At 44.0% G+C, this 144,179-nt stretch overlaps 3 protein-coding genes, 2 long non-coding RNA genes and 1 pseudogene across 18 annotated transcripts in view; 2 read left to right on the top strand and 4 right to left on the bottom strand.

The window, feature by feature from the left end:
• Positions 1 to 41,458: 41,458 nt before the first annotated feature.
• LOC127933080 (uncharacterized) lies at positions 41,459 to 42,938 on the bottom strand. Of its 8 annotated transcripts, XR_008147303.1 has the most exons (4): positions 42,879 to 42,938; positions 42,586 to 42,656; positions 42,080 to 42,327; positions 41,459 to 42,031 (listed from the first exon to the last, which is right to left on the bottom strand). It is a non-coding gene; the product is annotated as an uncharacterized LOC127933080 (long non-coding RNA). The 8 variants fall into 8 exon arrangements; XR_008147297.1 differs by having other exon boundaries at positions 41,459 to 42,353; XR_008147296.1 differs by having other exon boundaries at positions 41,459 to 42,327.
• Positions 42,939 to 43,511: 573 nt separating this feature from the next.
• On the bottom strand, positions 43,512 to 47,634 carry LOC118390681 (PLAC8-like protein 1). 5 transcript variants are annotated; one of them, XM_035781405.2, is made up of 5 exons: positions 46,510 to 47,634; positions 46,095 to 46,137; positions 45,695 to 45,939; positions 45,015 to 45,151; positions 43,512 to 44,793 (listed from the first exon to the last, which is right to left on the bottom strand). In XM_035781405.2, exons 2-5 carry the CDS (start codon positions 46,127 to 46,129, stop codon positions 44,686 to 44,688), a joined length of 525 nt encoding a protein of 174 aa, XP_035637298.1. In that variant the 5' UTR covers positions 46,130 to 46,137; positions 46,510 to 47,634; the 3' UTR covers positions 43,512 to 44,685. The 5 variants fall into 5 exon arrangements, with proteins under 5 accessions (XP_035637298.1, XP_035637297.1, XP_035637294.1 ...); XM_035781404.2 differs by having other exon boundaries at positions 46,095 to 46,231; positions 46,510 to 47,630; XM_035781401.2 differs by having other exon boundaries at positions 46,095 to 46,301; positions 46,510 to 47,629.
• Positions 47,635 to 47,790: 156 nt separating this feature from the next.
• LOC118390640 (leucine--tRNA ligase, cytoplasmic-like) lies at positions 47,791 to 84,605 on the bottom strand (annotated as a pseudogene).
• A 1,343-nt stretch (positions 84,606 to 85,948) lies between these two features.
• LOC118389804 (RNA-binding protein 27-like) lies at positions 85,949 to 101,223 on the top strand. 3 transcript variants are annotated; one of them, XM_035779663.2, is made up of 21 exons: positions 85,949 to 86,241; positions 87,123 to 87,241; positions 87,394 to 87,521; positions 87,611 to 87,693; positions 87,985 to 88,175; positions 88,423 to 88,710; positions 89,470 to 89,700; positions 90,323 to 90,484; positions 91,188 to 91,343; positions 92,246 to 92,390; positions 92,517 to 92,700; positions 92,863 to 93,081; positions 93,245 to 93,367; positions 93,492 to 93,620; positions 93,730 to 93,804; positions 95,513 to 95,683; positions 97,275 to 97,379; positions 98,254 to 98,466; positions 98,674 to 98,757; positions 98,866 to 98,985; positions 99,107 to 101,223. In XM_035779663.2, the coding sequence occupies exons 1-21, from the start codon at positions 86,180 to 86,182 to the stop codon at positions 99,191 to 99,193; spliced, it is 3,075 nt and encodes a 1,024-aa protein (XP_035635556.1). In that variant the 5' UTR covers positions 85,949 to 86,179; the 3' UTR covers positions 99,194 to 101,223. The 3 variants fall into 3 exon arrangements, with proteins under 3 accessions (XP_035635556.1, XP_035635555.1, XP_035635558.1); XM_035779662.2 differs by having other exon boundaries at positions 93,242 to 93,367; XM_035779665.2 differs by having other exon boundaries at positions 85,950 to 86,241; positions 91,188 to 91,334; positions 93,242 to 93,367.
• A 3,468-nt stretch (positions 101,224 to 104,691) lies between these two features.
• On the top strand, positions 104,692 to 106,918 carry LOC118390680 (POU domain, class 4, transcription factor 3-like). The gene is made up of 2 exons (XM_035781400.2): positions 104,692 to 104,900; positions 105,214 to 106,918. Exons 1-2 carry the CDS (start codon positions 104,781 to 104,783, stop codon positions 106,111 to 106,113), a joined length of 1,020 nt encoding a protein of 339 aa, XP_035637293.1. The 5' UTR covers positions 104,692 to 104,780; the 3' UTR covers positions 106,114 to 106,918.
• Positions 106,919 to 143,939: 37,021 nt separating this feature from the next.
• Positions 143,940 to 144,179, bottom strand: part of LOC127906249 (uncharacterized) — a 7,265-nt gene continuing 7,025 nt past the window's right edge. The window contains exon 3 of the long non-coding RNA XR_008060669.1: positions 143,940 to 144,179. This exon is cut by the window's right edge and continues 257 nt beyond it. This is a non-coding gene — a long non-coding RNA (uncharacterized LOC127906249).

Here is a 144,179-nt window from a genome sequence, read left to right as displayed (position 1 = left end):
TTTCCTCTGGAGCTCCTCCATGGTTCTCCTGCTGGGAGATGTGACTTTGAGAATCCGCCTGAGACCCAAAGGACCCTATATATTGTACCTACCTGAACAAGGAGCTGATACGATACGGGGTGTTCAATGGACTGCTTGAGATCAGCCTGCTGTCTGTCTTTAGTTACCACAGCTGAATTATTCAGTGTCAGATCGTATTCACTAAAGGATAATGGGGAAACTGAGACCATATCATCAAATAATCATGTTTGCAGGAGTAGTGGAGTGTTGCTAAAAGCAAGAATTGTAGGCATGGAGCAAAGTGTGAATTACGGGGGGACAAGGGGGTTCTCAGGCCCCCTGAATGAGACATGAATGCCCCTAAATGCAACAAGTATAACTGGGGAGGTGGTCCTAAATAATTCTAATTTATCCATTCTCCTATTTGTTTAAAAGGACATTTCTACTGCTACAGTGGTACATATTAAAATAAAAGCTTATCCAAATTTAACAAACACCCCCAACCGCTGAGTCATGGTTTAAAACATTTTTCATTTTTTTCATGGCTGCATCCTGGAACAATCCCGTATTTTAGCCACTTTTCAAATCAAATCAAAGTTTATTGGTTGTGTACACAGATTTGCAGATGTTTTCGCAGGTGCAGTGAAAGGCTTGTGTTTCTAGTTCCAACAGTGCAGTAATAATACCTAGTACTACAAAACAATATTCACCAATCCAAAAAGTTTAAAGACAGAAATGAAGAAATATCAGAATGAGCAATGTCAGAGTCCAGAATATAAATATACACTGAATGTATAAAACATTAGTAACAACTTCCTGATATTGGGTTGCACCCCCCCACCTTTTGCCCTAAGAACATGCCCATCGGGGAATGGACTCTGCAAGGTGTCAAACCCTTTCAAAGGGATTCTGGCCCATGTTGACTACAATACTTCCCACAGTTGTGTCAAGTTGGTTGGATGTTCTTTGGGTGGTGGACCATTCTTGAATACCAAATACTGAAAAGTGAGTATAACGACTTGGAGCTAGCCATTGTAAGTTCAGAGTCACTCGCCCCAAAAGTGTGCATGTGCTGGAGGCGAGCAAAAGCTCGGCAGAGAGGGGGGAGTGTGGTTGGGGTATCAGATAGGGTGAGACAGGCCAGGGCAGACTGTGAATCCAAGCAGCAGTGTCGAATCCAAGCAGCAGTGCAGCAGGCAACGGGAGTAGGTGTCACCCATTTGGGAGAAGCTAGAGGGAGATTTCATGTAGAAAATGGCAGTGGGCAGTCTGAAAAGTGGGAGGGGGCTTCAAAGGCCCCTGGATTTGGGTGGGGTAGGCTGTGAGAGACTCATGCCATTTGTTGGGCTTGAAGGCTTCGACACCTCTCATTTCACACCTCAGTGCTAATTGAAGTTGTATCTGGTCTGTCTCAGTTCCGGGTTGGATGGTGTCTCCAGGTCTCTGCTGTTTGTTAGCTTGGAAAGGGGAATCTTTGGTAGTAGTAATCCTTCCAGGTAATTTTGTCCAACATTAGGTTGTAGGTTTTGAGTTTGAATCTGGAGTGAGGTTATGCTGTGAAGGGTAGCATCCTTCACAGCATAGCGCTTGTAACGCCAGGGTAGTGGGTTCGATTCCCGGGACCACCCATACGTAGAATGTATGCACACATGACTGTAAGTCGCTTTGGATAAAAGCGTCTGCTAAATGGCATATATACTATACTGTATAGAGCTGAAGTAAGAAGTTTACGTACAACTTAGCCAAATACATTTAAACTCAGTTTTTAAAAATTTCTGACATTTAATCCAAGGAAGAAAATCCCTGCCTTAGGTCAGTTAAGATCACCAATTTATTTTAAGAATGTAAAATGTCAGGTGGCACCAAAGTACGTTAATCTCTAGGAGACAAAACGCGTCTCCTTCTTGAGCGGTATGACGGCGGTGTGGTCCATTGGTGTTTATACTTGCGTACTATTGTTTGTACAGATGAACGTGGTACCTTCAGGAGTTTTGAAATTGCTCTCAAGGATGAACCAGACTTGTGGAGGTCTACAATTGTTTTCTGAGGTCTTGGCTGATTTTTTATTTATTTTCCCATGATGTCAAGCAAAGAGGCACTGCATTTGAAGATAGGCCTTGAAATACATCCACAGGTACACCCCCCAATTGACTCAAATTATGTCAATTAGCATATCAGAAGCTTCTAAAGCCATGACATAATATTCTGTAATTTTCCAAGCTGTTTAAAGGCACAGTTAATTTAGCGTATGTAAACTTCTGACCCACTGGAATTGTGAAAGTGAATTATAAGTGAAATAATCTGTCTGTAAACAAATGTTGGAAAAATTACATGCACAAAGTAGATGTCCTAACCGACTTGTCAAAACTATAGTTTGTTTACAAGAAATGTATGGAGTGGTTGAAAAATGAGTTTTAATGACTCCAACCTAAGTGTATGTAAACTTCCAACTTCAACTGTACGCCCCTGCTGAAAAATTATGCAGCTGTGTCTCTCTCTCTCTCCCTCTCTCTAAACGTGATGCATTAAATGTACTAGTTACCTGTCCAAAATTATAATCAGTAACATAACTTTTGGATTACCCAAATTCAGTATCGTAATCTGATTACATTCCGTTATTTTTAGATTACTTTCCCCTTAAGAGACATTAGAAGAAGACAAAAATGTATGTTACCAATTGAACGACATTTATTGCAGGATAAATCAATGTTGAAGTTAAATTAGCTGGCCATGTATGGATGTTACATTTTACTTTATGGGTTGGTTATGTAGGCTTCTTCTAAGCCATCGCTTTCTATTGCATATAATAATATGATTCAATTATATATTTACATTAAAAACCAAAGTCTATTAGAATTCCAGTCATTCCAATAAATGTTATACCCCTTGATCTTCAAGAATAGGACTTGGAAATATGGAAGTATAGATTATCCAAATTGTTTTACCTAAGCATAATGTCATGTTTTGACCTTTATTTCCTTTGTTTTGTCAATATTTAGTATGGTCAGGGCGTGAGTTGGGGTGGGCAGTCTATGTTTGTTTTTCTATGATTTGGGTATTTCTATGTTTCGGCCTAGTATGGTTCTCAATCAGAGGCAGGTGTCATTAGTTGTCTCCGATTGAGAATCATACTTAGGTAGCTTGGGTTGCACTGTTTGTTTGTGGGTGATTGTCTATGTTGATGGCTTGTTTCAGCGCAGCTCGCATTAGCTTCGCGGTTGTTATTTTGTTTACGGTTTTTGTATAGTGTTTCAGTGTTCAGTGTTTTCTTTATTAAAATTCATGATGAACACATATCATGCCGCATTTTGGTCCTCCGATCCTTCTCGCCTCTCCTCTTCAGATGAAGAGGAAGACGACCGTGACACATGAGAGAGAATATAGGAGACGGCACGGGTCAAAATGATTGATTGATGACCGTACGTCATGATGACGTGTACATGTCTGAATATGAGCCTCCGGCCCGTCCCTCCCTGTTCATGTGTTCACGTGTTAGAGGGTGTGTGTTATTTTATATATCTATGGTATGCTTTGAAGTAGTCCTGTTGTTTGATGTCTAGGGGGCTGGTTGAACTGGGGAGAGTGGGGGTTGAGTGTTTGAACTTTTGGGACCGTGTATGTCCCCCCCACCCCCAGTTTTATCTCCCTTATGGTTGTTATCTATGAAGCAGGAATGTCCAGGGTTATGTATCTGGGGCCTAGGCTTTATAAATGTCCAGAACAAGCCATTTTTAAGACCTGAATATCAAACATTTAAAATATGTCTACAAGGGGAATTCTCGGAGTGCTCTGTAGCTCATGTCATGAATCCAACGCCAAAAGCCTGGAGGATATTTTGCTTGAGGCTCCAGAATGTTTTAACGGATTTTTGTGTACAAGCGAGGGACATATTTCGTACATATTCAACCCGGAGGAATCTACGGTTAAGATATTCACAGACAGCGTGTCCCAACCCTTTTATCGTGCAGAACCCGAGCCTTTTTCTCCAGCGCTAATGATGCGAGAATGGCTTAAAATAAGGCTAGCTTTGTGTCAAATGGAACACGCCTTGAGTGCTTCAAGGCTGCCCGGATATGCGTTGGAAGAACAAGTCTGTGGACGAAATTATCTAATGGCTCTGAGAGTCACTTCCATGGCTTATACCCCGGACTCCAGAGTGACAATTTTAGCATATGAACAATTTGATAGGGCAAATGCTACGAAAACGGTCAGTTCATATGTATCCTCCAAAGCATGCAAGGATGTACATTTTTTTCAAATAATGTTCAGTTTTAAATGGCGCGATTACCACATTTTCCGAACCCTGATGAATCAGAGTGTGTGTGTGTGTGAGTGGTCTTGGTGCGTAGCAACAGGTGTGTGTGTGTGTGTGTGGTTGTGTGTGTGTTACATAAATCCTAAGGTGGGGGGTTCAACCCGGGGTCCCAGAGCTCTATCTGTAGAGAATCGTTTGAAACCAAGGTTTACATTATCCGTCATATGGCCTGTCAAGATATAGGCCTACAGCCCGGGTTAAACACTGATATCTAATCAACACACAGGGATTCTAGCAAACCCAATGCAGACAGAACGGTACTTTGAATTCAAAGCCTTTTGGGGGCTCTAAAACAGACATACAGGGGTGGGGTGTAGCATACATCTCTCATAAACTCATTCCGTACTTTTAGATAGTTAGGGACAGAACTATTTTTAACGTTGTTAGCATTGCTTTAGCGCAAACATACAGGCCCGAATATTGAGCTGCACGGAACTTCCAGTGGTGACCCAAGTACATTGCTCTGAATCAAGCCCACCCGAAAACTACTGTTGGGCCGGGAACTTGCTGCTTCACGAGCCGGCGCTCCAGGGACACGGTATGAGACCATTATACAGTTTTGTTATTAGTTATAAGCCTTTTTATTAGTTATAGATCTGTTGATAGCCTATGTTAAAACAAGGACAAATAATGTTTTTTCAGACTGCCCGGAGACAGGTCCAGCAGAATCTGGAACGCTAGAGGGAAAAAGTCACACACCCCCGGTTTCGGCGATTCATCACAACAAGCGCCAAAAAAGCTGAGGTATTTTAACTATGTATTGTCAATATATATTATTATACCGGAAAGGTATTTGACATTTGTATGTAGCTAACATGTATATATTTTTATATCTAATAACGTAATTTTGTATGTATTATTTTCATTCAGACTCCGCCCCGGCGAAAAACGGCACAGACGGACACATACATCTAGAGCTGGGGGATTCCGGAGCCCCGAGCATTCCCGATGAAACACCCGAGATAACTGTTTTTAATGACATGTCAGATGTTGACGACCAGCTATTCTGTGATGCGGAACATTAGATGAAAGCATATTAACACAGATTCCAGCCGAACTCTTAGAAATGATTAATCGTATGAACGAGTCAGGGGCGCCTGAGGAAAACATGTTATCCCAGATTCCAGAAGCCCTCATAACCTTAATTAATCGGATGAACGAGAGTCAGACAATTTCGGCCCGACCACACCAACAGCGATAGAACAACCAGTAACGCCCAGGTCCGTAGAGTCTGAAACGCCACAAGATGTTTTTGGGGAATTGGACAATTGTCTAATAAATCTGGAGGCAGATGTTCATGATAGACGTGTCAGGGTTGTGTACAGGAATAAATTCAACAATACAGAGATTCGACAGTTTTTCAATTTCCTATGGGTGAATCAGAATCTTGACTATGCTGTATTTTACATGATGATAATGGACACTCTAAATGATCTGTTAGAGACGACAAGAGATTATGGCGAACCTCTTACAGTTGGAAATTTGTGGAGATAGCCTGCATAACACAGTATCTCTTATTTTACCCAATGGCGAAGCAGATCTTGAACAATTTACCGCGCTGGTAGAACGCCTTGTTCATTCAAATTTAGCCATCATAGCCGATCGGACCCTCGAGCTTGTAGTGCAAATAATATGTCAACCGCAGGGGGGTGGTGGGCAGAGAAGGAAGCTTGATAGCCTAATGCAGTCAGAAATCATAAGCAATAAAAGGGTCTACCTCATAAACGTTCACAATCCCGATAATAAGCTATGTTTTGCAATAGGACTAGCGCATTTACTTAACCCCGGATGTACTGATCTGACGGCATTGCAAAAGGCTAGAGAGATCCAAACGGCTGTGGGTCTCAGGATACAGGAAGGGGAGGTATTCTCAGACATTGTCAAATTTGAAAACTTTCTGAATATCAAGATTGTGGTTTTGTACCACAGTAGAGCTAATGCAGCTCTCTTGAAGTTCCAAAACACCCCCCAACCGCACCCTCAGATTCTGTACTTTTATGTGCAAAACAAACATTACTATGCCGTTACCAACATCACTGCGTTCATAGGCGCACCCTATGTGTGTCCATCCTGCCATACCGGCTACACCCGAAAGGGGGGGGGCACTCGTGCCGTTATAACTGTTCGGTATGTCAGGATGCAGAGTGCCCTATGCAAACCCTAAACTTGACACCATGTGAGGATTGCCATCGCACATGTCGTTCGACCTACTGTTACGATAAACACAAAATTGAAACATGGCACCCTAAGGCCTGTAAATCTGTAAGCATTTGTGCCATTAACAAGAAATGCCCAAAATGTCATTGCAATTACAGCCTTAAAATAGATAGCCCTAAACCACATGTTTGTGGAATCATACATTGTCCAATCTGTAAAGGGGCTCTGAAAAGCAGAAATGCTGAAGTGGTTCCAGAAGTGCCACATGAGTGTTATATTCAGCCCTTGGCTGAAGATGAACATTCAGAGAAATATGTGTTCTATGATTTTGAGACAAATCAGCAATCGAGGGATCATTTGCCTATTTTTGTATCTACCATGACATTCAAGGGGGAAAAGTGGTCTGCAGAAGGATCCAATTGTGCACTACTCTTTCTAAAACATTTTAGAAAACCACAGTACCGAAACTTTATGTTTATAGCGCACAATGCTAGAGCCTACGACTCTTACCTTCTTCTGAACCCCTTGATACAGCAAGGCGTGGCCCCCAGTGTCATAGCTCAAGGTAGTAAAATCTTGTGTTTTGTAGATCCAGCCTTCAACCAGAGATACATTGACAGTTTAAGCTTCTTGCCCATGAGATTGGCTCAAATGCCAGAGGCCTTGGGTTTTGAAAACTCTGTGAAAGGCTGGTTCCCCCACTTCTTCACATCTGAGGAGAATCTACATTATATCGGATCATATCCCAGCCCAGAAATGTACGAGTGTGATCAAATGTCTCCCAAAGAGCGTGAGAGATTCATGATGAGACAGTAAGACATGGCACCTTTGATTTCCATAAAGAGATGGAATCATACTGTGACAATGATGTGGTTATACTTCGTGAAGGATGCCTCAGATTCAGAGAAGAGGTAATCAAAGATGCAGGCATTGACCCCTGGAGTTGTACAACTATTGCATCAGCATGCATGAAAACATACCGTACACACTATCTGCCTACAGCCTCTATAGCTATCCCCTCGCCTGACAACTACTGACGCCAATTCAAGGCATACTCTAGTGGGTCCATTCAATGGCTAGAGTATATGGCCCAGGATAAAGACATTTTTATTCAACATGCTTTGAATCGAGGGGAGAAGGCATTTGGCTCTTACCATGTAGATGGCTACACCCAGATTGACGGGGTTGAGACTGTGTATGAGTACAACGGTTGTTTATTCCATGGTTGCAAATCTTGCTTTGTGCCCCAGAACATGTGTGCCCTAACCCAAAAGACTTTTGGGGAAATGTACCAAGAGTCTCAAGACAAAGTTGATTCTTTACAGGCTACTTACGGTCTAAAAGTGGTTGTTTTGTGGGAGCACGAATGGACAGCCCTCAAAAAGTCTGATCCTCATGTTCAAGCATTCCTTTCCAGCTTTGACACCCCAGAACCTCTGGAGCCAAGACAGGCCTTGTATGGCGGCCGTACCAATGCTTTGACATTGAGGTATGTAGGGCAACCCGACGAGACAATAGGCTATGTAGATTTTACATCCCTTTATCCGCATGTAATGAGTTCCTCATGCTATCCTATAGGTCATCCTGAAATTATTCATCGTGATTTTGACTTACCTCAAAACTATTTTGGCCTGATCGAAGCAACAGTCTACCCTCCAATGGGTTTGTTTATACCTGTGTTGCCTTACAGGGGCCCTCAAGGAACACTTTTCTTTCCCCTTTGTCGCACCTGCAGTGAAAACATACAACAAACCCCATGTGATCACACTGATCAAGAAAGAGCACTGACAGGTGTATGGGTCACAGCTGAATTCTCTAAGGCTTTAGAGATGGGGTATCGTGTGGCCAAAATCTTTGAAGTATGGAACTTTTCAAAGAAATCAGACACTCTTTTTAAAGAGTACATCAAGACCTTCTTGAGATGTAAGCAAATGGCTTCAGGCTATCCTGCATCGGTCACAGATCAAGAGAGTAAAGACAGGTACATTCAAGACTATCATGACAGAGAAGGTATCCTTCTTGACCCTGTCAGAATAGAGGTCAACAAAACCAAACGAAATGTGTCGAAATTGCACTTAAATTCGCTTTAGGGCAAATTAGCGCAGAGGTGTAATATGCTAACAACGTCGATTATTAAAGACCCTGAAGAATTTTTGGAATTCGTTTTTTCGGACCAATACGAAATCTCACATTTTTCATTCTTGAGTCAAGACATTGCCTTGGTGCAATGGCGACGTAACAAGAAGTGGGTTCTACCCCCGGGTAATGTAAATGTGTTTCTTGCAGCATTTACCACGGCCTATGGCCGACTTGAACTGTACAAGCTCATGGAGCAGCTTCAGAGGCAGGTACTTTACCATGACACAGACTCTGTGGTCTATGTAAGCAAACCAGGGGATTGGAGCCCCCCACTCAGCAACTATCTGGGTGGCTTAACAAGCGAACTCGCAGAGGGTGACCATATCACAGAATGGTCATCCTGTGGGCCCAAAAGCTATGCTTTTACAACGCTAAAGAATCACGTCGTATTGAAAGCCAAAGGAGTGACTCAAAACTATGAAAATGCCCAGCGTGTAAACTTGGAATCAATCACACGCTTGGTCGAGGGGTTCCTAAATGACAGGAATAGTGACTTGGAGATTTTGAGCTCCTACAAAAAGATTTTTCGGGATAAAAAGGGCTTCCATCTGAGGAATGCCCCACTCATTAAAAGATTCAGGGTTGTCTATGACAAGAGAGTGCTTTTGCCTGACGGGACCACATTGCCCTATGGCTACTGACTTATGCTACAGGCCGCAGTGTGTCAGGCGTGACTCAAAAACTATGAAAAAATACCCCTCGTGTAAAAACTAGGAATCAATCACATGCTTGTTCGAGGGGGGTTCCTAAATGACAGGAATAGTGACTTTGAGATGTATGAGCTCCTACAAAAAGATTGTTGGGTATAATAAAGGGCTTCCATCTGAGGAAGGCCCCACTTACTAAAAGATTCAGGGTTGTCTATGACAAGAGACTGCTTTTGCCTGACTGGACCACATTACCCTTTTGGCTACTGACTTATGCTACAAGCTACAGGGGTCTTAAAGCTTAAGATATAATGACTGCTGTAGAAGGTTTTGACCCCCGGTTGCAGCTACCATTTTCGGCCTTAATCACAGGGCCTTCGAATAGTGGTAAAACTTGTTTTGTAAAAACTATTTTAGAGAATTCTGAACATGTGTTATATCAAAAGCCTGATAATGTTGTGTGGTGTTATTCATGTTATCAACCTCTGTATGATGAATTGTTGAAGACAATAAAAATCAAGTTTGTTGAAGGAATACCTGATACCTTGTCTGATGATGAACTTTTACCTCCTCATAAAAACAATCTGTTGGTTTTGGAGATATGCTATTTGCAGGTAGCGAACATCCCGAAATTGCCCGAGCGTTTACCCAATATACTCATCAAAGAAACCTGTCCGTGCTTTACTTGGTGCAGAATGTGTTTCACCAAGGTAAAAATAGCCGCACCATCAGTTTGAACGCCAATTACATGGTTTTGTTCAAAAATCCTAGAGACAAACTACAAATTGACACTCTAGCTCAGCAGATGTACCCGGGAAGGAAATCCGACTTTAAGGAGGGCTACGAGGACGCTACCCAAGCGCCATTTTCTTATTTAATCGTGGATTTAAAAGCAAATACTCCAGAACACCTGAGGCTATGAACCGGTCTGTTCCCGTGGGAGTGGCCGGCTGCGTACATTCCTAAAAAAAAGTAGCCGCTATGTCTCTGCGTTTAAGAAGAAACTTGCCCCTCTTGAGAAGCCTAGTTTTTATTTTTTATTTTTTTATTTTACCAGGCAAGTCAGTTAAGAACACATTCTTATTTTCAATGACGGCCTGGGAACAGTGGGTTATCTGCCTGTTCAGGGAAGTACCTTGTCAGCTCAGGGGTTTGAACTAGCAACCTTCCGGTTGCTAGTCCAACGCTCTAACCACTAGGCTACGCTGGGGCTACATCTAATGAACGGAAGGCCATCTTGGGTCACTGTTCTTCAGATCTCATATTATCCCGATGTGAGATTGCTTTGAATCTTCTCAAAGGACGCATTCCACTCACCCTGACACAATTGAAAAAATTAAAGAGACAAAAGACCTCGATCAAGCTCTTTGCCAATAAAAGGGTCAGTCTTCAAAAGAAACGACATAGCGTACAACAGTCTGGCGGTTTTATTCTACCTTTACTAAGTATAGCCGTGCCCTTCATCGCCAGCCTTATTGCAGCCCGACGTGGTGGTTGAACACATAGGGTGATGGCCAATAGAATGTATCTGGTGCCACAACAAGAGTTTGATAGACTTAAAAAAACAAGTGCAGGGCCCCCCGAAAATATCAGACAAACAGCGGAAAATGATTTGGATACGGCCATGAAGGATATTTTGAATCAAAAAGGATTGAACCCCTATGATAAGGTCCAAAAATACACAAACCTCTTGCAAAGGTATTTGTCCTTGGTGAAACAAGGGGAGAGAGAGACAGGCCATTTAACTATTTCCCTACAGGACCCTTTAAAAGGTGACAAGCCTCGCGAGAGCCATGCCCCTGTAATGCCTGGACCTGCGAGCTTACCGTCTGAAGATCAAATGCCTGTTGAAGATAAAGTTATGCATGATTTGTTAACCCATGTTCCGGCACGTAACAGGAAAAATGTTAGCTACATTATGAACAAGCTAAAAGACTCAAATGGGGCAGCTACTTGGAACGACAAAGGAGAGTTTATCCTTCAGGGTGCAGTTGTCAAGGGTTCACATATACTTGACTTGCTTAAAATTACCACATCTGCCCACAAGGTTGCTGATGACCGAAGACCTCCAGGGTGGCTTCAGTTTCTTAAGGCCCTGGCCATCCTCAACATACCCCTCTCGGGTGTACCCAACTATAAGATTCGGCAACAGATTCACTCTTTAAAACACAAACCTTCACCGAGATACAGCACCCCTAAAGATGCCCCAAAACCCTCTCATCCTTATGAAATGAATGACGATAACCCATTTACCCCCCTGAACGCCTCTGGACCTTTCCCTAAACCCGATCTCTCTGGGTGGTTAGCCTTTTGAATGACTTTTGAATGACTATGATTAAATTCAATACATTTTATTTGAAAAAATAAGCAATTTAACATTTGTGGCATTCTTGAAACATTTGGCGTGAGCATACGCCTTGATTACACATTCTTAAAGGATACACATTTGAACACTTTTGATATTTTCTAACAAAACAAGCTACAACTTTACCATTACTTCTTAAATCATCCTTATAAAGAGACATAACATCTTCAAAAGAAACTCCCCGGGCTCTTTGGCATAGGTAGAATACACAGTGTTGACCGCATGTCGTTGAAAGGGTATCTTGCACCTGTTTGATGTTGTAGTATATCTTTGAGCCGTTTTTGGTCAGAAATTCTTTAATAGATTTGGGGAAATGTGAAAAATCGGGGGGAAAGCCATAGGAATCAAAAAAAGTTTAGATTTTTCTTCCTCCTTCCTCTTCTAATGTCACAGCTAGCCAATGTTCACCCGGCATGTTTTTAGGATGGGTATTGACAATAAACATTGCAGGCCGCACCTTCCATTTCTCCATAGGTAATTCATCACAAGCCAACACTCCGCAAAATTGTTTTCCAATCAGTCGGCTCATCAGCCCTTCCAACTCTTGGGTATTCATGTCTTTGCTCAACGATCCTTAATAATAATCTACTAAAACCTGTCTTCGGCTATTCACCTCCAAGATTGAATCAGAGCAGGCATAAACAATCATGCTAACGGTACAGGCTAAAGGTGTACGGAAACGCATTTCCAGCCTGAGGTTACCTTGGGACACCACAGAAAGATTTCCTGAGGTGTCATCATCTGGGGATAAATTGAAAGCATACATTGTGTAACCCTCTGCAAAATCATTTCTGTCAATAGGTAAAGAGAGATCTTTTAGATGCCTCCCTGTAGGCAGGAATAGATTGTAAAATTCTCGCACAGATATGTTGTTATTAAATTGCGGTTGGAAAGCCTTAGCAGGGACCTGACGTCCCTCCTGACACAGAGCGACATACTCTGCATTGAAGTGTTGAAAATTAAATGGGTTTTTATTTAAGCTGCCCGTATTGGAGGCGTGATCAACCAAACCTATGACCACGTATCGCGGTAAAGGGCCTAGAAATAGGTTTTCTTGACTGCAGATTCTGCTGCCCACAGGTATGCTAAAGGTTTTCATGGTAATTCTTTGGAGAGGGTAAAGGGCATTTCCTTTCAGAAAAGCCTGTGAATGACCCAGACGAACTGCCGGAGATACCGATACTTTTTTAATAAAAAGCGTGGCCCCCAACACTTTTAAGCTAAAGTCCCCATCCATTGCAGACATTAGGCAAAACTCATCCTTGGCCCTGGTTAATTTTAGTCTTAAATCAACCGCATTTAATTGTAAACGTTCTTGAAAGAAAATGTCAGAGTGTATAGGGCCTAGCAGATGAAACTCTCGAGATTCTGCACAGTAGCGAGCCTGTGTGGCCAGGCCTTTATTTGCACCTGTGGATGGGTCTGTCGATTCCATAGAGCCTCCTGCAGTATCCTTGCTAAAAAGCCCTGCGCTGAGTTGGGTCTTGAGAGTGTCTTCAGAGTAGTTGAGTAAGCGTTCCATGATGGCACGGTAGGGGTATGTGGCACTGCTTTGACTTATTAGACGTTCCCCCAAAGTCACATCCACTTGGGAGAAGATGGTGGCCACTGGGTAATTAATGAGACTCACTTTGGCATCGTTTGCAATATCAGTACCATCTCTTTTGGTCACTTTTAGACGCAAATGCACCAAGGTGTTGTTGAGGTCCAGATAGTTGTCACCGTGGCCTGGTATGAAAAACTCTATGGGGCCGTTGTCTGTAATGGCAGAGAGTGGGGCTATCTCCACATAACTGGACCTCTCTACTGAATGTTGGGTTAAGGGGGCCGTGAAAAGATCGAGCTCTGTTTTTATAGCTTCAGAGGACATGCGGTGTAAAAGAGCCATGGTGCTTGTTCTTTTAGAAAATACTTCAGAGTATTCTTTTTACCGTTTTTGGTCCAGACCTCCTCACTTTACCCCGTCTTTGACTAACTGAGTTTCTTTTAACCGTTAACCTCCGTTTTTTAGGCGCAAGCCTTCGCCTTATACCGGGAGGTCTCTTTTTCGGTCTTCGAGACAACATCATCAACCCCGAGCCTTCTTGACTCTCGACATCTGGTGACGCCCTTCTGGTTATAGCATTGGCGACAACCTCACTTACTATATTTTTTGCTGCTGATTTTAAATGCGGTTTGGCTATGCTGAAGCCTCTCTTCATAAACTGTAAAACCATCCTAAAGAGGTTACGAAATATCCCTCTGATCCCCGAACCATACATGGTGGGCGACCCATAATAGCCGGGTAACCCATTACCCACTTGATCCACATAGTATGTGACATACCGGTTAGGGTCGAGATGTCGGTGTTCCATAATTTTAATTTAGATGTATTATGTATATAAAATATATAATACTAATATTATATATGTAGAGAGGTTTTGGTGGCTCTAAAGTGGAGTTTTACAATCGTTTTACCATAAGTAAATTGAATGTTTTCGTTCTGATCCATTTTAAGCTCAACAAGAATGTTTTCAATATATTTCTTGCTTACAGGTACGTAGTGTGGCTTGTCGTAGGTGACAGTGACTATGTCGCCGTCCTTTCCGTCTATATGAACCGTTCTCAGGAGTGGCACACAGCTGTCTCCGACCCTTTGATAGGATATGATGTCGGTATACACAAATATGTTGTAAAATCCTGCATGTATATCCGCGGGGAATGGGAATAATTTATCTCTCACATACATCCATTTATTGGGCCCCATCCCCAACATGTATGCTAAATTACCTCCGGTCTTTATCCCCCCGGAAGCATCTCCTGAGATTTGGACCCTTTTATGTATAGGGTTGTACATCAGGAATATTTCCATACTGTTCTGCGATAGACGTTCATTCAACTCAGAGACGAGCCTGTCGACGGTTCTATAGAACCCTTTTTTAACCTTAATCAATTTCGCAGGTTCCGATAACTTTTTGAAATAAAATTCCAGGTCCTTATCTTTGGTATTATACCAGCTATGGGGGTATGTAATCTCGCTGAGACTTACTTCCCAGGCCTCTGATAACTCTATAGGCTTTGGAACATTTGTTGTATAATTAGAACTCTGATTATTACGATATATATGTGCGGACGCATTACTGGGGAGAGTCAGGTAGAAGCCGCTGTGTTCCATTATGCCCTCCGGTGTACACCCGAATGAGGATGTATTTTATCATGCATGGGGGTTTAAATTAACCCCTGATGCCTCCACTACATCCTTCTCTAATACCCAGCTGTTGAATTTTAACGGCCAGTTTTTCCAGCGGACCAGCACCCATTTTTGACCGTTCTCTCTCTTTTGATCTAGAATCTCCTCTACATGAAACACCTTGTCTTTACCAACCTTTACCTTCTGTAATTCCTGCTCATAAAAAGATCCTGCTATAAGTTCCCCGTCATAATCTTTTAATATGTAGACCGGGGGTATGCGCGGCAGACATTCTGTAACCGTGAAAAGCTCGTCACTGTATCCTTGCACGTATTTTTTATCGAAAACACCCCTCAACTTGGATATACGAACCAAGTCCCCCACAATAAATTTAAAATGTATTTTTTTCTTACGGCGAAGGGGGAGCAAACCATACAGATTTTTAAAGACTTGAAAAGAGTCTTCCGAAGAGACCTCGGAGGGTTTCATCCTTATACTTTTATGAAAACTATTGTTATACCCAATTACTAAATCTTGAACTATATCGATATATCTATGCGTGTTGTGAGCTGTAAAATAGCGCCACATCCGCTCCTTCAGAGTTCGGTTAAAGCGTTCAACCACAGAAGCTTTCAAATCCGATCCTGTAGCAAAATGTACTATATTGTGCTTTTTCATGAGTTTCTGAAAGGTCTTATTAAAAAATTATTTTCCGCCATCGGTCTGCACTTTCTTGGGGGCGCCTCCTTCCTTCAAGATAGAGGCAAATGCCCGGGTCACCTCAGCGCCGCTCTTATTCTTTAAGACCCGGACAAAAGCTATTTTAGAGAAAATATCTATGACCGTTAGCATGTGGCGATTTCCTTCATTTTTATCTGCAAGAGCCTGCATGTTTTTTTTAATTTTTTTTATTTATTTTACCTTTATTTAACCAGGCAAGTCAGTTAAGAACATATTCTTATTTTCAATGACGGCCTGGGAACAGTGGGTTAACTGCCTGTTCAGGGGCAGAACGACAGATTTGTACCTTGTCAGCTTGGGGTTTGAACTCGCAACCTTCCAACGCTAGTCCAACGCTCTAACCACTAGGCTACGCTGCCGCTGTCACATATATCAGCCTGAAATTGGGACAATGGGTGTGTAGAAAAAACTCTATTTCTAGGAAAATGTTTTCTTACGGGTTTATGTAGAGTGTGAGCATCCTGTTCGTATAGCCACTCATTTACTTTAGCCTCGCTTAACCTGTGACCTGTTTCTTCGGCTAAAGCGCGCTGTAAACGTTCCTTACCCCCATAAGACCCCGGGTTGGAGGGATTATAATAAATGTTTTTCAGAATCTGCTCTGCCATCCTTCTTGCCTCTCTGAGGTACAATAACGTTAAATAACAACAACATTTCATTTTCATTTTGGGGATTTTTATTTTCATGAAAACATTAGGTATTACGTATACAGACAATCCATAATTCGTTGCAGGATACATGCCCCCCCTTTCTCTATGATCGAATCATGTAAAACCTTGTATATTTGGTTTTAATTAACAGGTTTGTTTCGCTGAATTTTTACAACAGACACATCAGCTATAAAAGTATATAAACAACAAATATGATACATGTTACAATTAAAGGGTGTTTCAAACAAATAAAGTAAAATCTTAGACAAGGTTGTTTCTAGTTCTTCAGAATCACCACCAAGCCGGGTAACCATTTGTGTCCATTGTAGACCCTCGCCCGCATGTCGTACATGATTCATGATTTTGTCCATTTTCAAAACACGTTCTACATTAGCCCCGGAATTGGGGGTTGTGTAGAACGAGACATTGTTCACGTTATTTTCAATCATTTGATGCATAACACTTGTATGTTCTCTCAAAAGAAAAAATGTATTTATTCTCTCTAACATCGTATACACATACCCATTGCTTTACATCTAAATAACAAAAATGTCACTCGGTCTCTTGGGGTTTATTGAGCCAGAAATTCATCACATCAGACACCACAGCCTCCCTGTATTTGTTATCCTCCACCAGGGTGTGTCGGATTTCTTTGAGTTTCTCGTGTATGTGAATCGCCTCCTTCAGCTCGTGTAGGAATGCCTCGGTTACCCCGTAAACTCTGGGGATAGACGGCACAAGTCCCATAGCCTCCAGGGCTCTGACCAGCGATGCTATAAACCGGCAGGACCAAAGTCTTTTCACCAGCGCCTCAAAATTGTTGAAGAAGTAGTATCTTGGGGGGTCGTATAGGCATGGATGCCTGCGCTGGCTGGGGTGATTAATCTCACAACCGATGCATTTTTCTCGTATATATTCTCCAATCACCACGTCTAAAAGCGTGGCTACTGAGGCCTTGATTGTGTCCACAAAAATAGTACTGACCACCCCATCAAACACGTCCTCAGGTTGTGTACATGTAGGGGGTGTCGAGGGTCTTGCCAGGGGGGAGTAGAATGGAGGGCTGCGAGGCATACAATCCTTAGTGTCGGGAGCCCAGGCCGTTTCGGAGTTCGGGTATGCGTTAGGAATATCCATGGCCAATGCGTAGGTTAAGAACTGTAGGTTTTAAGAACCATCCTTTTATTGTTGAACCAGCCCTCGGGGTATCTGGGCGGGGTTAACAACGCCGCTTACCTCTGTTTATTTGGGCTGGGCTGCCTCTCCTGACGTTGTACCTTCTTGGGGCTGCTTTGAGTCGTAATCCTCCGGATTCGTATATATTATGCACTTCTTTATCCGAACAATGCTCTGGCGCGTCCAACATCTCCAGCTTTTAAAGGGGATAAGCATTCGAAGCCGGAAATCCCCGTCCGAACTGCCATCCCGGATGTTTTGGTTTCGAATTTCCGCTGTGCTGACGTAGAACTCAACGCAGCCGCAGGGAAGTCCATTCTTTCTTTGTATTTTCACCCGGTGAAATACTCTTCCTGAGGTGTCCGGGGTACCTTCCCAACGGGTCTCGTAGCCTGTGAACAAGCTGTAACCCTTGGTGATACGGCTCAGTTCGGGACACAAAACCTGTCGAAAAACTGTCCAGTCTTCAACCTCATAAGTCACTCCTAATTTCTGGTCGGTATATTCTTCTCCTTCGGCTAACGTATAGAGTTTCACGCTACAGGCCAAGTAATCAAACAGATACCCCCAATGCTGTCCGTTAGACATCAGCACTTCATCTTTCAGCGCAGTTGCGGGAGGTATCTGGGTTCTATACACGTTTAGAAACCGCTTTTTTGGTGCATCATATATTGCGGCTGTATACTTTGCCCTTTCTCGATGTTTCAGACGCGGCCCTGCCTCCGAGGCTACAGTCATCACAGCTTTGCCACTGATCGCAAAATCCATGTTTAAAAAATAGGGTTTACGGTTCTGGGTTCGCAAGCCCTGTTCTGGACATTTATAATGCTGAGGCCCCAGCGCTATAGCCCCAGACATTCCTGCTTCTGCTTTTGGGACATACATGGTCCCAAAAGTTCAAACACTCAAACCCCCCCCCACACAACCAGACCCCCCTACTCATCAAACACCTTGAATACTTCAAGGCATGACATATAAATATAAAATAACAAACACCCTCTAACACATGACCACACGAACAGGGGGGCGGGGGCACATATTTAAACATGCACGCGTCATCATGACGTAGGGGTAGTCCGGGGTATACCCCATGGAAGTGACTCTCAGAGCCATTAGATCATTTCGTCCACAGACTTGTTCTTCCAACGCATGTCCGTGCAGCCTTGAAGCACTCAGGGCGCGTTCCATTTGACACAAAGCTAGCCTTATTTTAAGCCATTCTCGCATCCTTAGCGCTGGAGAAAAAGGCTCGGGTTCTGCACGATAAAAGGGTTGGGACACGCTGTCTGTGAATATCTTAACCGTAGATTCCTCCGGGTTGAATATGTACGAAATATGTCCCTCGCTTGTACACAAAAATCTTTAAAACATTCTGGAGCCTCAAGCAAAATATCCTCCAGGCTTTTGGCGTTGGATTCATGACATGAGCTACAGAGCACTCCGAGAATTCTCCTTGTAGGCATATTTTAGATGTTTAATATTCAGGTCTTAAAAATGGCTTGTTCTGGACATTTATAAAGCCTAGGCCCCAGATACATAACCCTGGACATTCCTGCTTCATAGATAACAACCATAAGGGAGATAAAACTGGGGGTAGGGGGGACATACACGGTCCCAAAAGTTCAAACACTCAACCCCCACCCTCCCGAGTTCCCTAGACATCAAACAACAGGACTACTTCAAAGCATACCATAGGGGGGGAAGGCCGGAGGCCCATATTCAGACATGTAAATGTCATCATGACGTACGGTCATCAATCAATCATTTTGACCCGTGCCGTCTCCTATATTCTCTCTCACATGACCCCAAAACTAAGGACTTATTAGTCAGCCCTTCTCTGTTGTTTATGATTTTGTCTCATCTGAAAGTTGTAAAATCTTGGTTATCTGCACGAACCCTGGCTAACAATTTGAATCAGCAATACAAAATTGGGATTAATGATTTATTTAATAAATACCTAACTAATCACACAGAATTACACATACACATTAAATCATAACTTGTCATAAAGGAAAATGTCCCTAGCGGGCGGAACAGAAATGACAGCTTGTTACACAAGGGAAAAAAGGCTGGGTTTGAGTGAAAAAGCGGGAAGACTGAGGGACACAGGGAGAAGCTGTGCTATCGTAAATACAGTATCTGATGCTTCTAAATTACCGCCCATTTGGAAAAGGAAAATGCAATAAATATTTACTCTGAGCTGCGCTTCGGTAGGTTGGTGGTAGATGGAAGGCTGTGTTGCCAAACCGAGTCCTCTGAAGAATGTCTTTGGTTGTCAATTGAATACGTTGTAGTAACGTTGTTGGGTGATAGACGGGTTACTCTGTCTGTTCCTTCCTAACCCTCGTTGCATCTGCTGTTGCTAACTCAAAGGCTAGGAGGTATCACTTCTGTAGTGAATAAGTTCAAAGTTCATACCATTCGCAACCAAGCTCATCCGGATGTTGGCTTCATTCTGTAGTTATTACCGTCGTCCGAAACATAATCGGAACATGAAGTTATATTGTCGTCAAGGGCTACCTCCAGGCTCTGATCAGGCCCTACACCCAAACAAGGGCACTGCGTTCATCCACCTCTGGCCTGCTCACCTCCCTACCACTGAGGAAGTACAGTTCCCGCTCAGCCCAGTCAAAACTGTTCGCTGCTCTGGCCCCCCAATGGTGGAACAAACACCCTCACGACGCCAGGACAGCGGAGTCAATCACCACCTTCCGGAGACACCTGAAACCCCACCTCTTTAAGGAATACCTAGGATAGGATAAGTAATCCTTCTCACCCCCCCCTTTAAGATTTAGATGCACTATTGTAAAGTGACTATTCTACTGGATGTCATAAGGTGAATGCACCAATTTGTAAGTCGCTCTGGATAAGAGCGTCTGCTAAATGACTTAAATGTAAATGTAAATGCAGTATGAGTGAAGGATGCTTTGTTTTGATATAGGAAGCCAATTCTAGATTTAATTTAGGATTGGAGATGCTTAATGTGAGTCTGGAAGGAGACTTTACAGTCCAACCAGGCACCTAGGTATTTGTAGTTGTCCACCTATTCTAAGTAAGAGCCGTCCAGAGTTGTGATGCTGGACGGGCGAGCAGGTGCTGGCAGTGATCGGTTGAATAGCATGCATTTAGTTTTATTTGCGTTTAAGAGCAGTTGAAGGCCACGTAAGGAGAGTTGTATGGCATTGAAGCTCGTCTGGAGGTTGGTTAACACAGTGTCCCATGAGGGGCCAGAAGTATACAGAATGGTGTCGTCTGTGTAGAGGTGTACCGGACAATCACCAGCAGCAAGAGCAACATCATTGATGTATACAGAGAAGAGAGTCGGCCTGAGGATTGAACCCTGTGGCACCCCCATAGAGACTGCCAGAGGTCCGGACAACAGGCCATCCGATTTGATACACTGAACTCTATCAGAGAAGTAGTTGGTTAACCAGGCGAGGCAATCATTTGAGAAACCAAGGCTGTCGAGTTTGCCAATAAGAATGCGGTGATTGACAGAGTCTAAAGCCTTGGCCAGGTCGATGAATACGGCTGCACAGTAATGTCTCTTATCGATGGCGGTTATGATGTTGTTAAGGACCTTGAGTGTGGCTGAGGTGCCCCCATGACCAGCTCTGAAACCAGATTGCATAGCGGAGAAGGTACGGTGGGATTCAAAATGGTCGGTAATCTGTTTGTTAACTTGGCTTTCGAAGACCTTAGAAAGACAGGGTAGGATAGATATAGGTCTGTAGCAGTTTGGGTCTAGAGTGTCACCCCCTTTGAAGAGGGAGATGACCACGGCAGCTTTCCAATCTTTAGGAATCTCAGACGATTCGAAAGAGAGGTTGAACTGGCTAGTAATAGGGGTTGCAACAATTTTGGCAGATAATTTTAGAATGAGAGGGTCCAGATTGTCTAGCCCTGCTGATTTGTAGGGGTCCACATTTTGCAGCTCTTTCAGAACATCAGCTATCTGGATTTGGGTAAAGGAGAAATGGTGGGGGCTTTGCTGGGCTGCTGTGGAGGGTGCCGGGCAGTTGACCGGAATAGGGGTAGCCAGGTGGAAAGCATGGCCAGCCGTAGAGAAATGCTTATTGAAATTCTCAATTATAGTGGATTTATCGGTGGTTACAGTGTTTCCTAGCATCAGAGCAGTGGGCAGCTGGGAAGAGGTGCTCTTATTCTCCATGGACTTTACAGCATCCCAGAACCTTTTTGAATTAGTACTACAGGATGCAAATTTCTGTTTGAAAAAGCTAGCCTTAGCTTTCCTAACTGCCTGTGTATATTTGTTCCTAACTTCCCTGAAAAGTTGCATATCACGGGGGCTATTCGATACTAATGCAGAATGCCACAGGATGTTTTTGTACAGGTCTGGAGTGAAACAAGGACTATATCTATTCCTAGTTCTACATTTTTTGAATGGGGCATGCTTGTTTAAGATGGTGAGGAAGGCATTTTTAAAGAGTAGCCAGGCATCATCTACTGACGGGATGAGGTCAATGTCATTCCAGGATACCCCGGCCAGGTCAATTAGAAAGGCCTGCTCGCAGAAGTGTTTCAGGGAGCGTTTGACAGTGATGAGTGGAGGTCGTTTGGTCGCAGACCCCATTACGCATGCAGGCAATGAGGCAGTGATCGCTGAGATCTTGATTGAAGACAGCAGAGGTGTATTTGGAGGGTGAGTTAGTTAGGATGACATCTATGAGGGTGCCCGTGATTACGGATTTGGAGTTGTACCTGGTAGGTTCATTGATGGTCGGGTGTCCCAGTTTAGGTCACCTAGTAGCACGAGCTCAGAAGATAGATGGGGGTCAATCAATTCACATATGGTATCGAGGGCACAGCTTGGGGCAGAGGGAGGTATATAGCAAGCGGCAAAATTGAGAGACTTGTTTCTGGAAAGGTGAATTTTTGAAGTAGAAGCTCGAATTGTTTGGGTACAGACTTGGATAGTAATACAGAACTCTGCAGGCTATCTTTGCAGTAGATTGCAACAATGCCCCCTTTGGCATTTCTATCTTGGCGGAAAATGGTATAGTAGCGATGGAGATTTCAAGGTTTTTGGTTGTTTTCCTATGCCAGGATTCAGACACGACTAAGACATCCGGGTTGGCAGAATGTGCTAAAGCAGTGAGTAAAACAAACTTAGGGAGTAGGCTTCTTATGTTAACATGCATGAAACCAAGGCTTTTACGGTTGCAGAAGTCAACAAATGAGAGTACCTAGGGAGTGGAGCTAGGCACCGCAGGACGTGTATTAACCTCTACATCACCAGAGGAACAGAGGAGAAGTAGGATAAGGGTACAGCTAAATGCTATACGAACTGGCCGTCTAGCACGTTCGGAACAGAGAGTAAAATGAGCAGGTTTCTGGGCATGATACCATAGATTCAAGGCATAGTGTACAGACAAAGGTAAGGTAGGATGTGAGTACATTGGGGGTAAACCTAGGCATTGAGTAATGATGAGAGAGATATAGTCTCTAGAGACGTTTAAACCAGGTGATGTCATGGCATATGTAGGAGGTGGAACAACATGGTTGGTTAAGGCATATTGAGCAGGGCTAGAGGCTCTACAGTGAAATAAGACAGTAATCATTAACCAGGACAGCAATGGACGAGGCATATTGATATTAGAGAGAGGTATGCGTAGCCAAGTGAACATATGGGTCCAGTGAGTGGTTGGGCTGACTGGGAACACGGTGATTCAGACAGTTAGCAGGCCAATGCTAACATGCTAATAGTTAGTAGGCTGCGGTTAAACAAGCTAGCAGTTAGCAGACCGGGGCTGACAAGCTAGCAGTGAGCAGACCGGGTTAGCAAGCAAGCAGTTAGTAGGGGCTAGCAGTTAGCAGACCGGGGCAGGCAAGCTAGCAGTTAGTAGATAGCAAAGTAATAGCAAATTAGCCTTTGGGGGATGGGGGTAAGTCTGTTTTTGCCTCTTTGTGCAGTGACGTCGATAGACCAGTCGTGGAGTTGGTAGGGTTCAAAGTAGCTCTAGGTAGCTAGCAGGCCTAGCAGGTTAGCAGAATGGGTCTTCAGCCGGCGTCACGCCTGAGGGGCTTGTTGGAATCCTCGGGCAGATTATGTCGGTGTTCCAGTCGTAGAGGATCGGCGGGGTTCCGTGCCCCGTACCGGCAGTAGAAGGGGTCCGGATATTGTAGCCCAGGAGTGGGCTTCGGTGGTAGCACAGGAGCCCTGGCCGGGCTAGCTTCAGGCTAATTGGTGCTTGCTCCGGGATGGAAACGCTAGCCAGGAGTGGTCACCCGGGATTGCGGTTAGCTAGTTGCGAAGATCCAGATGAAAATGTTCAGAGTTTGCGGTAGGAATCCGGGGATATTGAGAGAAATGGGTCCGTTATGCTCTGGTTTGAGTCACGTTGTTCTAACAGGCGAGAGCTTTCCAACCTAAAGGTTAGCTGATGACCGCTAGCAATGGTTTGCTAACTGATAGCTGGTAGGTAGTTAGCTGGCTAGCTTCAGTTGAGGGATTCCAGATCTGAAGTAAATATAAATACTTTCGAAAAATACAGATCCACCCAAAGAAAAATATGTAAAAAGATATATACCAGGAACACGACAGGACAAAAGACAAAGACGTCTGACTGCTATGCCATCCCTTACATGTAACGAATTACATTTAATCCATTGCTCCCCAACCCTGTCCTTACTGAAGTATGCCCAGTTTGTCATTTATCAACTTTAACAGATCACTTTCCACCCTTACCAGTCCCGGTGGTGAAAAGCATAAATCGTCTGTATCCGTCAAGGAGCCACGTTTTTTGGGGGGAAGATTGATTCTCCTCGTTTACTCTCTGTCATGTCTGAGTGTTGCTTCTTTTCTTAATATTTGTTGATACTTTTCTCTTGTCTTATGATTGTTTTCTGTTGTTATCCAGATTGAAGGTTATTACCTACAAGTATATGAAGTGCTAATATTTACTACAATTTACTGACATTGAATATTATGTTTTTATCTTGAGGCGATCTGCACCGCTGTGTTCAGTCATCATCTTGTGAAATTATTGGCAACAAAAGCTGATCTGATTGGTCAAAAAAAATATCAGAATTGTGCTGCCTGTGTAAACATAGCCATAAATATTCAGACTATCATGCTCCCATGGAGTGTGTTAATATCTCAGTTTAGAAATCTCAAATGGCATTAGTAACTTTTCGGGTTGGGGCTTAATGCCTGTGGAGAGCCATTTTAGATAGGCCCACTAATCTAATCAATGGCTGCCATTAACCCCCATGCATGTCTAAATCAATCTTGCAATTATCTCCACGGAGGACTGTTATTGTATTATGCTTAGATTAATCCCCTTTTGTTTCCTTTTACCCAGTCCAAGTCTGTGTAATCTGTTTGCGCTACAACTGAGGGCTCGTTCATGCAAGAAATTGTTTTGGGTGCTTCTCAGTAAAGGAATAACTTAAAGTGTCAGGAATCCTACTGGTTTGGCTGAAATGATTGACACTGTAATCTACATGTAGGCTATGATGTATATTATTAAAGCAATAAGACACAAGGGGGTGTGGTATATGGCAAATATACCACAGCTAAGGGATTTTCTTATGCACGACGCAGCCCTTAGCCGTGGTGTATAGGCCATATACCATGCCCACTGATGTGCCTTAATGTTATTGTAAACTGGTTACCAATGTAATTAGAGCAGTAAAAATACATTTTTGTCATACTGGTGGTATATGGTCTGATATACCACGGCTGTCAGCCAGTCAGTATTCAGTGCTGGAACCACCCGGTTTATAATATTCCTTTTAGCACTCAAATTATGCATTTCATATATGTTCATCTAATAAGGCCATAATAAATAACAGTTTTCAGGTACACATCCTGCAAAGTATACCTCTGCTTGTCTTCAGCATGCGCTTGCAGATACAATAAAGTCTTGAATATATTCCATGTCTGGGCTAAATAATAAATTGTATATGGCTTAGAAAACACACATAAAATGTAGTCATGACTATCTAAAATGTTTTTCTGAACTATTTTTGAAGGCCTTTACAAGGTTTTACACTACATTATTTCTCATTTCAATGGCCTCTAATGGTATACAATCTGGAAATAGGATTGAGCCCAATTTCAAATTCTCCCATGTGTTAAATCATATATAATCCTAATAGGACATAGCTGAAAATCTGTCGGAAGATTTAATTCACTAAAAACAGGGGCAAAGTTACTGAGAGAGCCCTACCAGAGTTACTGAGGAAAAACTCCTCTTTGTAAGATGACTTCAATAGGCTTTCGTGAGTCCAGCCCAAGAAAAGACCATTTCTGAAAGACAGCCAATATAGTTCCCTTTTAGAATCTCATCCATAATGCATTGCAGGTGATTTGTTCCAGGCAGACATTACGGGTCTATTACCGTCCTGCACATGGAAGTGAAGTTGTACTTTTTGACTTTGTCATCACACTCCAGCCTCCTCTGACAAGAAGGAACGCTACAGATGAACATGCAATATTCATGTCTGTCTTAAATGACTGGCAAACTGATTCAATACATCATTATTTTGGACTGGGATTTGATATTTTGGTATTGGTATTTTCTTAGGATCCCAATTAGCTGTTGCAAAAGCAGCAGCTACTCTTCCTGGAGTCTGACATTTGAATAGCATTTATTGCAGCACAATGGATTTTATTTGGCAAACAGACACATAGATTATTCAGGAGTTTCAGATGTGTTGAAGGAATCTGTTGAGCAGGACATACAATTTTTACAGGGTAGGTGATCTATTAGGCTGGTATTCAACAAATAGTAAAGTATTGAATAAACATAATTATCTTAATTACAACATCTATCAAATGACCAAATGTGGTAATATTACATTAAATATAAGAGCACAGTGCCAGGCCTGATGCCTCCCAGTGCCCAGTGCCAAGTCTGATGACTCACAGAACACAGTGCCAGGCCTGATGCCATAGGCAGAGAAGACACCCAGAGGCTGCTGTTTGGACAAGAGGCTGCTGATGGTAAGAGGGCAACATATAGGTAGAGGCAGATGCCTATTGTGACAAAATGCAGTATGTACTTGGACACGAGCATATCAAGTAAGGTGTAGAAAAAGTAAAACAATGAGGTTATCCAACTGACAATATAATAATTCCTGGAGCTATGCACTGTCAGTCACTTGTTTTACAGACCATGTGGAGAATCAAGGAATTATGAATGTTGAATGTGATTCCATGTGATGCCCTATTGGCACTTTCACTGCCTCAATATCTTACACTTTGGCTTGAATGCCATCAGAATGTAACCTGCTAGAACTAAAGAGGATAACTTTAGCAATATAGATATTTTCTATCATATTACCAGCAGTGAGTTAGGAATATGCTTTCCTTCTTCATTCTCATTTTAATTGCCCTAATGATAGGCGGCTGGGAGCCCACTGTTACCACTCAGTTAGTGTATTCAGTATAATAGAAGTACTTTAAACTATCACTCATTTCCATTATTCATCTTTTAGTGCAAACCCAACAGTGCTTAATTTAGAATGCGGACTCAAGGCACATCGCTCGCTGTTTCTTAGACCAATTTAACATGTTCTGTTTACATGTATTATTTTAGTGAAAAAATAATAATAATATTTTTTTCAGAGAGATTCAGTTTTTGTGTTTTCACTGCCCGTGTGCATCTGGGTGCAAAATGAGCAGTTAGTATTTTTGCATCAAGAAGACCCACAGATAACTCCTTAAGAGGTCAACTGAGAAGTTGCAGCTCGAAAGAGCAGAGCTGAGGGAGGTTATCTATAGTTTGACACATTCCACTAGATTCTGTCGGATAATAAGTACAAAGCATCGTTTTTTTAGGTGACAAGCTTTAGTCTGTGGGAAGCAAACTCAGAAGTTTATTTCCTTGGTGCTAAAGCTCCCAAGGAATAATCTCTTTGAAAAAAAGCTCTGACTAGCTGTTTGAATGGATTATCGATTAAATGGCAGCTGCCAATATCAGATAAGACGGTGGATGACTCCCAAATTGCACCCTATTCCCTACATAGTGCACTGCTTTTGACCAGAGCCCTTTGGGATGCAACCTGTGTCTGACTGAATCACACACTTCTTCTGGTGGTGGTGAACCTCACTCTGAGCCCATGACGCTTGACTGGTAAAGACTAACAGAGCGTTAAGACGCTGATGGCCTTTCCCTCTCAGTGGTTCTCTAACACATTACTGGGACGCATTATCCCAGCCTGTATGTCTTGGCAAAGTTGTATCCATTCTTGAGCCTTCCTGCACCTAACCACAATCGTCTTTAGGCTTCCTGCATGCTGTAAGATAAAGGGAAAGAACACAGGACATCTAGCTAAAACCAGAGTGAGGAGCTGAACCCACACCTGCCAGGTAAAGCGCCATGGAAAGATGGAAGTCATGCAGGAGAAGTGTCTTTCAGACTCTTTGAGACTTCTGTCTTTCATATCACTTCGCTCGACACCTGGCTGGAGCCAAGTTCAAACTAAAATAATAAGAACTGAACTTCTGAAAGAAACTATGCCAAGTTTCAGGAAGTTGAGGGCAGAATCTGGCCTATGGCAGTTGAGTTGGGTCAGTGATTTGGAAGATACTGCGCAACTACCTTTGGGACCCACACTGAGTCGTCTCACCCACTTCTCATGCAGTTCTGTAAATTATTGACTAGCTATGCCTGTTTGTTTTAGCAGTACAGTTCTGTACATTACTGACTAGCCATGCTTGTTTGTTTTAGCAGTACAGTTCTGTACATTACTGACTAGCCATCCCTGTTTGTTTTAGCAGTACAGTTCTGTAAATTATTGACTAGCTATGCCTGTTTGTTTTAGGAGTACAGTTCTGTACATTACTGACTAGCCATGCCTGTTTGTTTTAGCAGTACAGTTCTGTACATTATTGACTAGCCATGCCTGTTTGTTTTAGCAGTACAGTTCTGTACATTACTGACTAGCCATGCCTGTTTGTTTTAGCAGTACAGTTCTGTACATTACTGACTAGCCATGCCTGTTTGTTTTAGCAGTACAGTTCTGTACATTACTGACTAGCCATGCCTGTTTGTTTTAGCAGTACAGTTCTGTACATTACTGACTAGCCATGCCTGTTTGTTTTAGCAGTACAGTTCTGTACATTACTGACTAGCCATGCCTGTTTGTTTTAGCAGTACAGTTCTGTACATTACTGACTAGCCATGCCTGTTTGTTTTAGCAGTACAGTTCTGTACATTACTGACTAGCCATGCCTGTTTGTTTTAGCAGTACATGGATGTACATTACTGACTAGCCATGCCTGTTTGTTTTAGCAGTACAGTTCTGTACATTACTGACTAGCCATGCCTGTTTGTTTTAGCAGTACAGTTCTGTAAATTACTGACTAGCCATGCCTGTTTGTTTTAGCAGTACATGGATGTACATTACTAACAAGCCATGCCTGTTTGTTTTAGCAGTACATGGATGTACATTACTGACTAGCCATGCCTGTTTGTTTTAGCAGTACAGTTCTGTACATTACTGACTAGCCATGCCTGTTTGTTTTAGCAGTACAGTTCTGTAAATTACTGACTAGCCATGCCTGTTTGTTTTAGCAGTACAGTTCTGTACATTACTGACTAGCCATGCCTGTTTGTTTTAGCAGTACAGTTCTGTACATTACTGACTAGCCATGCCTGTTTGTTTTAGCAGTACATGGATGTACATTACTGACTAGCCATGCCTGTTTGTTTTAGCAGTACAGTTCTGTACATTACTGACTAGCCATGCCTGTTTGTTTTAGCAGTACATGGATGTACATTCTGTATTACTGACTAGCCATGCCTGTTTGTTTTAGCAGTACAGTTCTGTACATTACTGACTAGCCATGCCTGTTTGTTTTAGCAGTACAGTTCTGTACATTACTGACTAGCCATGCCTGTTTGTTTTAGCAGTACAGTTCTGTAAATTACTGACTAGCCATGCCTGTTTGTTTTAGCAGTACAGTTCTGTACATTACTGACTAGCCATGCCTGTTTGTTTTAGCAGTACAGTTCTGCATATTACTGACTAGCCATGCCTGTTTGTTTTAGCAGTACAGTTCTGTACATTACTGACTAGCCATGCCTGTTTGTTTTAGCAGTACAGTTCTGTACATTACTGACTAGCCATGCCTGTTTGTTTTAGCAGTACAGTTCTGTACATTACTGACTAGCCATGCCTGTTTGTTTTAGCAGTACAGTTCTGTAAATTACTGACTAGCCATGCCTGTTTGTTTTAGCAGTACAGTTCTGTACATTACTGACTAGCCATGTCTGTTTGTTTTAGCAGTACAGTTCTGTACATTACTGACTAGCCATGCCTGTTTGTTTTAGCAGTACAGTTCTGTAAATTACTGACTAGCCATGCCTGTTTGTTTTAGCAGTACAGTTCTGTACATTACTGACTAGCCATGCCTGTTTGTTTTAGCAGTACAGTTCTGTAAATTACTGACTAGTCATGCCTGTTTGTTTTAGCAGTACAGTTCTGTAAATTACTGACTAGCCATGCCTGTTTGTTTTAGCAGTACAGTTCTGTACATTACTGACTAGCCATGTCTGTTTGTTTTAGCAGTACAGTTCTGTATATTACTGACTAGCCATGCCTGTTTGTTTTAGCAGTACAGTTCTGTACATTACTGACTAGCCATGCCTGTTTGTTTTAGCAGTACAGTTCTGTATATTACTGACTAGCCATGCCTGTTTGTTTTAGCAGTACAGTTCTGTACATTACTGACTAGCCATGCTTGTTTGTTTTAGCAGTACAGTTCTGTACATTACTGACTAGCCATCCCTGTTTGTTTTAGCAGTACAGTTCTGTAAATTATTGACTAGCTATGCCTGTTTGTTTTAGGAGTACAGTTCTGTACATTACTGACTAGCCATGCCTGTTTGTTTTAGCAGTACAGTTCTGTACATTATTGACTAGCCATGCCTGTTTGTTTTAGCTGTACAGTTCTGTAAATTATTCACTAGCTATGCCTGTTTGTTTTAGCAGTACAGTTCTGTACATTACTGACTAGCCATGCCTGTTTGTTTTAGCAGTACAGTTCTGTACATTACTGACTAGCCATGCCTGTTTGTTTTAGCAGTACAGTTCTGTACATTACTGACTAGCCATGCCTGTTTGTTTTAGCAGTACAGTTCTGTACATTACTGACTAGCCATGCCTGTTTGTTTTAGCAGTACAGTTCTGTACATTACTGACTAGCCATGCCTGTTTGTTTTAGCAGTACAGTTCTGTACATTACTGACTAGCCATGCCTGTTTGTTTTAGCAGTACATGGATGTACATTACTGACTAGCCATGCCTGTTTGTTTTAGCAGTACATGGATGTACATTACTGACTAGCCATGCCTGTTTGTTTTAGCAGTACATGGATGTACATTACTGACTAGCCATGCCTGTTTGTTTTAACAGTACAGTTCTGTACATTACTGACTAGCCATGCCTGTTTGTTTTAGCAGTACATGGATGTACATTACTGACTAGCCATGCCTGTTTGTTTTAGCAGTACAGTTCTGTACATTACTGACTAGCCATGCCTGTTTGTTTTAGCAGTACATGGATGTACATTACTGACTAGCCATGCCTGTTCGTTTTAACAGTACAGTTCTGTACATTACTGACTAGCCATGCCTGTTTGTTTTAGCAGTACAGTTCTGTACATTACTGACTAGCTATGCCTGTTTGTTTTAGCAGTACATGGATGTACATTACTGAAAAGCCATGCCTGTTTGTTTTAGCAGTACATGGATGTACATTACTGACTTGCCATGCCTGTTTGTTTTAGCAGTACATGGATGTACATTACTGACTAGCCATGCCTGTTTGTTTTAGCAGTACATGTGATGGACACTCGATCATAGAAGCATTGAGATTCTCAGGAATTCCGAAGGAGGTGGACCTGTCTTTTGAGTGATGGCATCCTGTGGCTGAAACGAAACCTTCATATGACACTTATTGGGAGAGAACAAGTAGGGTCATTCTGATTGTGTGTGTGTGTGTCAGGTCCACTGTTGCTGACTTCACAGATGTTTCTCTCCAGGCCCACATCGACCCAGACCACTGTTACAATGAACAAGTCTTATGACAGGAAGCAGAGACAGTCACGCTGTGAGCTCATTGGGTTTTATCAGTGTTATTAAGACGTCCTGCAGGCACCAGCTCTGAGAACCTGTAGCGATGCAGGCCAGGATATGGATAAGCCATTTATGACCTGCCTAGAACTCATGCCTCAAACTCTGAATAATTCAGCAGTCCCATCCCTACCCAGGTTTTCCCCTCTCTGCTCTGGCTCCTGCTCTGCAGCATTCAGACCAGCGCCCCATGAAAAGCATGGCACGCCACTGGAGAGAGGCTGAAAGTGGTGCTATTCGTTTGTTCACAGGCGAATGGATGACATTTTAACATCAATGTAAATTACCCACAACAGGCACAGTGGAGTGTGTAAGGTCTCTAGAATGCATGCCCTCATAGTTACAGGGCCTTAACTACCTCGGGAAATGTGCATGTACATAGAGGCATTACATGTAACAAGTCGATGAAAAAGGAGAAATTCTACAAGGCCTGCAACTGGTAGAGTCTGGTAGTAAGGTCAACATGACTAAAGGTTGTTTTTCCACTTCATCGTAATGAAACACCTCACCTTATAGGCAGAGACAAAGTTTTTATTTTATTTTTTTATTTCACCTTTATTTAACCAGGTAGGCTAGTTGAGAACAAGTTCTCATTTGCAACTGCGACCTGGCCAAGATAAAGCATGGCAGTGTGAACAGACAACACAGAGTTACACATGGAGTAAACAATTAACAAGTCAATAACACAGTAGAAAAAAGAGAGTCTATATACATTGTGTGCAAAAGGCATGAGGAGGTAGGTGAATAATTACAATTTTGCAGATTAACACTGGATTGATAAATGATCAGATGGTCATGTACAGGTAGAGATATTGGTGTGCAAAAGAGCAGAAAAGTAAATAAATAAAAACAGTATGGGAATGAGGTAGGTAAAATTGGGTGGGCTATTTACCGATAGACTATGTACAGCTGCAGCGATCGGTTAGCTGCTCAGATAGCAGATGTTTGAAGTTGGTGAGGGAGATAAAAAGTCATCCATCCCTTTGGCTTTGGAGCAAAGCCCTTCACTGCACATACACAGGATGCTCATAGACGAGCGGTGCAGGGCCGTGAAGAGCCTCAACGTGTCATCCCAGGCTGCAAACACGGAAGCACTGGTATAACAGTAAATTAAAAGATTACAAATATAGCATGTGGCTCCGTGTTTGTGGAATTAAGAGACAGGACAATGTAGTTAGTGCTGTGGTGGGAGGGAGGGGAGACTTCTCGAGTGGTCCAAGTCTCTCCACTCCACTCTTATTTTTATTTGATTTTTATTTAACCTTTATTTAACTAGTCAATTAAGAACAAATTCTTATTTACAATGACAGCCTACCGGGAAACAGTGGGTTAACTGCCTTGTTCAGGGGCAGAACGACAGATTTTTATCTTGTCAGCTCGGGGATTAGATCCAGCAACCTTTCGGTCACTGACCCAACGCTCTAACCACTAGGCTCCCCCGCCCCCAAACTTAGTCAGTCCAATCCACACATGGCCGTGACTCACACTCCACGCTTGTGCAAGTTACGCAATGGTCACACTCTTATCGCTAGTAAAACTCATTCCACTTGGTGGAGCAGTGAACCCTCTCTTTTTCACCACATAAGCAGCTTCAATTACAGATGCCTGTCAACCTGATTTCCATGCATGGGTGAAGCAGGCATTGAAAAGATAGAGGAGTATAACTGATATCTGACCTTTTCCAATAGCAAAGTAGATTAAGGCTTCACTGAAAGTGATTTGTCCTTTTTTTAAATGACCCCTGGTGATCCTTTTTCCGATTATAGTAACGGCTATCATAGATAGACTATTAATGTTCTTTGTATATGAAAGCATTGGAAATGGACGAAAGCACTGTCATGCAGAGACAAAGACATATTTGTGAAAAAGCATTGTTGGTGGAACAGCTAAGGGTGAAAAGGACACACTGTTTGGAGTTTCAAAGTTACCACAGCTTTATGGACTACTCAGTAAGATCACCTTGCCTTACTGTAGGCAGCAGTCTGAAGAGAAGCGGAAATTCTGCTCTTTTTGTCTATAAATAGCTGCCAGGTGGTGTTGTGTTCAGAATACCTGTGGGGATAAACATGTGAGTATCTATCACGGCACTAAACACAATAAGATGGTCATCTATCGCTTTCAGTCGTCTCTCTGTTTGGCATACAGCAATAACCACTGCACCCAACTCAAACAAACACTGCTCCACAGTGTCTGAAGATATGTTCTGAACAGGCTGTTAGACAACCTTGGGGTTTCTTTATCTCTTTCCTTTTTCAGGGCAACTTCAGAGATAATGTTGATCATTAGTTACTAACTTTTTTGAAATCATGTGATCTGCTTGTGTTGTTAGATGTAACTGTGTGTAATTTGAGCGAGGCCTTTTTACAAATCAAGGGAGGCTAATCAAATCAAATGTTATTTGTCACGTACACATGCTTAGCAGATGTTATTGCGGGTGTAGCGAAACACAAGCATTTCAATACACCCGCAATAACATTGCTAAACATGTATATGTGACAAATAAGATGTGGACTACTGATTTTATGTGGGTCATTTGTGGGTCAGTCCACCCAGGCCATTATTCTCCACAATTAACTTATTTTTCCCCCCTACTTTTAAAAATACAATTTCCCTAAGATATTAAAGTCCTCCACACCTACACTTCCCCAATTATTCCTCTCCCTCTGGGTTGCTGAAACGATGAATGACGCAGACTTTGGCTGTTCTCTTATTATCCTCCATGCATGCCTGAAGCTAGCTCTACCTGAATTATTGCCGAGGCCTACATCTGAAGCTAGCTCTACCTGAGTTATAGACGAGGCCTATATCTGAAGCTAGCTCTACCTGAGTTATAGACGAGGCCCACATCTGAAGCTAGCTCTACCTGATCTTTAGACGAGGCCCACATCTGAAGCTAGCTCTACCTGAGTTATAGACGAGGCCCACATCTGAAGCTAGCTCTACCTGATCTTTAGACGAGGCCCACATCTGAAGCTAGCTCTACCTGATCTTTAGACGAGGCCCACATCTGAAGCTAGGTCTACCTGAGTTATAGACAAGGCCCACATCAGAAGCTGGGTCTTCCTGAAGTATAGACAAGGCCCACATCTGAAGCTAGGTCTACCTGAGTTATAGACAAGGCCCACATCTGAAGCTAGTTCTACCTGAAGTATAGACAAGGCCCACATCTGAAGCTAGGTCTACCTGAGTTATAGACAATGCCCACATCTGAAGCTAGGTCTACCTGAAGTATAGACAAGGCCCACATCTGAAGCTAGGTCTACCTGAGTTATAGACAAGGCCCACATCTGAAGCTGGGTCTTCCTGAAGTATAGACAAGGCCCACATCTGAAGCTAGGTCTACCTGAAGTATAGACAATGCCCACATCTGAAGCTGGGTCTTCCTGAAGTATAGACAAGGCCCACATCTGAAGCTAGGTCTACCTGAAGTATAGACAAGGCCCACATCTGAAGCTAGGTCTTCCTGAAGTATAGACAAGGCCCACATCTGAAGCTGGGTCTTCCTGAAGTATAGACAAGGCCCACATCTGAAGCTAGGTCTACCTGAAGTATAGACAATGCCCACATCTGAAGCTGGGTCTTCCTGAAGTATAGACAAGGCCCACATCTGAAGCTGGGTCTTCCTGAAGTATAGACAATGCCCACATCTGAAGCTGGGTCTACCTGAGGTATAGACAAGGCCCACATCTGAAGCTAGTCTGGGGTGGTGTGTCACAGCATCATTGGACTGAGCTTGTTGTCATTGCAGGCCATCTCAACGATGTGCGTTACAGGGAAAACATTCTTCATGTGGTCCTTCTGTGGCTCAGTTGGTAGAGCATGGCGCTTGTCTCAACCCATTGCCAGGGTTGTGGGTTCGATTCCGGGACCAGGTGCCATTTTCACGTAGAATGTATGCACACATGACTGTAATGACTACATTAGCTTTGGATAAACATGCGTTGTTCACTTTAGCTAAATCTTGGCATATATTTATTAAAATTATTATAATGTTGAGTGAATGTATTTGTAAACATTATATTGAAATCAAATCAAATGTAGCATTGTTTAAAGTGGCTAGTGATATATTTTTACATCAATTTCCATCAATCCATCAATTTCCATCAATTTCCATTCCAATCAATTTCCATATTATTATTTCGATTTTTGTCTCTGTGTAGGGGTGCTGCAGTTTTGTATTTTGTAATAGTTATTTCATGTACCTTTCTTCATTAAAGACATCCACCACGCTGCATTTCTTCTCTTTCGACAAACGAAGAACGCTATGCCCCAGGGATAAAGTACACATTAAAGAGGACTGAGATTGGTTATTTTAAATAGGACTGAAAACACCCTACGTCTATCCGAAGTATAGACGGGGCATACATCTGAAGTTAGGTCTTCCTGAAGTACTGTATAGACGAAGCCCACATTACCTTAGTCTCCGTCAAGGTTCTGCACCCACTTGCACTGACTTGCATGCAGAAACACACACACACACACACAACTTTGTGTGTATTTGTCATCGAGTGCTGTGTGAGAGGTCCTGCTCTGTAATGCTCTGCTCTCGCCTCTGACAGGCTGATGTCTGCTGACGTACGTCAGACTGGGCGCCAGCACACATATGGTATAATTGAATCCCTGATGCCACTCTCACTCTTCCCCATCTCTCTCTCCAGTCTCCTTTTCTAGAAGTTTCCATTTCGGCTCTGCCTGTGTCTATGTGTGTGTGTATGCGGCAGCAGGCAGAAACGGGTGTGTGTGTGTGGGCTGAGTGAAGCAATGAGCTATCGCAAACTCAAACAGTCAGACATGCTTCATCACCCTCCCTTGTACTCTGTTGACTTGAGTGACATGTCATCCACAAAATATGTTTAAGCTGCTCACATGCCTAGATTGGACATGCTTCTACGATCTTGTAGTCTATTTGAAGACAGACAGCACTCGTATATTTTTTCCGCTTCATACTTTTTAGAGTTCTAGGAAAGTACAACTCTCTGACGGGGGAATGGTGATCAGTTGACAAGAGCCGTGCTTCTTCAAATAAGGGTACTCTTGTGAAACTATGAGGCTCCTAGTCTCGTCTCTGGACAAACACAAAATAACATTCCCAAATTAAAATTATTTTAATTTTCTATCCAGACCTGCCTGTGTCATCAGTCTGATTTACTGGAATGAATCTGAAAATTATAGTTATGTTTCTGGAACAATAAATGTCAAAGGTTCTTTGCTGACAACTGCTTTCTATTCCCCTTATTGACCTAGTGGCTGTGGCTGGCATTCCATTGCAGGAAATATGATAAGCAGTCTCCTGCACAGCGAAAGCTTCAAGCGGACCCCCAGCCTGCCATGAGAATCCTCAGTCATGGAACCATACATGGAGCTCAGGGATAAGCTAAGTCCTTTATTTCATTAGGTATAAAATGCACAGAGTATGAAAACCAGCCTTGCATCTCCTACGTCTGAGAGAAGTTATTAATAAGGTGCCTCCCCCCCACCACTCCTGCTGTCACTCAGTACATTACTTTACTTCAAGTCTTCATTGATTGAAATTTCCCTCAACCCTTTTTTTTAACAGGTCCTAAATCAGATGCTGATGTAATAGTGGCTTGATGAGCCCTCCCGTTCTGTGTACAGAGAACATTGGATGAAAGGTGGTCTGACCCACCTTCCCACTCCCCTCAATCTCTATTCCCCTCCAGACGAAGAGAAGGATGAAAATACCCGCCTGAGATACTATCCGTCTTATTAATGAAGGGGAAATAATGACTTGGTATGGGTAATGAGTTTGGTGAGAAATGCTGGGATTAGAGTGACAACAAATGTATGCAGCCATGTACGGAATAAGATGGCTGTTCAGTGCTGTGGCCATTGAGATAACTCCCAGATGGAGTTAGTTCCACTCCCTCAACAGGGAAGATTCTACTTTAATTTCTTTGTTGAAAGGATCTCAATGGAGCCGAGGTGTGTTAGTCCATCTGTTGTAAAATGTTTGTAGGACAGTTACAGTGTCACAGTGAGGGGACCTGTGTGTGTGTGTGTGTGTGTGTGTGTGTGTGTGTGTGTGTGTGTGTGTGTGTGTGTGTGTGTGTGTGTGTGTGTGTGTGTGTGTGTGTGTGTGTGGGGGGTGGGGGGGGGCACAGTTGGATAAATATGCATTATTCGAGGCGTCTGATCGTGTTTTAATGAGCTCCATAGAGTGGTTTGTTTTGATGTTCTACAGAAAACTGGTGCATCTGTTGTTTTGTGTCTGTGTGTGTGTCTGCGTGTGTGTGTGTGTGTGTGCATGTGTGTCTGCATGTGTGTCTGCATGTGTGTCTGTGTGTGTGTGTGTGTGTGTGTGTGTGTGTGTGTGTGTGTGTGTGTGTGTGTGTGTGTGTGTGTGTGTGTGTGTGTGTGTGTGTCTGCGTGTGTGTGTGTGTGTGTGTCTGCATGTGTGTCTGCATGTGTGTCTGTGTGTGTGTCTGCGTGTGCACCATAACGTGCACGTCTTGTGCTGTGCCGTCTTTAGGTTCTTTATACTTGTGCTATGACATCAAACTGTCCCAAACAGAGCAGTATGCTGAGTGTGAAGGGTCATGTGTGGTCCTTATGATTAAGTGAGAGATTGATGGGGGGATTCTCATCTGTTTATAGTAACAAACCTCCTTGGACCACATCCAAAGCCAGAACATACCCAAAGCCAGGGAGATGAGGAGCAAATATTCACAAAGAGAGGAGCTATGATAGATGTGCTAAGATCTATCCTCCGCTGCTCTGCATCAGTGCCACACACACACACACACACACACACACACACACACACACACACACACACACACACACACACACACACACACACACACACACACACACACACACACACACACACACACACACACACACACACACACAGCATCAATGCCATTCCCCACATCTTGCCACAGTGACAGCCTCTTAACACCCAACAACAAGAGACACCATGCCATGTCGGACAAAAGAGCAGCAACATCAACGGGACCAGGACCTTATGAATCCTGTATGTAGAGCTAAATAAAAAACACACTTCAGCTTGGAGGTGTGAGACAAGATGATGCAGAGAAGGGATAGACAGATGGGGTCCTTTCTAACCAACTACTGTAGCCATGCCTGTTCTCCAATCCCTTCGTAAGGCTGGAGGAGGGGAGAGGAACCAGAGGAAATGGATTCCACAGGGAAGCAGCAAAGTCATGCCCCTAGCCAAGACTGATGCAGTGGACCATGGCAGAGGAACACAGACGACTCGCCCTCAAAAAGCAGGCCAGCGGTAAATAGACGAAATAATGACCATCGCCCCCTAACTGCCTTGGGGCGGCTGTGACTGACTATACATGCATCACTAGCCTATACACACACTCCCCACCCCACCCCAAAATATTTAACACATTTAAATCCCTCTCCACTCCTCTTGCCATGTATACAGTATAGAGAAGTTGCTGGCTGCCAGACTCTTAACATCTGAACAGTCCTTCCCGTGTGTGTGTGTGTGTGTGTGTGTGTGTGTGTGTGTGTGTGTGTGTGTGTGTGTGTGTGTGTGTGTGTGTGTGTGTGTGTGTGTGTGTGTGTGTGTGTGTGTGTGTGTGTGTGTGTGTGTGTGTGTGTGTGTGTGTGTGTGTGTGTGTGTGTGTGTGTGTGTGTGTGTGTGTGTGTGTGTATCTGCCTGGGAAGTGAACTCTGTTATGTAAGCCCCAGGTGGCCGTTGTTGTCCTGGACAGAGTTATCACCAAGGGGACAACTTCCTAGGTCCCCCTGCACCACACCTCCTTTTCTTCCCACGTCATACGCTTGTGAAAGGCTGAGCGACTGAGACATGCTCTGTAGGAGGGATGGTATGGCAGACAAGAGGAGTGTAAGAAATGTCAATAAATCCAGGGGCCAACTCCTCTTAAAGCATCCTTTAAACTGAATACCTAGAAGCTGGAATGGTTATGCCAACAACAGAAGCCGTCACAATGGCTTCACTGCATGGAAGGGAAACAATGAGACAGTGTGTGTAAAATATAAAACTCATTACTTAACAAACCTACCACAGTGTGAATGTATGAGAAGAATACACAGGCAGGCTGGGTATGCATCTACAGTATCACCACTGTTGTTGTTTTTTTCCCCCTTTCCTCTCCTCCCTCTCTCTTCTCCTCCCTCTCTCTTCTCCTCCCTCTCTCTTCTCCTCCCTCTCTCTTCTCCTCCCTCTCTCTTCTCCCCCTCTCTCTTCTCCTCCCTCCCTCTCATCATATCCTGGGCTCTGCAGTGGTTTGGCTCCAGCAGTCCCGCCCCCGAGGGGGTCTCACCACAGACCAACAGCATCATCTGCACACCTGGTGCACCAGGCGGGAGGAACACGCAAGCAGCTTTCTGGTCCCTGCAGAAGCCCAGGAGGCAGCAGAGCAGCAGTACTGCAGTTCAGGCAACACTGCCATCTACTGGTAGATATATGTAAATGGAGCTGGGCTGATGACACGGTCACTAAGGCTGTCCATCTGGTTAGAACCAGATTGCCATTAGACATAAATCTTTTTCCATAATGAGAGCATGATGCTGATTGTTATTAGAGGATACATTCTGATGAAATCATAATACTGTATTAGCTACCATGCTACTATCATCAAGCTACTATCACCATGCTCCTAGCTAGCCACCCTCTTCACAGGTTGTCATTCATGCATATTTCATCTGGGATCATACAGCATACAAAAGTCAGGGGTCAACATTTACATTTACATTTAAGTCATTTAGCAGACGCTCTTATCCAGAGCGACTTACAAATTGGTGCATTCACCTTATGACATCCAGTGGAACAGCCACTTTACAATAGTGCATCTAAATCTTTTAAGGGGGGTGAGAAGGATTACTTTATCCTATCCTAGGTATTCCTTAAAGAGGTGGGGTTTCAGGTGTCTCCGGAAGGTGGTGATTGACTCCGCTGTCCTGGCGTCGTGAGGGAGTTTGTTCCACCATTGGGAGGTCAGAGCAGCGAACAGTTTTGACTGGGCTGAGCGGGAACTTTACTTCCTCAGTGGTAGGGAGGCGAGCAGGCCAGAGGTGGATGAACGCAGTGCCCTTGTTTGGGTGTAGGGCCTGATCAGAGCCTGGAGGTACTGAGGTGCCGTTCCCCTCACAGCTCCGTAGGCAACCACCATGGTCTTGTAGCGGATGCGAGCTTCAACTGGAAGCCAGTGGAGAGAGCGGAGGAGCGGGGTGACGTGAGAGAACTTGGGAAGGTTGAACACCAGACGGGCTGCGGCGTTCTGGATGAGTTGTAGGGGTTTAATGGCACAGGCAGGGAGCCCAGCCAACAGCGAGTTGCAGTAATCCAGACGGGAGATGACAAGTGCCTGGATTAGGACCTGCGCCGCTTCCTGTGTGAGGCAGGGTCGTACTCTGCGGATGTTGTAGAGCATGAACCTACAGGAACGGGCCACCGCCTTGATGTTAGTTGAGAACGACAGGGTGTTGTCCAGGATCACGCCAAGGTTCTTAGCGCTCTGGGAGGAGGACACAATGGAGTTGTCAACCGTGATGGCGAGATCATGGAACGGGCAGTCCTTCCCCGGGAGGAAGAGCAGCTCCGTCTTGCCGAGGTTCAGCTTGAGGTGGTGATCCGTCATCCACACTGATATGTCTGCCAGACATGCAGAGATGCGATTCGCCACCTGGTCATCAGAAGGGGGGTCAAGCAAGGATTGCTGTTCTACAACAGGGAGATTAAATGTGAAGGATTGTTGGAAACTCACACTACCTCTTATGAACACACTCAGTTGGATCAATGTGCTTCTAGTATAGACTCAAAAAAAACTGTGTTCCATATTTGATGTATAATGCTGAATTAAGCAATAAACAGCAGTTAACAAATTGCATATTCAGCCTTTGGATACATCCTGGCTTGGTGTTGGTTGGCATTTGCGGTTCAGAGAGGGACGTGCAAAATTAGCTTACCGTGATTGTCAGCCGCAGGGTAAGGTCAGAAATAGAATACAATAATAATACAAATATGCAAATAGGTTTTATTATTTAATGGCTTAGCCTACATGGACTGTTTCATACAATTGGTTAGGATTTTTATTTTACTTTACAAACATTTATGAAACATTGTCTGGTAAAGTATCACTGATGTTCCACATCCTACACAGGCTCAAATACTAAGCCTAAGTCCCCATCTCCAAATACATTCTTAACTTCATTCTTAACTTAAATAACTTTATTTTACATATGCCGACTCATCTTAAACAGGGATGTCCTCAGAAACCCTAGAATGATCACTAGGCCTCCCATAAGACATCAAACGGGAACCTGTAGTATGATGATCCCCATAGAGACCTGTAATAATCACCATTTAGACGGATGTGACAGTAATCTGCAATAGTAATCATCTATCCATCTGTGACATAGTAATCATCCATCCATCTGTGACATAGTAATAATCCACCTGTGACATAATAATCATCCATCCATCTGTGACATAGTAATCATCCACCTGTGACATAATAATCATCCATCCATCTGTGACATAGTAATCATCCACCTGTGACATAGTAATCATCCATCCATCTGTGACATAGTAATCATCCACCTGTGCCATAGTAATCATCCATCCATCTGTGACATAGTAATCATCCACCTGTGACATAGTAATCATCCATCCATCTGTGACATAGTAATCATCCACCTGTGACATAGTAATCATCCATCCATCTGTGACATAGTAATCATCCATCCATCTGTGACATAGTAATCATCCATCCGTGACATAGTAATCATCCATCCATCTGTGACATAGTAATCATCCATCCATCTGTGACATAGTAATCATCCATCTGTGACATAGTAATCATCCATCCATCTGTGACATAGTAATCATCCATCCATCTGTGACATAGTAATCATCCATCCATCTGTGATGTAATCATCCAATGAAATAGAATCATCCATCCATCTGTGACATAGTAATCATCCATCCATCTGTGACATAGTAATCATCCACCTGAATAAGATCCATCCATCTGTGAATGAATCATCCATCCATCTGTGACACAGAATCATCCATGTTGACATAATAATCATCCATCCATCTGTGACATAGTAATCACCACCTGTGACAGTGGATCATACATTGTAATCATCCACCTGTGACATAGTAATCATCCATCCATCTGTGACATAGTAATCATCCATCCATCTGTGACATAGTAATCATCCTTCATCTAGTAATCATCATCTGACAGATGGCCCATCCATCTGGTAATCATCCATCCATCTGTGACATAGTAATCATCCACCTGTGACATAGTAATCATCCATCCATCTGTGACATAGTAATCATCCATCTGTGACATAGTAATCATCCATCCATCTGTGACATAGTAGTAATCATCCATCCATCTGTGACATAGTAATCATCCATCCATCTGTGACATGACCATCCATCTGTGACATAGTAATCATCCATCCATCTGTGACATAGTAATCATCCATCCATCTGTGACAGTACATCCATCTGTGACACAGTGAAAGTAATCATCCATCCATCTGGTCATCCAGACCATCTTTATAATCATCCATATCTGAAGCCATCCATCCGGCTGCTGAACTAAAGTAATCATCCATCTTTACATAAATCATATCCATCTGTGACATAGTAGACATAGTAATCATCTCCATCTGTGACATAGTAATCATCCATCTGTGACATAGTAATCATCCACCTGTGACATAGTAATCATCTTTGACATAGTAATCAAATCAGACATAGTAATCATTCCATCCGTGACATAACAAATCCATCTGACATGTAATATGTCTTTGCACCAATGAAATGACAAATTCAGAAGTTTGCTATAGGTCTTTAGATCATGAATAAACATGAATAAGATGTGGTCCTGACCTGGATGAATGAATCAAACACACAGACAGCCATGTTGTCAGGAACAAAGTGCAGTGGATACCTTGTAGTCTTTACATCTCTTGGAATCAAGATGGCAGAATGAGTCTTTCACAGACACTAACAAACACACACACACGAGTCTTTACACAACAAACAGCACACAACAGGGGAAAGTTCACATCTGGTCTCAGACCAGTCTTTATTTCTATCTGAAGCCTGGCTGCTGAACTAAATTAGTCTTTACATAAAAATCAGAATGAGTCTTTACATAACAAATCAGAATGAGTCTTTACATAACAAATCAGAATGAGTCTTTACATAACAAATCAGAATGAGTCTTTACATAACAAATCAGAATGAGTCTTTACATAACAAATCAGAATGAGTCTTTACATAACAAATCAGAATGAGTCTTTACATAACAAATCAGAATGAGTCTTTACATAACAAATCAGAATGAGTCTTTACATAACAAATCTGTCACGCCCTGGTCGAAGTATTTTGTATTTATCTTCATGTATTGGGTCAGGCCAGGGTGTGGCATGTGGTTTTTGTATTGTGGTGTGTTTTGTCTTGGGGTTTTGGTGTGTATGTATTGGGATTGTAGCTAGTGGGGTGATCTACCAAAGTCTATGGCTGTCTGGAGTGGTTCTCAATCAGAGGCAGGTGTTTATCGTTGTCTCTGATTGGGAACCATATTTAAGCAGCCATATTCTTTGAGTTTGTCGTGGGTGATTCTGTAACGGTTTTCTAGGTGTGGTGAAGGAGAGTCGGACCAAAACACAGCGTGTAGATTACGATTCATGTTTAATGAAAAAAAACCACACTAAACACAAACACTACAAAACAATAAACGTAACGAAAACCGAAACAGCCTATACTTGTCAACTAATACAGCGACAGGAACAAAGACACTAAGGACAAACTCAAAGAATATGGCTGCCTAAATATGGTTCCCAATCGGAGACAACGATAAACACCTGCCTCTGATTGAGAACCACTCCAGACAGCCATAGACTTCGCTAGATAACCCACTAAGCTACAATCCCAATACCACCACCAAAACCCCAAGACAAACACACCACAATACAAAAACCCCATGCCACACCCTGGCCTGACCCAATACATGAAGATAAATACAAAATACTTCGACCAGAGCATGACAAAATCAGAATGAGTCTTTAGATAACAAATCAGAATGAGTCTTTAGATAACAAATCAGAATGAGTCTTTACATAACAAATCAGAATGAGTCTTTACATAACAAATCAGAATGAGTCTTTACATAACAAATCAGAATGAGTCTTTACATAACAAATCAGAATGAGTCTTTACGTAACAAATCAGAATGAGTCTTTACGTAACAAATCAGAATGAGTCTTTACATTACAAATCAGAAACAAATTTCCCCCCGCATGCAATACAAAATAAAATATGGTGTACAGCCACGGCTGCGTAGACAGGAGGAAAGTAAATGTGAGGGAGTGAGTGACACATAATTTGTTGTCCAATAATTTGTTGTACATGATGTGCAACCTACATCTCTTGAAAAAAATTGTGATACCGAATTGCTCTGAGAGAACACTGCTTTGGTCCCCATGACACCAGCAGGTCGTTAATGGATTCTAATAACACCCATTAACCCCCGTCATTATTGAGTAACAATCCTCACCTGTATCTTGTATCTCTCCCTGGTGCCCACCCGCATGGCGAATGTGGAGCCAGGGAGCAGGGGCAGACACAGACACTCCCCGTACTGGTGGGCCAGACTCAGGTCCAAGCAACAGGGCACAAAGGCCCCTAAGAGACCTGGGGAAAATGAGAGCGATACAGGGCTTAGGAAAACTAATTCTCCACAAGATAGTAGCAGTCGGTTATGGAAAACGTTTCCAATTTGAATACATGTTTAGCAACTCTACAGAGTATTGTAATATATATAATATAATATATAATATATGCCATTTAGCAGACGCTTTTATCCAAAGCGACTTACAGTCATGTGTGCATACATTCTACGTATGGGTGGTCCCGGGGATCGAACCCACTACGCTGGCGTTACAAGCGCCATGCTCTACCAACTGAGCTACAGAAGGACCAGTAGATTGTAGACTGTAGACATTGTAGATTGATATGGTATTATGCAAGAGAATCGTCATCTTTACAAAGTATCCTCTCTTTAACATTGGGTAACATTGAATGTCCTTAATTAACATAGGTAGAGCGTAAGAATATAAGATAGCAGGATAGCCATCCACCACCTGACTATTTCAGTTACTCAAACTGACAACTGTGACTTTTACACTTGAGTGTGTACAATGCAGTGTAATAAGCCCAATGCTGTGTCTGCCTCACATGTGGTCCTGTCTCCACACACGTTGAACAGACTGCTGCTCCAATCCCCTCCCGTCTGAGTGATGGTGGTCACTGTTGTCGTGGTTACCCCCAGGCCAGGCTGCGTGAGCACAGGGAGTTTCATCGCAGCAGAAGCGGCACTCTGTGTGTTCCAGCTTTCTGTTCCTATGTCCCAGCCCCCGGCTTCCTCGTCCTCCTCATCACCTGGGGCCTGCTGCTTTGCAGCTTTGGTGACTGGTGCACAACTAAGATAAACAAGAAAGGAACTATAAAATGTAGAAGTGAATGTAGGCTTAGCTGTGTTGCAATGCTGCCTAAGAACATCAGGCTTAAGAACATGTTGGAATGATTCATTACACCCAACAATGGTGATCTCTACTGATAAGGGCCTAACACTTACTGGACTGTGGTGACTATGGCTGTGGTATCCTCCATGCTGACGGCTGCTCCCAGCCAGGGAAGGAAGGGGAGACTGGTTAAGTTTCCCACTGAGACGGGGTGTACTACTCCAGAGAGGGCTGGAGCTCAGCGGCTGCTCTGGGAAGATAAGACATTTTGGGCCTCCTCTTCTAGGGGCTCATAACACCCTCTTAGGACAGCATGTGCGCTGCCACAGCAAACAAAGACAGAGCCGGCCTGTTCAAGACTGTCTGGAATGGAGCCTCTAATTCACAGCGCAAATGCCACATTTCCACAGTGTAGGGGCCAAGGCCAAGGCAAGCCAGCGGATCAGTAAGTTCATACTCCCAACACATGCATAAACGGGCAGCAGTGACAACGAGAAAATCATTGTCAAATTAAGAGGCAACACTTACCCGAATCACAGACAACAGCAAAGTGCTACCGCTTAGTCCTGGACACAAGTGAGCTGTCTGGCACACATCCTCCTGATCACTTCTGCTTTTTGGTGCACAGTGTTGGTATGAGAATCGGCTGGGGGAGGCTTGTGGTAAAATAAGAAACATCTCACCCGGTTTCTCTGAACAGCCGAGGACATTTCCTGCTGAGTGAGAGCAAAATGCAGAACATCTATTGTGTAGTGTTTATGGGAACAGAGGCAGACTGGGTTTCAACTGCATGACTGATTTCCAAGGGGGATTTAATTAGCAGTGCTCATACTGCCAGTAGATGGCTACAGTCCATTACAGAGATGTTTTTCATGTGATTCACGCCAAACTGGTAACCTAGAAGACCACTGCAGAGGGAGTTTAATGTGGCCCTATGTCGCAATATGAATGAAAAGAAAGAAATGCACCACCCAAATACATAAAAATGTGTTTATTCAAACTTTGACAATTATGCCAGAATATTTTTTGTTTTGTTGACACATTTGTGGAAATTATTAATTGTATACGGTAGTTACTGGACATATAAGTACCGCTGAAGAGATGTTCAGAAGACACCTTTGCCTGGAACCCCTCAACATATGAATACAAAATATATGTCTTGTACCTAGTGGAAAGAGACCGTAGGCAGAGGGCTGTACAGGTAGAGAAGCTTTATTCCGTCTGTACTTTAGCACATAATGGCAGACACTGAGCCGCTGAAACAACATAATTACATTTCATTTCACATAAGATGAGAGGACGAAAGTACACATTCTATTGTACAACAACTTCAATAGAAAAGGTAAAGGCAAAGGACTTGTGCCTGTGTCACAACTTCCGCCGAAGTCGGCTCCCCTCCTTGTTCGAGCGGCGTTCGGCGGTCGACGTCACCTGCTTTCTAGCCATCGCCGCTCCATTTTTCATGTATCCATTTGTTTTGTCTTGTTCCCTGCACACCTGGTTTTCATTCCCCAATCAATCTACATGTATTTATTCCTCTGTTCCCCATCATGTCTTTGTTTGTGTTACGTGTGTATTGTTGACGCGCCAGACTGGCTTGTTTTTCCGGGTTATTTTTCACGAAGATGTTTATTGTTAAACATATATTTGTTTTACTGTTTTGGCCGTTTTTCACTTTTGCCTAAATAAAGTGTGCACCTGTTCACAATTCTCTGCTCTACTGCACCTGACTTCGCTACCAGATGCACACATTCTGACAGCCTGGCTATACGTCACAGAGCTGTGCATGTTATCTACATAGACCTCAGATTCAGCAGGAAAATAGTGTCTTGTCATTCTGTTACAGCCCCAGCGGTTCAGTCCCACCCGTCTACACAGAGAGCAGGGCCCTGTTCAAATACTGTTAACATGCATCCTTCCTACCTTCCTAGAAGGTAATCACTGATATCAATGAGACTAGATGATCCCTTGTCAGACCAGTGATAGAAGTAGTAAAACAGGCTCCAGACCTGTGCTATTGTAGCAGATAAATCAAGGTGTCTCCTATACCCACGCTGAGGCCATTGTCTGTCATGAGGACCTTCCTGTTGGCCTGGCTGATGCTGAAGGAGATGTCAGAGATAAGCAGCTTACCCTGCTCCTCCCTCCCCAGTTTGGGCACCTGGCGATGCCCCAGGACAGGGTCCTCAAAGCACATCAGCTCCACTTTGGACAGGTCTGCATGGGGACCGAGGGGACATGTAGGAGGTCAGGCACCATGGTTACATTGCAGGGTTAAACAACAATAACCTCACTTCAGTCAGGTCTGCAGGACATAACAGGGGACGTGTGTTGAACTGCAGCCTAAAACAACATCATTCTGCTAATTGTATGATCAAAAGTTACTGTGTGAAAACTAAGAGCAGAGGACGCATTTAAATGACTACTAGACACAAACTATTTGTACATCTTAAATACAACCCTCAGTAAAACTAACTTTTACATTTAACTAAGGGAATGGCAATAGGCCAAGGCAAGCAATTCAAAAAACATGATCAAATATGGTTAAATTATACGCTATCAATAGGAAAGCATTGAAGTCGCAAGGTCTTTAGGGGATTAGAAATATATAAATATAATATTTAATTAGCCTGATGGCTTTGGATAGTCTGCAGATGATGTCGTCTCTGCTGTCGCCCTGTCAGATGTTGATGGTGATGGTAAAGAGACCGTTGGATGGATGGGGGTTGACCAGGAACACTGCCACACCAAGCTAGGAGACACACACACAGCTCACTGGTCTGAACTATACTCATAATTCATAAAGTGTTCAATTCATTTCACAGACAGACATACATGTTGTCATAAATAATATGTTGTGTCAAGTTATTATTTATCATCGCTTTGAAAATGTTTAAGTAAACATTTAACATGGACTGATTGAACACGTTTAGTGGTATCAGTGTTTTCAAGATAAAATAATGAATAATAAAGAGGTCTCTCTGGAAACTATGTTGCTGTTACTATAATTATTCTAATAGCATCTAAAATGTCCTGTCTGTTTCTCTGTGTGGGGGGCTGATCAAGCAGAAAGACAAACTAGTGAAACAACCGACAGGCGCGTCTTTGTGGCAGAATGGCAGCTCAAACAAAAGGATGTGTCCGTCCGTCTTCCTCGGATCTGAAGACACTGAACGGTTTCCCAAGGCAACAGTCCTCCTTTATTGTGTCATCTCTCTGATGTGAACACAGCATCTATCTGATCAAGCTGGGGAGAAGAAGAAGAAGAAGAAGAATGAGAAGAAGAAGGAAGAAGGAGGAGGAAGAGTAGGAGGAGATGTAGGACAGGGAGGAGAGGGAGAGAGAGATAGGGACAAAGATTGAGGGAGAAACCATTAACACAGTAGTTTAATATTTGATAGGGCCAGTGTGACATGCAGAGTGTTTGGAGCGTTGTGAATTCATACTGTGGGGAACAGGGGAGATGGTTGGCATTAGCCTGAAATCCTCATGCGATTGGTGCTGCTGAAAAGTTACCCACATTACACATTCAAGGCAACTGTTGTTGTTTCAGTATAATTAAGACTGGTTAGAGAGGGTATTAGAAACTAGATACAGTTAGTTAGACAGGCCTGGTGTGCCAGCAAATGCCCCAAATAAACATCACAGGCTGGCTGAATCACTATGGTCGCTATGGGAGTTATGTAAGGGATAATCAACAAGGGGCTATGCGTTCTATGGTAAATAATGAACGATGTGGAAAGTGTGTTCCAAGATGTTTTAGCAGAGTGCCGCCAACCTTCCATGGAGTTGCATTATTTTCCAGAGAAAGCATAGAGCCATGGTATAATATCACAGAACACAGGTGAGATGAATAAAACACATTGGGTTGTATAGATGGACAATAGTGCTCTTAAACAGATAGCAAATAGCTGCATTCAACTCTGGAGGTGGAGGACAAACTGAAAGTCAAACTGAAAACAGTCAATTGGGAGAAGGCATGTAAAAAAAAGAAACGCTTGATAGATGTTTCAGAGATTACCAGGGGGCGGAGTTAAGAGAATGAATGGCAGGTTGTAGAGCCTATCCTTCACAACTCATTCCACGAAACATGCATAGCTGGGAGAAAGTGAGGGAAGAGTGTTTGGTGTAGCTACCTCCAGAGAGTTTGTAAAACTATGTTCTCCAGGAGCACTGCACCCGGCCATTCAGGTCAGAGTGTTCTCATCGTCCGTAGGAAGAAGACGTGCATTTCTCAGGACTTTTTATTGTCGACATTAACACCAATGTCTGAATGTTGTGCGGGGGGCTGTATGGCTGTATGGCTGTTGCTATTCTCATTCATGTTAGATTTGCCAATACTGCTCTGCTTATTGTTTATCTATGTAGTATTATTCCATACTGCCATAAGCGTTATTATTCCATTAGTTGCACAAGTAGGTCATTTCTTTTCTCTCTTTTGCACAGAAGTATCTCTACTTGTACATCATCATCTGCACATACAGTGCCTTGCGAAAGTATTCGGCCCCCTTGAACTTTGCGACCTTTTGCCACATTTCAGGCTTCAAACATAAAGATATAAAACTGTATTTTTTTTGTGAAGAATCAACAACAAGTGGGACACAATCATAAAGTGGAACAACATTTATTGGATATTTCAAAAAAAATTAACAATCAAAAACTGAAAAATTGGGCGTGCAAAATTATTCAGCCCCCTTAAGTTAATACTTTGCTGCGATGACAGCTGTAAGTCGCTTGGGGTATGTCTCTATCAGTTTTGCACATCGAGAGACTGAAATTTTTCCCCATTCCTCCTTGCAAAACAGCTCGAGCTCAGTGAGGTTGGATGGAGAGCATTTGTGAACAGCAGTTTTCAGTTCTTTCCACAGATTCTCGATTGGATTCAGGTCTGGACTTTGACTTAGCCATTCTAACACCTGGATATGTTTATTTTTTAACCATTCCATTGTAGATTGGCCTACCAGGTTAAATAAAGGTGAAATAAAATGTAAAAAATGAATTGTTGTATTGGTAAACATAGTATTTTGCATGCACACGCTACCACAGTGTTTTCCATAGTGGCTTTTATTAAGGTGTTTTATTGGGCTGCCATGTGCGAGCTTCTAGAGTCATACCAGAGGGTTCTTGGAGCTTGCTCATACGACCCTGTGGTGCCAAGACATTTCTGATAAGAGCTCAGCCTGGCAGAGAGAGGGTGTCATAAATATTGACCCTTTGTCTATCCAAGTAATTTGTTTATCTCTCTCTCCAAGAGGTGAATGTTCAAGTATATGTTTATATTGATGCTGTGTTTATAGCCCTTGTGTAGACTTGTTGTAATTGTAATGCCATTTGTCATTTATTAATGTACATATATGCATATTTCATATTGATAACCCTTACTGTTTAAATGTGTGCATATATTTTCCTTATAGAACCACAACAATAAGATTTCCAAGTAATTCAGATTTACCAAAATCATATAAACATCTTCAAATGGAAACAGCTGTGTCTGTGTGTGTGGTAGTGACTTTCAAGAGTACAGTGAAGGGCCTCAACATCATGTTCTGACCGGACAGCACCATAGTGGGCTAAACCAAACCAATAACTATATAGTGGGGGAGGGCATTCACAGCCGACCGCTCAGACGGGTGAGGGCATTCACAGCCGACCGCTCAGACGGTGACGGCATTCACAGCCGACCGCTCAGATGGGTGAGGGCATTCACAGCCGACCGCTCAGACAGGTGAGGGCATTCACAGCCGACCGCTCAGACGGGTGAGGACATTCACAGCCGACCGCTCAGATGGGTGAGGGCATTCACAGCCGACCGCTCAGACATGTGAGGGCATTCACAGCCGACCGCTCAGACGGGTGAGGGCATACCAACGTTTTTACATGGTCTTTCTAGCCGGATTTAGTGACCAATAGTTTCACATGGTCCGCCATTTCTCCTGATTTAGAGACCAATAGTTTTTACACACACACACACACAAACACACACACATTGGCCTACGAGCCTTTATGTTCACAGCTATTTAGATTGGACCTATACAGTAGGGTTTTACAGTCCCAACACAGGCAATCATCTGGCTTGGAATATATTGTTTGTTGGATATTTGATCACTTTGATGCAGTCATACCTCTAGCAATACCCATGCTAAGCTCTGAACCACTGAGAAAGGCTATCCATTATTGATCACTGTGGTGCTGGCCCGGTAGTGAATATGGGTCGCAATGGCCAGGTAGTGAATATGGGTCGTGAGGGCCCGGTTGTGAATATGGGTCGCAATGGCCAGGTAGTGAATATGGGTCGTGAGGGCCCGGTAGTGAATATGGGTCGCAATGACCAGGTAGTGAATATGGGTCGTGAGGGCCCGGTTGTGAATATGGGTTGTGCTGGGCCGGTAGTGAATATGGGTCGTGCTGGCACGGTAGTGAATATGGGTCGTGCTGGCCCGGTAGTGAATATGGGTCGTGCTGGCCCGGTAGTGAATATGGGTCGTGCTGGCCCGGTAGTGAATATGGACTGTAGAAATACAAGTGATCTAATGACGGAAACAATGTCCTCAATATGCTTACCAACTGTACAGAGCCATATATGTTTTTCAAAAGAATGCAGAGATCCTAGCAGAGGTCAGCCAAGGGTTGTATTATAGTGAGGCCCTGGCCCCCACCACAGAAACAGACCAGGGCCCTGGCCCCCACCACAGAGACAGACCAGGGCCCTGGGGGCTGGAGAGGGGCCAACTCTCCTGTCCTCAGCCTCACCTTGATCACAGCAAGGAACTGTATACCTCTCTCCATCTGTTTCTAGAGCTCCGGCAGGGCACCCAGCTCCATGGCAATGACCTTGGTATCAGGCAGAGTGCCCTTGTTGCTCTGAGAACACACATCCAGGGAAGAACAACACCCCCCCCCACACACACACACACATACACATACACACACACACACTACACGTGGGAGTGTCAGTCTATCATCAGGGGGATTCCAGGCCGTCAGCAGCATAGCGACTTTCTCTGCCTGTGGGCGGATCACAGCTCACAGTAGGGTCTCTACATTCTGTAGCCACTCCTCCCCAAAACAACAGGAGGGACAAGCTGAAATACAGATACGTTTCAGAACCATCTATTTCTGTGTCTCAAATTGCACTCTATTCCCAAGCTGCATTTATTGACCAATTAGATCAGCTCTTCAGTCAATAATTGGGCAAAATAAGCACAGCAATAAATTCAGCCATTGTGCACTACGTTTGACCAGAGCCCTATAGCACCCTATTCCCTATATAGTGCTATTTGGGACATCGAGTCAAGTTCATAGGCTCACTCGGTCTTCCCGGTCTGATTCCCATCCAAGCAGATTCCTGGGGGTTAGTACTTGCCTTGTAGTGTTTTCCCAGCACAGAGAAGGCATTGTGCTGCCAGGAGGGGTATGTCTTGGCCACGTAGATGGTGCAGTAGAAGGGCTTGGCCGGGTTTTCACATCACCCTTCTGTAAAGGGAGGGAGGGAGACGGAGTAACAGACAGAGAAACAGACAGACAATAGAGAGATCAGTCAGTCTGCAGCCTGCTAGCACAGCAGTAGTGTTAGCCCGGCTGTGATGCTCGTCAGAGGAGGAAGTCCTGACCCAGCCAGACGTCCATTAGCACCTGGGCTAACATGACATGACTGAGAAATGTCACTCTCTAGTTAATGCTGCCAAGTCTACTGTGTTATATAAGATCCTAAACCTATCTGGAGGATGAGTATTCATTGTCCCCCCTCTAAGAGCTACTGTGTGAACTAGTCTCAGTGCCAAGTGGAGCCGGGCATCCGTGAACTCATTTAACATGACAGCTGTCGACTCTCTTCCAGTTACCACACGGGACACTGCCACCACGTTCATTTTTCTCTCTTCTCAGAGTAGTGGAGGGTGTGTGAGCCATACATTAAAGATGCTGTCTAGTCCCTATGGCAGAAAGCTACAGCTAGGCTAATGGTCTGTAAATAGGTCTCTTTGAAGAAGAGCTGTTTTCACTGACTGTTACCAACTATCCTACTCATAGGGGATGTGTTATAGCCGTGTCTATGTTTTCTATGGAACAAAATCATTTCTCTTGCACCAAAAAATATAGACAGTGACTGAAGAGCCATCTGCCGAAGCTGGCAGAATACAGCCTCACGTTGTCAATACACTCCTCGCCTTAGAATTACATATGGAACCATCTATGGAGATGTACACAAGATAGGCTACAAGATCAGAGTAGTATTTTAACTTCTATCTAGGACCCCAGCCACTTGACTGAGAACTCATTGGTCTCTGTGATAACATTAGAATACAATGAGACCTAAATGTCACCATTGGGTAATTGCTGTACAACTTAGTGAACATATGTCTGTATGCAAGGCTGCTTGGTATTTTCAGGGTTTAATGAAGAGACTTGTTTTCTGGCTCACTGTGCTGTATGAAAGGGAGAGGATTCCGCAGGACCATTATGTCCCATCTAACAATTAAGCTATTCATCAACATTGACCACAAAGGTACATTTCAAACTTAGTTCAGCTCCATTAACCCTTTATACTCGTGGGGAATTGGCCTACATGGAGAGAGCTAATTTGAAATGTTTCTTACAGAAGAAATATGAAAAGCATTTGCATAACTGTGGTAGCAATTGAAAGGGAACAGTTTGGAGATTATGATGAAATTATTAGACCAAAGTTTAGGACACAGAAGTTCACCTGACAGAAGACTGAATCCAAACAAGACACTGTTGATTTGGTGTGCATTTTAAATTGATTGTACTTTTCGCCCGCATTTGTTGATAACGAAATCAGAAAATACTCTGGATACATTCAGTAACCTGATAAGAATATTCCTGGAAGCCTCCCGGGTGGCGCAATAGTGTAAGGCTGATTCTGGGTTCGGGCCCAGGCTCTGTCTCAGCCGGCCGCGACCGGGAGGCCCATGGGGAGGCTCACAAATGGCCCGGCGTCGTACGGGTTAGGCAGGGTTTGTCCGGCAGGAATATCCTAGTCTGATCGCACACTAGTGACTCCTGTGTCGGGCCGGGAGCATTGCATGCTGACCAGGTTGCCAGGTGTACAGTGTTTCCTCTGACACATTGATGCGGTTGGATGTGCATTATGTCAAGAAGCAGTGTGGCTTGGTTGGGTTGTGTTTCGGAGGACGCATGGATCTCGACCTTCGCCTCTTCCGAGTCCGTACAGGGGTCGCAGCGATGAGACAAGACTATAACTAACCAATTGGATACCATGAAATTGAAAAGAAAAAAATATCCTGGAAAATGTGGTTTAGGTGCAACATAAGACAAAAAAATGACAAGGGTTTGAGTGACTACTGGTGTCTCCAAGTGGCCACACACCTCTCCAAAGTGTGCACGGCTCCGAAGTCATTTCAATGCACTTTTATGACTCAATGAAGAGTCTTCAACTGCAGTTGAAGTCGGAAGTTTACACACACCTAACCCAAATACATGTAAATTCTGTTTTTCACAATTCCTGACATTTAATCCAAGTAAACATGCCCTGTCTTAGGTCAGTTAGGATCACCACTTTATTTTAAGAATGTGAAATGTCAGATTAATAATAGAGAGAATGATTTATTTCAGCTTTAATTTCCTTCATCACATTCCCAGTGGGTCAGAAGTTTACATACACTCAATTAGTATTTGGTAGCATTGCTTTTAAATTGTGTAACTTGGGTCAAACGTTTCGAGTAGCCTTTCACGAGCTTCCCAAAATAAGTTAGGTGAATTTCTCCTGACAGAGCTGGTGTAACTGAGTCAGGTTTGTAGGCATCCTTGCTCGTACATGCTTTTTCAGATCTGCCCACAAATGTTCAATAGGATTGAGGTCAGGGCTTTGTGATGGCCACTACAATACCTTGGCATTGTTGTCCTTAAGCCATTTTGTCACAACTTTGGAAGTATGCTTGGTGTCATTGTCCATTTGGAAGACCCATTTGAGACCAAGCTTTAACTTCCTGACTGATGTCTTGAGATTTTGCTTCAATATATCCACATAATTTCCCCTCCTCATGGTGCCATATATTTTGTGAAGTGCACCAGTCCCTCCTGCAGCAAAGCACCCCCACAACATGATGCTGCCACTCCCGTGCTTCACGGTTGGGATGGTGTTCTTCTGCTTGCAAGCTCCCCCTTTTTCCTCCAAACATAATGATGGTCATTATGCCCAAACAATTCTATTTTTGTTTCATCAGCACAGAGGACAAAAAGTACGTTATTTGTCCCCATGTGCAGTTGCAAACCGTAGTCTGACTTTTTAATGGGGGTTTTGGAGCAGTGGCTTCTTCCTTGCTGAGCGGCCTTTCAGGTTATGTCGATATAGGACTCGTTTAACTGTGGATATAGAAACTTTTGTACCCTGTTTCTTCCAGCAACTTCACAAGGTCCTTTGATGTTATTCTGGGATTGATTTGAACTTTTTGCACCAAAGTATGTTAATCTCTAGGAGACAAAACACGTCTCCTTCCTGAGCGGTATGACGGCTGTGTGGTCCCATGGTGTTTATACTTGCGTACTATTGTTTGTACAGATGAACGTGGTACCTTCAGCATTTGGAAATTGCTCCCAAGGATGAACCAGACTTGTGGAGGTCTACAATTTATTTTCTGAGGTCTTGGCTGATATATTTAGATTTTCCCATGATGTCAACCAAAAAGGCACTGAGATTGAAGGAAGGCCTTGAAATATATCTACGGGTACACCCCCAATGGACTCAAATGATTTCAATTCGTCTATCAGAAGCTTCTAAAGACATGACATAATGTTATGGAATTTTCCAAGCTGTTTAAAGGCACAGTCAACTTAGTATATGTACATTTCTGACCCACTGGAATTGTGATACAGTGAATTCTAAGTGAAATAATCTGTCTGTAAACAGTTGTTGGAAGAATGACTTGTGTCATGCACAGAGTAGATGTCCTAACCGACTTGGCAAAACTATAGTTTGTTAGCAAGAAGTTTGTGGAGTGGTTGATAAACGGGTTTTAACTTATCCAGAAGAGGATACTTTTTTATCAATTTCCGCCTGACTGATGTGCCCAAAGTAAACTGCCTGTTTCTCAGGCCCTGAAGCTGGGATATGCATATAATTGGTACCATTGGAAAGAAAACATTCACACTCTGAAGTTTGCGGAAATGTTAAAATAATGTAGGAGACTATAACACGATAGATATGGTAGGAGAAAATCCAAAGACAAATCAGCCAGAATTTATTTTGAGAGAGAGACCATTACAATGGAGTAAGACGAGTAAGAATAATGAGTTTTAGTACAATAACATCTGCTTGGAAATTCGTGTGACCATGCACCATGAAGACAACGCGCACCTGCTAATATCGCTTTCCTATTGACATACTTATTTCCATATGAAAAAATATAGTTTGATGACATTTTAGGGTATTTGAGGATTAATTAGAAACATATTTTGACTTGTTGAAACAAAGTTTAGGGGTAGATTTTCGGACTCCTATCTTGTCACGTTGAATGAGTGGATCCCTGAAATCGATGGCGCCAAATAAACAAACTTTTTGGGATATAAAGAAGGATTTTTTCTAACAAAACGACACTATGTGTTATAGCTGGGACCCTTTGGATGACAAATCAAAGGAAGATTTTCAAAAAGTAAGTGAATATTTCATCTCTATTTGTGAATTTATGATACCTGTGCCGGTGGAAAAATATTTTCAGCTTTCGCTGTAAAGCCTACTGTTAATCGCACAGTGCGGTTAGATTAACAAGAATTTAAGCTTTCAACCGATATAAGACACTTGTATTTACCTAAATATTTAATATCCATAATTATTATGATTATTTATTTGAATTGCGCGCCCTCCAGCTTCACCAGAAGTTGTCCGGGACGCCTTTTTAATGACTCCAACCTAAGTGTATGTAAACTTCTGACTTCAACTGTATAAGCTTCTATTTTGAGCTCTCCTAGCTGTGCCATTGGGGAACTAGAGAAAGCACACGTATAGATTTTCTGAACACAACCCTGCATCCCTGTCATCACACAATTAATGTTGTTCAGGCCAGGTATTCCCAAACTGGGGTATGCAATGCCATCGGGGGGTAAGCCAAATTAAAATGTGATTCACATTTAAAAAAGTACCAGCAGTACAACACCTGCACCTGTCGACGACACAAGTTGTTCTGCTTCCACGAGCACATCCAATGCTAGCATCAGTAATTCTACATTTGTTGTTAGCCCAGCTAGCATGGATACTGTGACAGTTGTGAATCTGATGCAGCCGAAGAGCTACTGCCCCCTTAACCAGGAAAGCACCGAACAACAGACAGGGACGTTGGACCATCGAAAAGGCGCAAATATGATGAGAACTACATTGATTTTGGGTTCACCTATATTGGGAGTATTGCCTTTCCTCAGCCACAGTGTGTTATATGTGCAAAAGTACTATCTCACATCTCGATGAAACCTTTACTCTTGCACAGACATTTAGAAACAAAACATGCCAATTTGAAAAATAAGCCACAGGAGTTTTTTGAGCGAGAATTAAGAAGACTTTTGAGTTGTAAGACATGTATGAAAGCAACAGATACCATTAATAAGAAGGGTCTAGAAGCGTCGTATATGGTGAGCTACCGAGTGGCTAGACAGACAAGCCCCATACTATTGTGGAGGACTTCATTCTTCCTGCTGCCGCGATATGGCTGGGACAATGCTGGGGGGAAAGGACAGAGAAACTACACAGACAATGACTTCATCAAACAACACTGTTTCACAATGCATCAGTGACATGGCAGGAGATGTTTTGAAACAATTACTGCTTCGCATACAAGCCAATGAATTCTATGCGTTACAGCTGGATGAGTTAACAGACATGGCGGGCCTGGCACAGCCCTGGTATACCTCCGTTACGTTTATGGGGGTTCAATTAAGGAAGACATCCTCTTCTGCAAACCACTGGAAACCAGGACATAGGAGAGGATATTTTTTAAAGTACTGGACTTTGGTAGTCAAGATGTGTTGGTGTTATGTTCCCCAGTTTATGTGTTGTAGTTTGTGTATTTGCATGTGTTTATTTCAGGAAATGGCTTCCTGAAATCCCTCAAGCAGCAGATTGGTCGACTACATGGCAAATTGGAGAGCTGACCCCGCCCCCTCGTCAAGACACAGCTGTCTCCAATTACCCATTCCTTCTGAAGCTATATAAATGCCAGTGTTCTGTTCAGGAGAGAGAGATTTTGCTGGAGGTAGATTTGCTAGAGAGATTTGCTGGGAGGTAATTGCAGAGATTTTGCTAGAGATATTTTGCTGGGAGTTCATTGCTGAGAGTTGGTATGTTTTGTGAGTTTGTTGCTCAGATAGAGCTTATTTGATGTCCTTTGTTTCTTAGTTTGTGAAATTGTTTAATTTGTTCCCAGGGGGGAAGGGGAAGGCAGCCCGCGGGCATACATATACCCGTAGCATATTCGCTGTCTAGGCACACTAGGTAAGACCTGGGTGGACCACCCCCTTGTATTTTGGTTAGGGCACCAGGTGGTACTAAATTAGGTAAGTAGTGGGTAGGCAGGTAAGATAGGAGAGGGGCGAGCTTTGAGATTTACTTTCTTTGCTTTGGTTCTGTCCAGCCCCTTTTCCCCATATTACCGTGTAAAGGAATAAAGTCCTTGTAAACGGTACCACATTCTGCCTGTTGTCATTCTTACTTGCACCTACAGTCCATACCTTTTTCACTTCACGTAGAGTTTAGTTGTAGCAGGGTGTTGCGTTCCCTCTTCATAGAGGCGTGCGTAACAGTTGGTATCTGTACTGATGGTGCAAAAGCCATGACAGGGGTGACATAGTGGAGTGGTAATATGCGTGCAAGCAGTTGCTCCCGACACCACTTGGGTACACTGCAACATCCACCTAGAGGCTCTTGCTGCCAAGAGAATGCCTGACAGCTTGAAATATGTTTTGGACACTACAATGAAAATGGTTAACTTTGTTAATTGAAGCAAGGCCCCTGAACTTGCGTATTTTCTGAACTATGCAATAATATGGACAGTGACCATGTAATGTTTTTACAACATACAGAAGTGCGCTGGTTATCAAGGGGAAAAGTATTGACAAGTTTTTTTTAAATTGAGAGACTAGCTTAAAGTCTTCTTTACTGACCATCATTTTTACTTGCCTGACTGCTTGCATGATGACGAGTTTCTTACACGACTGGCCTTTCTGGGTGATGTTTTTTCTTGCCTGAATGATCTGAATCTAGGATGACAGGGACTCTCCGCAACTATATTCAATGTGAGGTTCAAAATTAAGGCTAGGATTAAGAAGTTCCAAGGACAACACACAGGTCTTTCCATCATTGTATGATTTGTTTGTGTGCAAATGAACTCAAGCTTACGGACAATGTTAAATGTGATATAGCGAAGGACCTGAGTAAGTTGGGAGTGCAATTACACAGGTACTTTCCCGAAATGGATGACACAAACAACTGGATTCATTATCCCTTTCATGCTCTGCCTCCAGTCCACATAACGATATCTGAACAATAGAGTCTCATCGAAATTGCAACAAGCGGTTATGTGAAAACTGAATTTAATCAGAAGCCACTGCCAGATTTCTGAATTGGGCTGCGCTCAGAGTATCCTGCCTTGGCAAATCGCGCTGTTAAGACACTGATGCCTTCTGCAACCACGTACTAATGTGAGAGTGGATTCTCGGCCCTCACTAGCATGAAAACTAAATACAGGCACAAACTGTGTGTGGAAAATGATTTAAGACTGAGACTCTCTCCAATACAACCCAACATTGCAGAGTTATGTGCATCCTTTCAAGCACACCCTTTCTCAAACCTCTTAGGGAAGCTGCGAAAATTTGCAGCTTTTTGTTAAATCGCGCAACATTTCAGCGCCCTGCTATTCATGCCAGGAATATAGTATATGCATACGATTGTGTGGATAGAAAACACTCAGACGTTTCTAAAACTGGTTAAATCGCGGCTGTGACTATAACAGAACATGCGTTTAATCGAAAAGTGCAGGAAAATCTGATCACTGAAAATGGAAAAAAATATCCATGCGCCACTTCCAAGCATTGATAAAGGTGAAACGGATTAAATGAGGTCGAGGTTGCAATACCTACAGCTTCCACACGTTGTCTTGAGTCTTGTCATTTGCCTACTATTTGTTTCTTGGTCAAACAGAAGCAAGGCAGCGCATTTCTTCCGGTCTCCGACCGGATATTTTGGTTGAGATTTATCCGGACAGCATTTCCAGACGGACAACTATAGAATTGACCGCCCGTGATCAATTTTATCGCTTATTAACGTGTACTAATACCTAAAGTTGCATTACAAAAGTATTTCGAACTGTTTTGTGAAAGTTTATCGTCGACTTTTTAATTTTAAAAAATGACGTTACGTTAGAAAACGCTATTTTTTTCCCGTTGTTCACACCGTGTTCATAGATCGATATCTAGGCTATATATGGACCGATTTAATCGAAAAAAGACCCAAAATGATGTTTATGGGACATCTAGGAGTGCCAAGAAAGAAGCTCGTCAAAGGTAATGAATGTTTTATATTTTATTTCTGCGTTTTGAGTAGCCCCCTGCTATCGCAAAAATCTGTCGTTAGGTGACGTTGAAGTATTTTGGGGGATACATGCTATCAGATAATAGCTTCTCATGCTTTCGCCGAAAAGCATTTTACAAATCTGACTTGGTGGATAGATTCACAACGAGTGTAGCTTTAATTCAGTACATTGTATGTGCATTTTAATGAAAGTTTGAGTTTTATCAAAAACTATAGGTGGCGCACTTGAAATTTCCGCTGATTTATGTTCCCACCTCGGAACCACAGCCCTAACAAGGCTGTGTTTTACACTCAGGACACACAACATGGTAAGGCTGTGTTTTCACACTCAGGACATACACAACATGGTAAGGCTGTGTTTAACACTCAGGACACACAACATGGTAAGGCTGTGTTTAACACTCGGGATACACACAACATGGTATGGCTGTGTTTAACACTCAGGACACACAACATGGTAAGGCTGTGTTTAACACTCAGGACAATCAACATGGTAAGGCTGTGTTTAACACTCAGGACATACACAACATGGTAAGGCTGTGTTTAACACTCAGGACACACAACATGGTAAGGCTGTGTTTAACACTCAGGACATTCAACATGGTAAGGCTGTGTTTAACACTCAGGACATACACAACATGGTAAGGCTGTGTTTAACACTCAGGACACACAACATGGTAAGGCTGTGTTTAACACTCAGGACATTCAACATGGTAAGGCTGTGTTTAACACTCAGGACATACACAACATGGTAAGGCTGTGTTTAACACTCAGGACACACAACATGGTAAGGCTGTGTTTAACACTCAGGACACACAACATGGTAAGGCTGTGTTTAACACTCAGGACATTCAACATGGTAAGGCTGTGTTTAACACTCAGGACATACACAACATGGTAAGGCTGTGTTTAACACTCAGGACACACAACATGGTAAGGCTGTGTTTAACACTCAGGACACACAACATGGTAAGGCTGTGTTTAACACTCGGGATACACACAACATGGTATGGCTGTGTTTAACACTCAGGACACACACAACATGGTAAGGCTGTGTTTTACACTCAGGACACTCAACATGGTAAGGCTGTGTTTTACACTCAGGACACTCAACATGGTAAGGTTGTGTTTTACACTCAGGACACAGACAACATGGTAAGGCTGTGTTTTACACTCAGGACACTCAACATGGTAAGGCTGTGTTTAACACTCAGGACATACACAACATGGTAAGGCTGTGTTTAACACTCAGGACATACACAACAAGTAAAGAATTACTAATTGATTATGCTAATTATGCTAATAACTTCTGGAGAAAAGGCCTGTAAAATAATGACTGTTCCTCTCATAAAGCGTCTTAGTAATTAGGAGATGTTAAGTCAACCCGACACGCATGCGTCCCATCTAGCCATCTGGAAATGCAAATGCACTACGCTAAATGCTAATAGCACTCGTTAAAACTCAAACGTTCATTAGAACACACATGCAGGGTACTGAATTAAAGCTACACCCGTTGTGAATCCAGCCAACAAGTCAGATTTTTAAAATGCTTTTCGGCGAAAGCATGAGAAGCTATTATCTGATAGCATGCAACACCCCGAAATACCTGAAGGGAACGTAAACAAAATAATTAGCATAGCCGGCGCTACACAAAACGCAGAAATAAAATATAAAACATTCATTACCTTTGACGATCTTCTTTGTTGGCACTCCTAGATGTCCCATAAACATCACTATTGGGTCTTTTTTTCCGATTAAATCGGTCCATATATACCCTAAATATCTATCTATGAAGAGTGTGTGATCCAGGAAAAAACACAGTTTTAAAACGCAACGTCATTTGACGATAAACTTTCACAAAACACTTCGAAATACTTTTGTAATCCAACTTTAGGTATTAATAAACGTTAATAATCTATCAAATTGACCACGGGGCGATGTGTATTCAATAGCTCCACGTCTTGAAATCATGTTAGGAAATTTCTCATCCAAAACATCCTGTCGGAGACCGGAAGGAATGGGCTCTCTCTCACTCGTTTGACCAAGAAACAAAGCCCAGGCAATTGACAAGACTGGCGACATCGTGTGGAAGCTGTCGGACTTGCAATCTCAGCCCCATGTAATTTGCTTTCCAATAGACAATACATGCAAGTGGCGCATTGATATATTTTCCAGATTTTGGTGATAAGTTTTTCTTGCGCTTTTCGATGAAACACACGTTATGTTATAGTCACAGCCATGATTTAACCAGTTTTAGAAACGTCAGAGTGTTTTCTATCCACACATACTAATCATATGCATATACTATATTCCTGGCATGAGTAGCAGGACGCGCTGTTGCGCGATTTTTAACAGAATGTTCGAAAAAGTAGGGGGTAGACTTAACAGAGACTGGAAGGCTTATAGGGCCCTACTTACAGTTAGCAGAGAACTTGGAGATGGCGATACTCAGAATGAAGATGTTGCCATCTGATGAATATGAACAAAGACTGTTAGTAGGATCGCACACAAACACACACAGTATTTGTGCATGACCCTTGGCGTCTTCAGACCATATCAAACACAAAGGTCCCATGATGCCAGAGCAGGCGACAGAGTAATTTCAGTGCATCGGTGACTTGTTTGGAGTTAACAAAACCTCTTTCAGAGAAGGGAAAACATGCCTTTTCAGAGGTGAGTAACAGGTGACCATTCACCCGGACTGCCTGCAGCCATTTTCTGCTGTGTACACAAAGATAATCTCCTTCAAAACATGAGAATCTCCAGAGGGGTTGTCTTCCCATCCGTACCATCTGCACAGTGCCTTATCCCATAACTGGTTACACCCTGCAGTAATTAGGCTTATCCTGCCAATCCTTTCCAATAATATAGGTATAGAACTGCATAATTATTCTACACTTGTAAGGACACCAGCTGTATCTAATGTATGTGGACATTAGTCTTATAGTATGACCAGAATAGAACGTACAAGTTCACCCAAAACTGCATAAATCAGAAAAGACAAACAAACAAACCACTTCCAGATATCTTTAATATACAGCCCTCGCACCCATTTCATCATAAAATGAAGGCTCAATTAACTCAATCAATACAGCATTCCAGCATTCAATATAGCAAAACAACATTCCCATAAAGCCCAAATAGCTTTTATCCCTGTAGCAGCCCTAGCACCGTAGAGAGGCAGGCCCGGCAGACAGGCAGGTAGCCGGGCTGGGGGTTCATCTCACCTGGCATTGGGCCACACGGCCACGTGGCTGTACAGGTGGTTGGGCACCAGGTCATTCCCAGACACACAGGCATCCATGGGGTACAAGTACTCAAACCCCCTCCTCAGCCTCTGCAGGTGTTCTTTGGGGATCTCCATCTTCGGGGAAGAGAGAGCTCTGAAAGAAGATGAAGTCCCACACCTCCCTGCTCATCTGTTCTGGCCTGACAGACAGAGAGAGAGACAGGGAGACAGAGAGAGCACAGACACAGAGACTCAGATTGTAAAGTGGCTCCACTATATATATCCATAACCAACTATTGGGATTTAAAAAGCTCTGGCACACTGCTTTCTTCCTCTTCCACAAAATAAGGTTGAAGTCGGAAGTTTACATACACTTAGGTTGGAGTCATTAAAACTCGTTTATCAACCACTCCACAAATTTCTTGTTAACGAACTGTAGTTTTGGCAAGTCGGTTAGGGCATCTACTTTATGCATGACACAAGTAATTTTTTCAACAATTGTTTACACACAGATTATTTCACTTATAATTCACTGTATCACAATTCCAGTGGGTCAGAAGTTTACATACACTAAGTTGACTGTGCCTGTAAACAGCTTGGAAAATTCCAGAAAATTATGTAATGGCTTTAGAAGTTTCTGACAGGCTAATTGACATAATTTCAGTCAATTGGATGAGTACCTATGGATATATTTCAAGGCATACCTTCAAACTCAGTGCCTCTTTGCTTGACTTCATGGGAAAAATAAATAAAAAATCAGCCAGAAAAATAATTGTAGACCTCCACAAGTCTGGTTCATTCTTGGGAGCATCTTCCAAACACCTGAAGGTGCCACGTTCAGCAGCAGTCATATGTTCAGGAAGGAGATGCGTTCTGTCTTCTAGAGATGAACATACTTTGGGGGGAAAAGTGCATATCAATCCCAGAACAACAGCAAAGGACCTTGTGAAGATGCTGGAGGAAACAGATACAAAAGTATCTATATCCACAGTAAAACAAGTCAACATAACCTGAAAGGCCGCTCAGCAAGAAACAAGCCACTGCTCCAAATCCGCCGTAAAAAAGTAGACTACGGTTTGCAACTGCATATGGGGACAAAGACTGTACTTTTTGGAGAAACGTCCTCTGGGCTGATGAAACAAAAATATAATTGTTTGGCCATAATGACCATTGTTATGTTTGGAGGAAAAAGGGGAAGGCTTGCAAGCCGAAGAACATCATCCCAACCGTGAAGCACGTGGATGGCAGCATCATGTTGTGGGGGTGCTTTGCTGCAGGAGGGACTGGTGCACTTCACAAAATAGATGGCATCATGAGGCGGGAAAATTATGTGGATATAGTGAAGCAACATCTCAAGACATCAGTCAGGAAGTTAAAGCTTGGTCGCAAATGGCTCTTCCAGATGGACAATGACCCCAAGAATACTTCCAAAGTTGTGGCAAAATGGCTTAAGGACAACAAAGTCAACGTATTGGAGTTGCCATCACAAGGCCCTGACCTCAATCCTATAGAAAATGTGTGGGCAGAACTGAAAAAGCATGTGCGAGCAAGGAGGCCTACAAACCTGACTCAGTTACACCAGCTCTGTCAGGAGGAATTTGCCAAAATTCACCCAACTTATTGTGGGAAGCTTGTGGAAGGCTACCCGAAAAGTTTTACCCACGTTAATCAATTTAAAGGCAATACTACCAAATACTAATTGAGTGTATGTAAACCTCTGACCCACTGGGAATGTAATGAAAGAAATAAAAGCTGAAATAAATCATTATTCTATTATTCTGACATTTCACATTCTAAAAAGGAAGTGATGATCATAACTGACCTAAAACAGGGAATCTCTACTAGGATTAAATGTCAGGAATTGTGAAAAACTTCATTTAAATCTATTTGGCTATAAGGTGTATGTATATATATTATTATATATTATTATATATATTATTATATTATTATTATATATTGTGTATGTAAACTTCCGACTTCAACTGTATATGCATGTGCAAAATAGTACATTATAATCATATCTCCAACCATTACATTACAAACTTTCTCTATTGCAATAATGTGTTGAAAAGGTCATATTAAGGAGTTATAAAGCCCTCAGTCTGCATCTACAGAAGCCTATTCCCAATAAATGAAATGACCATGTGAGAGTAGAGAGTGGTGCATACTTGATCCCTTGAGGCGACGGTCCCTGTACGTTGAGCACTCCCCCTGGAGGAAGTGAGCCACAGTGTCGTAGGCCATGTAAATGGTTGAGTCAGACGGGGACTCGATTAGCCACTGCTGGTCCCATGGCAACCTTGTTCCTATAGCAACAAGCACACCGGACAAAAAAAAAGACCAAGAAAGAAAAACAATCAACCACCTTCTAGTGTGAACGGTAAAGGATATGCTTATCATATAATTACTGTGGTTTTACACACTGGAAAACTGATCATTAAGCATGTGAAACATGTTTCCTTCCTGTAGTTTGGCACATTATCTACTAAAACATGCTTCCTTATTTTGGGTATTTTGCCTCCAAGCAAATTTTACACCATCCCAAAATTCCCCAATGCCTCTGGTCTCAAAAGATGTGTTCCCGGACGTGAGAGGTTATGTTCTGGAACCATTACAAGCCCCCATCTCATTGTCATCTAATTATTAGAGATATACACATGTTTTTGCACCCACCATGTGTCATGTCCGTCATGGTCATGTGAGGTGAAATGTATATATTTTTGGATGTGAACACTCAGTGTGTTTGACCTGACGAAGTTCCGTTTCGGGCCCAGAGTTTAGTCAGACTGTATGTTACTGGTAGAACTAGGCCCAGAGTTTTAGTCAGACTGTATGATATAGGTAGAACTAGGCCCAGAGTTTAGTCAGACTGTATGTTATAGGTAGAACTAGGCCCAGAGTTTAGTCAGACTGTATGTTATAGGTAGAACTAGGCCCAGAGTTTAGTCAGACTGTATGTTATAGGTAGAACTAGGCCCAGAGTTTAGTCAGACTGTATGTTATAGGTAGAACTAGGCCCAGAGTTTAGTCAGACTGTATGTTATAGGTAGAACTAGGCCCAGAGTTTAGTCAGACTGTATGTTATAGGTAGAACTAGGCCCAGAGTTTAGTCAGACTGTATGTTACTGGTAGAACTAGGCCCAGAGTTTAGTCAGACTGTATGTTATAGGTAGAACTAGGCCCAGAGTTTAGTCAGACTGTATGTTATAGGTAGAACTAGGCCCAGAGTTTAGTCAGACTGTATGTTATAGGTAGAACTAGGCCCAGAGTTTAGTCAGACTGTATGTTATAGGTAGAACTAGGCCCAGAGTTTAGTCAGACTGTATGTTATAGGTAGAACTAGGCCCAGAGTTTAGTCAGACTGTATGTTACTGGTAGAACTGGCCAAGAGTTTAGTCAGACTGTATGTTATAGGTAGAACTAGGCCCAGAGTTTAGTCAGACTGTATGTTACTGGTAGAACTGGCCAAGAGTTTAGTCAGACTGTATGTTATAGGTAGAACTAGGCCCAGAGTTTAGTCAGACTGTATGTTACTGTTAGAACTAGGCCCAGAGTTTAGTCAGACTGTATGTTACTGTTAGAACTAGGCCCAGAGTTTAGTCAGTGTAACGGTTTTCATATGGTGAAGGAGAGTCGGACCAAAATGCAGCGTGTAGATTGCGATCTATGTTTAATGAAACAAACGTAACACGAATCAATACAAAACACTACAAAAACAATAAACAAACCTAAAACAGCCTATACTTGTGTCAACTAACACAGACCAAGGACATCAGGACACTAAGGACAATCACCCACAACACAACCAAAGAATATGGCTGCCTAAATATGGTTCCCAATCAGAGACAACGATAAACACCTGCCTCTGATTGAGAACCACTTCAGACAGCCATAGACTTACCTAGAACACCCCACTAAGCTACAATCCCACTACATACACACCACATACAAAAACCCATGTCACACCCTGGCCTGACCAAATAAATGAAGATAAACACAAAATACTTCGACCAGGGCGTGACAGTCAGACTGTATGTTACTGGTAGAACTACGCCAAGAGTTGTCAGGTCACATGGTCAGTAAAAATCCTGGCCCTGCACAGGATATGCTTTGCTGTGACACCAAACTAACTCCACTGATTTTGTCCCATGTCCCCTGTCCAAACTAACTCCACTGATCCTGTCCCATGTCCCATGACCAAACTAAATCCACTGATCCTGCCCCATGACCAAACTAAATCCACTGATCCTGTCCCCTGTCCAAGGTAACTCCACTGATCATGTCCAATCTCCAAACTAACTCCACTGATCCTGCCCCATGTGCCTGTCCCCCTCCTTACCCAGGGCATAGGTACGTGAGCATGCGTGTTCCTGGAGCCAGTTCAGAGTGGCCTCAAAGCTCTTCCTGGTCTCATCACAGAACCTAAAGAGTGTGTGGTCACAGAGTGCCACCACACACTCATCTGCAGAGCTCACCATCACCTGCTTCTCTGGCTCCATAGAGATCAAAGCTTGGCCCTGGAACATTAGTAGAGGTCCAGGTCTGAACACACTAATGCACAACAAAGAAATGTATCAAACACATCAGTGAAGAGCCCACATCAACAACAGTAGCAAACAGCCCACGTCAACAACCGTAGCAAACAGCCCACGTCAACAACCGTAGCAAACAGCCCACGTCAACAACCGTAGCAAACAGCCCACGTCAACAACCGTAGCAAACAGCCCACGTCAACAACCGTAGCAAACAGCCCACGTCAACAACAGTAGCAAACAGCCCACGTCAACAACAGTAGCAAAGAGCCCACGTCAACAACCGTAGCAAACAGCCCACATCAAGAACCGTAGCAAACAGCCCACGTCAACAACAGTAGCAAACAGCCCACATCAACAACAGTAGCAAACAGCCCACGTCAACAACAGTAGCAAAGAGCCCACATCAAGAACCGTAGCAAAGAGCCCACGTCAACAACCGTAGCAAACAGCCCACGTCAACAACAGTAGCAAACAGCCCACGTCAACAACCGTAGCAAACAGCCCACGTCAACAACCGTAGCAAACAGCCCACGTCAACAACCGTAGCAAACAGCCCACGTCAACAACCGTAGCAAACAGCCCACGTCAACAACCGTAGCAAACAGCTCACATCAAGAACCGTAGCAAACAGCCCACGTCAACAACCGTAGCAAACAGCCCACGTCAACAACCGTAGCAAACAGCCCACGTCAACAACCGTAGCAAACAGCCCACGTCAACAACCGTAGCAAAGAGCCCACGTCAACAACCGTAGCAAACAGCCCACGTCAACAACCGTAGCAAACAGCCCACGTCAACAACCGTAGCAAACAGCCCACGTCAACAACAGTAGCAAACAGCCCACGTCAACAACCGTAGCAAAGAGCCCACGTCAACAACCGTAGCAAACAGCCCACATCAAGAACCGTAGCAAAGAGCCCACGTCAACAACCGTAGCAAACAGCCCACATCAAGAACCGTAGCAAACAGCCCACGTCAACAACAGTAGCAAAGAGCCCACGTCAACAACCGTAGCAAACAGCCCACGTCAACAACCGTAGCAAACAGCCCACGTCAACAACCGTAGCAAACAGCTCACATCAAGAACCGTAGCAAGCAGCCCACGTCAACAACCGTAGCAAACAGCCCACGTCAACAACAGTAGCAAGCAGCCCACGTCAACAACCGTAGCAAACAGCTCACATCAAGAACCGTAGCAAGCAGCCCACGTCAACAACCGTAGCAAACAGCTCACATCAAGAACCGTAGCAAACAGCCCACGTCAACAACCGTAGCAAACAGCCCACGTCAACAACCGTAGCAAACAGCTCACATCAAGAACCGTAGCAAGCAGCCCACGTCAACAACCGTAGCAAAGAGACCACGTCAACAACCGTAGCAAAGAGCCCACGTCAACAACCGTAGCAAAGAGCCCACGTCAACAACCGTAGCAAAGAGCCCACGTCAACAACCGTAGCAAACAGCCCACGTCAACAACAGTAGCAAACAGCCCACATCAAGAACCGTAGCAAAGAGCCCACGTCAACAACCGTAGCAAACAGCCCACATCAAGAACCGTAGCAAACAGCCCACGTCAACAACAGTAGCAAAGAGCCCACGTCAACAACCGTAGCAAACAGCCCACGTCAACAACAGTAGCAAACAGCCCACGTCAACAACCGTAGCAAACAGCCCACATCAAGAACCGTAGCAAACAGCCCACGTCAACAACAGTAGCAAACAGCCCACATCAAGAACCGTAGCAAACAGCCCACGTCAACAACAGTAGCAAAGAGCCCACGTCAACAACCGTAGCAAACAGCCCACGTCAACAACAGTAGCAAACAGCCCACGTCAACAACCGTAGCAAAGAGCCCACGTCAACAACCGTAGCAAACAGCCCACATCAAGAACCGTAGCAAACAGCCCACGTCAACAACCGCAGCAAACAGCCCACGTCAACAACCGTAGCAAGCAGCCCACGTCAACAACCGTAGCAAACAGCCCACGTCAACAACCGCAGCAAAGAGCCCACGTCAACAACCGTAGCAAACAGCCCACGTCAACAACCGTAGCAAACAGCCCACGTCAACAACCGCAGCAAAGAGCCCACGTCAACAACCGTAGCAAACAGCCCACGTCAACAACCGTAGCAAACAGCCCATGTCAACAACCACAGCAAAGAGCCCATGTCAACAACCGTAGCAAACAGCCCATGTCAACAACCACAGCAAAGAGCCCACGTCAACAACCGTAGCAAACAGCCCACGTCAACAACCACAGCAAAGAGCCCACGTCAACAACCGTAGCAAAGAGCCCATGTCAACAACCACAGCAAAGAGCCCACGTCAACAACCACAGCAAAGAGCCCACGTCAACAACCGTAGCAAAGAGCCCATGTCAACAACCGTAGCAAAGAGCCCATGTCAACAACCACAGCAAACAGCCCACGTCAACAACCACAGCAAAGAGCCCACGTCAACAACCGTAGCAAACAGCCCACGTCAACAACAGTAGCAAACAGCCCACATCAAGAACCGTAGCAAAGAGCCCACGTCAACAACCGTAGCAAACAGCCCACATCAAGAACCGTAGCAAACAGCCCACGTCAACAACAGTAGCAAAGAGCCCACGTCAACAACCGTAGCAAACAGCCCACGTCAACAACAGTAGCAAACAGCCCACGTCAACAACCGTAGCAAACAGCCCACGTCAACAACAGTAGCAAACAGCCCACATCAAGAACCGTAGCAAAGAGCCCACGTCAACAACCGTAGCAAACAGCCCACATCAAGAACCGTAGCAAACAGCCCACGTCAACAACAGTAGCAAAGAGCCCACGTCAACAACCGTAGCAAACAGCCCACGTCAACAACAGTAGCAAACAGCCCACGTCAACAACCGTAGCAAACAGCCCACATCAAGAACCGTAGCAAACAGCCCACGTCAACAACAGTAGCAAACAGCCCACATCAAGAACCGTAGCAAACAGCCCACGTCAACAACAGTAGCAAAGAGCCCACGTCAACAACCGTAGCAAACAGCCCACGTCAACAACAGTAGCAAACAGCCCACGTCAACAACCATAGCAAAGAGCCCACGTCAACAACCGTAGCAAACAGCCCACATCAAGAACCGTAGCAAACAGCCCACGTCAACAACCGCAGCAAACAGCCCACGTCAACAACCGTAGCAAGCAGCCCACGTCAACAACCGTAGCAAACAGCCCACGTCAACAACCGCAGCAAAGAGCCCACGTCAACAACCGTAGCAAACAGCCCACGTCAACAACCGTAGCAAACAGCCCACGTCAACAACCGCAGCAAAGAGCCCACGTCAACAACCGTAGCAAACAGCCCACGTCAACAACCGTAGCAAACAGCCCATGTCAACAACCACAGCAAAGAGCCCATGTCAACAACCGTAGCAAACAGCCCATGTCAACAACCACAGCAAAGAGCCCACGTCAACAACCGTAGCAAACAGCCCACGTCAACAACCACAGCAAAGAGCCCACGTCAACAACCGTAGCAAAGAGCCCATGTCAACAACCACAGCAAAGAGCCCACGTCAACAACCACAGCAAAGAGCCCACGTCAACAACCGTAGCAAAGAGCCCATGTCAACAACCGTAGCAAAGAGCCCATGTCAACAACCACAGCAAACAGCCCACGTCAACAACCACAGCAAAGAGCCCACGTCAACAACCGTAGCAAAGAGCCCATGTCAACAACCGTAGCAAAGAGCCCATGTCAACAACCACAGCAAACAGCCCACGTCAACAACCACAGCAAAGAGCCCACGTCAACAACCGTAGCAAAGAGCCCACGTCAACAACCGTAGCAAACAGCCCACGTCAACAACCGTAGCAAACAGCCCACGTCAACAACAGTAGCAAACAGCCCACGTCAACAACCGTAGCAAAGAGCCCACGTCAACAACCGTAGCAAACAGCCCACATCAAGAACCGTAGCAAACAGCCCACGTCAACAACCGCAGCAAACAGCCCACGTCAACAACCGTAGCAAGCAGCCCACGTCAACAACCGTAGCAAACAGCCCACGTCAACAACCGCAGCAAAGAGCCCACGTCAACAACCGTAGCAAACAGCCCACGTCAACAACCGTAGCAAACAGCCCACGTCAACAACCGCAGCAAAGAGCCCACGTCAACAACCGTAGCAAACAGCCCACGTCAACAACCGTAGCAAACAGCCCATGTCAACAACCACAGCAAAGAGCCCATGTCAACAACCGTAGCAAACAGCCCATGTCAACAACCACAGCAAAGAGCCCACGTCAACAACCGTAGCAAACAGCCCACGTCAACAACCACAGCAAAGAGCCCACGTCAACAACCGTAGCAAAGAGCCCATGTCAACAACCACAGCAAAGAGCCCACGTCAACAACCACAGCAAAGAGCCCACGTCAACAACCGTAGCAAAGAGCCCATGTCAACAACCGTAGCAAAGAGCCCATGTCAACAACCACAGCAAACAGCCCACGTCAACAACCACAGCAAAGAGCCCACGTCAACAACCGTAGCAAAGAGCCCATGTCAACAACCGTAGCAAAGAGCCCATGTCAACAACCACAGCAAACAGCCCACGTCAACAACCACAGCAAAGAGCCCACGTCAACAACCGTAGCAAAGAGCCCACGTCAACAACCGTAGCAAACAGCCCACGTCAACAACCACAGCAAAGAGCCCATGTCAACAACCGTAGCAAACAGCCCACGTCAACAACCGTAGCAAACAGCCCACGTCAACAACAGTAGCAAACAGCCCACGTCAACAACAGTAGCAAACAGCCCACGTCAACAACCACAGCAAAGAGCCCATGTCAACAACCGTAGCAAACAGCCCACGTCAACAACCGTAGCAAAGAGCCCACGTCAACAACCGTAGCAAACAGCCCACGTCAACAACCACAGCAAAGAGCCCATGTCAACAACCGTAGCAAACAGCCCACGTCAACAACCACAGCAAAGAGCCCATGTCAACAACCGTAACAAACAGCCCACGTCAACAACCGTAGCAAAGAGCCCACGTCAACAACCGTAGCAAAGAGCCCACGTCAACAACCGTAGCAAACAGCCCACGTCAACAACCGCAGCAAAGAGCCCACGTCAACAACCGTAGCAAAGAGCCCACGTCAACAACCGTAGCAAACAGCCCACGTCAACAACCGTAGCAAAGAGCCCACGTCAACAACCGTAGCAAACAGCCCACGTCAACAACCGCAGCAAAGAGCCCACGTCAACAACCGTAGCAAAGAGCCCACGTCAACAACCGTAGCAAACAGCCCACGTCAACAACCGTAGCAAACAGCCCACGTCAACAACCACAGCAAAGAGCCCACTTCAACAACCGTAGCAAACAGCCCACGTCAACAACCACAGCAAAGAGCCCACTTCAACAACCGTAGCAAACAGCCCACGTCAACAACCGTAGCAAAGAGCCCACGTCAACAACCGTAGCAAACAGCCCACGTCAACAACCGTAGCAAACAGCCCACGTCAACAACCACAGCAAAGAGCCCACGTCAACAACCGTAGCAAACAGCCCACGTCAACAACCACAGCAAAGAGCCCACTTCAACAACCGTAGCAAACAGCCCACGTCAACAACCGTAGCAAAGAGCCCACGTCAACAACCGCAGCAAAGAGCCCACGTCAACAACCGTAGCAAACAGCCCACGTCAACAACCGTAGCAAACAGCCCACGTCAACAACCGTAGCAAACAGCCCACGTCAACAACCGTAGCAAACAGCCCACGTCAACAACCGTAGCAAACAGCCCATGTCAACAACCGTAGCAAACAGCCCACGTCAACAACCGTAGCAAACAGCCCACGTCAACAACCGTAGCAAACAGCCCACGTCAACAACCGTAGCAAAGAGCCCACGACAACAACCGCAGCAAAGAGCCCACGTCAACAACCGCAGCAAAGAGCCCACGTCAACAACCGTAGCAAACAGCCCACGTCAACAACCGTAGCAAACAGCCCACGTCAACAACCATAGCAAACAGCCCACGTCAACAACCACAGCAAAGAGCCCACGTCAACAACCGTAGCAAACAGCTCACGTCAACAACCGCAGCAAAGAGCCCACGTCAACAACCGTAGGAAACAGCCCACGTCAACAACCGTAGCAAAGTGCCCACGTCAACAACCGTAGCAAAGTGCCCACGTCAACAACCGTAGGAAACAGCCCACGTCAACAACCGTAGCAAAGAGCCCACGTCAACACCCGTAGCAAAGTGCCCACGTCAACAACCGTAGGAAACAGCCCACGTCAACAACCGTAGCAAAGAGCCCACGTCAACAACCGTAGCAAAGAGCCCACGTCAACAACCGTAGCAAAGTGCCCACGTCAACAACCGTAGCAAACAGCCCACGTCAACAACCGTAGGAAACAGCCCACGTCAACAACCGTAGCAAACAGCCCACGTCAACAACCGCAGCAAACAGCCCACGTCAACAACCGTAGCAAACAGCCCACGTCAACAACCGTAGCAAACAGCCCACGTCAACAACCGTAGCAAACAGCCTACGTCAACAACCGTAGCAAAGAGCCCACGTCAACAACCGTAGCAAACAGCCCACGTCAACAACCACTGCAAAGAGCCCACTTCAACAACCGTAGCAAACAGCCCACGTCAACAACCGTAGCAAAGAGCCCACGTCAACAACCGCAGCAAAGAGCCCACGTCAACAACCGTAGCAAACAGCCCACGTCAACAACCGTAGCAAACAGCCCACGTCAACAACCGTAGCAAACAGCCCACGTCAACAACCGTAGCAAACAGCCCACGTCAACAACCGTAGCAAACAGCCCACGTCAACAACCGTAGCAAAGAGCCCACGTCAACAACCGCAGCAAAGAGCCCACGTCAACAACCGTAGCAAACAGCCCACGTCAACAACCGTAGCAAACAGCCCACGCCAACAACCGTAGCAAACAGCCCACGTCAACAACCACAGCAAAGAGCCCACGTCAACAACCGTAGCAAACAGCTCACGTCAACAACCGCAGCAAAGAGCCCACGTCAACAACCGTAGGAAACAGCCCACATCAACAACCGTAGCAAAGTGCCCACGTCAACAACCGTAGCAAAGTGCCCACGTCAACAACCGTAGGAAACAGCCCACGTCAACAACCGTAGCAAAGAGCCCACGTCAACAACCGTAGCAAAGTGCCCACGTCAACAACCGTAGGAAACAGCCCACGTCAACAACCGTAGCAAAGAGCCCACGTCAACAACCGTAGCAAAGAGCCCACGTCAACAACCGTAGCAAAGTGCCCACGTCAACAACCGTAGGAAACAGCCCACGTCAACAACCGTAGCAAAGAGCCCACGTCAACAACCGTAGCAAAGTGCCCACGTCAACAACCGTAGGAAACAGCCCACGTCAACAACCGTAGCAAAGAGCCCACGTCAACAACCGTAGCAAAGTGCCCACGTCAACAACCGTAGGAAACAGCCCACGTCAACAACCGTAGCAAACAGCTCACATCAAGAACCGCAGCAAACAGCCCACATCAACAACCGTAGCAAAGAGCCCACGTCAACAACCGTAGCAAACAGCCCACGTCAACAACCGTAGCAAACAGCCCACGTCAACAACCGTAGCAAACAGCCCACGTCAACAACCACAGCAAAGAGCCCACTTCAACAACCGTAGCAAACAGCCCACGTCAACAACCACAGCAAAGAGCCCACTTCAACAACCGTAGCAAACAGCCCACGTCAACAACCGTAGCAAAGAGCCCACGTCAACAACCGTAGCAAACAGCCCACGTCAACAACCGTAGCAAACAGCCCACGTCAACAACCACAGCAAAGAGCCCACGTCAACAACCGTAGCAAACAGCCCACGTCAACAACCACAGCAAAGAGCCCACTTCAACAACCGTAGCAAACAGCCCACGTCAACAACCGTAGCAAAGAGCCCACGTCAACAACCGCAGCAAAGAGCCCACGTCAACAACCGTAGCAAACAGCCCACGTCAACAACCGTAGCAAACAGCCCACGTCAACAACCGTAGCAAACAGCCCACGTCAACAACCGTAGCAAACAGCCCACGTCAACAACCGTAGCAAACAGCCCACGTCAACAACCGTAGCAAAGAGCCCACGTCAACAACCGCAGCAAAGAGCCCACGTCAACAACCGCAGCAAAGAGCCCACGTCAACAACCGTAGCAAACAGCCCACGTCAACAACCGTAGCAAACAGCCCACGTCAACAACCGTAGCAAACAGCCCACATCAACAACCACAGCAAAGAGCCCACGTCAACAACCGTAGCAAACAGCTCACGTCAACAACCGCAGCAAAGAGCCCACGTCAACAACCGCAGCAAAGAGCCCACGTCAACAACCGTAGCAAACAGCCCACGTCAACAACCGTAGCAAACAGCCCACGTCAACAACCGTAGCAAACAGCCCACGTCAACAACCACAGCAAAGAGCCCACGTCAACAACCGTAGCAAACAGCTCACGTCAACAACCGCAGCAAAGAGCCCACGTCAACAACCGCAGCAAAGAGCCCACGTCAACAACCGTAGGAAACAGCCCACGTCAACAACCGTAGCAAAGTGCCCACGTCAACAACCGTAGCAAAGTGCCCACGTCAACAACCGTAGGAAACAGCCCACGTCAACAACCGTAGCAAAGAGCCCACGTCAACAACCGTAGCAAAGTGCCCACGTCAACAACCGTAGGAAACAGCCCACGTCAACAACCGTAGCAAAGAGCCCACGTCAACAACCGTAGCAAAGAGCCCACGTCAACAACCGTAGCAAAGTGCCCACGTCAACAACCGTAGCAAACAGCCCACGTCAACAACCGTAGGAAACAGCCCACGTCAACAACCGTAGCAAACAGCCCACGTCAACAACCGTAGCAAACAGCCCACGTCAACAACCGCAGCAAACAGCCCACGTCAACAACCGTAGCAAACAGCCCACGTCAACAACCGTAGCAAACAGCCCACGTCAACAACCGTAGCAAACAGCCCACGTCAACAACCGTAGCAAACAGCCCACGTCAACAACCGTAGCAAACAGCCCACGTCAACAACCACAGCAAAGAGCCCACTTCAACAACCGTAGCAAACAGCCCACGTCAACAACCGTAGCAAAGAGCCCACGTCAACAACCGCAGCAAAGAGCCCACGTCAACAACCGTAGCAAACAGCCCACGTCAACAACCGTAGCAAACAGCCCACGTCAACAACCGTAGCAAACAGCCCACGTCAACAACCGTAGCAAACAGCCCACGTCAACAACCGTAGCAAACAGCCCACGTCAACAACCGTAGCAAAGAGCCCACGTCAACAACCGCAGCAAACAGCCCACGTCAACAACCGTAGCAAACAGCCCACGTCAACAACCGTAGCAAACAGCCCACGTCAACAACCGTAGCAAACAGCCCACGTCAACAACCACAGCAAAGAGCCCACGTCAACAACCGTAGCAAACAGCTCACGTCAACAACCGCAGCAAAGAGCCCACGTCAACAACCGTAGGAAACAGCCCACGTCAACAACCGTAGCAAAGTGCCCACGTCAACAACCGTAGCAAAGTGCCCACGTCAACAACCGTAGGAAACAGCCCACGTCAACAACCGTAGCAAAGAGCCCACGTCAACAACCGTAGCAAAGTGCCCACGTCAACAACCGTAGGAAACAGCCCACGTCAACAACCGTAGCAAAGAGCCCACGTCAACAACCGTAGCAAAGAGCCCACGTCAACAACCGTAGCAAAGTGCCCACGTCAACAACCGTAGGAAACAGCCCACGTCAACAACCGTAGCAAAGAGCCCACGTCAACAACCGTAGCAAAGTGCCCACGTCAACAACCGTAGGAAACAGCCCACGTCAACAACCGTAGCAAAGAGCCCACGTCAACAACCGTAGCAAAGTGCCCACTTCAACAACCGTAGGAAACAGCCCACGTCAACAACCGTAGCAAACAGCTCACATCAAGAACCGCAGCAAAGAGCCCACGTCAACAACCGTAGCAAACAGCCCACGTCAACAACCGCAGCAAAGAGCCCACGTCAACAACCGCAGCAAAGAGCCCACGTCAACAACCGTAGCAAACAGCCCACGTCAACAACCGCAGCAAACAGCCCACGTCAACAACCGTAGCAAACAGCCCACGTCAACAACCGTAGCAAACAGCCCACGTCAACAACCGTAGCAAAGAGCCCACGTCAACAACCGTAGCAAACAGCCCACGTCAACAACCGTAGCAAACAGCCCACAGTGTAAACAAACAATATAGTTAAAAAGCATAAACATGAACACAATAAATATAGATTGGTGTCGTATCTGTGGCAGCGTGAGAAGCATGGGCATAGGTGAAGGAGTCCCAGTACAGCACCACGGACAGCAGCACTCAGTTCAGCACTGCGGAAGACTGCACTACGTTCAAAACCAGGCCAGCCGAAGACAGCTCCACAACTCCTCTCACCCAACACACATGGTACAAGATTACTAATCAGCACACCTGCAAGGCATTCCTTAATCAACTGACTGGCACAGGGGCGCAGGCTGGACCTCACTCAGCTGGAGCAGTTAGGAAGACAGCCAGCCTACTCACACTGTGTTTTCGCTCTCCTGCCACAGACTCTGCCAGTGAGGCCACATCGCCGCAAGAGGCTACAGGTGGCCGCCATATTTAACCACCCTCTTTGCCTGAACGGCTTGTGGACAAGAACTCCAGAGACACTGAAAGCTATAGTAAAAGCTTATGAACCTTGAACTCTGTTGTTGTGTGTTTACTCCTTTTCCACTTGTGTAGTCGGGCACACCCCACTCTTCCCGACAGTATCAAATAATGGATTTCAACCTGGGTCCTCCGTCATTGTCTTCTGGATGGGTTTATTGACGTCCTGCAATTTTTCGGCCCTTCTAGTCTTCAACCTGCATGATCTGAGAAAAGAAGACAGTTCATTACAAACCATGTTGTTGACTTTTAAAAATATTATTCTACATTGTTGTATAGGTCTGCTGCACCTCTTTAGCCATAGCTGTCCTACGAGGATAAATACAGTGGTATTGTAATACTTGTATGCATAGTTGAGATGTTATTTGTAGCCATTAGGACTCACTCCTTCATTGAAGCCCTCGAGGTAGACCCTTTCCTTGGCCTCTGCCAGCTTCTCAAGGTCATTCTGGCTCGGGATCGTCAACTGGTCACAGAACTGGAGGAGCCGACAGGTTCCCATAGCCAGGGATCTCAATGATGGGCAGATGGAGTAGAGCAGTGTGAGTACAAGGCACACAGTACACTGTCTGGACATTTATAACCAAATAAAGGTTGCGAGAGGCAGCTTACCAGCTCAAAAGGTAAGACCATCTTGTATTTGATTCCACATTTTTCTCTCAGGACCTATAAGAGGAATCCAAGTGATCTCCAATTACTTCATTGACCAAAACATATTTTGCGATGCATAGGTTAGCTAATATAGACCAGAAGCCACAAACAAGCACAAAGTAAATAATTAAGTAGTACAGTTAAAGCATCACCTGTTTCTTTTTTATATCCCTGAGGGCAGCGATGTCATTGGGTGCATCGGACGGAACGCTGGTGACAATTCCAGTGCCTGGGTGTCACAAAGCAAGTAGACCAAAGTCACATGAGAAACACAACCAACACCCAGAGGCACAAAAATTCCCCTGCGGTGTCCTCTGAGAATGTTTTCCCTCATTGCCTTCTCTACCAAACACAGGACATTGTGCATCAGCGAGAGAACAAAGCCATAGACATCTGCATTCTGACGTTTCAATTTAGTCGGACCATTTCAATGCAGATGTAAACCCCTGGAGCAAAACATACCAAAATAATTCACTGTAATGACTCATAGCAAAAGAGGCAATGCTGTGGGAGTTGTGTGTAGCATCCCCTCAGGTCCTAAATCAGTAACCATCATCTTTTTACTTGCTCTACAATGACTTGTGCCTCCCTCACTTTAGCTCTTCAAAAGGAGGAAGGCCTCAAGCCCGATCTTGACGTGCTGGAGCAGAGACATCATGGAAGCAATTAAGTGGTATTTAGAGCATTCTTGACTATTCCAATACCATTGTCCTGCTTGATGGTGAGCGTAGGCAGAGCATAGATGGTCTGGTAAGATGGCAGCGGGGCACTAAGAGCACATCCAAGAATATCCTACGGAGAGAGTTAAACGTGAGTGTGCGTGGTCACATGAGATGTAGTGTGTGTGTGTGTATGTGTCAGGCTCACATATGTTGCAGTGTGTAAGTGTATGTGCAAATACTTAAACATAAGGATGTCATTTAAATGTACATCTCTTCACCCAGAACATCCATGATCCCTGTGACCTTGCCGTTCTTCTTCGTGAAGCCCTGGTAAGACATGTTCCTAGTAGACCTCCGTGTGTTGATGAACACGTCTCCACTGGCCGTCTCGAAGGCTAGGTACTTGATGTCAGGATGGACCCAGCAGTTAGTCTGGCCAAACATGCTCTCTGGTCTGAGAGTAGCTGCCACCAAGAAGATGCTCTGATTATTAAGGGCACTCCAGGGTTAGGGTTACCAGGAAAATAAGTGTTCAGACGAGTGCAAAACAATTATTGTATTCTCAAGCAGCACCCTGCAATAATCTGCTATAACCTGCTATTAGGACAACCAACTTGCACCTTATGTCACAATTAACAACACAAAATTGATTGGTTACATCAATGAAAAAGTTGTTCCGAGTCTCATGCTACTAAATAAAATACAGTGTGTCGGGTTCACATAGAGTAGTAACTTAGTTTGCAGGGTAGGGCTCGACAACCTTCATCTTAATGAGGGTGTATCCTGTGGATCACTAGAATGTAAAAATATGATGATTTTATTTTTACTTCACCTGTATTTAACCAGGTAGGCAAGTTGAGAACAAGTTCTCATTTACAACTGCGACCTGGACAAGATAAAACAAAGCAGCGTGACAAAAACAACACAGAGTTACACATGGAATAAACAATCGTACAGTCAATAACACAATAGAAAAATCTGTATACAGTGTGTGCAAATTAAGTAATTAGGTTAGGCAATAAATAGTCCAATAGTGGTGAAGTAATTACAATTTAGCAATTTACACTGGAGTGATATATGTGCAGATGCGGATGTGCAAGTAGAAATACTGGTGTGCAAAAGCGCAGAAAAACAAAAACAAATATGGGGATGAGGTAGGTAGTTGGTTGGATGGGCTATTTACAGATGGGCTGTTTACAGCTGAAGCGATCGGTAAGTTTCTCTGACAGCTGACGCTTATAGTTAGTGAGGGAGATACAAGTCTCCAACTTCAGTGATTTTTGCAATTTGTTCCAGTCATTGGCAGCAGAGAACTGGAAGGAAAGGCAGCTAAAGAGGGAGTTGGCTTTGGAGATGACCAGTGAAATATACCTGCTGTAGCGTGTGCTATGGGTGGGTGTTGCTCTGGTGACCAGTGAGCTAAGGCGGAGGTTTACCTAGAAAAGACTTATAGATGACCTGGAGCCAGTGGGTTTGGCAACGAATATGTAGTGAGGACCAGCCAACGAGAGCATACAGGTCGCCGTGGTGGTAGTATATGGGGCTTTGATGACAAAAGCTGCAGAGCTGTAGTCACACAACTCATTGAGATTATGTAGTGGTAAAAACATTTGACCTCTCCAGTCTGCCTGTCGTGGTCCATACACAGCTTTCCATCTTTCGGTGATTAGATGAAAGACCTGCAAAACGTAATGGCATGACAATGTAATAATGCTCCATGGAAAATGCAGGGATATTTATAACCATTTCCAACAGCTTACCTTTTACCAAACTTTAATTTATTCCTCTCATTTAGGGCAATAAACTGTCACCTCACAAAGGAGTTGTAGAAAGGCTTCACAACGGTTGTGATGAAGGCGCGTCGCCAGCACCACCTGTGATATAATCACCTTTTTTTTAAAACATTGTCAGCACCTGAAATTCTTTTTTGAAAGTGAACTAAAGCATGGTTGTTGCTCTGCACATTCAGGTCTGAATCTTAACTTGAGATCCAAACACTTAACTTAGAATTATACATTGATGTAAATGCGAGATTTGCAAGAAAATTTAAGTTATTAGCACAGATCTCGAGTTAGGAATCAGATCTCATGAAACAAATGTATGTCTATTGGTTAACATCGGGCTTCCTGGTACTGAACAAGATAAAATTAAGAAACAAGCTCAGTTTGATGGTTTCTTGTCATAATCAGTCACCTATACACCCATCCTCTTTTGGTCTTTCAAGGCCTGGGGTGAGAAGTTCTCCAGGCAGTGTTCCATGTTGGCAAACGACACCATCTCCTTGTCACTCAACCCCAGAGACCACATAATGTCCCATTGGAACTTGGACTCTACAGCCTTTGCCACTGCTTTGCTCTGAAGATCACACACACAAGAGACAAGTTACATTTTGAATTGTGCATTAAAGGAAACAATTTTCCCCAAGCTTACAAGTAGTGCAGAGGATCAATTGATATTTGCATAAAATGTTCACCTCTATGCCCTTAGATTTGTCTTTAAACATGAACTCATCTACAAACTTGGGGTTCTCTTCCTCCTCATCAGGGAACCTCCATCTCTCATTTCAGCTTGCTTGCACAGGCCTGTGAATTAAGATGAATGTAACCTACTTAAATAACAGCTGATCATGTATGATGTGCACAGCAAGCTTCCTGTACAATGCAACCCAAATGGAAATAGGCATTGCTTCCCTTTCAAGCAATGGAAACCAACAGCAAACTACAACGAAATAAAGAGCCATGTGTAAAATACATTTTTCACAGAGGATCTTGAATGTAATAAGACCTACACTCACTTAGTACATCTACAAGTCAAATCTCTATATATCTTACTTCGAAAGGCAGAAAGTATGACTGAGATGCAGCCTTCCATTCAAGTAGGGGTGGGTGACAAAGTACTTGTTTTTGCTGTGAATGAAAGGGTGGTACATTAGGTTGGGAAAAGTGGCCGTGAAAACTAAAGTAGGGCATGGATAATCATATTAACAGTCCAAGTAGACTTACAATGTGCTTTCACAAATAGTGGTGGGTGAGTCACAATCAAGCCTTCTTTCCTTCACCCATTTCTGTTGGATTCCCCCCTCTATCTTTTGAGAAAGTCCAACTTTGCTGTTCCGTTTCGCTCCTAAAATTAATATGTATAATTAATTTAGATTGAAGAACAACAACATCCTCGTTCCTCATCATTATTGCTGCAATCAGCAGTTTAAACAATAACAAAGATAATTCCCAGGTAAAAAAGGTAAGGGATGGGGCTGGAGAAATGTAGCCACTCTCATATTCATAGACAGGCCTATGGATGCAAGGGCTGACCATCTAAATTATAGTTTTAACCATGTTTTGAGGCTATATAGTATATGTTTAGATTTACTTTGTTTATAAACATTGGAGTAAAACGAACCTTCAGCACTTAGCTGTTGACATCTACAGCTCATTCACACAGTGTAGACTTCTGGGAAATGTAGTATAAGTGACGGGCTCTTTCACGGTCAGGGCAAGAAGGGATCAGCTTTTGTCAAATGAACGTAAAAAAATGTTTTGCATTTAGCTAATCTTAACTTCATTCTCCTGACCTGCTACGTTAATTACCCTAACCTGCTGCGTAATTTCTCCTAACCTGCTACGAAAAGTCCAATCTGACATTAATTTGTCAAAAACTGGATTTCTTCTGGCCATGAACCTCTTTCGCAGCAGAAGAAAGCAGCCTACTGTACTTTCTCTGGAGTACGAAAACACAATCAGAATATTCCACACCAATATTTTTTTATTTTTTATTTAACCTTTATTTAACCAGGTAGGCCAGTTGAGAAAACAACAACACAGAGTTACACATGGGATAAACAAACGTACAGTCAATAACACAATAAAAAAAAGCTGTATACAGTGTGTGCAAATGAAGTAAGGAGGTAAGCCAATAAAAAGGCCAATAGTGGCGAAGTAATTTGTTATATGTGCAGATGAGGATGTGCAAGTAGAAATACTGGTGTGCAAAAGAGCAGAAAAATAAATATGGGGATGAGATAGGTAGTTGGTTGGATGGGCTATTTACAGATGGGCTGTATACAGCTGCAGCGATCGGTAAACTGCCCTGACAGCTGACGCTTAAAGTTAGTGAGGTCTCCCTAAGTAAGTCTCCTACTTCAGTGATTTTTGCAATTCGTTCCAATCATTGGCAGCAGAGAACTGGAAGTAAAGGTGGCCAAAGGGGGTGTTGGCTTTGGAGATGACCAGTGAAATATACTTCATATACCTATCATTGGAAATATATATTTATAGATTATAATTTACATTGTTTAGATTTTTTAAAGGAGTGAAAAAAAAAGATTTGATATAAGATTTTAGTTAAGAGTCAACCCTTGCCTGAAGTTTGTTCAAAGAATATTGAAACTTCGACATTAATTAAAATGTTAAGTAGAGCTGCAAAACCAGAGTCTCAGGATTCAGTTTCAGGGTGATTGGTTACTGGTTACTTAGGGTCAGTGCTATCGGGATTCCTTGGGACGTCCCTACCCTAAACCCTAACATTAACCTCGCCCAGTTAAATAAAGGTTTAAAAATATATAAAAATAAAAAGTACCTTAACCATTTTATATATAAACTTCAATTGGGGGTAGGGATGTCTTAAGGATCCCGGATAGCACTAAACCCCCAATCTTAGTGTGGCCAGCTGATCGGTTTACGACATTGCCAGTTAAGTTGCGATGCCTGTGTTTGAACGTAAAGCAATTCGTCCGACCTGCAAGTGGAGTGACTATTGAAGGCCTAGCTAAGCCTAATATACATTTATAGACGATGAAAGGAGGAATATCACAACGCACATTGAACTTGTAGTCAGTATTGTTAAGTCGTTTTCATGATGATCATAGAAAATGTGGAAGCTTTGAAGTCTTGGCTGGCTAAACTCCTGGAGCCAATGTGAGTGTTGATTAATTGAAATGACATTTAGCTAGATTGCACGAGTTAGCACTAGCTACGCCACCGCTAACGTTAGCTCATTATATGGCAATAAAAATACACATTTAACGTTTGTTCTGTCAATTATGCGACGCTACACATTCTGCATATCGGATTTGTTGGATAAATTGCAGACACTAATCTGATTATGACATTTTAGATATGTGTTTTGCTGTCGCTGCCGCAATTTAGCTAACTATTTAAGTAGCTAACGTTACAGTAGTTAATTTGGCCAGCTAACTAAAAGCTAGCTTGCTCAACTCGATCAACGTCGTCCCAATCAAGGTGAATTATTTATATTAATGGCTGCACATCACGTTTGGCTTGTGATGAATGGGTAACTACTTAGTCTACTCATAGTTAACATCCTATCATAAATTTAGTGGCTAAGTTAGCTGCATCTACCCGGCCTTAGACAGTGCTAGCAGTGACGTCTAGCATTTAGCCAACCAGCTAGCTAACCAGTTAATTAAGAAGCATGTCATCCAAGTTGATGTAACTACGTGTGTGTTGTCATTTGCAGCATATGTGTTATGTAGCATGAGGTTAGGGTCTAACCTTCTGCCTTAACCTCAACTTTTTCCTTACAACTCTCTTGGTTACAAATTAATGATTCTAGCTAGATATTGTCTAATGCAGTGTTTCCCAACCTTTTTCGGTTACTGCACCACCAACTGAATTTTGCTCTGCCCGGAGTACCCCACATGGGCATTTTACAAGTATCCTATGGTCTTCTAATGTACCCCATGTGGATAGGGAAAGTACACACAGGTATCCTAGTACCTCTGGTTGGGAACTATGCAAACCCTGTTGAGTAATATGGATAATGTTTGCTTTTGCAGCTGTGAGGCCGACCCCTCTGCTTTAGCCAACTATGTTGTGGCTTTGGTAAAGAAGGACAAACCTGAGAAAGAGTTGAAAGCACTTTGTGCAGATCAACTGGATGTCTTTTTACAAAAAGGTAGGCTATGTAACTCCTTAATGTCAGTGTTGGTTTGCATCTCACCAACTAATGTTACTATTTTTGTTGCGTAAACATGTAGTTGACTGACTGAAATCATTTGAGATACATTTTTATAGAGGTCTTATGCCTCGATGCTTTCCCTATTGCAGAAACCACTGGTTTTGTTGATAAGCTCTTTGAATGTTTGACCACCAAAAACTACTTGGGGAATCCACCTCCTAAGGAAGTTCCCAAAGAGGAGCCCAAACTCCCTGTGTTAAAACAGCAGGCTGTGGAGGTAAGGGCTTTTTTTGAGCTTCCTCTGTCTTATTATGTCAGTCTTTGATTGTGGGGATATACCTATCTAACTATTGTTGTTTTCTTAAGGCTGAAAATGTAGAAGAGGATAGGGGGGATAACAGGAGGCGGAGAAGTCCACTGAGAAACCGCTCTGACTTAAACGAATCAAGGTGAGGCAGGAATCTATAGGTTTTGTTGTTTCCTGGTGTTCTCAATTGAGTTCCTCTTGACAGTGATGTAGCTCTCTAGGGTCAAGGTGTTAGTTTGATTAGGCCCTTGAGTCTGTTAGTTTGATTAGGTCATTTTAATGGACTGCACCTTTGACACATCATTTAGTTATTGTTGTTGAAATGCTAGTCACATCAATAGTACAGATTACCACAAAGACAGGAAACTCCTTGAGTTCCGGTGCTGTATTAAAGGTGCTGCTAAATGACCAACCTACATACCTGACCTCACAGGGGACGTGGTGACCGCAGACGAGACGACCGCAAGCGGCGTGACATGGACCGCCACGGTAAAAGCACCGAATCCCACCGGGAGAGGCATGACCGGCACGGAGGCAACTCTCGTGGGCGCAGCTACAGTCGCAGCAGGAGCCGAAGTGGGAGCCGAGGCAAGAGCAGGGACAAGGAGCACAGCCGAGGGAGAGGTGAGACTCACAAGGGCACGGACATGGACATTTGCTTTACTTCAAATGTTTAACCTGACAGGTTGAAAACAAATCTTTGCTAAGAACAAGCAAAAGACATTAGTGTATTTATTGGACTTTTACTCGGGGATCCTTAAATGCCCCCTGTGGTGAGAATGTTTCCTAAAGTGGGTATTTTTTTCCTGGGTTATGTTGCATTTTGTGTCCTTTTAGGTTAAGCTTTTCTGTGTGTCTGTATGTTAAACAGATTACAGGTCAAAGTTTGAAGTGGAGAGAAAGGAGCCCGAGAGTTTCAACTCCACCTCTGGGTCCCTGGTAACCCACCAGCACCCTCCGCCCCTCCTACCTACCCCCCAGCAGCACCCATTTCCCTCCTCCGGTGGCCAAGCAGTCCCCAACTCTGTTACCGTGGTAGCACCCGCTCACTTGCCCGACAGCACTACAGAGAGCTGGTCTAATTACTACTCTAATCACAGGGAGGGCAAGCCGTTCAACAAGGTCACTTCAGTCAAGCACCGCTGCCGTGACTATGACGGTAAGGGCTAACTAAAATGGTCTAATTTCAGTCTGGTCTATATTATGATACAAGATGTTACAGATTTGCTGTAAATCTAGCAACAATATCTGGGTTTTATTTTTGCCAGGTAAGTCGTTCAGGACACTTTCTCTTTTACAATATCCATTTTTTTTATGTAGCTAATCAGCTTTATCTTTTTGTTAATGAAAGGCACTTCCATAACCAAAATAAGTTCCTATGTATGTACTTGCAAAAATGTGTAAAAGGATGTTGAATATGGAAGCAGGTGGCCTCGCATGGCCTTCTAATCATTGTGTGCTTCAGGGTTCATATCTGTTGACCGTTAAGCTTATGTCTACTCTATTCAAATTGTACAAATATTTAGTAAAATACCAGTCGATCGTGTTTTCTTTATGGATTAAATGCAATCGGTTGTGTGGTATTCCAACCCTCAGTAGGATGTTTGCCTGGTTTAAAGCAGCGCTAATGACCCAAGTTGAACATCTATCCCCTGAGGGACACTGTTTATATTCATCCAACAGTCTCAACAGCAATGACATTTCATTCCACCCCACCTTGAGGGTTCAGAGATGAGCCTGGATCTTGTCAGGAACTGTAAACAAAAAGTGTCAAGGTTGCCAAACCGATAATCTCATTTGGGCTGATTTATTTTTAAAAGCTATTATTGGCAAGCATCTTGTTGAGTGCATTTACAGTAAGAAAGGAATTCATTTTTTTATTTTTAATGGAATTTTGATCAGTCTCTGTCTTCCACAGAAAAAGGTTTCTGTGTGCGTGGTGACCTCTGTCCCTTTGACCATGGCAATGATCCTCTGATCGTGGATGACGTCACGCTGCCCGCCATGATTCCGTTTCCTCCACCTGGCATGCCTCCACCGGCCCGCATGGCCATGCCCCCCCACGGCCAGCCACCCCCGGCCATCAGGATGCCAATGCCCCTCCACGGCCAGCCACCCCCACCGGGCATCTTCCCTATGCCGCCTCCTGGTGAGTAATGTTCTCATGTTTCTCCAATTAGGAACTCAACCCGGAATGCTCAACAGTCATTGTTTGACATGGGCTAAGGCCAAGAGTTTTTCCTGGTCAGTCTGTGTGATTAAGAAAAACCCAGGGCCCTAGCTTTAGTTCTTGATGTGGTGAGAGCCTAGAGATGGAGGACTCATCATGGATATAACCCGTTTTAGCGTGGACATTGCCATTGAGGACTTCCACCATTTTTAAAGTAGTCAACTAGGTGGGGATTCCTATGGGTTGTAGCCTCAATGGGGCACTGCCACAGATGCTACAATGGCATAAAGACAAGTTCTATGGATGAGTCATTTTAGGGTGCATGGATGTGTGTTTGTATCAATGAGAAGAAAGCTGTTTCCCTGTTGTTCAAGGCTGGCCTGTTCCATGGAGAAATAACATGGTATAAGGACTGTTGTGCTACATAGAAACACACCTCAGGGAAACGGCTGTCTTTGTTGTCTTACCCTCACTAGTACTCACCCTATACTTAATTTATATGTCTGTAGTACTTTACCTAGCCTATTCTGTTAGAGTTTATTAAGTAAATTACCAGTGGCTTTTATCTACTGGGTTCAGCTTGGAACTTTATCTCCCATAGGGCCCCCATTGATACCAACAAGTGGGATAGAAACTCCCAACCACTCAGGGACGAGTTCTGCGTCCTCTCTAGGACCGCCTGGAGTGGGACCTCCTCCTCTTCCTCCACCACCACCACCTCCCTCTTCTGTCTCTCTACACCCCCAATATTCTCAGGCAGAATGTAAGCAACTATGCTTTTCTCAATAAGCTTGGCAAAGTGGTACTTTAATGAGCATAGCTCCCATATTGTTCACATTTTTGTCAATTTGTTTTATTTGACATGCGCTGACTTTCAAATCCATGTGAACAAAATGGTATTGTTTGACTGTAGTGAGGAAGGACATAGAAACGCTGTTTCTCTTAAAGTATTTATGTTCACATGGTTCATTCATGTGTTGCAAATTATTTCCTTTTTGAGTGAGGGTGTTAGTTTTGTTTTTGTGCTACTGCCTGGCCTGCATGATCTAGTCGTTTCTTTAGGGTGCAGTAGCATCTTTTCACCAGAGGGTTGCACTGTTGATGAACTAAAGTCCACTGTTCCTGTAAGCTGCACATTAGACAGTGCAAAACTCTATTTTAGTAGTCCTGCCCACATAAGAGAGGAAATTAAAATGCAGTTTGTTTCACTTCTCAATTGAAATGTTATTTTGAGTTGCTCTAGTTTAGTGCATGCATTTGAGTCCCAAGCCATTGAACATCATAGAGCAAAAGCAGACTGTATAATATTGAGTTCAATACTAGAACTGTATTTTCTTTCTCCCTGTAGTTGTAGTGTAGCCATATAGTTAAAGTAGGTGTTGTGATGGATAGGCCTATTTGGGTATTCTCACGGTGTAAAACACTGACTTCTTCTAATGTTTGTCTGTTCTCCCTTGTGTTGCCAGATAATTATGACCCAGAGGGTTACAACCCAGAGTCTCCAGGCATGACAGCACCTGGCCGGCCCCAGTACAGGCAGTTCATCCCCCGCATCCAGACCCAGAGGCCCAACCTGATCGGCCTCACCTCCGGGGATGGCCAGGGATCCAGAGGTATCACATGTGGGTCATACTTTGGTGGTTTAGTTTGGGCTTTCTTTCTGATCCTAACCTATAGTAAACATGAGGACCTCTGTATTTAGGGTGCTATGAAATCTTATTTATTTTTTATTTTTTGTTACCTGATTCCATTTAGATTTTCCCAAAACTAAATTGGATGTTCTAAGTCCACGGCAATGCTTAAATCATATCCGTAGACCACTTTTGAGGTCAGGGTAAATATTAGATTTTGGGGTGTAGTTACTGTAATTGAATTGTGCACCTATCCAAGAGGCTGTTAAGCAGTGTTTTTTTTTTTTATAGCACCCATGTGATGGTAGAGTTTTCAAAACAAATACCTACTGGACTGATTAACATAATCCTGATATAATTCTTCCAGGTAAGTGTAGGGCCTTGTGAAATTATGCAATTATATCCTGAAGTTTGTCATTAGCATTTAATTGAGAAGGTTTTTGGGAAAGCCTTTCCATCAACCAGAAGATTGTTTTCATTAGCTAGCATCATCGCTAACAGCTACACAGTGGTAGAGGTGTGCACCACACAGACACAGTGGCATTCTTTTTGCTCTTCAGAAAGTTGCAGGAAATGCAAATTACTCATGCGTTCTATTCATGTCTTGTGATAAACTTGGGCAAATTAATTCATGTTCAATACATTTAAACTGAACAAGAATATAAATGCAACATGTAAAGTGCTGGTCCCATGTTTCATGAGCTGGGAAAAAATCTCCATATGCACAAAAAGCTTATTTCGCTCATATTTTGTGCCCAAATTTGTTTATATCATATCCCTGTTAGTGAAAATGTGTATGAATCCTGCCTTTACGTATCCTCCGTCTCATCCAGACACAGCGGTCCAGATATCGAGCTGTCATTATGACTGACAATGTGTTTCTCCTGTCCCAGCGGCTAACATCGTGATCCAGACAGAGCCGGCGGTGGCCAGTGTCCCCAGCAGTGTGTGTCGCTACAGCAGCACAGAGCATGAGGGTAGGAAGAGGCCCCTGGGGCCCACAGAGGGTCCTCCGCCTAAAAAAACCTGGATGGACAAGTAAGAACATTGTAAAATTGTACCTTACAGTGAAATGCTTTCTTACAAGCCCTTAACCAACAATACCGTTTTAAGAAAATACCTATTTTAAAAAATGTAAGAGACGAATAACTCATTCTCTTCCAGGCCCAACTACCAGGCAAACAACCAGCTCAACTTCCCCAACAACAAGCCCCAACATGGGGGCTTCCCCAAGAAGAATCACTATGTCAACACTAAGCTTGAAGTTCGCAAAATCCCCCGAGATCTCAACAACATCACCAAATTGAATGAGCACTTTAGCAAGTTTGGTACCATCGTAAACATTCAGGTAAGAAATCTGACAATTCCTTGAAACCATGTGTACCACTACAAAAATGTCTTAGATCAATAAATGTTAGGGCGTGTACATGCGTTTTACTTTGGAGGGTGAATAAGGGACATAACTTCTGGCCTTCCTGTTTACTACTTTCTGACCTGTCTCCTCCAATAGGTGGTATTTGGTGGCGACCCCGAGGCAGCGCTGATCCAGTACACAGCCAACGAGGAGGCACGGCAGGCCATCTCCAGCACTGAGGCGGTGCTCAACAACCGCTTCATCCGTGTGTACTGGCACCGTGAGGCCAACACCCAGCAGGGACAGGGCATGGGTCAGGGCCAGGGGGACGGACAGAGCTCTGCTATGGGGCAGCAGCACCCCAGCGTTCATAAGGTGGACAGAGCACTTCTGACTACTGCTAAAACCTTTTTAGCTGGCCAAGCATTTATTCATTCAAACAGTAGTTTTGATTTTTAATGGAGAGGTTCTAAGTTCCAGGTTAGATGTGATCAACATTTCTTTAATGACTCTTATGTATCTCTGTATAAACCAGCAGGTGATCAAGCAACACAGTCCCGGAGCCTATGTGCTGAATAATAAGACGTTGTCCAAACATGGTGTTGGGGCTGTGGCCGGAGGCAAACTGGACGTCTCGCACCCCAGCGCAGACCCTGCAGCGGTAAGCCGTCAGCTCCTATGCTCCCAGAGTGCCCCTATGCAGAGTGTGGTGTTGTATGATGGCAAAGAGAGTAGACGGGGGTCAGGTAGTAATCCAAGGGTCTGTCTGTCTCTTCCTGTCCTAGGCACTCTTCTCTACTTCTGTGGCCCTTCAGAAGGGGCCCTATAGCTCGACAGTCCACAAGGGAGTGTCCAAGTCACTTGGTAAAACTGCCAAAGCACTTGAAGCACAGGAGATCTTGAAAAAGAAGCAGGCAAGTAATTTTTGCCAGCTGCATTTTGAATGACTTTCATAGTCAGTCATTACCTTTTTATACACAAATCAAAATTACACTATAAATAATTGCTTTATTCTTGTTTCAGGAGACATTGAAGTTGCAGCAGGACATGAGAAAAAAGAAGCAGGAGATGCTAGAGAAGCAGATTGAATGTCAAAAGGTATGATGGTTGCTTATACTACATACAGTTGAAGTCGGAAGTTTACATACACTTAGGTTGGAGTCATTAACTTGTTTTTCAACCACGCCAAAACTATAGTTTGTTAAAAAGACATTTGTGGAAAGTCTGTTAGGACATCTACTTTGTGCATAACACAAGTAATTTTTCTAACAATTGTTTAGTCAGATTATTTCACTATCACAATTCCAGTGGTTCAGAAGTTTACATACACTAAGTTGACTGTGCCTTTAAACCGCTTGGGAAATTCCATAAAATTATGTCATGGCTTTAGAAGCTTTTGATTGGCTAATTGACATAATTTGAGTCAATTGGAGGTGTACCTGTGGATGTATTTCAAGGCTGACCTTCAAACTCACTGCCTTTTTGCTTGACATCATGGGAAAATCAAAAGAAATCAACCAAGACCTCAGAAAATAAATTGTAGACCTCCACAAGTCTGGTTCGTTCTTGAGAGAAATTTCCAAACACCTGAAGGTACCATGTTCATCTTTACAAGCAATAGTACGCAAGTATAAACACCATGGGACCACGCAGCCGTCATAGCACTCAGGAAGGAGACGCGTTCTGTCTCCTAGAGATGAATGTACTTTGGTGCGAAAAGTGCAAATCCATCCCAGAATAACAGCAAAGGACCTTGTGAAGATGCTGGAGGAAATGGGTACAAAAGTATCTATATCCACAGTAAAACAAGTACTATATCGACAACTTGAAAGGCCGCTCAGCAAGGAAGAAGCCACTGCTCCAAAACCAACACAAAAAAGCCAGACTACGGTTTGCAACTACTTTTTGGAGAAATGTCCTCTGGGCTGATGAAACAAAAATAGAACTGTTTGAGGGGATGCTTGCAAGCCGAAGAACATCATTCCAACCGTGAAACATGGGGGTGGCAGCATCATGTTGTGGGGTTGCTGGCATCATAAGGTAGGACAATTATGTGGATATATTGAAGAAACATCTCAAGACATCAGTCAGGAAGTTAAAGCTTGGTCGCAAATGGGACGACCCCAAGCATACTTTGGGTGACCCAAAGCATACTTCCAAAGTTGTGGCAAAATGGCTTAAGGACAACAAACTCAAGGTATTGGAGTGGCCATCAAAGCCCTGGCCTCAATCCTGTAGAAAATGTGTGGGCAGAACTGAAAAAGCTGTGTGCGAGCAAGGAGGCTGACAACCTGACTCAGTTACACCAGCTCTGTCAGTAGGAATGGGCCAAAATGCACCCAACTTATTGTGGAAGGCTACCCAAAACGTTTCACCCAAGTTAAACCATTTAAAGGCAATGCTACCAAATACTAATTGTGTGTATGTAAACTTCTGACTCACTGGGAATGTGATTAAATAAATCACTCTCTATTATTCTGATATTTCACATTCTTAAAATAAAGTGGTGATCCTAACTGACCTAAGACATTACTTTTTTACTCGGATTAAATGTCAGGAATTGTGAAACTGAGTTTGAATGTATTTGGCTAAGGTTTATGTAAACTTCCGACTTAATTTAAAGGATGCCACCATCACCACCTTTCATTTTAGTCGCAAATAAACCACATGCTGTGATCATCATCGTGTTGTCCTTTCACTATCAAAACAAGGACACCTCTAGACCAAGAGACCCTGGGTGTTGTCCTGGATACCATGCTCGTCTTACATTGATTAGTCAGTTAATCTCATGTCCTCCCTCCTATAGGCTCTGATCAACAGACTTGAAAAGAACAGGGCCACATTGAAGCCAGAGGAGAGGGCCAACATTATGAAGACTCTGAAGGATCTGACCGACAAGATCTCCCAGCTTCAGAACGAGATGAACCCAGCCTCCCATTCCACAGCCAACACGGCTCAGTCCAAGACTAAGACAGATGTAAGTCTACCTACCATATATTATGTGATTTGTTGAATCAACTGACATTACAAAAATTACATTCCATTGCATGCGCTTGGTCAGTTACAAAATGTGAATGAACATTAACATGGAAATTATTGCATCACAATACCAGGCAGCCATTGTAAACCCATGAGTTGACCAGTCAAATTGTCAGGGTTAATTAAGCTCTATGTCCACTGGCACTTAAAATTAAGGCATATTTGAGCTGGCTCGAATGGAATTCTCAAATTCGAGCTGGGTCGAGGGAAACCCGGGCCAGCGCCCCCCAGTTTCACAACTGGTGCCAGCTCTATTAGAGTTCGAGCTAGTGACGACGTTACTATGCAACCACCAGATAGCTAATTTATCACTGCAGGATGCTGACACATTTAGCTAGCTCGTCTGGGCTTGTCCATGTGCTAGCTAAAAGCAACAAGCAGTATTGTAACAGTCAGACATTACACAAATTACTACCATAGCTGGATCCTTCATTCATTTTGGCGCTACACAAACTTTTTTATAAGAACAGTTAGCCTTCTAATGCTAGCTACCAAACGTTAGCTAGCAAATCAGTTGAAACAAGCTAGCAAGATACAATTCCTGTTCTCAAGTTATCTGGCCAGGTCATTAAAATCTAGCTTCGCATCAAACCTGTCGTCCGGTTTGCTTGGTTAGCTAGCTAGCTAATAACCAATGTCATGGCAAGCAAGGTAGCAATTAAGCTAGCTAGCTTGTAATGCTAGCGACTACACTAACCGTTTTGGTAGCGAAATTAAATACATGGCTATGATTCTGGCTGGCACTGGCAGGAGTATGGGGTGCGAGATTGTTAGTAACATTAGCAAAAGCCACCTGCACAGTCACAAATTGGCTACCCAGCAACATGACATTTCTAATTCCTGGAGGCACTGGAAACGCAATTTGAGCTAGCCCACCAAGGCCAGCCCAACCTGGGTTTCAGAGGCTCCAAGCCCCTTCTATACTCTTGTCTATTTACGTCATAAGAAGGAATTCCCCTTGACCACGCCCACAAATTGGGGAAAACAATAATTATTTCCCATTGACCCCATTGTAAAAGAGTCAACTATATTGTCGATTTTAAAAAATATATATAAATTAATAAAAATGTTTAGTTATACAGAAACAACAAAACATGACAAAGATGTGGTGTTCAATATACATGTAACCTGGTCAAAAATCCGACTGCATGTAGGGAAGCCTGCCAGAAGAGCCCTCGTGGCTACTAGCTTCATTTAAAAGGCGGCATGAGGGAAGCCCTTTAATATTACGCTTTTTCTAAATAGTGAGAACACTCTGGAGCAGGCAATGTTGAAAGTAATCTTTAGACATGTTGTACTTTTCCTAAATGTATTTTTGCAATTGACTAAAACAAGTAGACAACAAGAACATTGTTTTGAAAAGGGTAAAGTTTTTGCTGTGAGCCAGTGGGGTAACCAAGGTAACCTCAGGTTGTTTTCCCCCACAGCAGTGGGCCAGAACATTCGGACTAATACCAACTGGGAGTATTCATTCTATTTCTATGGAGCATGCATTTTGGAAATCCCAAAATAATGGTGCTCTCCCTCAGGCACAAAAGGAGCTTCTGGACGCAGAGCTTGATTTCCACAAGAAGATGAGTTCTGGAGAGGACACGACCGACCTGAAGAGGAGACTGGGTCAGCTGCAGGTTGAGGTGGGTACACAGGGCATCCATCATTTGGGAAGTGCTCTCTAGCATTAATGAACATGTCTGGAATGTGGCAGTCTTCTGGCATACTGAAGGAGGAGTGGCAGCCTCAGCACCTCCAGAACATGTGTACTGTTGGTTAAAATGCAACCTTTTCAAGAATGGTCTGAAGTGAGCAGAAAGGCATCACCTTGGAAGTGAACATATTCCTTGTCCCACAGCTGTTCTGTCTGCCGCTAGTCACATTATGTCATAGTTGATGTCAGAGGATCAGGCTGAAAACAAGACATTTATTTTTGTTAACAGCCCTCTGCATTGCTTTTCCAGCATGGTGTGCTTAAATTAGCCCCCATGAAATGTGCATGGCTTTACCCCTCTTCTGCACATTAAACTGCAGGCACTTACCAAGCCCAGAGGACACCCACTAATGAATCCTAACCAAACAGAGATCTTACATTGATGCATCTGATGTCATTAAAGTTTGAGATTGTGTTCCTTGTAAGAAAGTGGAGGGATGACAATTAGGATGAGGAGGAGTGTTGGTGCTCTGCTCCAAGCCATCAGGGCCACCACAGTCAGTCTGCTGGTACATGTTCCCTTGGACACATTAAATATGGATACCAAGCCTGTGGGGACACTGGTTCTCAGTAGCACTACATTTTCTTCCTAGATACTGATGCTGCTGCCTGGCACTGTTTGGTGAGGACATGCCAGGTAGCACCATCTCCACCACCTTGGTTTGGGGTCTGGTGACACGGCCAGCTGTCTTGGTTCCACATGTGGATCTGTGGCATCACCTTAGTGTCAGCTGGCACCTCGTGTTGTTGAGAAATGGAAGTTAGTTGTGGATCTGATGACCTTGTTGATTGTGTTCCCCCAGGCCACCCGGTTGGGCCTGATACCAACCGGGCGTGGGAAGGTGGGCGACGCAGCAGGCGTCAGGGGCAGGGGCCGAGGAAGGGGCAGGGGACGGGGACACAGAGGAGGTGGCAGAGGAGGTGGCAATCACATGGTGGTGGACCATAGGCCCCGAGCCATCGCCATCCTGGGAGTCACACAGGAAGAGAAGGAGGAGCTGATGCCTCACTTTGTGGTAAGGAAATACACCCTTATCAAATCCAGCTAGTTGTATAATTTTCCCAAAACGTCTTATTTGAATATTGAAAGGTCTGTGCTAGAACTCAAGTGGTACAAAGCATGAATCATTATAGTTGTAAAAACAGTGCTTCCACCAGAGAGATGTGTAAAGGAGTTTCTACAGGTACTTACGGCTGTTTCTGTATTCTCGTCCTTGTCACAGAAATTTGGTGAGATAGAGGAGCTCCGTGATCAGGATGCTACCAGTGTTGTCATGACGTTCAAGACCCGGAGCGACGCGGAGAATGTATGTCCTGCAGATGGCATGCATACAGTAACATTTTGATGCCTTTATAACCGAGAAAGTTCAAGTTTTAATTGAATTTTACCATTCACGATCATTTTCACGTTATAGGCTGCAAACCAAGGAGCAAAGTTCAAAGGTCGCGTTCTACAGATTGCATGGTTCAAGCCGAAGACACCATCCGTATCCACAGAACCTGAAGAGGAGGACTCGAAGGAAGAGGTCAATGCGGTAAGTTACTGTACTTCTCTCCCTATTTCCTGTTTTCTTATAGCATTGTGGAAATCCATGTAAAATCATCACTCAATGAACCGCTTGATCTAAAGATTATTATTTAATTTGATTCCTCCAGGAGGAAGTCAGCCCCTACCTGCTTATGGAAGAGGAGGAAGACGACGATGAGGATGACGAGTATGAGAGTCGTTCATGGAGGCGATGAAGGCAATACGAACGTCACACTTTTTCGTGGGAAGGACTTTGATATATTTTTTAAACTAATTCAAGCAGATTTGACGGAAATCACTTCTTTAGGTTTTTTTTAGACCAGCTTCCAGTATTTTGAGACTGAAGAAATAAGGACTAATATGAGAGTCTATACTTTAATGATACGTGTGAAGCTTGAAAGCGCAGACTGTTTTCTCTTGAAACATCTGAATAATTATTAAAATCTCACTTTTGCTGAGAAATCTAAACCGTTATAAATAAATGTATGTTTCGATGTGGTTACCAGATAATATCAGTACAACATTTATGACTACTGTGAATAGGTATTTTTATAAATATTTAAGCTATGGTTTCATCCTCTCTTATTTGACTGATGTTGTCTATAATTACGAGGCTCAAGGTCCAGGGATGGCTATGCTGTCACAGCTACAGATTACAGAATCGGCGTCCACTGTTGAAATGTAAATTAGATACAGCCTCCATCTTGGATTCAAAGAGAGACACTTGATATTTCACTGAGTATTTTGTTGTTGACTAAATGTGTGGTGCCACTTTATGCACATATGAACACCAAGACTAATGTTACGCACTTTTGAGATGGTGTTCAACAACTCTATTTTCTCTTTTCCCGAGTCATCTCTTCTGTCATCTGAGACCAAAGACATCTTTGGATGAGGATCTAGTCATCTATTGTCAAATTTGTTTGAGATCTGTAGACAATGGTGTTTGAATGTATACTGAGCATTTGGTTTTATATATAATTTTGCCTTACATAATCAGAAGGCTGCATTTTTATGAGATTTGTTATTTTTCTTGCAATAGGAATTACTTTGTTGATATTTTTTCAGTTTGTCATTTGAATGAATGTTGAAGTTGTCAGGAAAAGAGGGCCCATTTTATTTTCCATCAAGAGTACTTAATGTCCCTACTTAAGGTAGGTTTGTGTTAAACCAACCCTTGTGGCGTCACTTCACAACACATTCTTACCAGCTCATGTCTGCCAGGATTTAGCTGCATGGTTTTGAGAGCTGACAAGTAAACCAGACATTTGTAACAGATTTCTCCATACAGTTTCTGATCTTATTTTACAGTAGCAATATTCGGCAGCAGTTTAATCCATTCGGTGTGAGGCACTTAGTGTTAATGAGCGAGGACTCCCTGCAAGTCAAGAAGCATTGTGTTGGTGGCTATGAAATGAGCAAAGTAACATCCTCTTTTGAATGTGTATACTTGATGAAAAAACGTGTGTATTATTTGTCCTTACATACTGTATTTACATTTAGTCAGGAGAGGAAAAAACGAATCCTGTATTGCTGCTGCTGATCTACAGATATTGAACTCTAGAGCATGTTCTTCTTTCATATTTGGCCAGGTTCTCTCTAACTCAAGACTAGACCATTTAATTCAACGTTGAGTGCAAAGGAAAACCAGTTTTATGTTGCCGTAGCCCCTAACAGATTTTTGATCCCTGTTCATTTTGCAGTCCTATTGAAAGAGTTAGAGATGTGGAAAGTTGGAGGCTTACTCTTGGGCTCCTAGGCTTTGCCTCATCTCCATCAGTGAGGCTTGGTGTAACCATGTAACAGACATCAGCATGACACATATCATGTGGCAATATATTTAGTTTTGGAAATAAATAAAATGCCCATTGAAATGTGAGAAAGGGATGGAAGACCAGAAGGAAAAGGCTAAAGAATAAGATCTTTTTCACAGTACCCTCACACTTGTTTTGTGCTTTTATGAACAGTCCCTTTCTTAAATGTCAGTTATGGACAGGACTATTACATGTCAAAGTGAGATTTCAGAAATTGCTTTGAGAAACTTGTACACTTGTTTGTACTGCAATGTGGATGCTACTGTGACATCGTAGTGTAAAATGCAACTCATTTATTGGAAGAATCATTTGGGGATTTGTTACTGTTTATATTTGCGGGATGTGGGTGTATTTTTGATTTATTCTGTTTGTAAAATGGATTTCTAACTCACTAGCATGTTTGCTTTTACCAATAAAGATGGAGGAATGGGGTGCTTGGAAGAGAAACAAAATACAAAATATAAACAATTTGAATTTGACACCAGCAAAAAAAAAATACATTCAAATTTATACCTGGGCGGGAGAACATTCCAAAAGAATATTACCTTCAAAAACCTGTGTTGTCATTCCTTTAGTAATGTCTTACTAACTTTTTCACCCGTCATTCATGATTATCCATAATTATAGTAGCACCCGCATTCGTGTAAAAGTGTTGACAAAAGTCATTCCTAAATGACACTATACATTATTCACCATTCACTTCCTATTGTAGAAAACATAATCCGAAACACAACCAAAACAAGCTGTAAATGCATCGAACAAGTTTGATGTAGTTATTGTGTGCAAGAAATATGTGACCAAATACTAAACTTTCTCCAACTTCAATACACTAAGTGAAATTTGTCCAAATACTTGTGACATCTTTAAATCAGGGTACTAGATATATAAAGTGCTTTCATTTATTAACGCTAAATCAGATGTATGAAAATACCCTCAAATAAAAGGTTACATTCTGTACTGTTACCTCATGAAACATTTGATCTCAAATCCAAAATGCTGGAGTATAGAGCCACAAAATGTTTTAATTGCTTCACTGTCCAAATACATATGGAGAGGGGCTGTACCGGCACATAGTTTCTTTTGTATGATGATGGGAAAACAGGGTCATTCTCGGGTGGGCTTCCTCCATGGCACCCATCCCACCCACCAAAACAGGGTCATTCTCGGGTGGGCTTCCTCCATGGCACCCATCCCACCCACCAAAACAGGGTCATTCTCGGGTGGGCTTCCTCCATGGCACCCATCCCACCCACCAAAACAGGGTCATTCTCGGGTGGGCTTCCTCCATGGCACCCATCCCACCCACCAAAACAGGGTCATTCTCGGGTGGGCTTCCTCCATGGCACCCATCCCACCCACCAAAACAGGGTCATTCTCGGGTGGGCTTCCTCCATGGCACCCACCAAAACAGGGTCATTCTCGGGTGGGCTTCCTCCATGGCACCCATCCCACCCACCAAAACAGGGTCATTCTCGGGTGGGCTTCCTCCATGGCACCCATCCCACCCACCAAAACAGGGTCATTCTCGGGTGGGCTTCCTCCATGGCACCCATCCCACCCACCAAAACAGGGTCATTCTCGGGTGGGCTTCCTCCATGGCACCCATCCCACCCACCAAAACAGGGTCATTCCCGGGTGGGCTTCCTCCATGGCACCCATCCCACCCACCAAAACAGGGTCATTCCCGGGTGGGCTTCCTCCATGGCACCCATCCCACCCACCAAAACAGAATTCCAACACAGAGAGGAACTTAAATTGGCTTCAGTGACTTTGACATATTCAAATGTTGATAAATAATGCATGAACATTCCTTACTTTAGGAAGTGAAGTGAAAAACACTCAAGAGTCTATTTGATTTAATGCAAGCGCTGTTGGGTTACCCGTGGGACGAAATGTCAACCACAGCCACTCGTCCTCACATCCCCTGTCGCCCAGGTGATGAGCACTACGTGCACGCGCCACAGATCCCAAAGTGGAGACAGACAACAATTGGAGGGTCATTTGGTGAAGGAAACCTTATGAGCTGTACACAGGCTAGGGAGATGAGTGCTGCTGTCACATCTCGATACAAACAAATCCATAAAACATGTCAGATGCAATCTTCAGAATGGGAATGCACACAGATGACAAGCCAACAATGACCACTGAATTATACATACTGTTATTAAGAAGTCTAAGAATAAGACTTCATGTGAGCAAGAGAGAGAAGGACATTATACTTAATTCAGGGTAAAATATTGAATGGAATAATACATGACATAGTTTGTTTCTCAGTTCTGAACATCTTTGCAGCCCAGCCGGGCAATGAGTCGGACTTCATTTAAAGTATAGGCCTTCTGTACAGTATACAAAAAGTCTACCCTGACAAGATGTTCTCTCACTCACTCAACAGGTCCAGTGGTGAGAAAAGACCTTGCCTGTTTTAATCTCTATAATGAATAAGGACATGCCAACGTGGTAATGGATGCCTGCCACCATGCTGCTGAATTATTCACTGTCTGAGGAACCGGAGGAGAGGTGGCCAGGATCAGATGGAAGCGCTGTGTCACTGGCCTGCCTAGCTCCTCTTTCTACTGCTGGGAGAGGCATTCAGCCTGCCACATGAGATCTAATGCACTGAGGACAGGTGCTCTGTTCACCTGCATGGGGAGGGAGACAAGAGCAAGGCCCTGCCCTGACCTGCTCCAATTATATTCAGCCAATATTGCTGTTGTGTGTACTGTAGGTGTCTTATCTACAAGATCCTGTAATCAGATTTGGCCAAAGTCTATCATCTTGAACTGACCCTATCCCAATGCAATGATGGGAAGGATTAAGATCAGGAATACCTGTAAATAACAAGTTTGTCGTTTTGGATGTGCAGCATTAAAGTGATCCCTATTTCAGTCAGTCCAGATTCAACTAACATACTTTTGGCTTTAGCCTGGTGCTATATGGGGCATATGAGCCGCAGTTTTAGAATAATTTTGACAATCATATTTTTTCATTACTAATAAAAACAATTTTTTACTTTTACCCCTTTTTCTGCCCAATTGGTAGTTACAGTCTTGTCCCATCGCTGCAACTCTAGTACTGACTCGGGAGAGGCGAAGGTCCAGAGCCATGCTTCCTCCGAAACACAACCCGCCAAACCGCACTGCTTCTTGACACACTGTCCGCTTAACCCGGAAGCCAGGCACACCTATGTGTCGGAGGAAACACTGTACACCTGGTGACTGCGTGAACATGCATGCGCCCGTTCCGCCACAGGAGTCGCAAGAGCGCGATGGGACAAGGACATCCCCGCCTGCCAAACCCTCCCCTAACCCGGACGACGCTGGGATAATTATGCGCCGCTTCATCTTCTCCCGGTCGTGGCCAGCTGAGACACAGTCCGGTATCGAACCCGGATCTGCACTGACGCCTTAGACTGCTGCGAAGCACGGTTCCCTCATTTAACTGTGTGAGAATCACCTGTCGCCTCGAGAAGCCAATACTGGAGCTGTCCATGCTGCTGAAGCTTACCACGCTCCTGTTTTACCCTTGATGAGGAAAAAAACTGCTAAAAAACATGACAAATTAATAAAAATAGACTGCACACATGATCTGTGTTCATTATATTACGTCTGAAACCACAAGTTAATGCAGCAGAAATATATAGGCCTAGAGTAGTTTATTGAGAATATGAACAAACAATTGTATAGGCCTAATCATATTTAAAATCCATTATCACATGTTATGTATAGCTGATAATGAGCCTCATAGGCCCATTGTTTTTAGTTTCATGGGCAATTTAATTGCGTTCACTTTCAACCGTGCATCACGCTTGCGCACAGCACCCAGCCCATTCCCATGACTTGTAACTTGTAAGTTGAGTAAAGGAGCAGGTGGGGTGAGAGAGGCAGAACGGGAGGCGCTGCCAATGGAAATAGCTCACTAACAGCAACGAGCCAGAGAACCGAGCCTGCCTCTATGTCAGGGCCACTTACCTGCAAGGTGCGCATCGAAGATGATGACCATGAACGGAAAGCAGCATTTCTCTATGCACCCTGTGCTGCAGGAGCCCAAATACTCTGGCCTGCACGCAAGTTCGGAAGGCATGCGCAGAGTTTCTCTGCCTGCCCCGCAGGTATGTTTCTCAGTCAATTATTTGAGGCACAAATGTATGAACAAATATAAATTTAAGACGTTTTAAGTGGATCAGAAAGGACTTTGTTTTATCCACTCTCGTACTCGTTCTTTCTTTCGTTCTCCCTCACAACCCCTCCCCCTCCTTCTCTTTCGCTCTCTCATCATCTCGTCTATTCAAGCAAAGCTGCTGCTTTCATATTAATTTTTATGACCTGTGCTTTGAGGAGGGTTCTCCCTGTGCTTAACATTTATTTGAATCCTGAGTTGACAGAATTCCCCACTGATTCCAGTATGCGCACTCTTGCTTCCAGCTCCAGGGCAATATCTTCGGTGGCTTTGATGAGAGTCTACTGGCACGCGCGGAAGCTCTGGCGGCTGCTGACATAGTCTCTCACGGCAAGAGTCACCATTTCAAGCCAGACGTGACTTACCATACCATGAGTAGTGTCCCCTGCACCTCCAACTCCTCTACGGTGCCCATCTCCCATCCTTCCACCCTGACCTCTCACCAACACCACCACCACCACCACCACCTCAACCAGAGCTTAGAGGGGGATCTTCTGGATCACATCTCGTCCAGTCTCTCAGTGAGCGGGATGGGGGCTCCGGATTCCTCTATGATTACCACGCACCAGCACCACCTCCAGACCATGGGTCATCTCCACCAGGCTATGGCCATGGGTCATCCGCACTCTCTATCTGTGCACAACGGGATGTCGTGTGTCAACGACGTGGAGTCAGATCCTAGGGAGCTGGAAGCCTTTGCTGAGCGATTCAAACAAAGGAGGATAAAGCTCGGGGTGACCCAGGCGGACGTTGGCTCAGCCCTCGCCAACCTGAAGATACCAGGGGTGGGCTCTCTCAGCCAGAGTACTATCTGCAGGTTTGAGTCCCTCACCCTCTCTCACAATAATATGATTGCGCTAAAACCTGTCCTCCAAGCCTGGCTCGAGGAGGCCGAGGCTGCTTACCGGGAGAAAAACAGCAAGCCAGATCTTTTTAATGGTAACGAAAGGAAACGAAAACGCACTTCGATAGCCGCACCTGAGAAGCGCTCGTTGGAGGCATATTTTGCGATCCAGCCCCGTCCATCTTCGGAAAAAATTGCTGCAATTGCTGAAAAGCTGGACCTTAAAAAAAACGTGGTTCGTGTGTGGTTTTGCAACCAAAGGCAAAAACAGAAAAGGATGAAATATTCTGCTGTGCATTAGTTAATTAACATAATGCATAAAATACGACATTTTGAAGAGATAACAGGGATCTATCAACATTTCATCATGTCCGACTGGAATTTACAACCGAGACTCTATAGATTTATTTAAATTATTATTATGTTGTCTCGTTCACTTTTTTGTCCTCTAACGGGCACATTTTATGTTGTAGATTGGAATGAAACGTGTTGTGCTAAAGGTCTCTTGGATTAAGTTTTCGTTGTTGTTGCTTTTACTTGACTGCATATCACAACTCTCTTCAATCACATAACTATAACAAATAGGCCTATAGAAAATGACCTATCTCTATCATGTGAGATGTCCTGTTGAATGCTCGTAAGTTCGTTTAGTTGTTTGGACAATTTAATCAATGACACCAACATTTTCACGTTTACTGTATGTCTCGGACTGTTTGGATTCATACTTGTATAGGATGGAATTAATGTGTTTTCACTCTATCGGTGTAACACCCCCCCCCTTAAAAACATATTGCAAATTAATATGCTCTCTTTGTGAACTAGCTGAACTTCGTTGACAAATTAATTCACAGTTGTGTGCAAAAGAGGAAAATCACATTTCACAATATTAACGACACAACACGAGTTGATTTTCTTTAGTCATTTTCAAAATGTCACTATTTTAACTAAGGCACGTCAAACGGGCATGGGAAAGCTGCTATATTTTGACATTACGTATTTTGATGTGAACATGTAAAACAGTTTGGAGTATCACTGAAATATTGTTAGTATTTTTCTTCACTCTTGAATTTTACTTGACAAAATGTGTGAAGTTGAAAATGAATGAATAAATCATTGAATATTTTATACAATTCAATTGAATCAGCAATTGATTATTTTGATTACGTTGTACATGCTTAATTTGTGTTTTTGTCTGTTGTAGATAATTAGACCTAGCATTATCACTTAATTTAAAGACAGGAAGAAAAAGTTTACCTAGGCTTAAAGTAATTTAGCTATTTGTGTGAGTCTATGTTAAATACAATATCTCTTTCGTTTCTGGGGTTGGAGTAAGGGAATATTCACTCAGGGTTTGTTCTTCCCTGGTCTTTGAATAAATCATGCCTCAAGATACAGATGGGCAATCAAATCATTGTATAACCTTGAGTTTCACAGAGAACTTGACGTGTTGTATTTATGAATTCCCAATGCTCTGCTACGATTTAAAATAAATCATATAGCACATAAATATAGAAGAATAAAAAATTATTTTCAGTGCTGAATTTATAAACCAAAGTCAAACACCATGTAACACCACGCAACAATAACAATAAGAGACACACTTTCTGTTTTCATTTTCTTTGACGCGCTGTTACCAGGATCTTGGTCCTAATTAGATCTGTTTAAATAACGAATGCCCGTGTGTTACTGGAGTATATCGTGGGTTTTCAAATGATTAAATAATGAAGATGCAATATTAATTATATAGGCATAAAATGAGGATTGTTGCTGTGCGGAGGGCTGAGAGTGTGGGAGCTCGTGACTCGAAGGATAGAGGCTTGTGACTCTCACAATTTCAGGTAAGGATTTGAAGACTTCTATTTATCTTTTAAACCCGTGCGAAAATAACATGTTTTTTTCACCCCTTTCATCTGTGTGTACTGTGTAGGTTTTTTACCCCGTCATTTTAAATGTGTGATTATCTAACTGACTATTAAGGGTATAGCTATGCTTTTTTTCTCCAATCGTTTCGATGTTTTTAAAAATCTTTTTATAAAGGAGTTTTTGGACTCAAGTTGAACCTGTTATTATACGAATAAAAATGCAACAATATAATTCTGAAATAGTTTGTCAATCTGTTATTAGTATTATTCAAACTAATAACAATAATAACTCACTTCATTGTAATTGTATTAAACCTCTTCGTGATTAATAAGTACTGCTGTATGAGTAATTTAGTATTGGATATTTTTTGGTAAAAGTGGAGCAGGAGGTCTATAGGCTTTAAATAAATACACATTTGGTTCGATTTGTGTCAATTCGATGCATGTATTAAGGGGAAGTGAAAACAAAAACAAAATATTGTTGATGAAAATAGAAAACAATATACTGTAGGGTGAATTAGGAATAAGTGGGACACTTTGCATTTTCGTATTCTGTAACCTCTTTCAACGTCTATTCAACATATTAGCCCAACACATGATACATTTCTGAAATCCTCAAGATGTGTCCGAATCACACACTCACACACACACACACACACACACACACACACACACACACACACACACACACACACACACACACACACACACACACACACACACACACACACACACACACACACACACACGCGCACACACACACAGGTTATAATTTGGGACAGCAGGTTATAACATGGGACAGCAAGTTATAATTCGGGATAGCAGGTTATAATTTGGGACAGCAGGTTATAACTTGGGACAGCAGGTTATAATTTGGGACAGCAGATTATAATTTGGGACAGTAGAGTATAATTTGGGACAGCAGGCTATAATTTGGGACAGCAGATAATAACTTGGGACCGCAGGTTATAGTTTGGGACAGCAGGCTATAATTTGGGACAGCAGGTTATAATTTGGGACAGCAGGTTATATCTTGGGACAGCAGGTAATAACTTGGGAAAGCAGGTAATAACTTGGGACCGCAGGTTATAGTTTGGGACAGCAGGTTATAGTTTGGGACAGCAGCTTATAATTTGGGACAGCAGGTTATAACTTGGGACAGCAGGTAATAACTTGGGACAGCAGCTTATATCTTGAGACAGCAGGTCTCACTTTACAACACAGTGTCCCACTTTACACACTTCACACTTTAGCAACTCCATGTTGTCACACATTAGCTACTCCATGTTGTCACACTTTAGCTACTCCATGTTGTCCCACTTTACAACACACTTTAGCTACTCCACATTGTCACACTTTAGCTACTCCATGTTGTCCCACTTTACACCACACTTTAGCTACTCCATGTTGTCACACATTAGCTACTCCATGTTGTCACACTTTAGCTACTCCATGATGTCCCACTTCACACCACACTTTAGCTACTCCATGTTGTCACACATTAGCTACTCCATGTTGTCACACTTTAGCTACTCCATGTTGTCCCACTTTACAACACACTTTATCTACTCCACATTGTCACACTTTAGCTACTCCATGTTGTCCCACTTTACAACACACTTTAGCTACTCCATGTTGTCCCACTTTAGCTACTCCATGCTGTCCCACTTTAAAACACACTTTAGCTACTCCATGTTGTCCCACTTTACAACACACTTTAGCTACTCCATGTTGTCACACTTTAGCTACTCCATGTTGTCCCACTTTACAACACACTTTAGCTACTCCACGTTGTCACACTTTAGCTACTCCATGTTGTCCCATTTTACAACACACTTTAGCTACTCCATGTTGTCCCACTTTAGCTACTCCATGCTGTCCCACTTTACAACACACTTTAGCTACTCCATGTTGTCCCACTTTAGCTACTCCATGTTGTCCCACTTTACACCACACTTTAGCTACTCCATGTTGTCACACATTAGCTACTCCATGTTGTCACACTTTAGCTACTCCATGTTGTCACACTTTACAACACACTTTAGCTATTCCACGTTGTCACACTTTAGCTACTCCATGTTGTCCCACTTTACAACACACTTTAGCTACTCCACATTGTCACACTTTAGCTACTCCATGTTGTCCCACTTTACAACACACTTTAGCTACTCCACGTTGTCACACTTTAGCTACTCCATGTTGTCCCACTTTACAACACACTTTAGCTACTCCATGTTGTCACACATTAGCTACTCCATGTTGTCACATTTTAGCTACTCCATGTTGTCCTACTTTACAACACACTTTAGCTATTCCACGTTGTCACACTTTAGCTACTCCATGTTGTCCCACTTTAGCTACTCCATGCTGTCCCACTTTACAACACACTTTAGCTACTCCATGTTGTCCCACTTTACAACACACTTTAGCTACTCCACGTTGTCACACTTTAGCTACTCCATGTTGTCCCACTTTACAACACACTTTAGCTACTCCATGTTGTCCCACTTTAGCTACTCCATGCTGTCCCACTTTACAACACACTTTAGCTACTCCATGTTGTCCCACTTTACAACACACTTTAGCTACTCCATGTTGTCCCACTTTACAACACACTTTAGCTACTCCATGTTGTCACACTTTAGCTACTCCATGTTGTCCCACTTTACAACACACTTTAGCTACTCCATGTTGTCCCACTTTACAACACACTTTATCTACTCCACATTGTCACACTTTAGCTACTCCATGCTGTCCCACTTTACAACACACTTTAGCTACTCCATGTTGTCCCACTTTAGCTACTCCATGCTGTCCCACTTTACAACACACTTTAGCTACTCCATGTTGTCCCACTTTAGCTACTCCATGCTGTCCCACTTTACAACATACTTTAGCTACTCCATGTTGTCCCACTTTACAACACACTTTAGCTACTGCATGTTGTCCCACTTTAGCTACTCCATGTTGTCCCACTCTACAACGCACTTTAGCTACTCCATGTTTTCCCATTTGACAACACACCTTAGCTACTCCATGTTGTCCCATTTGACAACACACTTTAGCTACTCCACATTGTCCCACTTTGCAACACACTTTACCAACTCCATGTTGTCCCACTCTACAACACACTTTAGCTACTCCATGTTGTCCCATTTGACAATACACTTTAGCTACTCCACGTTGTCCCACTTTGCAACATACTTTACCAACTCCATGTTGTCCCACTTTACAACACACTTTACCAACTCCATGTTGTCCCACTTTACAACACACTTTACCAACTCCATGTTGTCCCACTTTACAACACACTTTAGCTACTCCATGTTGTCCCACTTTACAACACACTTTAGCTACTACATGTTGTCACACTTTAGCTACTCCATGTTGTCCCACTTTACAACACACTTTAGCTAATCCATGTTATCAAATCAAATCAAATCAACTTTATTTATATAGCCCTTCTTACATCAGCTGATATCTCAAAGTGCTGTACAAAAACCCAGCTTAAAACCTCAAACAGCAAGCAATGCAGGTGTAGAAGCACCCACTCTAGTATTCCATGTTGTCCCACTTTACAACATACATTAGCTACTCCATGTTGTCCCACTTTACACCACACTTTAGTATTCCATATTGTCCCACTTTATCTAGCTATAGTTGGTAAAGCGTGATAAAAAAAGACTGAATTACAAATTGTAAACAACATTGGCAACTTGTTTCTGTATTTTGATGCACCAGTACACAGTATACACATTTACATCACAATGAACAGTGAATTATTTATGACAGTTTCATAACCTAAACATCAAAACAGAAGAAAATATATGTCACTGATCTTACCACGTGCTTTGCGGAGTGAGCTTCCAGTTTGAAGCTTACTCTGTGCTCCTCTGTGATGTCACACAAATGAGCTGACGAGATTTTGATCATGTGGTTTCTCTGCAAGGGCTTCGTAACAATAGTTTAGATTTTTCTCTTGTCAGACCAAGAAATGAACACTTCAAGATTAAGCTGCCCCAGTTTCTGAATTCACCCTATGTTATATGTCAATATAACCTGCAGTTATGCTATTTTCCCAAGTGTGATCAAGGCTCTCTCCTGGATATTTTAGCCGGAGGATCAACATTTTGCAAATGAAATATATTCTCTTTGATCTTGAGATATAATTAATTGCTTAGGCAATGTATAATTTACGGCGATAAAGAGGATTTTGAAAGAGTGGCAAAAGCAATGCAAATATATAATTGTCTGCTTGCTCATTATGATAACCTTATGGACACAATTCTCTCTCTTTTAGGATGTCTTGGGCTCATGTGATATGTGGCTACTACAGAGACCGTTTTAAATCAGGTTAAAGGCATATTGTAGACGCTTTTATCTCAATATCAAATCAATTCTTGGTAACAATTAAGTACCTTAGTGTTATTTATTTTATTTTATTAAAATGGTCAAAAAGAAACTAAAATAGCTTCTTAGCAAAGAGATATTTCTCAAGCAAGAATTTAGCTAAGAGTGTCTGTCTGTGAGTGGTCTGCATGATGGGCCTAATTGGTTGAGGCTAATGGGAGGGATCTGTAACTTAAAAACAAGCTGTTATTGGCAGAGAGGTTTTCAACTCTCTTTGTTATTGGTCTATAAACTTATAGTGCATTCTGAAAGTACACAGACAGACCCGTTGACTTTTTACACATTTTGTTACATTACAACTGTCACGCCCTGGCCTTAGTTATCTTTGTTTTCTTTATGATTTTGGTTAGGTCAGGGTGTGACATGGGGGATTTATGTGTTTTGTCTGGTCTAGGGGTTTTGCATGTTTATGGGGCTGTTTCCTTTCTAGGTAAATTGTACGTCACCATTCTGTATACATCTGGCCCTTCTTTGGACACTGCTAACAAACCTCCAAACAAGCTTCAATGCCATACAACACTCCTTCTGTGGCCTCCAACTGTTCTTAAATGCTAGTAAAACTAAATTCATGCTCTTCAACCGATTGCTGCCGGCACCCTCCCGACTAGCATCACTACTCTGGACGGTTCTGACTTAGAATATGTGGACAACTATAAATACCTAGGTGTCTGGTTAGACTCTAAACTCTCCTTCCAGACCCACATTAAGCATCTCCAATCTAAAGTTAAATCTAGAATTGGCTTCCTATTTTGCAACAAAGCATCCTTCACTCATGCTGCCAAACACACCCTCATAAAACGGACTATCCTACCGTTCCTCGACTTCGGCGATGTCATTTACAAAATAGTCTCCAACACTCTACTCAGCAAACACAGCAACACCCACCCGTAGCACGCGCTCCAGCAGGTATATTTCACTGTTCATCCCCAAAGCCAACATGTCTTTTGGCTGCCTTTCCTTCCAGTTCTCTGCTGCCAATGACTTATATCTCCCTCTAACTTTAAGCATCAGCTGTCAGAGCAGCTTTCCGATCACTGTAGCTGTACACAGCCAATCTGTAAATAGCACACCCCATATTGTTACTTATCCTCTTGCTCTTTTACACCCCAGTATCTCTACTTACACATCATCATCTGCACATCTATCACTCCAGTGTTAATTAAAGCTAAATTGTAATTATTTTGTCTCCATGGCCTATTTGTTGCCTTACCTCTCTACTCTTCTGCATTTGCACTCACTCACACATATATTTTTATATTGTGTTATTGACTGTACGTTTGTTTATGTGTAACTCTGTGTTGTTGTTTTTGTCACACAGCTCTGCTTTATCTTGACCAGGTCACAGTTGTAAATGAGAACTTGTTCTCAACTGGCCTACCTGGTTAAATAAAGGTAAAATAAAAATGGATCTTATTTCAAGGTCCAGTGCAGTCAAAAATGTGATTTTCCTGTGTTTTATATACACTACCATTCAAAAAGTTTGGACACACCTAGTCATTCAAAGATGTTTTTCTTATTTTAACTATTTTCTACATAACACAGATAAAATCATTTAGTAACCAAAAAAGTGTTAAAAAAAATCTAAATATATTTTATATTTGAGATTCTTCAAAGAAGCCACCCTTTGCCTTGACGACAGCTTTGCACACTCTTGGCATTCTCTCAACCAGCATCATGAGGTAGTCACTTGGAATGCATTTCAATGAACAGGTGTGCCTTGTTAAAAGTTGATTTGTGGAATGTCTTTCCTTCTTAATGCGTTTGAGCCAATCAGTTGTGTTGTGACATGGTAGGGGTGGTATACAGAAGATAGCCCTATTTGGTAAAAGACCAAGTCCATATTATGGCAAGAACAGCTCAAACAAGCAAAGAGAAACGACAGTCCATCATTACTTTATGACATGAAGGTCAGTCAATTTCAAGGACTTTGAACGTTTATTCAAGTGCAGTCACAAAAACCATCAAGCGCTATGATGAAACTGGCACTCACGAGGACCACCACAGGAAAGAAATACCCAGAGTTACCTCTGCTGCAGAAAATAAGTTCATTAGAGTTAACTGCACCTCAGATTGCAGCCTAAATAAATGCTTCACAGAGTTCAAGTAACAGACATCAACTCAACATCAACTGTTCAGAGGAGACTGAGTGAATCCGGCCTTCATGTCCGAAATGCTGCAAAGAGACCACTACTAAAAAACACTAATAAGAAGAAGAGACTTGCTTGTGCCAAGAAACACAAGCAAGGGACATTAGACTGGTGGAAATCTGTCCTTTGGTCTGATGAGTCCGGACTTGAGATTTTTGGTTCCAACCGCTGTGTCTTTGTGAGACGCAGAGCATGTGAATGAATAATCTCCACATGTGTGGTTCCCACCATAAAGCATGGAAGAGGAGGTGTGATGGTGTGGGAGTGTTTTGCTGGTGACACTGAGGGTGATTTATTTAGAATTCAAGGCACACTTAAGCAGCATGGCTACCACAGCATTCTGCAGCGATACACCATCCCTTCTGGTTTGTGCTTAGTGGGACTATCATTTGTTTTTCAACAGGACAATGACCCAACACACATCCAGGTTGTGTAAGGGCTATTTGATCTAGAAGGAGAGTGATGGAGTGCTGCATCAGATGACCTGGCCTCCACAATCACCCAACCTCAACCCAGTTGAGGGGGTTTGGGATGAGTTGGACCACAGAGTGAAGGAAAAGCAGCCAAAAAGTGCTCAGCATATGGGAACTCCTTCAAGACTGTTGGAAAAGCATTCCTCATGAAGCTGGTTGAGAGAATGCCAAGAGGTTGCAAAGCTGTCATCAAGGCAAAGGGTGGCTACTTTGAAGAATCTATAATATAAAATACATTTTCATTTGATTAACACGGTTTGGGTTACTACATGATTCCATGTGTCTTATTTCATAGTTCTGATGTCTTCACTATTATTGGGGTGGCAGGGTAGCCTAGTGGTTAGAGTGTTGGACTAGTAACCGAAAGGTTGCAAGTTTGAATCCCCGAGCTGACAAGGTACAAATCTGTCGTTCTGCCCCTGAACAGGCAGTTAACCCACTGTTCCTAGGCCGTCATTGAAAATAAGAATTTGTTCTTAACTGACTTGCCTAGTAAAATAAATCAAATAAAAAGTATTCTACAATGTACAAATAAAGACAACCCTTGAATGAGTAGGTATGTCCAAACTGTTTCCAGACTGGTACTGCGTATTTCCACTCTATGAGGTTGGAATAATACTGTGAAATTGTGGAAATTATGATAATGCCCTTTCAATGTCAGAGACGTTTGAAAAGATCACCTGCAATTTTAGCCTGATTGGGTGGAATGGAGATTTGACCTGCTTTTTCCACATTTTGTTACATTACAGCCTTATTCTAAAATAGATTACATATAAAATTGCACTGGAGCAGGTTTTCATCAAGGATCTCTCTGTACAAAATGTGGAAAATGTCAAGGGGTGTGAATTCTTTCTGAATGCACTGTAATGTGATTTTCCTCTTTTGCACACAACTGTGAATATATTTTTAAACAAAGTTCAGCTAGTTCACAAAGAGAGCACATTCATTTAGAATATGTGTTTTAAGGGGGTGTGTTTTACACCTGTAGAGTGAAAACACATTCATTCCCATTCTATACAAATATGAATCCAAACAGTCTGAGACATAAACGTGAAAATGTTGGTGTAATTAATGGAATTGTCCAAACAACTAACTGGACTTGAGCATTCAACAGGACATCTCACGTGATATAGACATTCATAACGGGTACAGGGCACACAGACAACAACAACACACAGTGCTCCAGATAGAAAGGACAGAACCTGCTGCTCTCTAATAGAATCATGAGCGGACCACAAGAGGAGATGAGAGGGATACGATAGAGAGCCCATCCTAATGGAAGTGACTGACTATATTAGCACAGTACAGTGGTGCGTTGGACACTACATTAACGACGCTCACTAGGCTCATGTTTATGGAGGATAGAGGATCCACCAAAAACTTAAACGCTCATATCATTCAATTGAACTGTTTTGTTAGTGTTGTTTGCATGTGTTTCTGTTGACGTTTTACAAACTTTAGACTAGAGCATTTTCTGAATGTATTTTATCTCCCCAACACTGATTTAAGTTGTTTGGACAATTTGACCATATTAATGTTAAATAAATGACTTGGAGAGGACGGTTAAATCTTTTTTTCGGCCAGGAAGCCGTGTAAATTATTGATTGCTGTAATAGCTCTATTGATATCATGATTCATAACCCTCTTGCTGAGGTAAGTTGAGCTAAAGGTTAGCGCAGACAAGGAGCGTGTGGCGAGTGAGTCCTGTTCTATTATTCATTCCCAGTTGAAAGGTATTGCAATTTCGCATTGCAATTATTGAGCTGCATCGGCTCTGTGGAACCTATATTTATTAAACATTATTACGTGCATTTTCACTTCAGTTCATTTGCAAAATTGCAGCAAAATATGGCTGAAATAAGGCTCTGAAATCTAAGTAAATCTAATTGAGTATTTTTCAAGTCAATTAACAATATTTGGGGGAGAAAATGTTAAGCCAGCCACAAGAATGGTACATTTTAGGTATTGCAAAATTAAGGGCATACAAATATAATAACCAAACATGACATTTTTTATTAAATGGGGAGTCATTTTCTTTCGTAAAATATTGAAGAATAAGATGCATTTTGGTTGTCAAGTCTTTTTGGGTGGTGGCCTTGATATGTCTGTGGGAGTGGGAGTGTTTGAGAGAAAGAGAAGAGAGAGGGGTAGAGAGAGAGGGAGAGGGAGAAGGAGAAGGAGAAAGTTACTTGTGCTTGAGATGTTTTCATGGAGCGGAGAGAGGCGGTGCTTGACAGAATGGGGATGAGAGCACTGTTTAATTGCTGCAGACTGCATCCAGGACAGTGTTCTGCACCCCACACCCATCCCCTCCCTTCCCCTCCCCTCCCCTTTGCCTACCCTGGGTGGTTGTTCACAGTCCCTGTGAGGAGAGCGAGGGGGAGGTAGGGGCGATGGCAGAACCAAGACACCACCATCTCAATTATTCATAAAGTGCCAGCAGCAACAAATGAGAATGTGACCAATGTGGAGGCAGACAGCTACCTCTGTGCGTTTTGTTAGTCTTCTCTTATTATCGTCACATGCCAAGCCATTCCAGGCCTCAGCTCCTCCCCAGCATGTCACCGAGTCATCCCATCCAGAGGGATTCTGTTACTGGGAAACATGAGGCTAGCCACCCTTCAAACGTGAACTTCGAGCGTCCTCTATTCCTCCTGTTTCCTTCCTCTCTTTCTCTCCAACCCCACTTTTGTTTTACTTGTCTTTTCTCTCTGGTGATGAATCTTAATCGATATGTTTATCAACAAAAGTAACAGAGGTGTGTCTGTATGACAATGGATACTTGCCACTGCTACCGTAAACACTGAGTGTACGAAACAGTACGAACACCTTCCTAATATTGAGTTGCACTTTTTGCAAGACACCACCAATGCTTCTCACAGTTGTGTCAAGTTGACTGGATATCCTTTGTTTGGTGGACCATTGCTGATTCACAAGGGAAACTGTTGAACATGAAAAACCCAGCTGCATTTCGGTTCTTGACACAAACCGGTGGGCCTGACACCTACTACCATACACCGTTCCAAGGCACTTAAATATTTTGTCTTGCCCATTCACCTTCTGAATGGCACACATACACAATCCATGTCTCAATTGTCTCCTCCCCTTTATCTACGCTGATCGAAGTGGATTTCACAAGTGATATCAATAAGGGATCATAGCTTTCACCTGGATTCACCTGGTCAGTCAATGTCATGGAAAGAGCAGGTGTTCCTAATGTTTTGTCCACCCAGTGTAAGTTACTAACGTTGCTTTTGATAATCTTTCCCACCTTGACTACCATCACATCTGTACACATTTCTACATACAGTAGAATACATATGGACACCAGGTTGGGATTGTTTTGTCACTTTTAGGCTCTCTCTCTTTACAAGGGAGGAACCTTGTTACAGAAGTATTTTAAACATTGTTCAACTGAGCTTGGGAAAATGTTTTTTTTTTTTAAACAAATACTACACTGCCCCTCTTCCTCGCTCTTCATACTAAACAATGCAACCAAACCTAGCTGCCCAGAATACCTGTCTCTCCATATAGTGTCAAGACTCCCGCCAAAGGTGGCTCCCCCGCCTGTTCGGGCGGCGCTCGGGGGTCGTCGTCGCCGGTCTACTAGCCAACACCGATCCCTTTTCCCTTTTCTGTTGGTTTTATGTCTTATTAGTTGCATCTGTATCTTTTCTTTTCTTTTTTTCTGGTCTATTTAAGCCTGTTAGGCCAGCTTAGGTTTGTGCAGGATTATTTTGTGTTCGCTGTCGGTTGTGGATGTATTTTTGTTCTCCGGATCGTTTTGCCCTGTGTGTTTGGGCAGTGTCAGTGTTTCTGCAGCCTGTGTTTGGGCAGTGTCAGTGTTTCTGTGCCCTGTGTGTTTGGGCAGTGTCAGTGTTTCTGCAGCCTGTGTTTGGGCAGTGTCAGTGTTTCTGTGCCCTGTGTGTTTGGGCAGTGTCAGTGTTTCTGTGCCCTGTGTGTTTGGGCAGTGTCAGTGTTTCTGTGCCCTGTGTGTTTGGGCAGTGTCAGTGTTTCTGCACCCTGTGTGTTTGGGCAGTGTCAGTGTTTCTGTGCCCTGTGTGTTTGGGCAGTGTCAGTGTTTCTGTGCCCTGTGTGTTTGGGCTGGTCAGTGTTTCTGCGCCCTGTGTGTTTGGGCTGGTCAGTGTTTCTGTGCCCTGTGTGTTTGGGCAGTGTCAGTGTTTCTGTGCCCTGTGTGTTTGGGCAGTGTCAGTGTTTCTGTGCCCTGTGTGTTTGGGCAGTGTCAGTGTTTCTGCAGCCTGTGTGTTTGGGCTGGTCAGTGTTTCTGCGCCCTGTGTGTTTGGGCTGGTCAGTGTTTCTGTGCCCTGTGTGTTTGGGCAGTGTCAGTGTTTCTGTGCCCTGTGTGTTTGGGCTGGTCAGTGTTTCTGCGCCCTGTGTGTTTGGGCAGTGTCAGTGTTTCTGTGCCCTGTGTGTTTGGGCAGTGTCAGTGTTTCTGTGCCCTGTGTGTTTGTGCAGTGTCAGTGTTTCTGCACCCTGTGTGTTTGGGCTGGTCAGTGTTTCTGCGCCCTGTGTGTTTGGGCAGTGTCAGTGTTTCTGCGCCCTGTGTGTTTGGGCTGGTCAGTGTTTCTGCGCCCTGTGTGTTTGGGCAGTGTCAGTGTTTCTGCGCCCTGTGTGTTTGGGCTGGTCAGTGTTTCTGCGCCCTGTGTGTTTGTGCAGTGTCAGTGTTTCTGCGCCCTGTGTGTTTGGGCTGGTCAGTGTTTCTGCGCCCTGTGTGTTTGGGCAGTGTCAGTGTTTCTGCGCCCTGTGTGTTTGGGCTGGTCAGTGTTTCTGCAGCCTGTGTTTGGGCAGTGTCAGTGTTTCTGCAGCCTGTGTGTTTGGGCTGGTCAGTGTTTCTGCGCCCTGTGTGTTTGGGCAGTGTCAGTGTTTCTGTGCCCTGTGTGTTTGGGCAGTGTCAGTGTTTCTGCGCCCTGTGTGTTTGGGCAGTGTCAGTGTTTCTGTGCCCTGTGTGTTTGGGCAGTGTCAGTGTTTCTGCGCCCTGTGTGTTTGGGCAGTGTCAGTGTTTCTGTGCCCTGTGTGTTTGGGCAGTGTCAGTGTTTCTGCGCCCTGTGTGTTTGGGCAGTGTCAGTGTTTCTGCGCCCTGTGTGTTTGAGCAGTGTCAGTGTTTCTGTGCCCTGTGTGTTTGGGCAGTGTCAGTGTTTCTGTGCCCTGTGTGTTTGGGCAGTGTCAGTGTTTCTGTGCCCTGTGTGTTTGGGCAGTGTCAGTGTTTCTGCACCCTGTGTGTTTGGGCAGTGTCAGTGTTTCTGTGCCCTGTGTGTTTGGGCAGTGTCAGTGTTTCTGTGCCCTGTGTGTTTGGGCTGGTCAGTGTTTCTGCGCCCTGTGTGTTTGGGCTGGTCAGTGTTTCTGTGCCCTGTGTGTTTGGGCAGTGTCAGTGTTTCTGTGCCCTGTGTGTTTGGGCAGTGTCAGTGTTTCTGTGCCCTGTGTGTTTGGGCAGTGTCAGTGTTTCTGCAGCCTGTGTGTTTGGGCTGGTCAGTGTTTCTGCGCCCTGTGTGTTTGGGCTGGTCAGTGTTTCTGTGCCCTGTGTGTTTGGGCAGTGTCAGTGTTTCTGTGCCCTGTGTGTTTGGGCTGGTCAGTGTTTCTGCGCCCTGTGTGTTTGGGCAGTGTCAGTGTTTCTGTGCCCTGTGTGTTTGGGCAGTGTCAGTGTTTCTGTGCCCTGTGTGTTTGTGCAGTGTCAGTGTTTCTGTGTGTGTTTGGGCTGGTCAGTGTTTCTGCGCCCTGTGTGTTTGGGCAGTGTCAGTGTTTCTGCGCCCTGTGTGTTTGGGCTGGTCAGTGTTTCTGCGCCCTGTGTGTTTGGGCAGTGTCAGTGTTTCTGCGCCCTGTGTGTTTGGGCTGGTCAGTGTTTCTGCGCCCTGTGTGTTTGTGCAGTGTCAGTGTTTCTGCGCCCTGTGTGTTTGGGCTGGTCAGTGTTTCTGCGCCCTGTGTGTTTGGGCAGTGTCAGTGTTTCTGCGCCCTGTGTGTTTGGGCTGGTCAGTGTTTCTGCAGCCTGTGTTTGGGCAGTGTCAGTGTTTCTGCAGCCTGTGTGTTTGGGCTGGTCAGTGTTTCTGCGCCCTGTGTGTTTGGGCAGTGTCAGTGTTTCTGTGCCCTGTGTGTTTGGGCAGTGTCAGTGTTTCTGCGCCCTGTGTGTTTAGGCAGTGTCAGTGTTTCTGTGCCCTGTGTGTTTGGGCAGTGTCAGTGTTTCTGCGCCCTGTGTGTTTGGGCAGTGTCAGTGTTTCTGTGCCCTGTGTGTTTGGGCAGTGTCAGTGTTTCTGCGCCCTGTGTGTTTGGGCAGTGTCAGTGTTTCTGCGCCCTGTGTGTTTGGGCAGTGTCAGTGTTTCTGTGCCCTGTGTGTTTGGGCAGTGTCAGTGTTTCTGTGCCCTGTGTGTTTGGGCAGTGTCAGTGTTTCTGCGCCCTGTGTGTTTGGGCAGTGTCAGTGTTTCTGCAGCCTGTGTTTGGGCAGTGTCAGTGTTTCTGCAGCCTGTGTTTGGGCAGTGTCAGTGTTTCTGTGCCCTGTGTGTTTGGGCAGTGTCAGTGTTTCTGTGCCCTGTGTGTTTGGGCAGTGTCAGTGTTTCTGTGCCCTGTGTGTTTGGGCAGTGTCAGTGTTTCTGCGCCCTGTGTGTTTGGGCAGTGTCAGTGTTTCTGTGCCCTGTGTGTTTGGGCAGTGTCAGTGTTTCTGTGCCCTGTGTGTTTGGGCTGGTCAGTGTTTCTGCGCCCTGTGTGTTTGGGCTGGTCAGTGTTTCTGTGCCCTGTGTGTTTGGGCAGTGTCAGTGTTTCTGTGCCCTGTGTGTTTGGGCAGTGTCAGTGTTTCTGCAGCCTGTGTGTTTGGGCTGGTCAGTGTTTCTGCGCCCTGTGTGTTTGGGCTGGTCAGTGTTTCTGTGCCCTGTGTGTTTGGGCAGTGTCAGTGTTTCTGTGCCCTGTGTGTTTGGGCTGGTCAGTGTTTCTGCGCCCTGTGTGTTTGGGCAGTGTCAGTGTTTCTGTGCCCTGTGTGTTTGGGCAGTGTCAGTGTTTCTGTGCCCTGTGTGTTTGTGCAGTGTCAGTGTTTCTGCGCCCTGTGTGTTTGGGCTGGTCAGTGTTTCTGCGCCCTGTGTGTTTGGGCAGTGTCAGTGTTTCTGCGCCCTGTGTGTTTGGGCTGGTCAGTGTTTCTGCGCCCTGTGTGTTTGGGCAGTGTCAGTGTTTCTGCGCCCTGTGTGTTTGGGCTGGTCAGTGTTTCTGCGCCCTGTGTGTTTGTGCAGTGTCAGTGTTTCTGCGCCCTGTGTGTTTGGGCTGGTCAGTGTTTCTGCGCCCTGTGTGTTTGGGCAGTGTCAGTGTTTCTGCGCCCTGTGTGTTTGGGCTGGTCAGTGTTTCTGCAGCCTGTGTTTGGGCAGTGTCAGTGTTTCTGCGGCCTGTGTGTTTGGGCTGGTCAGTGTTTCTGCGCCCTGTGTGTTTGGGCAGTGTCAGTGTTTCTGTGCCCTGTGTGTTTGGGCAGTGTCAGTGTTTCAGTGTCAGTGTTTCTCGCCCTGTGTGTTTGGGCAGTGTCAGTGTTTCTGCGCCCTGTGTGTTTGGGCAGTGTCAGTGTTTCTGCGCCCTTTGTGTTTGGGCAGTGTCAGTGTTTCTGTGCCCTGTGTGTTTGGGCAGTGTCAGTGTTTCTGCGCCCTGTGTGTTTGGGCAGTGTCAGTGTTTCTGCGCCCTGTGTGTTTGGGCAGTGTCAGTGTTTCTGCAGCCTGTGTTTGGGCAGTGTCAGTGTTTCTGCAGCCTGTGTTTGGGCAGTGTCAGTGTTTCTGCAGCCTGTGTTTGGGCAGTGTCAGTGTTTCTGCGCCCTGTGTGTTTGGGCAGTGTCAGTGTTTCTGCGCCCTGTGTGTTTGGGCAGTGTCAGTGTTTCTGCAGCCTGTGTTTGGGCAGTGTCAGTGTTTCAGCCTGTGTTTGGGCAGTGTCAGTGTTTCTGCGCCCTGTGTGTTTGGGCAGTGTCAGTGTTTCTGCGCCCTGTGTGTTTGGGCTGGTCAGTGTTTCTGTGTGTGTTTGGGCAGTGTCAGTGTTTCTGCGCCCTGTGTGTTTGGGCTGGTCAGTGTTTCTGCGCCCTGTGTGTTTGGGCAGTGTCAGTGTTTCTGCGCCCTGTGTGTTTGGGCTGGTCAGTGTTTCTGCGCCCTGTGTGTTTGGGCAGTGTCAGTGTTTCTGCGCCTGTGTGTTTGGGCTGGTCAGTGTTTCTGCAGCCTGTGTTTGGGCAGTGTCAGTGTTTCTGCGCCCTGTGTGTTTGGGCAGTGTCAGTGTTTCTGCGCCCTGTGTGTTTGGGCAGTGTCAGTGTTTCTGCGCCCTGTGTGTTTGGGCTGGTCAGTGTTTCTGCAGCCTGTGTGTTTGGGCTGGACAGTGTTTCTGCAGCCTGTGTTTGGGCAGTGTCAGTGTTTCTGCGCCCTGTGTGTTTGGGATGGTCAGTGTTTCTGCAGCCTGTGTTTGGGCAGTGTCAGTGTTTCTGCGCCCTGTGTGTTTGGGCAGTGTCAGTGTTTCTGCGCCCTGTGTGTTTGGGCAGTGTCAGTGTTTCTGCGCCCTGTGTGTTTGGGCAGTGTCAGTGTTTCTGCGCCCTGTGTGTTTGGGCTGGTCAGTGTTTCTGCACCCTGTGTGTTTGGGCAGTGTCAGTGTTTCTGCGCCCTGTGTGTTTGGGCAGTGTCAGTGTTTCTGCGCCCTGTGTGTTTGGGCTGGTCAGTGTTTCTGCGCCCTGTGTGTTTGGGCAGTGTCAGTGTTTCTGCGCCCTGTGTGTTTGGGCTGGTCAGTGTTTCTGCGCCCTGTGTGTTTGGGCTGGTCAGTGTTTCTGCGCCCTGTGTGTTTGGGCAGTGCCAGTGTTTCTGCGCCCTGTGTGTTTGGGCTGGTCAGTGTTTCTGCGCCCTGTGTGTTTGTGCAGTGTCAGTGTTTCTGCGCCCTGTGTGTTTGGGCTGGTCAGTGTTTCTGCGCCCTGTGTGTTTGGGCTGGTCAGTGTTTCTGCGCCCTGTGTGTTTGGGCTGGTCAGTGTTTCTGCAGCCTGTGTGTTTGGGCTGGTCAGTGTTTCTGCGCCCTGTGTGTTTGGGCTGGTCAGTGTTTCTGTGCCCTGTGTGTTTGGGCTGGTCAGTGTTTCTGTGCCCTGTGTGTTTGGGCTGGTCAGTGTTTCTGCGCCCTGTGTGTTTGGGCTGGTCAGTGTTTCTGCGCCCTGTGTGTTTGGGCTGGTCAGTGTTTCTGCGCCCTGTGTGTTTGGGCAGTGTCAGTGTTTCTGCGCCCTGTGTGTTTGGGCAGTGTCAGTGTTTCTGTGCCCTGTGTGTTTGGGCAGTGTCAGTGTTTCTGCGCCCTGTGTGTTTGGGCAGTGTCAGTGTTTCTGCGCCCTGTGTGTTTGGGCAGTGTCAGTGTTTCTGTGCCCTGTGTGTTTGGGCAGTGTCAGTGTTTCTGCGCCCTGTGTGTTTGGGCAGTGTCAGTGTTTCTGTGCCCTGTGTGTTTGGGCAGTGTCAGTGTTTCTGCGCCCTGTGTGTTTGGGCAGTGTCAGTGTTTCTGCAGCCTGTGTTTGGGCAGTGTCAGTGTTTCTGCAGCCTGTGTTTGGGCAGTGTCAGTGTTTCTGCAGCCTGTGTTTGGGCAGTGTCAGTGTTTCTGCGCCCTGTGTGTTTGGGCAGTGTCAGTGTTTCTGCGCCCTGTGTGTTTGGGCAGTGTCAGTGTTTCTGCAGCCTGTGTTTGGGCAGTGTCAGTGTTTCTGCAGCCTGTGTTTGGGCAGTGTCAGTGTTTCTGCGCCCTGTGTGTTTGGGCAGTGTCAGTGTTTCTGCGCCCTGTGTGTTTGGGCTGGTCAGTGTTTCTGCGCCCTGTGTGTTTGGGCAGTGTCAGTGTTTCTGCGCCCTGTGTGTTTGGGCTGGTCAGTGTTTCTGCGCCCTGTGTGTTTGTGCAGTGTCAGTGTTTCTGCGCCCTGTGTGTTTGGGCTGGTCAGTGTTTCTGCGCCCTGTGTGTTTGGGCAGTGTCAGTGTTTCTGCGCCCTGTGTGTTTGGGCTGGTCAGTGTTTCTGCGCCCTGTGTGTTTGGGCAGTGTCAGTGTTTCTGCGCCCTGTGTGTTTGGGCTGGTCAGTGTTTCTGCAGCCTGTGTTTGGGCAGTGTCAGTGTTTCTGCGCCCTGTGTGTTTGGGCAGTGTCAGTGTTTCTGCGCCCTGTGTGTTTGGGCAGTGTCAGTGTTTCTGCGCCCTGTGTGTTTGGGCTGGTCAGTGTTTCTGCAGCCTGTGTGTTTGGGCTGGTCAGTGTTTCTGCAGCCTGTGTTTGGGCAGTGTCAGTGTTTCTGCGCCCTGTGTGTTTGGGATGGTCAGTGTTTCTGCAGCCTGTGTTTGGGCAGTGTCAGTGTTTCTGCGCCCTGTGTGTTTGGGCAGTGTCAGTGTTTCTGCGCCCTGTGTGTTTGGGCAGTGTCAGTGTTTCTGCGCCCTGTGTGTTTGGGCAGTGTCAGTGTTTCTGCGCCCTGTGTGTTTGGGCTGGTCAGTGTTTCTGCGCCCTGTGTGTTTGGGCAGTGTCAGTGTTTCTGCGCCCTGTGTGTTTGGGCAGTGTCAGTGTTTCTGTGCCCTGTGTGTTTGGGCAGTGTCAGTGTTTCTGCGCCCTGTGTGTTTGGGCAGTGTCAGTGTTTCTGCAGCCTGTGTGTTTGGGATGGTCAGTGTTTTTGCAGCCTGTGTTTGGGCAGTGTCAGTGTTTCTGTGCCCTGTGTGTTTGGGCAGTGTCAGTGTTTCTGCGCCCTGTGTGTTTGGGATGGTCAGTGTTTCTGCAGCCTGTGTTTGGGCAGTGTCAGTGTTTCTGCGCCCTGTGTGTTTGGGCAGTGTCAGTGTTTCTGCGCCCTGTGTGTTTGGGCAGTGTCAGTGTTTCTGCGCCCTGTGTGTTTGGGCAGTGTCAGTGTTTCTGCGCCCTGTGTGTTTGGGCTGGTCAGTGTTTCTGCGCCCTGTGTGTTTGGGCAGTGTCAGTGTTTCTGCGCCCTGTGTGTTTGGGCAGTGTCAGTGTTTCTGTGCCCTGTGTGTTTGGGCAGTGTCAGTGTTTCTGCGCCCTGTGTGTTTGGGCAGTGTCAGTGTTTCTGCAGCCTGTGTGTTTGGGCTGGTCAGTGTTTCTGCAGCCTGTGTTTGGGCAGTGTCAGTGTTTCTGCGCCCTGTGTTTGGCGTGACCATTTTTGTGCTGGAGAAATAAATCATCTATCATTGAACCCTCTGCTCTCTGCGCCTGACTCCTACCTTCCACTCCTAGTAACTCATGACATTATCCTCCCACTGCTGGACAGGCTGAGCATGGGGGATGCTGAGCATGGGGGATGCTCAGCCTGTCCAGCAGGGTCTTACTATGTTGAGAGAATAAGGGATGTGTGGAAAGCTGGCTATTCAATAGCCACTACAATCAGGGTATTTTCAATTCCGGTCCTGGAGGGCCAAACCACTTCTAGTTTTTGTTTATACCTGGTGTCCCAGGTCTGAATCATTCCCTTATTAGAAGGAGAAGATGAAAACCAGAAGTGTTTCAGCACTCTAGGACCAGAATTGCGTATCCCTGCATTATGCATGGGTCAGTGGTTATTTCTGGCCGCTTGTCCCTTGACCTCCCATACTGACACTCTGCTCTTCATTTCAGCAGGAGCACAACAGAGAGACTCACAATAGTCATCCTGACTAAGGTATCTGATTACCCTCGGTCCGGACACCCAAATTGCACAATTTGACCTTGTATGCAAATGTATGCTGCTGCAATTGTTTGCAATCTGTAGTTAATGTCGCTGTTTAGATACAATTTGTGTTAATATGGAAAACAAACTAAGCTTATTTAAGTTGCATATTTAAATCATGAATCTATTTTTATAGCTCACATGAAACTAAGGATAAATATGCGCAAATCCAAGAGCATTGCTATATTTTCTTAACATCTTTTTTTTATTTTAATTTTACAGTCAAGCGCATAAAACACTGCTAAAATGTCTTCTCACTGTGCTAGCTAATTCAAACAGTGAGTCAGGGTAGGGAGGGCTACTGTTAGGACATACAGCCTGGGATGTCACCTGCTTAATTCAGCACCCCCAAGAATAGTATTATACACCACATGCATAATTAAACAGCGCTCCATTATAAAAGTGCCATGAGAAATGAGATTAACCCACTCAGAAATAACTCACACTGGCGTGATTTCCACAGAAAAGCACTTAAAAGAGCTTGTGAAACCAGAAACGATATGAACACATCTCGTCAGTCTCTAGAAACCTTATCCAAAAAGTTAACAGAGAGAAAGAGAAAAGGTAGGAAGCATTCAAAATAGTACGGCCATCTTGTTTCATCTCTACTTTTCCAAGTCGATCACATCAGGTGGGTTCACTTTATGACCTGTGGAGTTTGACAGTAAGGTCTTGTGACAACAGGCGCCCATAGAAAGCATCCGGATCAAAGCACTAGAGTGGGCTGCAGGGCAATCACATTATTGTCAGGAGTTGAATTCTGTCACTCTCCATGGATTGGCTTTTGAAGAGACATGAAAACAGGGCGAGACCATAGAGGAGCCCCTGGATGTCCCACAGCAGGTGCAGCCAGTGGCCTTCTGCTCCCCAGGCCTGAAGACTGCCCTGGGGCTAAACTCCCAAAATCACAAGCTAAAAAACCCTGCCAATGGATTTGGCTAAGGCTTACAAATAGTATTCCTGAACACAATTACAAGGGGATTTTATACGTGGTTGTGGTTCTACCTGCACAGATCAGATGTGATCGGGGAAGCCTGTGTGATCAAGTTGAATGGAAGGGCAAATTCCATAGCCTCCAGGCATCAGCTCATTAATGTTTAATAAGGTATTCTCCTGAGGATTGGGATCCTAACTGTACTATAGAGAGATGGGTTACCGGAAACCTTCATTACCTCCTATTCTTTCCATCTGCAACAGTATTCAATGCAACCCTTGGCCCTAAAAATAATATTTCTGCAGTTTCTCCTGTTATTTATGTGATATTGAAGACATCAAAATCTCTAGCTAAGAGGTTTCCTTGAGACATAGAAATAATGACAGGCAAGGACATGCAACACCCAAGAATATATCAAACTAAATCTAGCTCACCCATGTTTACCGTGAATAAATAATGAAATATTAAGCATAAAGCTGAATAATTCAGCGTCGCCATGAATAATCATATACTCTCTGCCTTAAGGAGTTGATAGGCCGGTGAGCAGAAGCACCACCAGCAGGGTACAGTGTTGCACTATAAAACTTGTGCTGATGGCAAAGGAGGGAGATTCTGGTTTTATTTAGTAATAAGGTATAGCACATACAGCGATGGACGGCTGCTAGCCAGTAGTAAAGCTCCAACTGTATGGCTTCTACTCAGAGCTCACCTTGCATCAAGTCACTGAGTAATCTTTACATTGTCCATTGACTTTATGTTCGTATTCTTACCTATTCATATTTCTTATTGTTGTTGCATTGTCGAGAAGGAACCTGCAAGTAAGCATTTCGTTAAACGGTGGAAATACCATGTGTATCCTTGTCATGTGACTAATCAAAACTTGAACATTGTCCAGGGAAGGAGGAGAGTGGCAAAGCAAGTTCACGCCAAAAGCTCTTCAGCCCCAGCATTTACAGTAAGGCCCACTACAGGCAGACCCAGAGCATCTAAAAACATTGCTTGCAAACACAAAGTAATAGTGATTTAAAGTGTATGTGAGTGAGATGTCAGTAAGTTTTGCAACCCGTAGTCTTCTGTTTAGATTTAATTTATTGTGGATGAAGGCCAGGATAATTCGTTTTTTTGCGATCTCAGTGGGAAGCACCGGTCTAACCTGTCCATTGACAATTAATGTAAGTCAATGAAAACATATCTACTAGATTTTAAAGTTGAAAACAAATGACATTTAGTTGTATTTTACTTTTGTAAAAATATTGTTTATCACAATTTTCACATTGTTAACAGGTGTTAGAGATTTTCTGGCCACATTCATTTACGTTGTTGAGTAGTTGTAACGGCCGTTGGTGGAAGAAAGTGAGGACCAAGATGCAGCCTCGTAAGTGTTCATCATTATTTTAATAAACTGAACACTAAATACAACAAGGCACAAAAGAAACAATCGAAACAGCTCCGTCAGGTGCAAAACACACTAAACAGAAAATAATAACCAACAACTCAAGTAGGAAAAACAGGCTGCCTAAGTATGGTTCTCAATCAGAGACAACGATAGACAGCTGTCCCTGATTGAGAACCACACCCGCCAAACAACACAGAAATCAAAAACATAGAAAATGAACATAGAATGCCCACCCTAGTCACACCCTGGCCTAACCAAATAGAGAACAAAAAGCCTCTCTATGGCCAGGGCGTGACAGTAGTCTCCTGAGCTCCACCTGGTTGCATTGGCTCTTCTCCACAACGGTGCAGTTTTTCTGAAAAAGGCTCAGCTCATTTTTATTGACAGTGGTGCTGGCTCTGCCTGTTCCTCACGCATTGGGCAACTGAGACACATTGTTATGCTTTTATTGTTGATCTCTGGTAATGTGGGACCAAACCCTCGGCCGGTAGATACCATGCAATCTCTACCGACTCCCTAGGATTTAAAAAACAGAACAGGCTTTGGCCTCTTGCATGTTAATGTCAGAAGTCTATTTCCAAAAATAGACATGTTTATAATTTGGGCCGATACGACAAATACAGACATCATGGTTTTATCAGAAACTTGGCTAAAGAAATCTGTCAAATAACTCGATTTCTATCGATGGGTACACAGTTTTTAGACTGGATTGGATGAGTAAAGAAGAAGGGATTGCAATTTATGTGAAATCAAAGTTGAACTCCTCTGAAATTCTTTCAATTACCAAAGCCAAACATTTTGGATTGCTTGCGGTTAAATTCAACGTATATAAGGACTCCCACATCACTGTAGTCGGCTGCTACAGACCGCCCTCGGCTTCGGGAGACGCACTAAACTCTTTTTCTGATATCCTGCACAAGCTAAAGGACTCTGAATTCATTATTTTAGGACATTTGAACTGGGACATGCTTCCATCTGAATCGGACTCTTTTAAAGAACTGTGTGACTCTCTGAATCCCGAGCAATTAATGCGCCTACAAGACCAGAGAATCTAACAAATCAACGCTATTGGACATTCTTCTAACGAATACCCCTCACAAATACACATTGACTAGGATATTATGTAATGCGCCACTTGAGTGGTTTGAGTCACTGACGTGATCTTCCTGGATTCGTGCCGTGGGCCATACTCGGACTTCTCTCAGGATAGTAAGTCGGTGGTTGAAGATATCCCTCTAGTGGTGTGGGGGCTGTGCTTTGGCAATGTGGGTGGGGTTATATCCTGCCTGTTTGGCCCTGTCCGGGGGTATTGTCGGACGGGGCAACAGTGTCTCCCGACCCCTCCTGTCTCAGATTCCAGTATGCTGCAATAGTTTGTGTCCGGGGGCTAGGGTCAGTCTGTTATATCTGGAGTATTTCAACTGTCTTATCCGGTGTCCTGTGTGAATTTAAGTATGCACTCTCTAATTCTCTCTCCTTTTCTCTCTCTCTCAGAGGACCTGAGCCCTAGGACCAGGCCTAGGACTACCTGGCCTGATGACTCCTTTGCTGTCCTTAGTCCACCTGGTCGTGCTGCTGCTCCAGTTTCAACTGTTCTGCCTGCGGCTATGGAACCGTGACCTGTTCACTGGATGTGCTACCTTGTCCCAGACCTGATTCTCTAGAAACAGCAGGAGCGGTAGAGATATTCTGAATGATAGGCTATGAAAAGCCAACTGACATTTACTCCTGAGGTGCTGTGTCACGATCGTTAGAATGATTGGACCAAGGCGCAGCATATGTAGAATTCCACATGTTTAATAGATAATAAACTCACCAAACAAAACAGAAGAAAAACGAAACGTGACATTCTGGGCTGCTCACAGGCAGCTACACAAAAACAATATCCCACAAAACACAAAGGGGAAATGGCTGCCTAAATATGATCCCCAATCAGAGACAACGATAAACAGTTGCCTCTGATTGGGAATCCAATCAGAGGCAGCTGTTTAGCCTGGTATGATTGGGATACAATCATACCAGGCCAACATATAAATATAAATCACCTAGATGACCCACTCTAGTCACACCCGACCTAACCAACATAGAGAATGAAAAGCTTTCTATGGTCAGGGCGTGACACGCTGACCTGTTGCACCCTCTACAACCACTGTGATTATTATTATTTGACCCTGCTGGTCATCTATGAACATTTGAACATCTTGGCCATATTCTGTTATCATCTCCAACCGGCACAACCAGAAGAGGACTGGCCACCCCTCATAGCCTGGTTCGTCTCTAAGTTTTTTCCTAGGTTCCGGCCTTTCCAGGGAGTTTTTCCTAGCCACCGTGTTTCTACATCTGCATGTAGGTTTTACGATTTTACGCTGGGTTTTTGTATGGCACTTTGTAACATTGGCTAATGTAAAAAGTGCTTTATAAATACATTTGACTGATAATACTGTCACCGTTCCTGCTGCCCAACCATAGAAGCACGTCATCCGCCGTTGGCCAAATGGAGGGAAGCGGCTTGTGGCAAGACTGACCCAATTCTAGTTGGAACAGCTTCACCCTCCTGGCTTCTGAGGTTCCAACGCAATTGTCCCCTATCCGGACTCCTTCCTAGGGGGATTTTGCTCTGGACTCGGAATACCGGACCCTGAGGGTGTCTGATGCACTTGCTCCTCCGTCAGTCACAATGGGTTATGAGGCCTCGAGGCGCAAAAACTGTCAGACCTATTCTGCCATCTCACCAGCCATTATAATTGGCAGCTTCATGGTGAGAAATCTTGTTTCTCAAGGCAAAATCCTTGTGCTATCCTGGGGCTCGGGTACAGGACATTACTAGGCTGCTTCATACCGTTATACGCCAGAACACTGGGGCTCTTTCACTGTTGTAATCCATGTGGGATCTAATGACATTAGGATGGCTAGCTTGGAACATCTGAAACAGGATTTTAAAGAACTGATTGGAACTCTGAAAGACACCAACAAGCGTCCAATTATTTCAGGCCCAATGCCATCACTGAGCGATTCAGTAGGTTGTTGGCACTACACAACTGGCTACAAGTCTACTGTAACTTTGTTGGAGTTACTTTTGTGGATAATTCTGACACCTTTTGGACACAGACGATGCTCTACCGAGAGGATGGGGTCCATTCAGATCATCTTAGTGCCTGGACCTTGTCCTCGCATTTCAAGGCTGCGCTGAGACATTGATTTATAATCACTATCTAATTTATAATCAAGTCCCGCTCAGGTAATCCCAACCATAAATGATCAGCATTGTCATCATACTTCAGGCCTGCAATAGGTATCCCTTATAGACTCTTGTTTTAAACCACATCCTCGCTCGAGGCATAGGCCCAGTGGTTCAGTTCTCGACAATCTTGTACATGTAATAATTATAAATAATTCGGTATAATTCTGTGCTGGACTCTGATGTGTCTCTGTCCGGTTTTAATGTTTACAGATTGGACAGAATTGGTAGCGGTGGGGGTGTTTCCACTGTAACAAAGAACAATTTATGTGTTTTGTATCTCTTGCTACCTCTGTCTGATCGTCTCGTTCTTAATGTGGGCCATGGTCATAATAACCAGCTGTGCTATCTCTGTCCCTAGGCAGCTTGTTTGTCTCGTTCTTAATGTGGGCCTTGGTCATAATAACCAGCTGTGCTATCTCTGTCCCTCGGCAGCTTGTTTGTCTCGTTCTTAATGTGGGCCTTGGTCATAATAACCAGCTGTGCTATCTCTGTCCCTAGGCAGCTTGTTTGTCTCGTTCTTAATGTGGGCCTTGGTCATAATAACCAGCTGTGCTATCTCTGTCCCTCGGCAGCTTGTTTGTCTCGTTCTTAATGTGGGCCTTGGTCATAATAACCAGCTGTGCTATCTCTGTCCCTAGGCAGCTTGTTTGTCTCGTTCTTAATGTGGGCCTTGGTCATAATAACCAGCTGTGCTATCTCTGTCCCTAGGCAGCTTGTTTGTCTCGTTCGTAATGTGGGCCTTGGTCATAATAACCAGCTGTGCTATCTCTGTCCCTAGGCAGCTTGTTTGTCTCGTTCTTAATGTGGGCCTTGGTCATAATAACCAGCTGTGCTATCTCTGTCCCTAGGCAGCTTGTTTGTCTCGTTCGTAATGTGGGCCTTGGTCATAATACCCAGCTGTGCTATCTCTGTCCCTCGGCAGCTTGTTTGTCTCGTTCTTAATGTGGGCCTTGGTCATAATAACCAGCTGTGCTATCTCTGTCCCTAGGCAGCTTGTTTGTCTCGTTCTTAATGTGGGCCTTGGTCATAATACCCAGCTGACACTAGTAGGAGTGTATCACCCTCCCTTGGCTCCCTAATGTGCTCTTAAAAATGTATCTGAATTGCTATCTAAGTATGGTACATCTAAACTATTAATTATGAGTGATTATAATATTGATTGGAGGTGTCAGTGTCAGATACACTGAAAGATATTTGCTTTGAGTCCGAATCCTAAAGATCTATCGACATCTACCATGATTGTTTTGACAAATATTCCAGATAAATATGTTGCTAGTGAGGGTTTCCTACTGGATTTTAGTGACCATTGCCCAGTTGTCTGTGTCAGAGACGTGAAAATGCATAGATCTCAGCCTTATGTCATCTCTAGGAGGAACTAAGAAAAACTTTAGTGAACAAGCTTTTTTACATTATCTTTATTTTAGTGACTTTGATTGTATCTCAGCTATACCTGAACCTGATTTAGCTTTAGGTTTTTTGTAAATTGTAGATAATCATACCCCCTTCAAAACTACGAGAGTTAATACGTGCAAAACATGTTGTTTTCTAGTTCTCGTAAGAGTGTCTGAGATGGATTACATCTTCACACATCGGATGGTTATACAAAGAACAAATAAATGAACGCAACATGCAACAATTTCAAAGATTTCAATAAGTTATTGTAAGGAAATCAGTCAATTTAAATAAATTCATTAGGCCCTAATCTATGGATTTCACATGGTGATCACACCAGATTCTTACTGGTTTTATGATCCACACCCATACTTTGTTAATAAAAGGTATCTGTGACCAACAGATGCATATCTGTATTGGTCACAGATATGCAGCGCAACACAAATTCTGACATTTTAATTCCAAATTACAACATTTTCAGACAAGATAGAACTGCCAAAGGGGGCGGTGTTGCAATCTACTGCAAAGATAGCCTGCAGAGTTCTGTCCTACTATCCAGGTCTGTACCCAAACAATTTGAACTTCTACTTTTAAAAATCCACCTCTCTAAAAACAAGTCTCTCACCGTTGCCGCCTGCTATAGACCACCCTCTGCCCCCAGCTGTGCTCTGGACACCATATGTGAACTGATTGCCCCCCATCTATCTTCAGAGCTCGTGCTGCTAGGCGACCTAAACTGGAACATGCTTAACACCCCAGCCATCCTACAATATAAACTTGATGCCCTCAATCTCACTCAAATTATCAATGAACCGACCAGGTACCCCCCCAAAGCCTTAAACACGGGCACCCTCATAGATATCATCCTAACCAACTTCCCCTTTAAATACACCTCTGCTGTCTTCAACCAAGATCTCAGCGATCACTGCCTCATTGCCTGCATCCGTAATGGGTCAGCGGTCAAACGACCTCCACTCATCACTGTAAAACGCTCCCTGAAACACTTCAGCGAGCAGGCCTTTCTAATCGACCTGGCCGGGGTATCCTGGAAGGATATTGTTCTCATCCCGTCAGTAGAGGATGCCTGGATATTTTTTAAAAATGCCTTCCTAACCATCTTAAATAAACATGCCCCATTCAAGAAATTTAGAACCAGGAACAGATATAGCCCTTGGTTCTCCCCAGACCTGACTGCCCTTAACCAACACAAAAACATCCTATGGCGTTCTGCATTAGCATCGAACAGCCCCCGTGATATGCAGCTGTTCTGGGAAGCTAGAAACCGTTATACACAGGCAGTTAGAAAAGCCAAGGTTAGCTTTTTCAAGCAGAAATTTGCTTCCTGCAACACTAACTCAAAAAGTTCTGGGACACTGTAACGTCCATGGAGAATAAGAACACCTCCTCCCAGCTGCCCACTGCACTGAAGATAGGAAACACTGTCACCACTGATAAATCCACCATAATTGAGAATTTCAATAAGCATTTTTCTATGGCTGGCCATGCTTTCCACCTGGCTACTCCTACCCCGGTCAACAGCACTGCACCCCCAACAGCAACTCGCCCAAGCCTTCCCCATTTCTCCTTCTCCCAAATCCATTTAGCTGATGTTCTGAAAAATCTGGACCCCTACAAATCAGCCGGGCTAGACAATCTTGACCCTTTCTTTCGCAAATTATCTGCCAAAATTGTTGCCACCCCTATTACTAGCCTGTTCAACCTCTCTTTCGTGTCGTCTGAGATTCCCAAAGATTGGAAAGCAGCTGCGGTCATCCCCCTCTTCAAAGGGGGGGACACTCTTGACCCAAACTGCTACAGACCTATATCTATCCTACCATGCCTTTCTAAGGTCTTCGAAAGCCAAGTCAACAAACAGATTACCGACCATTTCGAATCTCACCATACCTTCTCTGCTATGCAATCTGGTTTCAGAGCTGGTCATGGGTGCACCTCAGCCACGCTCAAGGTCCTAAACGATATCTTAACCGCCATCGATAAGAAACATTACTGTGCAGCCGTATTCATTGATCTGGCCAAGGCTTTCGACTCTGTCAACCACCACATCCTCATCGGCAGACTCGACAGCCTTGGTTTCTCAAATGATTGCATCGCCTGGTTCACCAACTACTTCTCTGATAGAGTTCAGTGTGTCAAATCGGAGGGTCTGCTGTCCGGACCTCTGGCAGTCTCTATGGGGGTGCCACAGGGTTCAATTCTTGGACCGACTCTCTTCTCTGTATACATCAATGAGGTCGCTCTTGCTGCTGGTGAGTCCCTGATCCACCTCTACGCAGACGACACCATTCTGTATACTTCCGGCCCTTCTTTGAACACTGTGTTAACAACCCTCCAGGCAAGCTTCAATGCCATACAACTCTCCTTCCGTGGCCTCCAATTGCTCTTAAATACAAGTAAAACTAAATGCATGCTCTTCAACCGATCGCTACCTGCACCTACCCACCTGTCCAACATCACTACTCTGGACGGCTCTGACCTAGAATACGTGGACAACTACAAATACTTAGGTGTCTGGTTAGACTGTAAACTCTCCTTCCAGACCCATATCAAACATCTCCAATCCAAAATTAAATCTAGAATTGGCTTCCTATTTCGCAACAAAGCATCCTTCACTCATGCTGCCAAACATACCCTTGTAAAACTGACCATCCTACCAATCCTCGACTTTGGCGATGTCATTTACAAAATAGCCTCCAATACCCTACTCAACAAATTGGATGCAGTCTATCACAGTGCAATCCGTTTTGTCACCAAAGCCCCATATACTACCCACCATTGCGACCTGTACGCTCTCGTTGGCTGGCCCTCGCTTCATACTCGTCGCCAAACCCACTGGCTCCATGTCATCTACAAGACCCTGCTAGGTAAAGTCCCCCCTTATCTCAGCTCGCTGGTCACCATAGCATCTCCCACCTGTAGCACACGCTCCAGCAGGTATATCTCTCTAGTCACCCCCAAAACCAATTCTTTCTTTGGCCGCCTCTCCTTCCAGTTCTCTGCTGCCAATGACTGGAACGAACTACAAAAATCTCTGAAACTGGAAACACTTATCTCCCTCACTAGCTTTAAGCACCAACTGTCAGAGCATCTTACAGATTACTGCACCTGTACATAGCCCACCTATAATTTAGCCCAACTACCTCTTTCCCAACTGTATTTAATTAATTTATTTATTTTGCTCCTTTGCACCCCATTATTTTTATTTCTACTTTGCACATTCTTCCATTGCAAAACTACCATTCCAGTGTTTTACTTGCTATATTGTAATTACCTTGCCACCATGGCCTTTTTTGCCTTTACCTCCCTTCTCACCTAATTTGCTCACATTGTATATAGACTTGTTTATACTGTATTATTGACTGTATGTTTGTTTTACTCCATGTGTAACTCTGTGTCGTTGTATCTGTCGAACTGCTTTGCTTTATCTTGGCCAGGTCGCAATTGTAAATGAGAACTTGTTCTCAACTTGCCTACCTGGTTAAATAATGGTCAAATAAAATAAAAAAAATAAAATATTCTTCGCTTAGAGTTGATCAGGCTGTTGATTGTTGCCTGTGGAATGTTGTCTCACTCTTCAATGCCTCTGCAAAGTTGTTGGATATTGGCGGGAACTGGAACACGCTGTCGTAAACGTCAAACCAGAGCATCCCAAACATACTTAATGGGCTTCCAAGAATTGTGTACATATCCTTGCAACATGCAGCCGTGCATTATCATGCTGAAATATGATGTGATGACGGTGGATGGATGGCCCGACAATGGGCCTCAGGATCTTGTAACGGTATCTCTGTGTATTCCGTGAAGAGCACACGTCTCCAGCGTGCCAGTGGCCATCGAAGGTGAGCATTTGCCCACTGAAGTTGGTTATGACGCCGTACTGCAGTCAGGTCAAGACCCTTATGAGGATGGATGACGAGCACGCAGATGAGCTTCCCTGAGACGGTTTCTGACAGTTGATGTGAAGAAATTCTTTGGTTGTGCCAACCCACAGTTTGCACGGGTGGCTAGTCTCAACTGATCCCATTGGGGAAGAAGATGGATGTGGACGACATTGAGAAATGATAGAGAAATGAACATTCAATTCTCTGACAACATCTCTGGTGGACATTCATGCAGTCAGCTTGACAATTGCACTCTTCCTCAAAACCTGAGACTGAGATCTGTGGCGTTGTGTGACAAAACTGCACATTTTAGAGAGACATTTTATCGTCCCCATCACAAGGTGCACCTGTGTAATGATCATGCTGTTTAATCAGCTTCTTGAAATGCCACACCGCTCAGGTGGATGGATTATTTTGGCGAAGGAGAAATGCTCATGAACAGGGATGTAAACAAATTTGTTAACAACATTTGAGAGATATAAGCTTTTTGTGAGTATGAAACATTTCTGGGATATTTTATTTCAGCTCATGAAACATGGGACCAACACTTTAGATGTTTTGTTTATATTTTTGTTCACTGCATAATCGAACGAGTCCTTGCATACAAATACCTTGGTTTTTGGATTGACAATGATTTATCGTTTAAAAAACATACGAATGAGCTTGTTAGGAAATTACAGAAACAGATCGTCTCTCTCTAGTCAGAAGGAAGCAGGTCGTCTCTCTCTTGTCAGCAGGAAGCAGGTCGTCTCTCTCAAGTCAGCAGGAAGCAGGTTGTCTTTCTCTAGTCAGCAGGAAGCAGGTTGTCTCTCTCTAGTCAGCAGGAAACAGGTTGTCTCTCTCTAGTCAGCAGGAAGCAGGTCGTCTCTCTCTAGTCAGCAGGAAGCAGGTCATCTCTCTCTCGTCAGCAGAAAGCAGGCCGTCTTTCTCTAGTCAGCAGGAAGCAGGTTGTCTTTCTCTAGTCAGCAGGAAGCAGGTCGTCTCTCTCTCGTCAGCAGAAAGCAGGTCGTCTTTCTCTAGTCAGCAGGAAACAGGTCGTCTTTCTCTAGTCAGCAGGAAGCAGGTCGTCTTTCTCTAGTCAGCAGGTCGTCTCTCTAGTCAGCAGGAAACAGATTGTCTCTCTCTAGGTTCCGGACTGTGGACCTATGTACATGTGACTATTAAACATTTAATCTGAATCTGCTGAGCCAACACAGATGTTATCTCATTGTGAGAGAGTTCAGCTGTCACTGTCTTCCAAGACCTGCCTTTATATACTGTATGCTAGTCAATGTCTGACCTCCACAGGGCATTAGAGCAAAAAACTGTCATTGTACATACAGTCAGAAAGCAGCTTGACTTTTTCCACATTGTGTTTTGTTACAGCCTGAATTTAAACTTTATTATATTGAGATTTTGTGTCACTGATCTGCACACAATACCCCATAATGTGAAAGTGGAATTTTGTTTGGAGAAAAAGTATTCTACTCCTTTTTTATTTCAAGCCTAAATAAGTTCAAGAGTAAAACTGTACATAACAAATTCCATATTAAGTTGCATGCACTCATTCCACTTTCAATAATAGTAATTAACATTATTTTTGAATAACTACCCAATCTCTCTACCCCACACATACAATTATTTGTAAGGTCCCTCAATTGAGTTGTGAATTTCAAGCACAGATTCAACCACAAAGTTAGTAAGGCATGTAAGACATGTATAAGAACCAAAAAATGTGATCATATTACTCCAGTGCTAGCCTCCCTACACTGGCTTCATGTCAAGGCAAGCGCTGATTTCAAGGTTATACTGCTAACCTACAAAGCATTACATGGGCTTGCTCCTACCTAACTCTCTGATTTGGTCCTGCCGTACATACCTATACGTACGCTATGGTCACAAGACGCAGGCCTCCTAATTGTCCCTATAATTTCTAAGCAAACAGCTGAAGGCAGGGCTTTCTCCTATAGAGCTCCATTTTTATGGAATGGTCTGCCTACCCATGTGAGAGACGTAATCTCGGTCTCAACCTTTAAGTCATTACTGAAGACTCATCTCTTCAGTGGGTCATATGATTGAGTGTAGTCTGGCCCAGGAGTGGGAAGGTGAACGGAAAGGCTCTGGAGCAACGAACCGCCCTTGCTGTCTCTGCCTGGCCGGTACCCCTCTTTCCAGTGTGATTCTCTGCCTCTAACCTTATTACAGGGGCTGAGTCACTGGCTTACTAGGACTCTTTCATGCCGTCCCTAGGAGGGGTGCGTCACTTGAGTGGGTTGAGTCACTGATGGGATCTTCCTGTCTGGGTTCGCTCTCCCCCTTGGGTTGTGCCGTGGCGGAGATCTTTGTGGGCTATACTCGGACTTGTCTCAGGATAAGTGTGGTTGAAGATATTCCTCTAGTGGTGTGGGGGCTGTGCTTTGGCAAAGTGGGTGCGGTTATATCCTTCCTGTTTGGCCCTGTCCGGGGGTATCATCGGATGGGGCCACAGTGTCTCCTGACCCCTCCTGTCTCAGCTTCCAGTATTTATGCTGCAGTAGTTTATGTGTCGGGGGGCTAGGGTCAGTTTGTTATATCTGGAGTTCTCCTGTCTTATCCGGTGTCCTGTGTGAATTTAAGTATGCTCTCTCTAATTCTCTCTTTCTCTCTTTCTTTCTCTCTCTCGGAGGACCTGAGCCCTAGGACCATGCCTCAGGACTACCTGGAATGGTGACTCCTTGCTGTCCCCAGTCCATCTGGCCTTGCTGCTGCTCCAGTTTCAACTGTTCTGCCTGCGGCTATGGAATCCTGACCTGTTCACCGGATGTGCTACCTGTCCCAGAACTATGATTTGACCATGCTGGTCATTTATGAACATTTGAATTTCTTGGCCATGTTCTGTTATAATCTCCACCCGGCACAGCCAGAAGAGGACTGGCCACCCCTCATAGCCTGCTCCTCTCTAGGTTTCTTCCTAGGTTTTGACCTGTCTAGGGAGTTTTTCCTAGCCAACGTGCTTCAACACCTGCATTGCTTGCTGTTTAGGATTTTAGGCTGGGTTTCTGTACAGCACTTTGAGATATCAGCGGATGTACGAAGGGCTTTATAAATACATTTGATTTGATTTAACAACAACAGATATGTTTAATAAGAAGGGGCTAGAAGCGTCTTATAAGGTGAGCTACCGAGTGGCTAGGACAGGCAAGCCCCACACTATTGTGGAGGACTTAAATCTTCCTGCTGCCGCCGACATGGCTGGGACAATGCTGGGGGAAAATGCCCCAAAAAACAATACAGACAATGCCTTCATCAAACAACACTTTCACAACGCATCAGTGACATGGCAGGAGAAGTTTTGAAACTATTATTGCTTCGCATACAAGCCAGTAAATTCTATGCGTTACAGCTGGATGAGTCAACAGAAGTGGCGCGCCTAACACAGCTCATGGTATATGTCCGTTACGTTTATGGGTGGTCAATTAAGGAAGACATCCTGTTCTGCAAACCACTGGAAACCAGGACAACAGGAGAAGATCTTTTTAAAGTACTGGACAGCTTTGTGACATAAAATGGACTTTGGTGGTCAAGATATGTTGGTATCTGTACTGATGTTTCAATATCCATAACAGGGAGACATAGTGGAGTGGGAACGCACGTGCAAGCAGTTGCTCCCAACGCCACTTGTAACACTTTTACACCATACAGAAGTGTGCTGGTTTTCAAGGAGCAAATTATTGACACATTTTTAAAAATTGAGAGACGAGCTTAAAGTTTTCTTCACTGACCATAATTTTCACTTGTCTGACTGCTTGCATGAAGACTAGTTTCTTACACAACAGGCCTATCTGAGTGAAGTTTTTTTCTCGCCTGAATGATCTGAATCTAGGATTACAGGGACTCTCCGCAACTATATTCAATGTGCGGGACAACATTGAGTCTATGATTAAGAAGTTGGAGCTCTTCTCTGTCTGCATTAACAAGGACAGCACACAGGTCTTTCCATCATTGTATGATTTGTGTGTGCAAATGAACTCAAGCTTACGGACAACGTCAAATGTGATATAGCGAAGCACCTGAGTGAGTTGGGTGCGCAATTACGCAGGTACTTTCCTGAAACGGATGACACAAACAACTGGATTTGTTATCCCTTTCATGCTCTGCCTCCAGTCCACTTATCAATTTCTGAACAAGAGAGCCTCATCGAAATTGCAACAAGCGGTTCTGTGAAAATTGAATTTAATCAGAAGCCACTGCCAGATTTCTGAATTGGGCTGCGCTCAGAGTATCCTGCTTTGGCAAATTGCGCTGTTAAGACACGTATGCCCTTTGCAACCACGTACCAATGTGAGAGTGGATTCTCGGCCCTCACAAGCATGAAAACTAAATACAGGCACAGACTGTGTGTGGAAAATGATTTAAGACGGAGACTCTCTCCAATACAACCCAACTTTACAGAGTTATGTGCATCCTTTCAAGCACACCCCTTCTCATTAACCTGTGGTGAGTTATTCACAATTCACAATCGATGAACAAGTAAAGTTTAATATGTAAGATGGTAAAGTAAAGAGCAAAATTATTGATTATTATTATATTATTATTTGTGTCCTGGTCCTATAGGAGCTCTTTATCACTTCCCATGAGTCGGGTTGTGGCAAAAACTCACACTCATTCTTATGTTTAATAAATGTATCATATAGTGTGTGTGTGGCAGGCTTACAATGATAGCAAAAAAACAACATTTGAGAGTGTGCTGACCCTGGTGCTAGAGGGGGTACGCAGCTGGAGGTTGAATGTTTGAATGGGTACGGGATTATAAAGAGTTTGGGGACCACTGCTGTAGAGGAAGGAAAATGCTCAGGGATTTCACCATGAGGCCAATGGTGATTTTAAAACAGTTACAGAGTTTAATGGTTGTGATAGTAGAAAACTGAGGATGGATCAATAACATTGTAATTACTCCACAATACTAACCTAAATGACAGAGTGAAAATAAGGAAGCCTGTACAGAATAAAAATATTCCAAAACATGTATCCTGTTTGCAACAAGACGCTTCAGTAAAACTGCATTAAAAAATGGCTAAGAAATGTACTTTTTGTCCTGAATACAAACCGTTATGTTTGGGGCAAATCCAACACAACACATCACTGAGTACTGCTCTTAATATGTTCAAGCATGGTGATGGCTGCATCTTGTTATGGGTATGCTTGCCATTAGCTTGTCATTGTGGCAGCAGGTAGTCTAGTGGTTAGAGCGTTGGACTAGTAACCGAAAGGTTGCACGATCAAATACCTGAGCTGACAATGTAAAAATCTGTCGTTCTGCCCCTGAACAAGGCAGTTAACCCACTGTTCTTAGGCCATCATAGAAAATAAGAATTTGTTCTTAACTGATTTGCCTAGTTAAATAAAGGTAAAACATTAACATTAAAATAAATACAATTAGCTTTGGGTGGTATCCAGATTTTCATACTGTCCTTCTCTCACCCTGGGATTTACGGTATTACTGGCTTAGTACACAAGGGGGTGCCAAAGAACATGATCAGAATGCTAAGAAAATTAACATAAGTAATATCAAATTTCCATGGAGGCTGAAGGCTGAAATGAAGAACGCAATCTGCTTTATATTCTAACGCATTGCAAAAGTTGACTGCAGGTATTTATTTAATAAATAGCTACAAATATTAAAATCTATTGAAAAACCATCCGGTGGCTATTTCCAAATATCCCGGTGTATGGTATATACGGTATACTGCCAAAGCCTACTTGTCATCGGCAAGGACTAGGGAGTTTTTTAGGATACAAATATATGGAATACAACTATAAGCAAACAGCTATAAGTCTGCTTTCAAACAGACACTTGCACAACGCATCACCGGGGGCAAACTACCTGCCCTCCAGGACACCTACAGCACCCGATGTCACAGGAAGGCCATAAAGATCATCAAGGACAACAACCACCCGAGCCACTGCCTGTTCAACACGCTACCATCCAGAAGGCGAGGTCAGAACAGGAGCATCAAAGCAGGGACCGAGAGACTGAAAAACAGCTTCTATCTCAAGGCCATCAGACTGTTAAACAGCCACCACTAACATTGAGTGGCTGCTGCCAACATACTGACTCAACTCCAACCACTTTAATATTTGAAAAATTGATGTAAGAAATGTATCACTGGACACTTTAAACAATGCCACTTTATATAATGTTTACATACCCTACATTACTCTTCTCACGTATATACTGTACTCTATATCATCTACTGCATCTTGCCTATGCCGTTCTGTACCATCACTCATTCATATATCTTTATGTACTGTACATATTCTTCTTCCCTTTACACTTGTGTGTATAAGGTAGTTGTTGTGAATTGTTAGGTTAGATTACTCGTTGGTTATTACTGTATTGTTGGAACTAGAAGCACAAGCATTTTGCTACACTCGCATTAACATCTGCTAACCATGTGTATGTGACAAATAAAATTGGATTTGATTTGACTAATTCGTCTTTCAGCAGGACAATAACCTAAAACACAAGGCCAAATATACACTGGAGTTGCTTACCAAAGACATTGAATGTTCCTGAGTGGCCTAGTTACAGTTTTGATTTAAATCTACTTGAAAATCTATGGCAAGACGTGAAAATGGTTGTATCGCAATGGTCAACAATCAACATGGGAGAGCTTGAAGTATTTTCTAAATAATAATATGCAAATATTTCAGAATGCAGGTGTGCATTTTTAATAAAAAATAATTCTACAAACATGTTTTCACTTTGCCATAATGGGGTATTATGTGTTGATGGGTGAGAACAAAATATATTTAATCCATTTTGAATTCAAACTGTAAAACAACAAATTGTGGAATAAATCAAGGTGTAGGAATACTTTCTGAAAGAACTGTATGTTTGTAGCCTAATCACCTGTTGCTAGGTATTGTTGCAATTTCACAAACCAAATGTATGCAGTAGTTGTGAAATAGAAAAGTTATTGAAATAAAGTAAACTTGTAAATTCAATT

The sequence above is a fragment of the Oncorhynchus keta genome, chromosome 11, assembly GCF_023373465.1.
Source record: "Oncorhynchus keta strain PuntledgeMale-10-30-2019 chromosome 11, Oket_V2, whole genome shotgun sequence".
In the NCBI taxonomy this organism is placed as follows: domain Eukaryota; kingdom Metazoa; phylum Chordata; class Actinopteri; order Salmoniformes; family Salmonidae; genus Oncorhynchus; species Oncorhynchus keta.
The sequence above is the reverse complement of the archived record's forward strand: the minus strand, read 5'-3'. Positions and strand labels throughout refer to the sequence as shown.

Coding starts and splice junctions, on each gene's coding strand:
- LOC118390681 (XM_035781405.2), bottom strand. CDS start 46,129: ATGGAGGATACCACAGCCATAGTCACCACAGTCCA. Junction 45,940..46,094: donor GCCATAGTCACCACAGTCCA/GTAAGTGTTAGG, acceptor TGTTTATCTTAG/TTGTGCACCAGTCACCAAAG. Junction 45,152..45,694: donor GTGTGGAGACAGGACCACAT/GTGAGGCAGACA, acceptor CATTTTCCCCAG/GTCTCTTAGGGGCCTTTGTG.
- LOC118389804 (XM_035779662.2), top strand. CDS start 86,180: ATGATGATCATAGAAAATGTGGAAGCTTTGAAGTCTTGGCTGGCTAAA. Junction 87,694..87,984: donor TCTGACTTAAACGAATCAAG/GTGAGGCAGGAA, acceptor CTGACCTCACAG/GGGACGTGGTGACCGCAGAC. Junction 98,467..98,673: donor AGCTGATGCCTCACTTTGTG/GTAAGGAAATAC, acceptor TCCTTGTCACAG/AAATTTGGTGAGATAGAGGA.
- LOC118390680 (XM_035781400.2), top strand. CDS start 104,781: ATGATGACCATGAACGGAAAGCAGCATTTCTCTATGCACCCTGTGCTG. Junction 104,901..105,213: donor TTTCTCTGCCTGCCCCGCAG/GTATGTTTCTCA, acceptor TCTTGCTTCCAG/CTCCAGGGCAATATCTTCGG.